General features: G+C 38.5%; 9 protein-coding genes and 2 non-coding genes across 18 annotated transcripts in view; 6 read left to right on the top strand and 5 right to left on the bottom strand.

The window, feature by feature from the left end:
- The first annotated feature begins 308 nt into the window (after nucleotides 1-308).
- per3 (period circadian clock 3) lies at nucleotides 309-19,739 on the top strand. Of its 5 annotated transcripts, none has more exons than XM_032549529.1 (22): nucleotides 309-481; nucleotides 6,671-7,094; nucleotides 7,697-7,854; nucleotides 7,944-8,062; nucleotides 9,095-9,293; nucleotides 10,485-10,536; nucleotides 11,097-11,242; nucleotides 11,410-11,488; nucleotides 11,578-11,684; nucleotides 11,982-12,138; nucleotides 12,231-12,339; nucleotides 12,460-12,588; nucleotides 12,698-12,806; nucleotides 13,459-13,570; nucleotides 13,643-13,782; nucleotides 13,858-14,022; nucleotides 14,257-14,508; nucleotides 15,177-16,009; nucleotides 16,106-16,298; nucleotides 17,053-17,239; nucleotides 18,215-18,365; nucleotides 18,451-19,739. In XM_032549529.1, the coding sequence occupies exons 2-22, from the start codon at nucleotides 6,799-6,801 to the stop codon at nucleotides 18,586-18,588; spliced, it is 3,831 nt and encodes a 1,276-aa protein (XP_032405420.1). In that variant the 5' UTR covers nucleotides 309-481; nucleotides 6,671-6,798; the 3' UTR covers nucleotides 18,589-19,739. The 5 variants fall into 5 exon arrangements, with proteins under 5 accessions (XP_032405420.1, XP_032405423.1, XP_032405419.1 ...); XM_032549528.1 differs by having other exon boundaries at nucleotides 310-481; nucleotides 7,694-7,854; XM_032549530.1 differs by having other exon boundaries at nucleotides 323-481; nucleotides 6,820-7,094; nucleotides 7,694-7,854.
- Nucleotides 19,740-21,208: 1,469 nt separating this feature from the next.
- Nucleotides 21,209-37,392, bottom strand: LOC116710491 (matrix remodeling-associated protein 8-like). Of its 2 annotated transcripts, XM_032549570.1 has the most exons (12): nucleotides 37,171-37,392; nucleotides 35,873-35,899; nucleotides 35,474-35,779; nucleotides 27,013-27,114; nucleotides 26,791-26,924; nucleotides 26,518-26,697; nucleotides 24,971-25,109; nucleotides 23,259-23,417; nucleotides 23,141-23,165; nucleotides 22,210-22,295; nucleotides 21,953-22,024; nucleotides 21,209-21,871 (listed from the first exon to the last, which is right to left on the bottom strand). In XM_032549570.1, the coding sequence occupies exons 1-12, from the start codon at nucleotides 37,217-37,219 to the stop codon at nucleotides 21,849-21,851; spliced, it is 1,302 nt and encodes a 433-aa protein (XP_032405461.1). In that variant the 5' UTR covers nucleotides 37,220-37,392; the 3' UTR covers nucleotides 21,209-21,848. The 2 variants fall into 2 exon arrangements, with proteins under 2 accessions (XP_032405461.1, XP_032405462.1); XM_032549571.1 differs by lacking the exon at nucleotides 35,873-35,899.
- A 1,018-nt stretch (nucleotides 37,393-38,410) lies between these two features.
- Nucleotides 38,411-43,592, top strand: psma5 (proteasome 20S subunit alpha 5). Its single transcript, XM_032549594.1, has 10 exons — nucleotides 38,411-38,502; nucleotides 38,800-38,850; nucleotides 39,278-39,344; nucleotides 39,460-39,586; nucleotides 40,898-40,965; nucleotides 41,051-41,158; nucleotides 41,261-41,319; nucleotides 41,432-41,534; nucleotides 43,312-43,398; nucleotides 43,484-43,592. Exons 2-10 carry the CDS (start codon nucleotides 38,822-38,824, stop codon nucleotides 43,559-43,561), a joined length of 726 nt encoding a protein of 241 aa, XP_032405485.1. The 5' UTR covers nucleotides 38,411-38,502; nucleotides 38,800-38,821; the 3' UTR covers nucleotides 43,562-43,592.
- Nucleotides 43,593-45,191: 1,599 nt separating this feature from the next.
- LOC116710478 (sortilin-like) lies at nucleotides 45,192-72,865 on the top strand. The gene is made up of 20 exons (XM_032549550.1): nucleotides 45,192-45,520; nucleotides 54,227-54,289; nucleotides 54,896-54,969; nucleotides 55,067-55,169; nucleotides 55,338-55,499; nucleotides 55,648-55,721; nucleotides 57,196-57,245; nucleotides 57,325-57,452; nucleotides 57,643-57,787; nucleotides 58,002-58,157; nucleotides 58,398-58,510; nucleotides 58,591-58,693; nucleotides 58,785-58,953; nucleotides 59,795-59,979; nucleotides 60,072-60,261; nucleotides 61,397-61,513; nucleotides 61,820-61,928; nucleotides 69,700-69,812; nucleotides 69,914-70,040; nucleotides 70,250-72,865. Exons 1-20 carry the CDS (start codon nucleotides 45,290-45,292, stop codon nucleotides 70,262-70,264), a joined length of 2,427 nt encoding a protein of 808 aa, XP_032405441.1. The 5' UTR covers nucleotides 45,192-45,289; the 3' UTR covers nucleotides 70,265-72,865.
- Nucleotides 72,866-79,207: 6,342 nt separating this feature from the next.
- nek4 (NIMA-related kinase 4) lies at nucleotides 79,208-86,953 on the top strand. 2 transcript variants are annotated; one of them, XM_032549542.1, is made up of 16 exons: nucleotides 79,208-79,479; nucleotides 80,171-80,437; nucleotides 80,520-80,717; nucleotides 81,041-81,148; nucleotides 81,398-81,552; nucleotides 81,892-82,036; nucleotides 82,608-83,195; nucleotides 83,282-83,326; nucleotides 83,454-83,600; nucleotides 83,855-84,013; nucleotides 84,613-84,679; nucleotides 84,893-85,005; nucleotides 85,124-85,212; nucleotides 85,328-85,539; nucleotides 85,625-85,761; nucleotides 86,339-86,953. In XM_032549542.1, exons 1-16 carry the CDS (start codon nucleotides 79,393-79,395, stop codon nucleotides 86,435-86,437), a joined length of 2,616 nt encoding a protein of 871 aa, XP_032405433.1. In that variant the 5' UTR covers nucleotides 79,208-79,392; the 3' UTR covers nucleotides 86,438-86,953. The 2 variants fall into 2 exon arrangements, with proteins under 2 accessions (XP_032405433.1, XP_032405434.1); XM_032549543.1 differs by having other exon boundaries at nucleotides 85,628-85,761.
- A 146-nt stretch (nucleotides 86,954-87,099) lies between these two features.
- On the bottom strand, nucleotides 87,100-89,130 carry spcs1 (signal peptidase complex subunit 1). The gene is made up of 4 exons (XM_032549604.1): nucleotides 88,994-89,130; nucleotides 88,549-88,608; nucleotides 87,440-87,526; nucleotides 87,100-87,342 (listed from the first exon to the last, which is right to left on the bottom strand). Exons 1-4 carry the CDS (start codon nucleotides 89,027-89,029, stop codon nucleotides 87,217-87,219), a joined length of 309 nt encoding a protein of 102 aa, XP_032405495.1. The 5' UTR covers nucleotides 89,030-89,130; the 3' UTR covers nucleotides 87,100-87,216.
- A 322-nt stretch (nucleotides 89,131-89,452) lies between these two features.
- On the top strand, nucleotides 89,453-94,691 carry glt8d1 (glycosyltransferase 8 domain containing 1). The gene is made up of 9 exons (XM_032549578.1): nucleotides 89,453-89,778; nucleotides 91,086-91,184; nucleotides 91,302-91,512; nucleotides 91,621-91,738; nucleotides 91,830-91,914; nucleotides 92,017-92,129; nucleotides 92,232-92,398; nucleotides 92,502-92,614; nucleotides 93,335-94,691. Exons 1-9 carry the CDS (start codon nucleotides 89,763-89,765, stop codon nucleotides 93,511-93,513), a joined length of 1,101 nt encoding a protein of 366 aa, XP_032405469.1. The 5' UTR covers nucleotides 89,453-89,762; the 3' UTR covers nucleotides 93,514-94,691.
- Nucleotides 94,692-94,760: 69 nt separating this feature from the next.
- Nucleotides 94,761-100,114, bottom strand: gnl3 (G protein nucleolar 3). Its single transcript, XM_032549565.1, has 15 exons — nucleotides 99,984-100,114; nucleotides 99,767-99,825; nucleotides 99,428-99,568; nucleotides 99,179-99,298; nucleotides 98,832-98,912; nucleotides 98,626-98,758; nucleotides 98,403-98,506; nucleotides 97,362-97,512; nucleotides 97,181-97,268; nucleotides 96,917-97,094; nucleotides 96,679-96,821; nucleotides 96,341-96,477; nucleotides 96,030-96,169; nucleotides 95,776-95,839; nucleotides 94,761-95,687 (listed from the first exon to the last, which is right to left on the bottom strand). The coding sequence occupies exons 1-15, from the start codon at nucleotides 99,994-99,996 to the stop codon at nucleotides 95,587-95,589; spliced, it is 1,653 nt and encodes a 550-aa protein (XP_032405456.1). The 5' UTR covers nucleotides 99,997-100,114; the 3' UTR covers nucleotides 94,761-95,586.
- LOC116711266 (small nucleolar RNA SNORD19) lies at nucleotides 96,555-96,628 on the bottom strand. The gene has a single exon (XR_004337199.1). It is a non-coding gene; the product is annotated as a small nucleolar RNA SNORD19 (small nucleolar RNA).
- On the bottom strand, nucleotides 97,610-97,741 carry LOC116711268 (small nucleolar RNA SNORA47). Its single transcript, XR_004337201.1, has one exon. It is a non-coding gene; the product is annotated as a small nucleolar RNA SNORA47 (small nucleolar RNA).
- A 3,509-nt stretch (nucleotides 100,115-103,623) lies between the features above and the next one.
- Nucleotides 103,624-141,383, top strand: part of camk1b (calcium/calmodulin-dependent protein kinase Ib) — a 42,676-nt gene continuing 4,916 nt past the window's right edge. The window contains exons 1-8 of one of the 2 annotated variants that reach the window (XM_032549576.1): nucleotides 103,624-103,809; nucleotides 108,639-108,651; nucleotides 113,523-113,636; nucleotides 134,241-134,372; nucleotides 138,638-138,712; nucleotides 139,642-139,780; nucleotides 140,278-140,404; nucleotides 140,583-140,658. In XM_032549576.1, coding sequence (XP_032405467.1) covers nucleotides 108,641-108,651; nucleotides 113,523-113,636; nucleotides 134,241-134,372; nucleotides 138,638-138,712; nucleotides 139,642-139,780; nucleotides 140,278-140,404; nucleotides 140,583-140,658 — 674 coding nt within the window. In that variant the 5' untranslated portion in view covers nucleotides 103,624-103,809; nucleotides 108,639-108,640. The remainder of the gene's footprint in view (nucleotides 103,810-108,638; nucleotides 108,652-113,522; nucleotides 113,637-134,240; nucleotides 134,373-138,637; nucleotides 138,713-139,641; nucleotides 139,781-140,277; nucleotides 140,405-140,582; nucleotides 140,659-141,383) is intronic. The other variant, XM_032549577.1, reaches the window with a different exon arrangement.

Here is a 141,383-nt window from a genome sequence, read left to right on the forward strand (position 1 = left end):
ATTTAAAATGTGGAGATTCAGCGTTTCATAGAATAATATACACAAAACGACACTCCTTCGAGAAAGTACTGAGATGTGCACAGACTGTTCATTCAGTGGCAGAGGCGTGAGTGTGGCAGTTCGGGGTGAATCAAAAATGCTTGCGCAGTCTGCTCTGGCTTGTTGTTTCCCTGTTGCATAACATGGGGATACACGTGCACCGGCCGCGGGTTTCTGGCAAGCCTAGGTGTGGGGCACGCCCACACGTCCAATCAAACAACAACTTCAAATTCTGCCTGTCCAATCACCACCGACAGGGCGGGGCTACTCTATGCCGGGCTCACGTTGCACATTTGTGTCAAACGGTTTGGGCTGGATGACGCTCTAAGACGCGTAACATGGAAACAACGAAAAAATATTCACTTTATACTGGATGGACCATCAATTTTGTGGACGCCTAGGTTTTGGATATTAAACCTAAGATCCAAGTGGACCTCAAAAGGTAAATGTTTCTCAAAATAAATGTAATTTGAGATGGAGTTCTAGAGTTAGCTAGAACTAGAAAGGCTAGCTATGCACTTCACCCCAAGAGCAGCAAGTGAATGTAAACAAAAGTAATGTAATCGTTGTCTTTTATTAGAGGATGCTAAGATAGTATTATAATAATGTGACATACAAGTTTAAGTGTAAAAGCAATCGTTACTAGGTTGTATTGCTAATATTGTAGCCGTGTAATATGCTGCTAGCCAGTCGCGCTGGGTTTGCCAGCAGTCAAAAATCAGCCGATATAGTAAAATTGTATTTCAACAACGACATGCAAATCCTAAGCAATACTAGTTGGGTGTGAGGCTATATGTGCAGCATTTGCTTATAAAACTACATATTAAGTTACAATTACGTTACTGAAATTTTCTGGAAACATTTTAATTCTAGTTTATTGTATGTCTTATAAGATAGACACAGGAAAGATTATGCACGTTACTTTAGACAAGTTAAAACGACATTAAATTACGGATTGGTGGTTTATGTTTGGTTTTCTTTCTGCACGTATCAAGAAGTGACGTGTGGTGATTATGGACGCTATTGGGGTCAGTGGGTTCTACTTGGGAGGGGCGAGGGAAACTTTAAACCTGTGTTGTGGTCGTTTGTAGGTTGTGGTTTATTATCTATTATTTGGTACAAATCAGATGTGTGATTGGGTTAGAGATTTGCTCAATTTCTCTAATAACTTTATGTGAAGTTTTAAAATTGTTGTTTGCAGTTAGAGTATAAATTAAGAACATTTTATTTGAAACTTATTTTGTAAATTAAATCATTAGAATATTTTATAATATTTTCAAAAACCTGGAGTAAATTGTACTAACTCGGGATCATAAATGTGATCCTTCATCTGATTTAGCTTTTTTCCTCTTGATTGTTTTTTTTTTTTTTAAAAAGGATGCATTTTTTTACAGTAATCAACCTCTAACTTGATTTTCTCCAGGTTTCATCAGACTTTCCCCTAAAAATAAAAATAATTTCATTAATTTTGCCTTTTCACTGTTTCAAACTATATTTCCCACTCTCACCCCCAACTGTTTAAGCTTCCTTATTGCCATTATAAGTTAGGTTTTATTTTTATTTTTTTGTTGTAAACTCTTGGTTTATTCATATGTTTTATATTTATTTACATTTAGTTATTTTTCATTTATCTCCTTTAACTGAAGAAATGCTCAGTTTTCATAATTAATGACGGACACATTCATTCTGACTGGACCTGAATAAAATTTGTTTTACGGTAGAGGTTTATGGACCCTTTATGTAATTACAACAAATATGTGCTCACAGGTCGCACAAAGTTTGTCACCACATAGGTCCATTTGGTATTTTTCTTTTTTTTAAAATTGTATTTGATTAATTTGACTAAATTATCACTAACGCCAAACACTATAAATTGACAACCAACATGTACCTAACTGTTGGTACTGTGACTCCATCACCAAATGTAGGTATTTACCCTGTCAGAGTTGCTTTGTTATAGGAAGTTGTCTTTTATTGCAAGAGAACATTTATTCATCATGGTTCATTTTTTTTGAATAAAGAGTACATCAAGTCATGTTTCTCACATATCTATATAAAATATAGTGTAAGATAAACATTTTTGCTTCTAGAAATTAAAGGCTAAAGTTTTCAGCTTACGTAATAGTCAATGTGGCCAACTCAAATACATTAACATGCATGTTTGTGTCACGTAGCTGCAGATTCCTGTTTGACCTGTCATACCATGCTTTTCCCAAAAGCTATTTAGCGCAATCTTAGATTTTGTGTTGTGATGCATAATTTCTAATATTATTTGAACATTTCTTACTGTAGAATTTCTATTTATTTATTTCTCATGTTCCTCTAAAATGTTTTTTTTTGTCTCTGATGCTATTAGTCTTAGCTTTTGGAGGTAAGCTTTAAATTAGAGCTGTTTTAGGAGAATCAGACTTTTGTCAGGTTCTGCATCTGCCCAACTACCATTGCTGAAACTTTTTGTTTAATTTTAATGTACTAAGTTATTTTTTTTTAGTATGAGATTTTTCTACTCAAAGTACAATTTATTAATCACCCCCCAACGTAAGCACACACTACACACTTGCTCACATGGAGAATGAGATTCATTTACACCTAATAAACAGGGAGAAAACTGACCCCAGAAAACCTGGTTTCTGAAAAAATGTCTGCAGAATAAACACACTTATTAGTTTATGCTTTATATTTTGCAATCAAATCAGTCCGTACAGCATCTGTTTGACAATGTAAACAGTTCTGTTGTAATCTGTTGCAGGAATTTGAATGGACAGACCTACAAAGTAGGAATGCACTAATATTTACCAATATTATATATATAATTTTTTCTACTGTTTTGACACCTTTGGAAAGAAAACGATTGAAACAAATGGCAACAAGATGAAAACAAATATTGGTTATTAACATCAGCCTGGTTTTATTTACCAGACCGACACCAATATGTAAAAAAATGACTAATATCGGCCGATACCGACATTGGTTCCGATATGTCATGCATTACTAAACAAAGCACTGTTGTGTCTATAATCTGTTTGGAAGAATAGAATAAAAACTGCTGACCAGTTATGCTACATAAAGTCATCATTCTAAAATTACCTTAACATAATAACAGGTAGCATTTTAGCTGTGTCTCATTTGCTCTCTAATAGAACATTTTTTGATATTTTTATTTCATTCTGTTTGCTACCATTTTATTAGCATAACAGGTTTTTGCAGGCTTTTGGTTAAAATATAATTTTAGGTCAGAAAAGTGTATTATAAATGTAATTTTTAAGCAGTGTACATGGAGACAGTAACCTGAGCTAAAGTGAAAAGAAAGACCGTAGAGTTTTTTTTAACATGTAGACATGAGATTTTCACCTACTTTCATCTTCCACCTCTATATTTTATGTAACTGCTGTTATACTTGTCTTAGCAAGCTAAATGTGCAGAGTGTTAAGCTTTAGTGACATCATTCTTTGGAAAATCTTTGACTATTGGGAAACTGTATTATAAGCTAAATCATTTAATCCACCATCTAATCTTCCACAAACAGCAAAAGTCTTGCAGCTCAACCTACCTGTTTTCACAGGCAGCGCTAAGTTAATCATGCATAACATTAACAAAAAAAGTCACCTTAGCACATTCATTAACTACAGTCCTATTAGAAGGTGTTCCGTTCATTGCAGATATCTGAGTATTTATACCTGTGACTAAATGTGTTAAAACAGTTTTGGAAGTATCTCTACAAGCTTGTTACACTCATGTTTGGATGCTTTCTCCTATTCTCTGCACATCCTCTCAAGCCCTGTCAGGTTGGGTAGGCAGCATCAGCAGACAACCATTGTTAGGTTTTTCCAGAAATGTTAAGTCTCGGCTCCATCAATGCTACCCAAGGGCATTTACAAACTGCTAATGAAGTCACTCCCTTGTTACATTGGCTATTTGTCGTACTTACTGCAAAATAAATCTAACATCTATGAATCTTTTAGTGGGTTACAGCTGCCGTCTGGCAATACTAAAATAAAGACCTGATTGGTAAAGTGCTTCAACATGGTCAATAGTTGAGTAGTATTTCCTAACTCTGCATTAGAACTTTGACGCTCTGCCTCAGTGACCACAGGCTTCTTGGTTTCCTCTCTTAACCAGAAAGCCTTAATTTCTAAAGAACAATTACCATACACTGGTATTCAGGACATTCATTGCCACCATATTTCTTCTTGTGTTCTGCTCCGATATCTGTATTTTTGTCATGAGAGGTCTACCGCTCTTTCCTGTGTGTTCATTGCTTGTTTTCTTCTCTGATGCACTGTGTGCAGATTGTAACTCAAATCACTTTTAGAAAAAGTTTTCACCCTAGAAAAAAGTGAGAGGTGTGAATGTTCTAGGTGAAACTGTATGTGAGAGTACCTAACACCTTATCGAAGCTACCTAAAAATAGAATCAACCTTGTTTTTGTGCTGCAGGATTAAGGCCAAGTCAGATGATCATATGTTTACAGTGATATGTGTCTGTTGCTTTAAGTAATGTGTGAGTAAAGACTTTTATCTGATGTTTTATTTGTATATAACAAGGTCTACATCTCTGCAACTGAACTGCTGGGTTTGACTTGATGTAATAATTTAATACTAAAAGTCATTTGTAATTGTTGTAGTTACACAACCGAGTATCACAGTATTGCTGTAGTGATGACTGACAATGTTCAAGTGTAAATGGACGCTTATGTGAGTGAGTCAGACGCCAGGAAGTTGGTGTGATAATCAGACATAGAAGTAGTATTGGATAAGGAGGCAGACTATATTTGTCCTTGCTTGCAAAATAGAAACATTATTCTGAACATAATACAAAACATACAGAAAAATTGTGTTTTGTATTTTTGTAAAGGCTGTGTAAGCTGAATTTGTTTTTTTCTTGTTTTGATTTGAGTATTTAAAACATTAAATGGGAAAAAAAACTTAATTGTAGGTAAATTCAAGTTTTCTGTTCATGGCTGAAACTGTTGATGATGTTTCAACACCAGGTATTTATTAAGTGTGAATGTCTGCTCTCCAGACTTCTCGTGGCTCTTGTTTTTGGAACTCACTTAATGGACAACAACTTTACTCCAAAGAGCTGCACATCCACATACAGAATAATGTTGACCTTATAATATTATTTACAGGAAAGCAGTTAAGTCAAGATGACGCTAGACTGTCACAATAGACCCCGTTAGTTTCATGAAATGAATAACTTAACCTCATCCAATTAAAGTAAAGGAAGATAGAGTGGAGCTTCTGTGCCATTGTATATCAAAAAAGCTGTTACCATAGGGACACCAAGGCCATTTTTGCCCAGTGTCTTTGTTATTGTTGAATCATTAATGCTGACTGTAGCTGAGGCAATATCAGTGATTTAGCTGTTGCTCTGGATTTTTGGTGACCTTCTGGCCACTCTGAGAAGGTTCTCCACTGCTACCTTTCTCCATATAATTGTTCTCACTGTGCTTCATTGTAGTACCAATGTCCCAAAACTGCCTTGGTAACCCTTTTCAGACTCATAGATGTAATAAATTACACTCGATGTATTGCTGTTGTGGTCTGTTAGCATACGTCATAATGTCAGACAGATGCACCTATGTATTCACAAAGGACTGAGTTGGTTATACAGTTGTTTTTTTTTTTGCTATAGTGAAGGAAATTCTCAATAAAAACGAGTTATTGTATGCATGTTTATCCTAGTCTGGTATTTAAAAAATAGGTTGTTCTGAATGTGGAAACAATATCAAACCTGAAGTGATTTTTTTTTTTTAAATGGACAAATAGTTTTTCCACAATATTGTATGCAGGACAGGTCTAGTGCAAGAGAATTCCCTCGAAACAAACTCTAATCACCTGTATTTAAATTGAAAAACATTATTTTAAAATAAGTTGGAAAGTTCAAACTTAACAAAGCCATAAATCTTTAAAAAAGGGATATTCCCCAAATTTCACTTTGTAAGTTACCTATTTTCTAAACTACAGATTAATTTTCTAAACGACAAACACACATGCCGTACCGATATATGGACTTGATCTGTTCTTAAACAGCTGTATGGATAAATTTATCAGTTTTTTAAAGCCGACAGCTGTCCTATCAATCCAGCATAAGTTAGTTTTTTTTCTTTGCTATCTTTGAGCCAGGACTCACACACGGTAGTAGTCTTCACTAGAATAGAAAGTACATCTGTTTCGTTATAGTCAACTTTGATTGATTTTTTCCCCCCCTTATCAATCACATTCTTAGTGCTGGATGAAGGCTGTTAAAATGTGTAAATCTTAATCATTGTTACTCTTTTAGGGTTTATTGCAACTCTTGTGTAATAGACCCAAGAAAAGCTTTCACTTGATGACACAGTCTTCATACCAGCACCACTGTCCTATTCACTTCAGGAAATATTTTCAGTCTTTTGACGTTCAAAGCAGGTAGAGATAGATGCACTACAAAAGAGTTGCTGCTAAAAGTAGTTCAACAAAGTTCTGACCACTGTAAATAATTATTTCTTTTAGTACACTTGTGCACAGTCCATAAATATTAAAATAAGTAAATGGTTTTGTGCAGGTTCTTGTTTTTCCAGGAAGTAAATCTAGACCTTTCTTCTGATTATGGATCTTACAGTCGACCTTTATGTTCTGTTATCTTACAGTGCTTGATACACAGCGTCATATCCTTGACTCGGCATTCACCTGAGCTATTGTCAATTTATTGTCACCACATGGAACCTCTTCCCCCTAAACATATGAAGACACTTCGTTGCAACTTTAACCGGACAATATGCTGTTGATGTATGACCAGAGTGCGGTGATGTCAGGAGGGGATGGGGGTCAAGGCGGGGAGGAGCCAGCATTGCCATTGGGCCCAGCAGAGGGTGAAGGAGCACACGGGGGCACATCTGGGTGTCAGGATGGGGAACTGCAGCTGCAGCACCTCACGGCAGAGGGACAAGGAGCTTTAACAGGAGAAGTGGGGCAGGAAGATGAGGAGATGACCAGCACCTCCAATGACCTTTCTTCCTCAACCAATGAAAGCCCAGGGAGCGCCGGAGGATGTCCCTCACCGTCGACCAAGAGGTAATTACTTACTTTTCTTCTGTACTGAACTTTTGGCTTCAAATTGAAGAACACCTTGGTGTCAGGAGAATACTGTATCTAACCATTTAAAATGAGGGCTGAATTTTTATTAGTTTTATTTTGAGGTCAAAGAAAACAAAAAGAACGTTGTTTAATGGAAATATAAATGTTTGCTTATTTTTGTAGCTCAAGCCTCAGAAACACTAAATAACTCAGTACTGTAGAGGAATACTAGAGTTTTACCAACATAGCTACTTTTCTGCAATTAAACCCAACAAAGCAAAAAGCATGAATAACATTGAGCAACAAACAATTTTTGTTTAGATGTCATCATTGAAAGAGGGCATTCATTCATTAAACTCATCTGATACTTTCAGAGAAATCAGGCCCTGTCTTTGAGTTTGATAACATATACGCTCCTTCCTAATGTCTATTTTGTTGTTGCCCTTTTACTGAAGTAAAAGGGCAACAACCCTTTTACTTGGGTTGTTGTAAAAGTAGCCCTTTTACTACTTTACAGAAGTAAAAGGGCAAGTACAGAAGTAATCTGACGTGTTACTTCTGTTTAGTTGCTTTCTGTTCTTTTAATTTTTTTAAAGCAGCGAGTCAGCTGTCAGGGGACGAGGCCACGCCCACAGAGATGTGGTGAGCACAGTGGCTGAGATGAAAAAGAGGCTTCCATCTGACAAACGGAGCCACAGCAAACCCAGCACTGTGGAGGCCTTAAACTACGCTCTCAACTGTGTCAAGCAAGTACAAGGTAAACCCCGCTAATCAGGCAGATATTCCTGGAGAGTCACGACAAACTGTAAGACGTTTCTATTTTAAACTGTGCGTTATCATCTATAGCCAACAGTGAATACTATAAACTGCTGATGCAGAATGGACAAGACCAGAGAAAAGATGCCACTGTTTGCACCTTGGAAGAGCTGGAGAGGGTCACCTCTGAGCACAACCTGAAAAACACGGTATGTGCGCACATTTGCATGTAGATCCAAAACATGTGGAAGATGTCACTCCTTGTGTTTTTCTCTGTAAAGATGTTCAAAGCCATTTTAACTACCAATCATTTGTATTGTTTTATATTGATTGTGTGCTCTGGTGTTCTGGACAACATCACTCTTAAACTAACATGCCTGTATTAATGTACCTATGTTCCACAGCTGAGTGATTGTTCTGCAATGACTTGGGAAAGTGTTCATATTGTTGAAGGTTTTCTGAATGTATTTTTCAAGGATTTCAGGTGATAAACCAACACAAAGTCGTGCATAAGAGGGTGGTAAAGTCACGCGGGTGGGATGCTAGAGTTGATAGGAAAATAAATGGAACTAAATGCAGGGTCAACTTAAAGAAACTGTTATGAGTTGTAAAGGACTCAGGACTGGGTCAAAGGTTTACCTACCAACAAGTGTAAACACACAGTCAGTACTACAGTAGAATGATTTAGAGCAAAACATGTTGGATAATCCAACGTCTAGAAGCAAATCTAATAGAGAATCAGTGGCACAGCTGGAAAATTGATGTTCAGTCGACTTCTATCCAGTCTGGGCGTGTACCTAAAGCAGGATGAAAACTGTGATGTACAAATGTTCAAAACTGAGACTTAAACCAAAAGTATAAAATGAGCAAAAGGTGGTTTCACAACTACTGACTCAAGGGGTCTGACTACAAATGCATTTTGTAGTTACTTATTCATAAAAATACACTATTTTCTTTCCCCTTCACAACTATTTGTTTAGCTTTATTCATCTTCCCATCAGCCCCCCACAGAATGATGCTGCCATCACCACCATGCTGTGCACTACTTTATGGCGGTCTGTCTGGGATTTTGTCTGTCTTACAGAATCTCAATAAAACAGACCAAAGTTTCTGGTTGTGATGAGATGATGAAATTAAGATTAGTCCAAGGACTTTCTATACTTTTAGGAGGAATTGTACATCTGCTTGGTTTAGGTGTGTTTGTTTGATTCATGTCGTTGCCCATCTCTGTGTTGGTACAGGATTCCTTCGTGATGGTGTTCTCTCTCTCGAGCGGCTGCCTGTTGTACACGTCGGAGCAGGCTCCCAGCTTACTGTGCTGCAAGAGGAAGTACCTGGAGTCTGCAAAGTTTGTCGAGCTGCTCTTCCACCAAGACGTCAACGTCTTCTACTCGCACACGGCACAGCCTCACCTGCCACCGTGGAGCAACTCACACTCTGGTAGGTTTTTGAAACATTTTCATCTTGCAGTCTTACCCTACTCTGTATAAAGTTTTAACTTATATTAACTATTACAGTACTAGATGTGGGAATAGAGTTCAAAGTTATTTGATTACTGACTGTTCTGGCTACTCTGTGGTTGATTTGATCATTTTTAAGTGACACTGCAGTTTTTTGTCTAAAGAAAGATTTGTATGCCGTTTATGAATATGCGATATGAAATAATGTATGTTTGATGATGACACATTTTTCCTTTTCTTTTCTTAACAGACAGCATCCTAGAGCAAAAATGATTAAAAAATGCCTTCTTGGATTTAATTATCTATCAGCATTTTCAACAAGGATGTTGGCACTTGGTGGCACGAGAAACATTAATAAATCTGGAACTCAGTGACTGCTAAACAGAGCTGAGCTTTAATGCACAAAATGGCAGCTTTTTCTAAAGATTTATGGACAGATTAAATTAGTGTTCTTAATAGAGAAGACAGATGGATATCCTCTGGGATAGGTAATGGAGAGAAGCCCCAGGTTAAAGGGTTTACGTATGTGTTAGCAGTTTCTAGTGCACAGGAAGCCAGCAAAGCCCTCAACCATTACTGAGTAATGACCTCGACCCCTTACTCACATGACTTAAATCCTATTAGGAACTCACAGGCACTACTTAAATGTTGCTTTTAGAGGGAAAAAGCACGAGATGCACCTTCCAGTATATCATGGGACGATGTTCTTGTTGATTTAGGTACTGTGAAGACATTTGGAAATGGAGAGATAGAGTTAGATATTAGGTATTTAGGTAAATGAACAAGATGGAAAAATGTCATCCCAATTTTTTCTTTCTGTTTTTTTATTATTAAATCACAAACATGATTTTACACAGCTCTTAGAGTAATGTACATATCAGAGCAAATTAATTTTCTGCCATTTTCAACACCATTAACATTTAATACATGTCCATATTTATAACCATCTTGGACAGTTTTGTTGAATCCAATAAACTGAAGGAAAGAAGAAAAAAACAATTGCATTGTCTGCAAAACAGAATAAAGCGGCAATAGACAAAGTGTGCAATGTTAACAGCATCACAATCTCTCTGCTTTAGCAAATTATATTTAATATAAAATTTATATTATGTTTTCTTTAGCACACAACAAACAAGAACAAAAACTTAAGCTTTCCTCTCTGTTTCTACAGCTGGAGTTTTGTTTGACAGTGCGCAGGTCAAGTCCTTCTTCTGCAGGATAAGGTGAGTTTTTCCTTTTGCGCTTATAGAAACATTCAGAATTTGCCTCATACTTTATATCAGCAGGGCCTGCTTAACTATGAAAAAGTCATAATCATGTTTATAACCACTGTGCTCTTCAAGAACATATTGTGTACTTTCAAACTCTGATGTGGTTAAATAATACTTGTTTTATGTTGATCACACCGTTTTTAAATGAAACACAAAGTTGATGTTTCCACAGCCTTCGTTTTTCCAGTGGATGTTATTCAAAAACAGCTGAGAGCCTTGTTAAATGTGTCTTGTTGGGTCATTATATTTCATAAGACTTTGAGAAGGAGTGAATGTACACCAACTATAAGGATCGGATTAGTTTTAGGGTCCCATCTTGGAGTTTGGAAGGTGTCACAACGGTAAAGGCGGTCAGTTTATTTGGATGTATATAAGAGGATGATGACGCAAGCGTAATAACTTTTTAACTGTAGCAATATGTGAAAAATACACTGATGAGACAGCGACAATATTTGTAGTTTTAACATATTTTTGTGTTTAAAATTAAAAAACGAAATTGCATATTGTTTCAGAGGAAGCAAGGATCGCGAAGGTGAGATGCGTTACAATCCTTTCAGGATCACACCATACCTGCTGAAGGTGCAGGGCACAAGGAGCAGGGAGGAGGAGGAGCCATGCTGCCTGGCATTAGCCGAACGAATCATCTCTGGTTACGAAGGTGCAGTAAATTATCATAACACCAAATTAAACAGATCTTATCTATTTAATAATAGCATTCACTTGTTTGAATTATTCATGGAACTGTTCTATTTACAATACCAAGGTTCTGTCCAGATCAAAGTTTTTGTCATTGTTATTTAGCTTAAATGTTATTCGTTTATGCAGCACCTCGTATTCCTATGGACAAACGTATCTTCACTACAACACACTCTCCTGGCTGTGTTTTCTTGGAGGTTGATGACAGGTGAGCAGGCATACAGCGATGTGCACCGCCATCATTTTAGGATGTGATAAAAAATGGCAGTGAGCTAATCTTTTTCTAAATATCCTCAGGGCTGTGCCGTTGCTGGGATACATGCCTCAGGACCTGATTGGCACATCGTTGCTCACTTGTATTCACCCAGAGGACCGTCCCCTCATGCTGTCCATGCACAGGCAAAGTGAGTGCTTAAAGCAGCAGAGCAAACTTTCTAGCATTCTTTGCATAAAATCAATGTAAAAGCAGTGTGAATGTGCAAATTTTCCAAGTGTTTTTGAGGAAAAGCACAGAATTATCTAGAATTTAAATTGAACACTAAGGAAAAATCACTGCATTATGTTTACATTGCCATATAGCACAGTCCCATCTTTGGAAATGATGTGAGTTGAAATTTGACAGACGGTTTTCTCACCTGTTTACTGTGTGAAAACCATGTTTTTGATTTTTTGTGTGTGTATGTTTTCATGCATTATTGTAGTATTAAAGTATGCAGGCCAGCCTCCTTTTGAGCACTCTCCAGTGCGTCTGCGCTGTCAGAATGGAGACTACATCACCTTGGACACCAGCTGGTCCAGTTTTATCAATCCTTGGAGCCGCAAGGTGGCCTTCATCATTGGACGGCACAAAGTCAGAACGTAAGCGGTGGCAATAGTTTGTCAGATTTCTCTTTCATCTCATTTAATGTTTCGATAATGAAGATAATGCGGCTGTGCTGATATCATCGTAGGAGTCCTCTGAACGAGGATGTGTTTGCGGCTCGTACAAAGGATTATGTTCCAGTCACTTATGAGGAAATAAAAGACCTTCAAGCCAAGATCTATAAGCTTTTCCTTCAGGTGAATTTATTATTCCATTTATTAAAAATAATCTACTAAACACATTTTTACCTGTTAGTTATACTGAAAGCTAAATCTCTGTACCAAAGCTCGTTTGTTTTAATTCTATCTTGTCCACAGCCGGTGCACAACAATGGCTCCAGCGGTTATGGCAGTTTGGGAAGTAACGGCTCCCATGAGCATTACGTCAGTTTCGCTTCTTCAAGCGAGAGCAACGGCAACCTGTGGGAGGACTCAAACCGGGAACCGGTGAGTCGTCACAGACAGTCAACGCACCTGTCGAGTGTGCATCCTCAAAATTAGCTGCAAAGGTTACTCATGCTGATATAATCTCTGTGTTCTTGCGTACATTCCCCAGATGACCTTGCAGCAGATCTGTGCTGATGTGAACAGATCGAAAAGTTGGGGCCAACACGCGCAGCTCGATTCCGGCCAAAGAAATGCTCCTCCTTGCAGACCGAACATAGGTGAAGTGGCCTTAGAAATACTCAATTCAGTGTTGCATAGTGTTAAATGTCATGGTTTTGACATAAATGTAAGGTTTTTGATTATGCATTTTGAATTTTATTTTGTTTTTAGGGTGAAATTATAATGTGAAGCACAACTTGAATGAATTTACAAACCAGAAACGGATGGAAATGTGTACTTTTTTTATTAGGAAGTTTCTCTAATCGGCAGAAAGTCAACACTATACCAGCTAAAACATAATATGTACATCCTGGCGATAATATTTACTTGATTGTCACTTGGTAATTGGTGTTTCAATAACAATTTTTTGTAGCCATCAAAGCTGATTTTGTGCTTCTTATGGTCAGTAGATGTTCAGTATAGTTAGAACCATGGCTTTCTGGAAGCGTGACATTTGCCTGTTTTATTTTTTGTGGATTAAAAGAATCCACTGTGACTTATTTTCCAGGAAATTATTTGCTTTACAAATTTATTCAAGTAGTTTGTTGTGTTTTACACTTTTAATTCAATTAATACTTAAGACATTCATGGTCACGAACATCATATGCAAACCTTCCGCCTGATATTTTATTCAGCATACAGCCATGAAACCCATTTTCAGTGGGCAGATTATTATTAAAAGCTAAGCCTGTGAACCTTTTGCTTCTGCAGCGGCTCACCTCCACTCAGCCGCCAAGCCTGAAGTCAGAGGAAATGAAGAGAGCGGGAAGCAAACGCACATTCCCTCCTATCAGCAGATCAACTGTGTGGACAATATCATCAGGTGTGTTTGCAGCACCCAGTTTAGCATTGTGTGTTTGGTGTTTTTTGTCACTAAGACAATTTTGTTCTGCAGATACTTGGAGGGCTGTGTGGGTCAAGCCTTGAAGCGAAAGAACGAGTCTCCTTCCTTGGACACGACCTCTTCCTCGTCCTCTACCTCAGAAGAAGAGAAGCCCAAAGGCGCCCCGGGTGTGGCTCCAAACGCTCCAGAAGGTAAAAGCAATTATCATTCAAGTCTTTGCATTTGACTGTAACCTTCTGTTAACATATTTTCACCTCACTTTCCAGTGGTTGTGTTGGACAGTGAGGTGTCAGTGGGCCCTGCAGCTGCAGCAGTTGTCGGGGCACCTCTGACAGACATCACCATGTCCTCTAAGGCCATGAGTGTTGTCTCGGTCACTAGCCAGTGTTCGTACAGCAGCACCATCGTCCATGTGCCACAGCCTGAGTCAGGTATACAGACCCTACTTGCTTCAGTGAGTCGGTTCATGGAAGCTGCTGAGATTTGCTTTTGGAACTTCTTTGTTGATCTGGTACTTTATTAAATTGATTAAAAAAACTGAATTGTGTCAAGAGGTAAGTTCAGTATGGTACATATTTTTGTGCATTTCATAAAGGTTTAACTAGTCTTGGATGTTTCTACAGAAGAGAAAGGTTAACTCGCCTTTTCCCATTTTTTTCTTGCAGAGGCCACTGCGCTGGAGGATGCCCCAATGGGCAGCGAGCCTGCTGACCCTGCGGCGACCCCCGTCCGCCCAACCCTGAGTCCCGCTGCAGAGGAAAGAAGGTTGATTGGGCTCACCAAGGAGGTGCTGTCAGCTCACACGCAGAAGGAGGAGCAGGAATATGTTGATCGTTTCCGCCATCGCATCCTTCAGAGTCCCTACAGCTCCTATTTGCAGGAGGAAAACGGCTCGATGGCTCACTCTCATCAACCAGGTATGTGCATGTTGTTGCTTAAAGACTGAGCTCGGTCTGGGCTCCTGCTGGAATCCTTTCTGCGCCATAGAAATCTAGAAAAATGTGTGTTTTCAGACATCAACTACATTTTTTGTTTATCCTTCTATTCATATGTTTATCCATCTCTTTGTCACTTAAAGTCTCTCCATCCATCATTTTCTTTTGTCCATGTGTCCTCTTGTTTGTTTATCCACTATCTGTCTGTCCATTCATCTTTTGTTTTTCTATCCACCCATTTCTCCCTAACCCTGTCCATCTGCAATTTGCCCAATTATCCATCCTCTATCAGTATGGCTGTCCATCAGTCAATTTGTCACTTTTAACCATCTATTTGTCCATTGTCTATTTGTCCATCTGTCCCACAATTTGCCCATCCAGCCATCTATCCATATTTACAGACTGATCACTATAGAAGTATTTGCATTGAATTCCTGACCAACTTTTCTATGTATTCTTCAAAATATGTAGAAAATACAAAAAAGTGTTATTTTTTTCCCTGAACTTGTCTGGGAATATTTGAAATTCTTGACTCTTGATATAAAACTAGGAGCAACCTGTAAATATTTCATGTGTAAAGTTAATTCGTTAAAAGACACAATTATATAATTGTAATGAGGTTTTTATTTTGGATTCCTCTTTCATCACAGGGGACTATATGCGTCCAATAAGTGCTGGAGGCTGGAATCGCTCTCGAAGAGCCAGACACAAGCGGCCCAAACCTCAGGGCTCCTCAGACAGTTATGCCTCCCCGACCGGCCCTACCGGCCCCGTCCCCTACTCATCGTGGCCCTCCTCTGAGTCGTCACAGCCCCAGATGGTAGAGACTTACAGCCAAACGTCCCCCGTCCCTGTGCCGTTCTTTCCCGTCCTGGGGAATCCAGCCGCGGAGCAGCCCCGACCACAACAGCCACTCGCAGCACCTCCTGGCATGTTGCAGCCTCCCGAGCAGCTCGGCTACAACTTCAACGTCATGCCGTCCGGTCAGGGCCAGCCAGCCCTGCAGCCGCTTCAGATGGAGCCCCTGCAGAACGTCCAGAACTTTTACAGCCCACTGCCGCTGGTTTCAGCCCAGAGCTTTAACCCGTACATGCCTCCCGTCATGGCCGTCATCCTGCCTAACTATCCCAACTTAACTCCAGGCTTTCCCTCCGTTCCCTCAGCTGTACCTCAAGGACCCAGCATGATAACAGGCTACGCTCCTGGCAGCGTGTCCTTCCCTCAGCTTCAGCCTCAGTTCCAGGTCCAGACCGGCCCACACACTCAGACGTCACCGGGCCTTCTTCTTTCCTCGCAGAAGGCCGCGTCCTCCATCGGGGAGGAAGAGGAGGCAGCCGGGCCTCAGGCCTTGTTTTCCAGCTCTCGCTCCAGCTCACCTTTACAGCTCAACCTCCTGCAGGAGGAGCTTCCCAGACAGAGCGAGGGGCAGAGCAGCACTGGACTCAACCACCCTGAGAGTCTCCACGAGCAACACGCCATCGAGGTCAGCTTGAACTTATGACTCGTATCATCAGCGTTAAAAATACTCACTGTATCGTGATTGAAGTGGCATTGATATGAAAATTGTTTCTTTGTTAAGGGGGACGCACCAAGTGAGTCTGGCAACCAGGACGCCCAGTCGACGTCTAGTGAGCTGCTGGACCTGCTCCTGCAGGAGGACGCCAGGTCAGGAACTGGATCCAATGCTTCAGGATCTGGATCAGGGGAATCTGGAGGTTCGCTGGGATCTGGATCCGGCTCCGGCTCCAATGAAACATCCACCTCACACACTGGTACAAATGGCAGCACACTCAATCATCTTTTTAAAGTTTATTTATCAGCATTTTTCTACTTTTAGCTTTAAATTGTATGCTTGTTTCTAAAATGGATAAATATGTGTGTGTGTGGGGGTGTAACAGAGACTAGGCACAAGGCAGCAAAGAAAGCAGCCAAAAGTTGCAGAAGAGTGATTAGATATGAAACTAAACTTTGACATCAATGCATGACACAGTTACCCCCATCAAAGAAGAAAGCATAATCTACTGTTTAATGTCTTTCATAAAGCCAGTTTTTATTCAATAAGGAGGATAAAGTGAGGAGATTGGTTGTTTGGGAGACGTTGGCTTACCAAATCCAGTTCTGCCTGCAATTCATCACAGTGGTGAAAGAGCACTTGTGCTTGTAGAATAGTAAATAAAGTAAACTTAAATAGACTCAACATTTCAGATAAATTAATTTCTGCTCCAACTCAGATCAAATGTTGTTTACAAGTCTCCCTTGAGTGCCATTTTTGCTCAGTCTTGTTCTTTTCTTTTGTCCTATGTTGTCTCCATTTGTAAATAAAGACCAATCTGGTTTGCTGTAGTCACAGAGTCTCACGAAATAGCTTTGTGACCCTTTCCAGACTGCAGGATGTCTAATACTAAACTCATCTTTCCTTGAATGTCTTTATATCATCCTTCTTAGTGTCACTAAGCAGGCGAAGGATGTTAATACCTGTAAGTGAGGTCTTGAGCCTAGAGTGATGCAAAATATTCTGGCATACAGGCAGCAGCCACAGCAGCAAGTATTTTGCCAGTAATGACTCGTCAGACACGTCCCGCAAAGCCCGCAAAAGCCAGGAGGCATCGGTGGAGCGGCCACACAGCTTTGAAACTCAGGTGGAGAGCTCCTTGTGGAGCATGATCCAACACACGCCTGAGCAGGTCATGATGACCTACCAGATACACACAAGGTAAACATCAGCTATAAACTATAGACTTTTACATAGTTTGTATGTAATATGTAGTTTAAAGATGCACTGCTGAGCTTTTGACCTGACTTTAGTCCATTTTAGTTTAAAGAGCTATAATTTTCAGCATTCATAATATTTTTCTACGCTTGAGCTCATAATATCTGTTTTATTTGGAGTAAATTTGGCATAACGTCATGTATTAGAGAGAGAGAGTAAATGCTGTAAAACAGGGTTTAGAAATAGCCAAGACAGATTGATAACAGAGTTTACATTTAAGCTGATTTTAGCTTCTGATACTGTCCAGTGATGTGGTTAATGTTACTATGTGGAAAACAAAAGTCTGTTTGTATACAGGAGCATCTACAATAGAGCAAGAGGAGCAACAGATCCACAGTTTTGAAAAGTTGGGGAGGAACTTGCATTTTTTTTTCTTTTTAAATTAAACCTAGAAGTAAACTTTGTAATAGGCTCATGAACTTCTATTGTCATTAAATGCCTCACAAAGTCAGGGTTACATTAAGTCTCACTTGCTTTATACTTAGCCAAAAGCTCAGTAGGATTTTTTTTTTTACTTCATGATGACTAGAGATACACCAACCAGTCAGCTCTCCGTTTCCTGATTGACTGATGCAAATACAGAAAAATCTGGGGGTGGGGGATTTCCCTATTTTTTTAAAGGCATCAAAGACTTCCCACCATTTTTGAGACTATAAAAGAGTTAATCCGCATAATTTACTTTTATGTGCTTTTTTGATTTAAAATAAAATCCTAGCTAAAGGTTTGAGACATATACATTGAGGCATAAATGGGACGAATGTAATAGATTTTATGAGAGAAGTACATTTCTTCTCTTATATTTATCATTATCCTTAAAGTCAAAAACTCTTTAGTCAGCAGTTCAAAGAAAAAACTGGTATTGGCCAGGAAAAGCCGGATCAGTGCATCCTTAACGTAGTATAATCTTTGTCCTGACAGGGATCAGAATGAAGTGCTGGCAGAAGACAGAGAAAAACTGCGAGTGCTTCAGCCGCTCCAGCCGTGGTTCAGCCAGGACCAGAAAGAAGAGCTGGCCAAGGTCCATCCTTGGATCAAGCAGCACACCATCCCACAGGAATTAGACACACAGGTAGCGCAGAGCTACTAAATTACTGCCATTCCCCTCTGTCTTCACATTGATTCCATGTGAAACACATCCTTCTGTCTCCTCTCAGGGCTGTGTGAGCTGCAACTCGGGGGCCGGCCTGGCCCGCTCCCCTCAGCCATCGGTCTCAGAGAGTTTATTACCTGTGGAGAGCCTTCAGCAGGACTCTGTCGAACCTGTGGCTGACACCTTAAACGGCTCACAGTGAACCAGGCCGGTTAGAAACTTCAGAAATACTCTCGGTGCATCTCTTCTAAACACTCCACGGTAACGGATCCTATGGCTTTAATATATTGCTAACACATTTTGTGCAGACGAGGCGAGGCTCAAAAACAGTGGAGGAGAGCAAAGAGAGACATGTTACTGGCCTCTTGATGGACTCTACGTCTCTTCTTTTTCTGTTAATCAAGCCCCTGGAGGGATTTGTGTGATAGTAATGACTCTATAGACCTTTTCTCAGTAAGCCACCTGGTGCTCAGTGTATTAAAAAAAAAAAGGTTTGAGCACTGTGTGAAGATCTGCACTACCGTTGTCACACAAACATGACTGTCTGAGAAGACTGAAACGACTTGGATCAAGAACATGCAGCAAACTTTTCTCCAGTGATGCCCAGTCCAGGTTGTGCAGATTTCTGAACCTCATCAACACAGCAGCGGCCGACCATGATCGGCATACGACAAACTTCTTTTTACCCGATGGACACAAAGACATGTTTGCTGCTCTTGGTTGTTTATAATGTTCAAGTAAAAAAAAAAAAAATCCTACATGTTGTTATTGTAGTGTTATAATCTCATATCCCGTAGCCTGATTTCCCAATGTCCAGATCATCTTTTTGTTGTGTTGTGTAATGTAATGTTGACTCAAAAAAACAGCAGCCAAACAGTTGAGAATTTCAGATTAACATTACCCCCCGAACGGATCCTCCTTCTGCTCAGTCATCACCCTGTTTGTACCTGTAGTCTAGTTGTGTTGCTGGGAAGAGGCTCCACGCAGCACCAGATTTTCCACTCGTCTCACTTTTACCGACTGAAGAAGTTTTGCGGTCAGACCGTGTTTCTGTATTTTGAACCGTGTGTGTGGTAGAAACGGAGAGGAAACTGACCAATTCTGAGAGTGTTCCTTTATTGAAATGAGGTTAGCGGGTGCGAATGGATGTCTGCTTCCTTTGAGACACTTGTCCTACAGTACAAGACTGAGCAGGGTCTGTTTCATTTTTTAATCAAAAGTACATGCCAGTACTGTGTATTTTATAGAAAATGTACACAAATACATAATACAAAGTGTATAAAAAGCCATTTGTCTTGAATTCAGGGATTGTTTGTGACACAAAAGAATGAATAAATGATCTATGAACTAAGATTCATCTGGGTGTGGCTTCTTTTAATGCTCAGCATGTAGTACAGATTTTATATTTTCTTTTTCTCTGTGTGTGTCCTGTCTTGGTATCTCAGATCTATAATATGGAGAAGCTGGTTGCCTACATGTGGCATGGCAGTTTTGCTTTTCAAAAAGAATATATCAAGATGGTGTCATAACTGTGATTGATCAGTAAAGCTGCTGTGGGTAACTTAAATTATTTTTTTTTTACATATTTCTTAAAACTACCAGTGGACTCTGTCATGACAGCATAATATGAGACTGAAAATTTGTGAAAAATCTAAGTTTCCCTGCTTCCTCCCGATTGATTTTACAGCCATACAAAGAAATGCACAGCTCTATCACGAATGACAAATCTTCGCTGTTCGTGATCCTCGTGTTCGTCTCCTCCTATTTGCAAGGAGAGTCTTACCGCTGTCAATCATCCTCGTGAATACATTTTTTCAGTACTGCATTGTATTTTATAGGTAATGTCGACACAAAGCTTATTTGTGCTTTAACAAATAAAAATCTCAAAAGTTTGGCATGCCCTTGTATTCCGTTGTATTTGAAACATGACTTAAGCGTTACTTTGACTGGACCATTCTGTCACAAGCAGCAGCAGCTTAAAGGTGACCCGTCAACGCAGTTTGAAGACTTTTGAGACCGCTTACAGGGTTCCTCCAGGATTTCCCTCTATTTCGCTACGTCCTCCCATTAATTCTGAGCAGCCATGCCCCTGCTGAAAAGAAGAACCTCCCCAGCATGATGCTACCACCACCATGTTTCATGCTTGCATTTGGGCCAAAAGTTTGGATTCGCTGTGAACTGCAAATGAGACTTTGTATGGTTTACTTTAAACACCAGCTTTTGTTCTTGCCTATTTTCTGTTGATGCCAGAAATGTGGACTGCATAACTAATAATTATGTTGTTGAGTTGCTTTGTACGGTAATCTGATTTAAACATCACTTAATTTTTCCCTGTCCTGTCTGCTATATTCCTCAGTCTTCATGATGCTGTTTATTCACTAATATTCTCAACAACAACAAAAAAAATCTGAGGAACTCAAAAGACCCTCAAAGGGCCTCAAAACAGATTTATACTGATATTAAATTGCGCTTTCACTCAGGTGATTTCTGAAGGCAGTCTTCATTTAGTGTAATTGGAGTAAAAGTCACACAAAAACAAACACAACTTTTTTCAGATTTTTCTTTTTTCAATTGGAAAAAAAAATTGACAACCACTCAAGCATTCATTTTGCTTCCACAACCCACTGATGCTCTATTTTGTGTTACAACACACAAATCCGACTTGTATCTTTTCAACGCTATATGAAATATACACTTCGTCGAGAAATTTTATATGTGTAACCGTTGAATTGTAGAGAGAGACCAATCCACACAATGAGTTTTAAAGTATTACGTTGTGTATAGACATTACCTTTAAAGAAAAAGAAATAAAGTACTGAATGTAAAATTCCTCACATTTTTATTCCTTGAATATATGAGCATTAAAGTGCAGCAGCACAAATGGCATTCATTACAGACAGCACTAAACCAAACAAAGAAAAAGCTGAATTACATACTTTTAGCAAAAAGGGAAAAAAAAATAGTATCTGTTGCCCCACTGGATGGATGTTAGTACTCTTGCTACCCCACTAGGGGGAGTTCATGACCAGAGAAAGCTGTGAACTAAAACTGTACAAAGCAAAATTTAAGTGTGCCTTTATGACATCTAAAATGATTAATTAACATAGAATGCTTAAGGCACAGCACTGAAATACTATCCTACAACCAAAATAGATGCCATCATACAAGACAAGAATAAACATTCAACAATCAGACAAAATGAAGAGTCTGCTTTTAGAAGAAGAAGCCTCTGTTCATTATTTTCTCTTGTCCACTTTCAGTTCATAGCTGTGGATAAATGGAGTCATTTATGTTTGATATTTAAAGAGTTAGTGACATTTTTCTAATAATGGCAAAACCCGATCCAAAAAATCCACGTAGCTGGTTTCCTCTGGCTACGACAGAAGGTAATGTGGATGTGTCTGGAGAAAATGTAGCCTCTGGACCCGCCAGTGACTCAGATTTCGCTTCTGTCTCACTTTCTCACTTGGAAAACTTCTGGATCTCTGCAGGAAGCAAAACAAAACCAGGGTTAGGGATAAAAAGGGGGGATTCAAGATGATTCACTTGGGAGAGTGTTGGCATACCTTTGTCAAGATCAATGACCTTTGGCTGCGCCTTCATCAGGGTGTTTTCTTTTAGCAGGTTGTTCTTGTATTCTAAACAAAGGAAATTATTAGGTTTATGCCCTGTGAGAGGACTGTTTCTAATACACTCCATAGTTCCACCTTCACAGTTGTAGTTTCTAACGACAAACTATGAAGGTTGTGCATAAAAAATAAGTCCCCCACTTCTCCACTCAATGCTCCGAAAGATGCCAAAGAACAAGACGCAATAAGCTTACCAAATCCTTTCTCCTCTTGAGTACACTTGTTCACCTCACCAATGTCTATCTCATACTCATCTGAGCTGCTGGGACTTCTGCTGGACCTGTCACCGTGAAGAAACATCAGACTGAGTCAAAGACAGAGATAGCAAATGTAACATTTTATTCCTGGGATTTTACTTTAACACAGTCATCCATAATTGCAAAATGGAAAGAAGCATGCCTTGTTTTTTTTCTTTTTTACAAATACAAATCTGAAAAGTGTAGGCATTTATATTTACACCACTTAACTCTGAAACTTGTAAATACAATGTAGTGAAACGAGAGCAGAGGCCACCTGTGTATGCTTTACACAAACTGAGTGAGTTTATACACTCAGTATAAACAGCTGTTTTGGGGAAGCCTCAGACATTCCACTGTAAACCATCGAACCTGAGAGATATGGTGGTGGTCTCAGCAGGGACAGCAGACAGGAGCTGGTCAGATTTGATGAAAACATGGATGAAGCCTGAGCTCACAATGGAGAATAGATATCCCAAAATACTAACTAGTTCAAACATATTTAAATCTTGACCTCAGATCATGGCTGTCCTCAAAACACAAGAAGTTATTTTTAAATCTACCATTAACAAATGGTTAAAATAGTACAGTTTTCTCTGTGTTCGATGAGTACTTCTTAAAATGAAATAATTCTTTTCACACTGATTCAATGTATGATACAAAAAAAACCTGATCTGACATATAATACTTAAGCAAACAATTTTTATCTTGAAGTTCTATTTATGTGGCCCTCCAGAGTCTTGAAGACCATATTAATGGTTATGGTAGGCTGGATTAGACACAGGACGGAGTTTGATGCAGGTGTCTTAGGGGTCTGAATACAAATGCATGCCACACTTTTCAGATTTTTCTTCTCCCATTTCACAGTAATGTCTTATTAAGCACTTACCTAACAGATACTTTAGGAGAAAAATCTAAAATAATAGTAATAAAGAAAAAACATTTTATAAGAACATGAAGTTTTAAGTAAATGAAAAAGAATCAATTTGACAGACGTTAGGTCAGACCTTTGGCTTTGCGTCGTTTTGTGACGAGGACGACAATGAGCGTAATGAATGCCAGAAGCAGGAATGAGGTGAGGACGTAGCTGAGCGGCAGGAGAAAATGGTGTTTTTGGTCGGGCACGATGACATTGATGACTCGCGGTGCGTCAACTTTACTGGTGTCTGAGTGTTACACGGAGTGAAAATGTCAGCTGGTTTTACTTACATTTAACAAGCTAGCAACAATCTTTGCAGATGAATCTCGTATAAAGACTCAGATTTTTTCTCCAATCTAAGACTGAACACAAAAAGGGTGTGAAGAGTGTTTATTCAGCCAACACAACGTCAGGTTCTGCTGGGTGTTGGGAAGCAGAAGCTAAAGAAAGGGCCTGGTTTCACTTAGCTTTTCAAAAAAAAAAAAAGTGCAAATCAAAAAGCAGCTGTGGACCTCAGACTCAACATACTTGAGTCAAAATCATATCCAGACTGGTGTAATTCTGTGATTTACTTTTCCTGGCAGTAAAACCTAAAAGAAGCAAAGAAAAAAAAGACAAGAGGGGTGAATAAACGAGAGAGGAGGGGTGAAACGAGTGGGAGGAGAGGGTGAGAAACTTCTTCAGAGAGACGACCTCGCCCCAACATCCCCAAACCCAGATTGTCTGTACTGTACTGTCCTTAAAACTAATACAAGTCGTCTGACCTTTCTATTGAGTTTCACAATGTTTTTACAAACACAAGGACACGAGCAGGGTAGTCGTCTCTTAAACGTACAAGGAGGAAGTGCAGATGGGAGGATCAGACGGATAACCTGATCTGATCTTCCAAGTTTAAACTGTAAAACTCAGCACATTGGCTCATCAAAGGAATGGAAAGATAAAAGTGGGAAAAAAAGACGAGGAAAACTTTTTGCAGAATGCAAAGGGTGAGCCAAAGTATACACGGCAGCAGAGAAACTACAGCAAAGCAGATTAAATCCCATAACTTTGTGACAGACCGTTGAAGAAGACAAACTCACTACTGGAGATAAATCATTGGGATAATATATGATTAATTCCCGAGAAGCAATCCTGATGTTTAATCACAGCTCGGAAAGAGAGGTGGATTATTTTTGCGGATGTAGCTGGACATCAGTCAGAAGATTCCATTGAAATGAGATCAGCCATCTTGGCATGCTCTTATAAACACACAGGAGCTGGCTTATACACGCACACGTAGGCAGCTGCGAGCAAAATGTCCCTCGGTAAGATTTTTTTCCTCTTTGATACGTCTGCCACTGGAAGCTTTGACCTCCTGGAAAAATAGTCAGTTCTTTGACACCGAAACATTCTCGTTGTCAAAGTATTGCAATGAAGGAAGCTGTTGAGATAAAAGTCCGTGCAGAAAGTTGTGAAGACAAGTGTGTGAAGCATCCACTGTGAAAAAGAAGCATTGTGAGTTATGAGGCAATGTTAGGATGTGGAAAAACACGAGTGAATATAGCTTCAGGAGTTTAATGTTAGGCCAAAAAAAGAGAAAGAAATATTTCTCTCTAGAAACACAAAACCGCAGAAAAAAAGCTGAGTTCTTCCTCTGCTGCTTTGTTGTTTGGAAAGTCCGAGAGGAGATAGAGAATCGAGAGTGAAGAAAAGAGCAGATGTATGCACACATAATGCTTCCGTTGGGTTAAATACTAAAACATCTGCTCTGTTCGGGGGGCTGACCTATAAAAATCTAGAGACAGAAGATAGATTTGTTACCTTTGTCTCGGGGAAGTGTTATGACCGGTTGTGTGCTCCGAAACAGAGGGGCCTCGACCGTGACTCGAAACTGTCTCCGTTCGTGTAGGCCACAGTAATGATGGTGAAGGTGACAGGAATATGTCCCCTGGTCTGTAAACTGTCACAACACACACGGGGTAAAATAAACTGCAAACAACGACGGCACAGAGATCAACTGAGCTCAGATATCTGAGGTAGACACCGTGTCTAGTTGGAGGGATAAGCTGAAAACTTTTCATTTTGATAAAACTCAAAGCTGAAGTTGCTGAGGCTTCTCTAGGTCTTGTCCTATAGCATGATGCTATGGGTTAGGCCAATTATCATCACCTCCATTACCATTTTCTTCCACTGATCTTCATCTATGAAATTTTGCAGTAACTCCTGCCATTACCTTTGGCTTCCCCTTGAGTTGTTTTTTTGTACATGTATGGCCCAGTGCTTATGTATCTGACTGTCTTTTCCTGAGGCGACTACCTACTTTTGCTATCATTACAGTTGAGTTCCCCACACCTGACCCAGTGACTTTGTTTAGCACAAAGTGTTTCAAGTGTCCTTTTCCCAGAGAGAGCCATTGAACGACCTGTTGTTACCATTAACTATGTGTATTGTTGACTTATGCTCAGTGATCCTGTGTTTAGCTGTGTGATTGCCTTGGACAAAGGCATTAATGAAGCTATTTCTCCCATTAACTATGTATTATCTTTGTTTTTCCATTTATAGAAAGTATCCCTTGCTCAACACCTTTATTTTTTAACTTTGTCTCTTTTCAGGACAGTCATTGATGGAGCTATTGTTGCTACTAACTATATTTATACAATTTTCAATATTTACATTATTAAAAATTGGCATTAAATGATCATCTGAATTGAAGTGGAGTTTATATAATTGGATGTGAATCTGACAAAATGATCACATTATGCTGAAATGACTTTTGGTATGATTTGGACAAATCTGAATTTCATTTGGGGTGAACTGATTGTAATTTAATACGAATTGAGCAGGTTCGTCTTCTAAGGTTCGCTGAGATGACATTTGTCGCAAATCGCTTAGATTTTAATGAATTGAACAGAACTAAATTATGTTACCACATTACTTACACTTTGTTTATTCTTGATGGAGAGGTGCAAATTAACCAGTTAAAGTTGATTCTATGATTCATCACTTTACTTCATCACCAGGAGATCTTAAGATTTCCTAGATTGCAACCAGGTACCTTACTCTACTTGCTGTTGTAGCAACTCCTGATCCATGACTTTATTCACCTGAGAGCTCAACATGTTGTGGTTGCAAGCTCCCAGCTTCTCTATAAATTTTGACTCAACAAGAGCTACATTGCTGATGAGATTTCCACATGTTTCGAAACCAGACTCATGTATGCTCACTTTTGCAAAACGCTTCCAACCAAACGCATGGCTGCACACAGGCTCAATATTTTAGCTTGTGATTGTTCTAATCGGGTGTGTACGCCCACCCAAAGCAAGAACATACATACGATTTGTTTCTCACCTTGACACATGCATGCTTACCTGCAGGTCTGTTATTGTTAGAGAGAAGTCACCCTCTGAGAAGGCCTTATTGCTGATGTTCATCTTCCTCTGCAGGAACAGAGGCCCGTAGCTGCGCTGCTCTCCAGAGGCGTACAGGTCCACCAGCCGATCGGCACTGTCATGCTGGACTCCCGGGGCCTGACGGTCCCAGTGGACAACCTGGACACATTACACAATCTGCTGTCAATGGAATGCAGTAGCACAACAACAACAACAAAAGCAGATCTATGTGAGCCTTATTTATCCACTCGCCTGCTGGTCCTCCTCCTCGTCGCTCCAGTCCGTCCAGACGCTGCGCCTGTTCATGCAGGGCAACACGGCGGTGCTCCCCTGCAGCACCACGTACACCGCTTTCTGTCCGTCCCAGAAGCGCTGCTGCTTGCGTTCTTCGGGGTGAAAAGACAAGACATCAAAGAGGACTCTTGCGCCGTAGCACTGCTGTGAACCGTGAGTCAGTCTGACAGAGATCCATACTTGATTTGGTCACATTGAGCTGAACTCTGACTGTTTCATGCAGGTGGCAGTAGATATGGTGGAGGTTGCAGGAGTACAGGCCTCTGTCGTTCATCTTCACATCTGCTAACAAGGTTACTGTGAGTTACTGTGAGATGACCATCACACCGAGAAGCAGGAAATGATTTGCTGCCTTTTAAAATCATTTTTAAATGTTTGAGAACATCAGACAAATTTTATTACAACAATAAACATAACACTAGAAAATTCCTGAAGAAATTTAACCGTGGCCTGCCAAAGTGTGCCCGTCGGTTTGGACCCAGTGTTCGGATGGTAAAAATTAGCATCAATGCTAAGATTAGCTACTGCGCAAGACAGTGACCTGACCTGAGAGAAAAAGATGATACAGGCTAAAATTATTGCACCGCCTATGGCGGTGCACTAACCAGAGGGAAGTATTAAGGCTTTTATTTTGAAATTTTAAGTAAGCTTCATTTTAAATGTCCAAACTAATCCCATGAGTAACAGTGATTGGGTTAAATCGTTTCTATAATGCCCAAAAGAGCAATTACCTGATGTAAAAATTGTCAATGCTTTTATTTTGAATTTTTTAGTAAGCTTCATTTTAAATGGCCACACTAATCCCATGTGTACCAATGGTTGGGTAAAATCAGCTATAAAATGCCCAAAACACAAGTAGTTCTAAAGGCAGACTCAGTCCTCCTCTGTAGTAACTGACAGTTCTGCCATGTTGTAGTTCTAACCTGTATGTTCTGCCATAGTTAGAACTACAGTGATGCGTTTTTGTAGTCCTAATCAGCTGCTCTGCCCTGTCCTGTTCTTTGTTCTGTTGCTATGGTAATGAAGCTTGTCTGTCAGACACTCAGGGCTGACAGAATTCCATTTCTTTGAGTCAGCCAGTTTGACTGAAAAAAGCAGTCCTAACAACTCCTTCCCGTTCGCGAACCGTGATACGTACTTGAAAACCGTTTGAAGCATCTGAGAGGGCTATTTGTCGTCTCCGATAGTACCACGATTCATATTCTCTACCTCACTCACAGTAATAACAGCGATGAGAGAAAGATGGTGTGCGCTGAGCTCAGAAATTGGAAGTCAATCTGTGACTATCCTCAGAGGGATATTGAGGCTTTTATCTTGAAATTTTCAGTAAGCTTCATATAGAATTGTTGTTTGGGTTAAATGAGTTATTTACTGGCAAAACAGCCAGTAGTTCTAAATGGCAGCTCTTAATTGCTTTTAATTGAGTGTTAGAACTAGAGATATGGCGTTTTTGTAGTCCTATCTATTAGCATTAGGTTAAAGGCTAATGCTAATAGATAGGCACTATCTGCGCAAGCCAGTGCCTTAACCTGAAATAACAAGATAATGCAGGCAAATATTAGGCCCCAATAAAGAGACGTTCTATTGGGTGTGGAACAATAGGTGCCTGCCATGCAATGCATGGAGGCAGTGACTGACTTGCTTTGCAAGTCAGTGTTTTCAAGAAGGTTAGGGATGCAAATTTTCTAACCTTGAAAAGTTGAAGATTTTAGAAATTTGGAATGAAGATGATGTCATGGAAAAGAGAACTTCCAACTACAAACACTTGTTTGGATTCTTGTTGGAAAGAAAGAAAATGGTTAAAATACCAGTGGAAACCATTTTTAAAAAAAATAGTACTTAACAGTTGATTTCTTTTTACATAAAATCATGGTAAGTCTGGCTATTTTTAGACCAGGGGTCACCAACCTTATTGAGACCGGGAGCTACTTCACAGGTTCAGAGCAACACGAAGGGCTACTTGTTTGATACAGACATAAATTTTCTTTACAACAAAAATTCATTTAAGTAAATATGATTACATGCTGCCTGATCATATTAATGTTAGGGACTATGCACAATAGTTATCAGTAAGGACAGCTATGGTTAATTGCTATATTGTGGTCAGACGTTCTTAGTTCAGAGTTTTAAGTTGGTGAGGTGGGGAACGCCGAAGCCTAAATCTTATAAGTCAGTTTTCTTTTTCTGTGAGCTAAAAATGATGACTGGAGTTTCAAATGATGAACCTGAGGTTCATCATTTGAACCTCAGGTTCTGCTTGAGCTTTTTACAGTGCACGGTTCTGGCGGGTTGTCGGTTTATTAGCTTTTTTGTGATTTTGCGAACTGAACAGCTGACGGGTCACCTGCGGGCTGACACAAGCAGATGTCGAAAAAAAATGTCTGACAGATTGGAAGGTACAAAACTATCACTGCACCTGACCTGCAGGAGCACAACCACCTCTCCAACGCGCAAAAATCGGCACAAAACTAAACCACTAAAGCAGCGCACCCTTTTTTTTTTGTTTTTTACACAAACGATGCTAAATAATAAAGACATTGAAGCGAAGCAGTGAGATCCACGGAAAGAGGAGGATTGGCGGGATCTTAGAACTACGGGAGGTTCAAACTCCACTCATCATTTTTAGCTCACAGAAAAAGCAAACTGACCAATAAGATTTAGGCTTTGGGTGCCATTTGACCCCCACAGACTCACACTGATGTGCGCTACATACACTGCTCAAAAAAATAAAGGGAACACTTAAACAACACAATATAACTCCAAGTAAATCAAACTTCTGTGAAATCAAACTGTCCACTTAGGAAGCAACACTGATTGACAATCAATTTCACCTGCTGTTGTGCAAATGGAATAGACAACAGGTGGAAATTATTGGCAATTAGCAAGACACACTCAATAAAGGAGTGGTTCTGCAGTTGGGACCACAGACCACTTCTCAGTACCTATGCTGTCTGGCTGATGTTTTGGTCAGTTTTGAATGTTGGTGGTGCTTTCACACTCGTGGTAGCATGAGACGGACTCCACAACCCACACAAGTGGCTCAGGTAGTGCAGCTCATCCAGGATGGCACATCAATGCGAGCTGTGGCAAGAAGGTTTGCTGTGTCTGTCAGGTAGTGTCCAGAGGCTGGAGGCGCTACCAGGAGACAGGCCAGTACACCAGGAGACGTGGAGGAGGCCGTAGGAGGGCAACAACCCAGCAGCAGGACCGCTACCTCCGCCTTTGTGCAAGAAGGAATAGGAGGAGCACTGCCAGAGCCCTGCAAAATGACCTCCAGCAGGCCACAAATGTGCATGTGTCTGCACAAACGGTTAGAAACCGACTCCATGAGGATGGTATGAGGGCCCGACGTCCACAGATGGGGGTTGTGCTCACAGCCCAACACCGTGCAGGACACTTGGCATTTGCCAGAGAACACCAGGATTGGCAAATTCGCCACTGGCGCCTTGTGCTCTTCACAGATGAAAGCAGGTTCACACTGTGCACATGTGACAGACGTGACAGAGTCTGGAGACGCCGTGGAGAGCGGTCTGCTGCCTGCAACATCCTTCAGCATGACCAGTTTGGCAGTGGGTCAGTAATGGTGTGGGGTGGCATTTCTTTGGAGGGCCGCACAGCCCTCCATGTGCTCGCCAGAGGTAGCCTGACTGCCATTAGGTACCGAGATGAGATCCTCAGACCCCTTGTGAGACCATATGCTGGTGCGGTTGGCCCTGGGTTCCTCCTAATGCAGGACAATGCTAGACCTCATGTGGCTGGAGTGTGTCAGCAGTTCCTGCAAGATGAAGGCATTGAAGCTATGGACTGGCCAGCCCGTTCCCCAGACCTGAATCCGATTGAGCACATCTGGGACATCATGTCTCGCTCCATCCACCAACGTCACGTTGCACCACAGACTGTCCAAGAGTTGGTGGATGCTTTAGTCCAGGTCTGGGAGGAGATCCCTCAGGAGACCATCCGCCACCTCATCAGGAGCATGCCCAGGCGTTGTAGGGAGGTCATACAGGCACGTGGAGGCCACACACAATACTGAGCCTCATTTTGACTTGTTTTAAGGACATTACATTAAAGTTGGATCAGCGTGTAGTGTTATTTCACTTTAATTTTGTGTGTGGCTCCAAATCCAGGCCTCCATTGGTTAATAAATTTGATTTCCATTGATGATTTTTGTGTGATTTTGTTGTCAGCACATTCAACTTTGTACAGAACAAAGTATTCAATGAGAATATTTCTTTCATTCAGATCTAAGATGTGTTATTTGAGTGTTCCCTTTATTTTTTTGAGCAGTGTACAAGATGTTTTGGCACAAAAGAACTTTTTCTTCTCCATAATTTTGTTAATAGTAAACAGGGTTGGATAATAGAAATACAATAACTTTTCTTTTTTTAATTTAAAGGAAAATCTCTCAGTGCGTCCAGCTGTACAGCTGCTGCTGCAACAATCCAAACTCTCAGTCACTTGTGGGCAATTTAGAATCACACAGAAAAGCTCCAAAAGGGAATCAAACTCAAAACTCTGAACTAAGAACTTCTGATCACATAATAGCAATTAACCATAGCTGCCATGGTAAATTATTACTGATAACTACTGTCAGTAGTCCCTAACATTAACATGATCAGGCAGCATGTAATCATATATATATATATATATATATATATGATTACAACACAATGTTTATAGTTTTCAAATGTTTTATGATTACCAGTCTCTAAAAGGTTGGTGACCCCTGATCCCCTGATCTAAGGAATCTGGGTGAATGGGAAAGACAACGATATGCTTTAAACTTCTACTTTAATAATTCTGTCTTTTCCACTTTTCCTTCTCTAATGTCTCCTCCCACTTAGTTAATTAAGAAAACAGAGAAATAAATATATGGTAAACTGCTCTAATATTCCCTAAGTAAACATGCTCTGATCTGCATCCAGAAGAGCTTAGAAAGTTCTCAATTAACTATTGTTCTATTGTCTTTTCTGCAAAGAAAATATCATAAAGCATAACTTATTTTAAATACTTCATGTGAATAGCTGCACATTTAATATGCATGTCTTAAAAGTCTTAACTGTGACATTTGTAAAGCATTTCTTGAGGAAGCAATGATAGTTCCCCTCTCTGCTGTCGCCATCCCCAAACATCCTGGTACCAGCAACCCCCCAAGCTCCCCTCTCTGCTGTCGCCATCCCCAAACATCCTGGTACCAGCAACCCCCCAAGCTCCCCTCTCTGCTGTCGCTAACCCCAAACATCCTGGTACCAGCAACCCCCCAAGCTCCCCTCTCTGCTGTCGCTAACCCCAAACATCCTGGTACCAGCAACCCCCCAAGCTCCCCTCTCTGCTGTCGCTAACCCCAAACATCCTGGTACCAGCAACCCCCCAAGCTCCCCTCTCTGCTGTCGCTAACCCCAAACATCCTGGTACCAGCAACCCCCCAAGCTCCCCTCTCTGCTGTCGCTAACCCCAAACATCCTGGTACCAGCAACCCCCCAAGCTCCCCTCTCTGCTGTCGCTAACCCCAAACATCCTGGTACCAGCTACCCCCCAAGCTCCCCTCTCTGCTGTCGCTAACCCCAAACATCCTGGTACCAGCAACCCCCCAAGCTCCCCTCTCTGCTGGCGCTATCCCCAAACATCCTGGTACCAGCAACCCCCCAAGCTCCCCTCTCTGCTGGCGCTATCCCCAAACATCCTGATACCAGCAACCCCCCAAGCTCCCCTCTCTGCTGGCGCTATCCCCAAACATCCTGGTACCAGCAACCCCCCAAGCTCCCCTCTCTGCTGTCGCTATCCCCAAACATCCTGGTACCAGCAACCCCCCAAGCTCCCCTCTCTGCTGGCGCTATCCCCAAACATCCTGGTACCAGCAACCCCCCAAGCTCCCCTCTCTGCTGGCGCTATCCCCAAACATCCTGATACCAGCTACCCCCCAAGTTCTCCTCTCTGCTGTTGCTAACCCCATACTTACTTCCAGTGACCTGAAATTTTTGTCAGTAATTAAAAAATCCAGGGTGGCACCCAGTACCTCAGCGTTCCTGAATTATACATGTCAACAAAAACACGCCCAACTCTCTGGAATATATTTGGTTTTGGTGTTTCTTCCTCCTGGGGTTGATCAATTTGTGGCTCAATCTTGTTTTTTTCCACCCTGGATTTCATTCTGTCCATCTTGATTTTACAAGACACGATCTCCATATTCAATTCCTCGTTCTCCCTAGTAAGCCACAGCAGTTTTTCAGACTTTTCTTTTAAAGACTTTTCCGCATCAATTTTTGCCGCGGCCCGCTTCCGTTCTAGTTTTGATTTCAATTGTTGCATGTTGCAGTAATCATTTTGCATTCTTTCAATTGTTTTCCTCGCTTCCTCCAATTCCAAATTAATTTTAACAATTTGTTTTTTATAATACTGATTCGAATTTATGAGTTTGCTATTCTCTACATGCCAATTTGTTGGGTCATCAGTCCTGTTCAGTCTCTCCAGTTTCCTCTTCAGAAGCTGTTCTGTTTTCTGAAGCTGTTCTTTCTCCCTGTTCAGCTTCACCTGGTTCTTCTGGAGACTCTCTAATTTTCGTAATATGAAATCTTTCTCCGCCATTGTTTCTCTCTCGTTCGAACCTTAAACTGCAAATGAATTTCTCTGTGGAATCTGGGAATACAAAGACAGTCACCAGTGATGTCACAAACAGGATGTGTGACATCACAGTTCGACATCATAGCCACAAGAAGTCTGTTGGGTGTGGGGGGGGAAGGGAGGATGTTTTTTAAAAAAAAAACTTTATTAACACTGTATGACGACAGAGAGAAACATTTGTTCTGCCTCAAGAAAAAACAAATACAGACGTCGTCGCTACAAATCGGCATCGACGCTAAAGAACGCCGCGACGTAATCAGTGGCACGCGGAGAACCGCAAGAACGTTAAGCGAGGTGGACGTGCACCATTCGGTACGATTTAAAATGTTGTCAAGGCTTTTATTTTGGAAGTTTTGTTAAACTTCATTTCAAAGGGACAAACTAATCCCATGCGTAATAGTCCTTGGGTTAAAATAGTTATATAATGCTCAAAACACAAGTAGCTGATGTAAAAATATTCAAGGCTTTTATTTTGAAATTTTCAGTATGCTTCATTTTAAAGTTCCGAACTAATACCACGTGTAAGAGTGCTTTGGATGAAAAAGTCATATGCGGCCAAAAAGAGCAATTACGTCATGTAAAATATTCAAGGCTTTTATTTTGAAATTTTCAGCATGCTTAATTTTAAAGTTCCAAACTAATCCCATGTGTAACAGTGCTTTGGATGGAAAAGTAAAATAATGTGTTTGAGCCTACACGTTTTACTGAAAAAAAGCATTGGAAACAAATCCTTCGTGTTCGGGAACCGTAATACATATTCGAAAAGCGTTTCGAGCGTATAAGAGGGCAATGTGTCTTCTGCTATAGTCCCGAGATTCATATCTGTACCTCAGTCAGAGCATTTACAGCGATGAGAGAAAGAAATGTTGTGCCCAGATCTGAAATTCTATTCAAATACATGGGAGAGAGCCTCAGACAGCCTCAGAAAATCCTGTCGCATGACTTTGCTCTGAAGCACCGTGACAGAAAACCGTACGGTCTAGATAAATTTCGAAAACATTTTACCGGAGCAGACAGGCGTATCAATGTCAGGACCGATTTTGATACTAATCGTGCGATATTTGTGGGCGTGATGGCGATTTCAAAAATGATTTGGGCTGAAAAAGTTGTCTTCATCTCTCACTCTAAGCAGCCAGAGACGCACTCTAACTTTAGGAAAAATGAGAAACTTTGGGTCGCTTAGAGGCAAATTGTGGACAAACCGTAACTGGTATCGACGAGCCGTCTTCACTTTCGAAGAGATCACAGACGTATCTACAAAATGAAATTTGAATGGCATTTCTAGGTGAAATTGTGACGACACAGAAAATCCTCAAAAATAGGGTATTTCTAGGATTTTTCCCATTGACTTATAATGGGGTTTTTTTCGTAGTTTTTTGCGAATTATGTCGCCACGTTAAGCCCAAATCCCACCAAAAGTAATAGCTGGAATGGCGTGAATTTTCTGCACGTTTTGATACCTCATTTGTAGGTGTGCACCCAGCGGTACGAGCCGCATTAACGGTTACGGAAGAAAAATAAAGAAGAAGAAAGAAACACTTTCTCCGACAATAGTAATAGGTTCCTGCCATTGCTTTGCATGGCAGGCCCCAATGAGTTAATGACCTACTTAGGCATGTAAGGGTTCCTAAACTCAATGGAGTAACAGAGTTGTGTCGGCACATAACAGACAACAGCTCAAAGAAGCAATTTAAACTGGTTTATTTTAAAAACTTTTTTTGGTGACCTATCATAAGCACAGTTTTGTTCCCATTTGTTGAGTTTAACCTCAGAAATAGGACCGAATGTAGAACAGTTTGACAGACATAAAATGCAATTTTAGGAGTAATATGACTTCCAGATTTAGCTGATAACTTGTCAAACAATATATGAGGAGCTGAAGAACAATGATGAGGTCCTCTCTTCAGTTTTTTTGATTTTCATCCTGATTCTAAAAAAACTGACTTTGAACATTACTGCATGTAAGAAAAAAAACAGTAAAGGAGTAGGAAAAAATGGAACGTAGAGTCAAACCATTGACCTTTGATGACCAGTGAGAAGTTCCCATCCTTGAAGGCTGTTGGGTTGAGGCTGACCCTTCCCAGATTGTGGGTGTGGTAGAGCCTCTGGTCTCCAGCCGAGAACATGTCCACCACTCTCTCCATGGCGTAGTCTGGGGCGTCCCGATACATATCCCAGTGGACCACCCTCTGTCTGTCCCTCACCCTGTCCCTGGTCCACACCATGCGACCGCTCATGCACTGCAGTACCAGGTTGGACCCGGCGGGGCCGCTGACATTGTAGCCGGCCACCACCACACTTCTGCTGCTATCAGACTGACAGGACACTGGAAGAGAGAGCAGAATGTCTTCAGCGCTTCCCCAGAGGAGGAAATGCAGAGATGTAAATCACGGCTGCACACACATAAAAAGCTGCATACCTGCTGTGAAGAAGCACGCCACAGAGACTGAAACAAAAAAAACAAAAAAACCCGGAGAGAAATAAAAGTGTTAATCTCTTAAGCAGACATGAGCAAACAGAAATAGGATGTTTTGTTAGTTTCAGAATACAAACTAAAGTCAAAGTGGACGTTTGAATGAGCTTTACTGAACGTCTGTCATCCTAACATGTTTTTACATGTGTGTCAGCAACTGCTTGAATTGACAAACCAAATTTATGTCATTATTGAATTGTGATCAATGGCCACACAAAATTGTTCTGAGGACCAAAAATAGCCCTCGGGCTACACTTTTGACGCCCCTGTTTTTATTACCTAACAGAGAACTGTTTGATCCAGATGATGACGGCATGACTGCAAAGCTATCAAGACATGACCTTTAACCTACGTTGACAGGCTGAGCAAAGAGATCTTTAGTAGAAGAAGCAGCCAAAAGCTCCATGGTAACACTGGAGATGAATCAAAGATTGACAGCTCAGGTGGGAAAATCTGATGATAGGACAATTACTAGCTATGTATTTCACAAATCTATGTATTATGGAGAGGTGGAGGGGGCTGGCTACAAGCAAATATGTCCTAGTGAATATGTCGACCAAAGTACTTGCTGAGGTAAGAGCTTGAATGTTTGGAATACAAGTAAAACTGCAAATCAAACACCCGCCAAACTTAAAAGGTGGTGATGGCAGTAACATGCTTTAGGGATTCTTTTCTTCAGCTGGAATGGGGAACTTGCTTTTTGTTGATGGGAAGATGGATGGAACTAAAATATAGGTAAGACTGTCCTGGAGATAATCCAGAACAATGAATATTCGTCTGTTAGAATGGTTCAGTCAAAGTACAGACCAAGATTCAGCTGAGAATCTGTGGCAATACTTTAAGATTGAGTTTGAGCTGTCTTGTAAAGACAAAAGAGCTGCTGAAAACAACTACAGTAGCTGCAAAACAAACTGCCACATGTTACGTATTTTGATTTAAATGCAGATCCATTCATGAATATTTGTACTTTCTATTAAAACTGAGCATCAGAGTAAATTATTAACGTATTTTTTTCATGATGTACTTATGAGTTTTAAGGCACTTTTTTGACATGTGAAACAAATTTATGACATATGTTTCAGATGTCATAAAGATAATTACATGTCTCAACAACAGCTAGACCGTGGAGACAAGTTTCCTGGATAAATCCTGCAAGGGATTTCGTTTATTAATCGAGCAAAAGATGGCTGCTTCTGCATAAGCTCTCGCAACACAAGTACAATGCCGAACTTCAGCCTACTTACTGTGGATGAAAAGAAGAGCCTGAAGAATAACAGCATCCCTCATGATCATGCTCCTCCTCAGCACAAAATTTAAGCCAGTGAATTACCCGTTTGATGATAGTTTGGGAAATAGGTCCTGTTTTGGTTTGGTCAGCAACAGCATTTGTCTGAGTTACATTACAGAGTGATGAGGAGCAGCGAAACAGAACCAAAGCAGGACAGAACGGAACTGCTCTCAGTCGGTAAATGTAACCTGACACTGTCTCGAAATCCCTCCTTCAATCACTTTATTAAAGTGCAACATCTCGACAGATTCACCCAACCGCAACCTATTATTTACCTTGCTTACATAATGTCTTGTTGCTCTTGAAAGAAATATTGATTCTTTAATGATGCCAAAAATATGCAATGGATGAAAAGTTAGATGGCTAAATAAGAAGAATAGTAAAAAAAAAAAAAAAAAAAAAAGTAAAAATTATTGAAAAAAATACTTTGTATTGTTTTATGGATGCAGCGTTTATTAAAATAACTTCATTTGACCTTTTTGTATATGCACTAAAACACATAGGACCAATAGTAAACTACATTTATATAACCATGTTCGCCACAAAACACGCTATAATTAAAACCGCGATTAAACCATAATTTAGCTCAATAGAGACCCCTGGTGCCTGAGCTTTGCAACGACACTGAGCAGACTGTGACTAATTTGACCTTTGATTCAGCTCCTCATGTTTTTGATGAATTTAAGTGGTGTTGGTGCCGTATCACTATGTGACAGTTTACCCTATTTTTCCATATAAAAATAAAAACATAATTTGCACAGATGCATTTTATTCTGACAAATGTACATGTTCTGAAGTAATTTTTTTTCAAGCTGTACACTTTTCCCTGTTGATATACTTATAGACTATCTTTTTCTTTTTGTTGTTTTTAATCAGTGAGCTTCTAATCGTCTATCCCCTTTTCTGCAGAACACAATCTCTACCATGAGTGGCAAATAATTCTATTCTATTCTATTCTATTCTATTTATTGTCTATTTTTCTGGGATTCTATTCTTCTGGGATTATATTGTGTACAATGCTTTGCGTAACAAATTTCAAATGATTAATTTCTAATTCACCGTTTCAAAATTAGCACCGATACGTGTCAGACTACAGCCGACGCTAAATTTTACATAACCTGAAGACTGACTCAATGTGGAAGCAGTTAAGTCCCTTTTAAATCAGTAAAATGTATAAGTGAGCACCCGGAACTTTAGTTTGTACTTGCTGACGTCCGGTACAGAATTAACGTTGCACCTCGGAGCTTCCACTGAAACAAGCGAACTCATTCAGGCTTTCTGTTTGAAGGTAAACGGGCCTCACAAGTTTAGTTATTGTAATGTGATTCATCGGTTGCCGCAGAAGTACTTATGTGAACACAATTAAACTGAGTTGTTTTTTAATGTTTGGCATATTTGATGAATTATAGGCACTAGTTCCCTTTGGTGCCTGCTCTCGGTAGCTAGCACGCTTGCTCACTGCTAACTTATCAGCCGCTTTCTCGAGCGAATTCAAGCCCAGAAGCTTAACGATGTCGTTTTCACGGATCTCTACTTGCCTTTATGGGTCAAGTGTGCTTAATAAATGCCTAATATGTGTTCGCAGGCTGATCGTTTAAAGATAAAAGATGTTTTTGACCAGATCGGAATATGACAGGTAAGTGCTGCACAAACTGCTTTGTCATTTATTGAGAGCGTCTCAATTGTAAAGTAAAAACAAATAAAATGTTGTGGTGCTAAGTTTTGCTGTTTTATATACACATATGGGTAGGCAGCATGATGAAACAAAAACATCTAAAAGGGATTTATTTTTTTGTTTCATGTTGAGCTTTGCTATTTTGCTAGTTAGCTAACAGCTAACTATCCTGTTATAAGGAGAAAAAAAAGTTACTTTCACTTTCGTTATTGAATTTTTGATTTTCCTTTTAAATTTGATCGTGGATATATAATAATAATAATAATAATTATTATGTTATGGGTTTAGAATTGTTTCGACGAAACACCATTATTAAACACATGGTTTATGAAAACTACTAATTAAGCTTAAATTGTTAACAATTATTAAATGAATCTTTTTTTTCCAGAGGTGTAAACACATTCTCACCAGAAGGAAGATTGTTTCAGGTTGAATATGCCATAGAGGCAATAAAAGTGAGTACATGATGCCTAGTTTTTGACTTGATCAGAATGACTTCATTCTGATCCAGTCCTTAGACTGGACATTAGTTACTTAAAGTCAAGCTCATTGCCGATTTTGTTCTCTCAGCTTGGCTCCACCGCCATCGGTATTCAGACATCAGAGGGAGTGTGTCTGGCTGTGGAGAAGAGGATCACCTCTCCACTCATGGAGCCCAACAGCATTGAGAAGATCGTGGAGATTGACAGTCACATTGGTATAAATACAAATATATAATTTAGTCATTTAACTGCTTGGTTATGTTTGCTTGGATTATGTTGATGTTAAGTTTTAAATCATTTAAAAAAATACATTCAACTTTTCAAGATCCCTGAGAATATTCTACAACAAAATATCAAACTACAGTATGCAGAGGGTGTCTATTTGAAGAGTAGTTAGGCAAGCCGATTGTACAATAACACAAGTGGAGGAGAAGGATATGAAGGTTTTGTTGCTGTGCAGAAAATTATAAAGATGTAGAGGTGTGTAAAAAAATTTAGACTAAAATAGAACATTGAAGTCAATGTCGTGTATTAAAGGAAACTAAAGAAGTCAGAGGATGAGAGTAAATGCTCGGGCAGCTGCCTTTTGTTTCAGTTGAAGTTTGTGTTTGTTGTAAGCCGGAGCAGATAAAAGAGTTAGCAGATAAGCATGTTGACATGACCGCCTAATGGGCATCCGATAATGTGATTGACACACTTTTTCTAAAATTTAAGATGCCATCAAAAATTAGGCCTTGAGCTCCTAGCTTGGGAAGAAGGAGAGACTAGATCATTACTGAACCAAAACAGAACCATGGGGAGAGAGGGATAGAGTGGAAATGGTTTTGTAGAAGATGTGACGAGCCAATGATGTCAACCGATTCTGAAAAGTTTCATGAGAAGTTGTAACCTGGCTTGTAATTCACAAGTTTTTGAACACAGACTCTAAAATAATGATTAATTTGATTTACACACTTGTTTAACCATGTTGATCTTTATTCAGTGGACCTCAAAGTAATTTTTGTCATCTGTTTATTACCCACCTAACTTCTTCTTGTGTTACATGAAGAGTTAATATTGCTGCTTTAAAAAAAACGGCATTCTGCTGGCAAAATAATTTATTTTTTAACTGAAGTTTTAAAATTATATTAATCTGTATCGAGAGGTTATAAACAGATCCTTAGTTGGTGCTGTAAGGATCCAGATGTGATTTATTTATTTTTTGTCTTTTCATTCAACTTAAAGGTGAAGAGATTATGACGTTGTGATTTGTCTTTAAAATGTGTGTGTGGTTAAAATAAGAGAATTTGGTATAAAGCGAATTATTTTTTAAGCCAAAGTAAATTTTTATTGATAACAATAAGTTTTAATGTCTTTACATTGAATTAGAGTGCCATTTTAATTCAGTATCTTATAACTATTATAACTCTTGCTTTTTAATATTCCACCAAGTAATACTGTATAAGTTTGATAAGGTTTTCTGTTGCAATGGTGAAAGCAAGCAAAAATATTCATCCTCCAGTTTCCCTTGTTTCTCTGCTCTCCAGGTTGTGCCATGAGTGGTCTAATAGCTGATGCTAAGACTCTGATTGACAAAGCAAGAGTGGAAACACAGGTATGCGTTTTGAGCTTCGGTGTAAGTTCAGCAGGTGTCTCAGTGTGGGGTTTAGATGCTGTTAGCTTGTTTATGTCAATTGCAGAACCACTGGTTCACCTACAATGAGACGATGACGGTGGAAAGCGTGACTCAGGCTGTGTCCAACCTGGCGCTGCAGTTCGGAGAGGAGGACGCCGACCCTGGGGCCATGGTCAGTCACCTTAACCATCTCCAGATCTTCTTTATCAGGTGCAGATGAGTAAAGCAGTAGAAGTTGTGTTTAACTTGTGTTTTTCCTTTGTGTTTTGTTCAGAGCCGACCCTTTGGTGTTGCATTATTGTTCGGGGGAGTGGATGAAAAAGGACCCCAGCTGTAAGTGCTGATGATTTTACAGCCTTTGATCATTTTAACATGAGACTCTTTATATAACTTTGTTTGCACTACATTGCTCTCTCTCTCGCTCTCTCTCTCTCTTGAAATGCAGGTACCACATGGACCCTTCAGGAACCTTTGTGCAGTGTGACGCCCGGGCTATCGGTTCTGCATCAGAGGGAGCACAAAGCTCTCTGCAAGAGGTTTACCACAAGGTACTGGGAATGTTTTCCTTCCTGCTCTTTAAGTTCTCTTGCATCCTCATATGAGCGTGTTCATCCATCGAAACGCTAAAAATTCCAGTATGTTTTATTAATGCATGTGGTGGTAATGAAACATTTCCATTGAACTTTTCTACATTTTGTCCAGTCTCAACCACAAACTTTCACGGTTTTATTGTGATTTTATGTGACAGGCCAACACAAAGTAGCACATAACTTTGTGGCAGAAATAACATCACAGGTGGCCTTCAAAATGCTTCAAACATCTAAAAACTATGGGTTGCATTTGCTTAAAGGGCTCTTTATTACCCGGTTGCCCCTAAATAAAATCTTGTTTGAGTCCCTGCCATCCGTGGTCATCTAACAAAGTACTGTCCATCTTTGTATAAATGTAAATTAGGGCTGTACAAAGCCAGGAAAATATCTAACATCTAGTACTGGTTAAAAAATTGTGATAATTGTATAAATTATTAATCTTCATTTTGCAGACATTTTGCTCTTAGGCTTCTTCCCACAGACCTGATATGATAACAATATGCAGAGCATGAATACCTACTTGAAACATAGTATCCTATCAAATGTTGTGTTAAAGCAGTCCTTTGCTATAACAGTAACGCCCACACTAATATGGTGGCGACAACTGTGATTTGATATCTTGTCTCAAAGAGCTTCATTTCAGAACCACGGTATCCAGAGGACAGCATACCAACACGTCCTATCAAAACGAGGTCATCCATTTAAACAGATGAAATGTCTAGGATCATATTAATCAAAAGAAGCAGAGAAACGGCCTAAGATAATTATGGAAGAGCGGTAGAAATCCATAATTCAGCTGGTTAAATCTTTAGCCTTTATGGAAGAGCGGCTGGAAGAAAGACATTGTTGACTGAAAGCCAAGAAAGAAAAAAAAAAGTCTCGTTTACAATTTGCTACAAGCCGTGTCCAACACAGCAAAGTTGTGAAAGAAGTTACTCTGGTCAGATGAGATGAAAATCAATCTTTTTGGGCTACACTGTAAAGCAGGGGTCTCAAACTCCAGTCCTCGAGGGCCGCAGACCTACACTTTTGAGATGTGCCACAGGTACAAAACACTGGAATGAAATGGCTTAATTACCTCCTCCTTGTGTAGATCAGTTCTCCTAGCCTTGCTAATGACCTAATTATTCTATTCAGGTGTGGTGCAGTAGAGGCACATCTAAAAGTTGCAGGACTGCGGCCCTCGAGGACTGGAGTTTGAGACCCCTGCTGTAAAGACTGCAGAAAGATTAAGACTACATGTCATCCTGATACACCAGGCCCACTGTGAAGTTTGGTGATGGCAACATCATCTAAAGATGCTCTTGTTTAGCTGATCTGGTCAGTTGATTTTAAGATAGATGGAGCTAATTACAGGACAGTTTGACTACAGAAGACTTCAGAGAGTGATGAACCTTCAGAGAGGGCAGCAGGCCTAATACTTTTTAGAATCTTATTTATAGACAAAAGAAAATGTGGATAATTTTCCATCCACTTCACATTATTCACTACTTTTATCTGTCACACAAAGTTCCAGTAAAATACTTTTTGTGGTTCTGACATGACACACCAGGAACACGTTTAGTAAGCGAATACTCTTTGTTTGTTGTTTGGATACTTAGTCCAGGAGAGGGGTTGATTTTTGTCTCATGATGATTAAATCTTCTGTATTTTGACACAAAATATTTAAATCTTCATTGTTCAGCTGTATGCAAGCTTTAGTTGCTGACCAGTGAAACTTTTTCTTCTTCTGCAGTCCATGACATTAAAAGACGCCATCAAGTCCTCTCTGACCATCCTGAAGCAGGTGATGGAGGAGAAGCTCAACGCCACCAATATTGAGGTTTGTTCCTGAATCAGAGCTCAGTTACATGTTGCTGTGATGTTGGCCTGTGTGAGCCTGCATTTTTTTTCTCTCTTTCTTCCAGCTGGCGACAGTAGAGCCCGGTAAGACCTTCCACATGTACACCAAAGAGGAGCTGGAGGAAGTAATCAAGGACATCTAGAGTAGAGAACTCTTGGTGGGAGTTCTGGGCTGAAAAGAAGGGGACACATTGGTGTCACTACGTATCCACAACTTTCCAACCATCTGCAGCTTTCAGAGTTTCTTTTAGGAGGTTTCTATTTGTAATGTGCTAAATTGCCTCTTGTGTAAACAGTGTGTGATCACCTCTTTCCAGGAGAGTGACCAGCACTTACAGCTGAATGAGGGGAGGGATAAACATGGGGTCGGGAGGGATATCTTTTGTTACGGATCAATACTATAATTAAAAACTGTTGTATTCAGAAAGTGACTTGACTTTTTTTGTTGTTGTTTCAAGCAGCAGGGATTAGATTAACACATTTAATTTGATTAAATAGGAAGCAGTGGTTAATGGGTGACACACTGTTGTAATAAAGTCAGTGCTCAGACATACAATATTTATTATTATCCCCATTAGCAATTGCTGTGACAAAGGCTACTCTTCCTAAGGTCCAAATCATTGATCTATTGCCAAAATTGTTACAGTTCTGTTTGTGCCCAAACTTCATACTAATTCTGCAAGTTGGTAGCTTCAAACTGATCTGTCCAGATAACATTAAAATTAGACATGGGTTTGTTTAGGATCCCCATCAAATGATATTTCCAATGGCTACTTTATCTCTATGTCATGTTTAAGAGTGACAATGTTCACCATGGGGCTGGGGAAAGTCAAATGAAACGTCACAGAGATGCATTCTTCCCCCAGGCTGACCGATTAACAGACCCAAGTGTCCACATCAATACCAACTAATTATTTGACCACGTGTGGTGGAACATTTGATTTATTTCAGACTAGTATCCCATGACTGTGTTTATAAACTTTCTTAAACTTGTCTTTCTCTTTAAAAAAAAACACAACAAACTTATTTCTCAACAAATGTCATATTTAAAATATATTTGGGTGTGTGTATTCAAGTTAGTTATGGTAACCAATGTTGAAACAAAAAGTAGTGCTTTTTAATAGACATAGAAAATTATCATTTTATCCCTGTTAGATTGGTTTGATCTCATATTTGTGGATATTAATTGACAACAAATGTCATCTCTACACTCTAAGACGTCTTGGTGCTTAGAGATGGTATTTGTTGTGGATTGCTGCCAGATGAGTAAAGTCAGCTTCATTCAAATTGGAACATAAACAAATGAAAGTATCGAAATATCCCTTATTATTTTGCAGAGAACAATTCTCTTATTTGCTTCAGATTCAAACATCAAATTATATTATGATAAAATGTGCTGAAATTGTCTGCTTGTTTTTTAAATATAGTCGACCTAAAAAAAAAAAGCAAGATTGTTGTTTTCATTTCCATGAGAGCATGTTCCAAGGATTCATAAACTTATTTTCCACTCGCCAGTTTGATAGTAAAAATATTCATGTTGTGTAATCCCATTTCTGCTGGCCCTTTATAGTTTCCTGGAACGCCAATAGATTCACAGAATAAATCCTTTAATGAAGGTTATTTGCGGGCTTTCCACCAGGGGGCAGTGTAACGCTAAAAACAAATTTTCCCTCAGTCGAGCTCTCGTCCAATTAGATTGCAGGTTTTTCTGGGCCTAACCAATCCCGTGCGGCGGTGAATGGGCTGTTGTTAAGAATGCTTTCGGAGGTGAGGGGCGGGGGGAACATGTGAAGAAGCCAAGTGGTGGGACAGCGGAGTTTGCTCTCAGTGTCCCAAGCTGTGCGGTGCCAGGTTTTTGTTTTGCAACCGTCATGATCGTCTGCATTTTGGCGCTCGGGTTGTTTTCGTCTGCGCTGGGCAGACATCTGCAGGATGGAAGCGACTTGCCCCGGGTCAGGAGGCTGCGTGGAGAGCCCGGGGATGCTGAGGAGCGACGTAGCGTGGAGAGGAGGGAGCTGTCGAGGCGCAGCGCTGGACTGAATGAGCAGACATGCACGGCTTTGCGTGGAGTGGAATCCGCGCTGCAAAACAGCACCAGCACTGTAAGTGACTGTAAACCAGCGAGGATCGGGTTATTATCGCCGAATAAGTAAAAAGAATCGGATTAAAGAGTTGGTGAAGTCACCCAGATACACCGTGCTTTTCCTAAATCACTCCTAACAAGCTTGTAAACTCTGGTTAGACAGCCTGTTGCTACTTTAGGAGACTAGTGAATCGGTACAACGTGAATTCATCAGTTTCTTCTGGGATTATGTACCAAAAATATGATGGAAAGGAAATATTTTGAACAAAATCCTGTTTCTAGTCAGTTTATTTAAAGTTGTGTGATATGAAGTAACAATCTCAGCTGCACCTGCCAGATATAAAATGTTTAATACCGTCATGTCCACTCTCTTTAACCATTTTATTTACCACAACTACAACACCATTGTCTTGCAAAAGTAGTCACACTTCTTGAATTTTTCCACATTCTCTCGTGCTGTACCCACAGACGTAATGGTGTTTTATTGGCACCTTATGTGATGGCTCAACAAAAGGTAACACGCAATTGTGAAGTGGAAGGAAAATGTATAAATAGTACCCATATGTGTGTAATTTAATTGCAGTATAAATGCTGTGGTTTTGTGAAGACCTCAGAGGTTTGTCAGTGACTAATAAAGAACATAACGACCAAGGATCACAGTTTACAGGATAAGCTGGCGAGATATTTGAAGCACCGTTTAATCAATCATATAAAGAATGAACCACAGGAGAATTTGTTAATAGGGCAATTGTTAATTGCTCGTTTTGCAAATGTGGAGAGAAGAAAAACATTGTTTAAAGAAAGTCGTGAAAAAGGATTGTTCGTTCCACAAGTCGTTCAGGTCACAGGAAACATTTGGCCAGATGAGACCAAAGCAGAAGATTTTGGCCAAATTATGTTTGCAGAAAAACATCCAAAATGCTGCGTGGACATTTCTCTGAACACACCATCCCTGCAGTGAAACACGGAGGCATCACAGGACGTTTGTCGTTTGCACTGACAATCCTGGGTAAGCAGGGTAGGATAGTGTTGCTGGGAAGGTAGGTGGAGCAAGAACATATAGTGAACACTAGTCTCTATGGGCATTGGTGGTAGAAACAGCGTGAGGAAGAGTTGGAGGTGTAATAGCAACAAAGTGTGGTTACACAAAAGGAGGCTCAATACAAATGAACACCACACTTTTCAGTTATTAGTAAAACATTTTCAATTTTCTAGGCCTGTCACACAAAATCATTGAAGTTGGTGGGTGTAACTTGAGGAAATGAAAGAAGAAAAAAATCAACAGGTTTGCATACTTTGGCAAAATGCTTATTTTTTCCTGACTGATCCCAATAATGGTCAGTGCAGGTTTTAGAGGAAGAAGAGTCGTTTCCAAGTGGAAATTTTTTTATCAAGCACAATCAAATCTGAATTGGCCACACGTGGAGACGCAGAGCCTGCTTGGACAGAGAAACTGTAATTTGAAAAGTAATTTTTACCCAGAGCTGTCATACAAATGTAGTGGAGAAAAATAGCTGAATAATTCCCATTTAGACAGGGAGATAAATGAAGCAGAAAACCCATAAAACAAAAAGCGAGAACATGGATTTGTCAAACCAACTCGACTTAGAATTCGGAATACTTCTTATTTAGAAATACTTCTCTTAGGTTTCTTGAAGTCTTAAAGAAAATAAAAATCAGGAAGAGACATCAAGGCACTTTGCAGTACAAATGATTCCAGTTTATATACAGAAATATGTTCAAATCTGTTAAAACACATCGGGCTGATTTTTAATTACATATATTCCAATTTGATCAAAGCTATGAAACAGGGGAGTCAAGTTCAGTTTATTATGGCATTAATTTTGCTTCATAATCACCAGGCATGTGGAAACAGTAGAAAGGAAAACATCCCTTTAACAGGCGAGTTAAAGGGGAGATGGATGCTCACCACTCGGCATATAAACTATACCTTAAATGCTTCCTTTCAAAATAGTTACTGAATAACTCAACTAATAATTTGGCCGGTGCACAAAGTGCTGGATGTGGTTTTTAGCCTGTGTGCACAAAGCTGATAGGAAACCAGAAAAAAATGGTACTAGAAGGCAAGAGAAGTTGGTGTTCAATGCAGGAAACATGAATATTCGTTGGACAGAATTGATGTTGATAAATTTTCTATCTGTCATAGTCTTTGTCTAATTGATTTAGACAAATGTAGGTCATCAGTTCGGGTCACTTTCACTAACTCCGCTGACGCAGGTTGGAGCGAGATCCTAATCTGTCGGTTTTTGCAAACTGTCAATTTTTAGGATATTAAATCTTAGGGCATCAGTGAAGTTTTTTTTTTTTTGATTTCACATGTATCAAAGATGTACATGTAACCGTAGTCTTGTTTGGAGTAATATTTTTTAAATTTATCTCCTATTGGCCAATTTTCTCGTATTCTTTTATCCTTAAGCAGACAACAGAATCTGTATTCGCTGCGTGACTGCCGTAATCGAGGGCACGATAAGGGGAATGTGCAGCAATAATAGCTTTATCCAAAGCTGTTTGAGGTCCCACAGCTCAGTCTCCGTCCTGTTGTGTGTGAAATGGCAGATGTTACATCATTCCTGCGGTTCAAACACCTGGGTTAACTTCTGAGCATGAAACCGATTCAGCGTGCTCACAGAGATCAGACTCTCGACTCCTCAGGGCCTCTGAAACCCTCCCAGACATTCCCCTTCTTTTATTTATTTTTTATTTTTTTGCTGTTTGCTGAGCTTGATCCAATCTCTGCCGACCGACGTCTGGTCTGTGGTTATCGGATCTGCCATATAGATTACTGTTTGCATCAGCAGGTACCCTCACCTGGTTCTGCCTCTTGTTCATTTTCCGCAGCTTACACCCTGATAAACTGCTCTGTGTTTTGACAGCCCGCCCAAGCTCTGGAGTGTTTATTTGAGATTTATTTTGCTGACTCTGACAGGTTTCAAGCTAGCCGGTTGTGTTTTTATTCCGTCTTCTTGTTTTGGGCTCCATCCTGTTCTCTGGTTCTTTGGCAAAAGAAAAAAAAAAACAGAAAAAGAAAATACAAGCTGTATTTACTGAGCGAAGGGTAGCTGGGTCACAGCAGAAAAGGAGCAGATGATGTTCCACATGGGGTTTAAAAGGGAAGTAGAGGGAGAAAGACCTGGACAGGCAGGGGTTTGTTTGCACACAGGAAGTGACTTGTAATTGTTTATTTTTATTCCAACAAAGGATGATTAATATTCCAAGAATGATTTTAATTTGTAAAAACATGATTTGTTATTAAGGAATGTGAACCTTTTTAATGGAAGACAATACTCTCTCGTGGAGCTCAAAAACCATTTTTTTCAGTAGATCAATTATTCTTCATTACAACGGGTCTCAAGTTTACTCAATGCTCATAGGTGCCAGATTTTTATGTCTTAAGAAGAATACAACTGTGCTTAGTCATTTTATTTTCCACCTTCAATTTGGCAAATGCAATTTTTTCCACAAGTATTTGCCGATGTGTCTGAGCATCCCAGTCTTAATCCATAGTGTTCAATGGCATGACTTTTGCTGCCTGCTCTAGCGGTTCAATCCTTAGGAAGACTTTCCAGAAAGCGTAGCAGTGCTTTTATAGGAATTTACCATTTTTCTAGAAGTACATTTGTGAGGTCAGACTCTAATGTTGCACAGGAAGACCTGACTAACAGCCCCTGCTCTAATCGGGACTTGATTTGTGTTTTGGTGCACAGTCATGTTGGAAAGAACCCCACGCCTTCCAGCTTGGGGAAGGGGCCAGGTAGTATATTATTATTTTATTAGCTCTTAACGCCTGCCACCTGGAGTGTATTTTAATTAATTTCAGTTCAAATTAATTACAGTTGTATTCATTTTACTTCACTTGGGCTTATCTCAATTTAGTTTTAATCAGTTCTGTTTCATTTAACTTTATTCAGTTCGAATCTGTCCAGTTAAAAATATTTTATTAATTCTGAAAGTGAAATAGATGTTGTAGGAGCTGCCATTTTCTAAGTTTCTATATGTTTAAGACTCATTATATATATTATATGTTTCTGACTGGGAAGGGAGGATCTCCTTTACGGGTTTGTTACAACAGCAGATCTGAGGAACTCTGACTGAAGACTGTTGTTGGAGGACTTTGTTGTGCAGAAGATGTTCAGGGTTGCCTGTCAAACTTTTCCCTCTAATGAACCATTTTTATCCAACACAGAGTGAGTTCTAGCTTTAAGTCTCTGGCCCTGACGTTGACCCCAATAGATGACTGTTGATGACTTTGCACTTTTCTCATCAGACCAAAATAAGATAATGAGCATCTTGCTTCAAAAGCTTCCTTGAGAAATACTCTCTTATACGTCCTTTCATGTAAACAGACTTTTATGAAGTGTGACAAAAATTATCTCAGATTTTTTTTCTGTCTTGACATATAGAGGGATTTAGTGAATTTCGATTGTTTGCATTACATCGGGATTGGTTGGGTGCAATGAAGCACTGGACTCCCCCATGTGGTGTTGTGTTGCATGTACAGTCTCTGGTTGTAGAGAGGTTTTTGTCTGGTATTCAGTCTGAGGGTTTGAAGCAGTGACAGTGTGGCAGCATGGCTGGTGTTGCCTCTGTACCAACCAGGGGGGGACAGGATATTTTGACCCTCTCCTTTGATGGGATGGCTACCCTGTGTCCCCAGTTCCTCCCCAGTTGCTTTGGGTTGTTTTCAGGTGACACTCGCCATTAAGGTGAGTGTCGCCTTAATGGCACCATTGGTGTTGTTTCTTAGGCCAGATGTGGCGCCCTAGATTACAGTTGCTACTTGCTAGTTGCAATAGACACCTTCAGTTCTTTGAGTCTTGTTTTATTTCCATTTTTTATTTATCCTCTTTTCTTCCTGTCTTTGGTGCTGTTGAATGTGTTTTTCGTATCTGCCAAGTTTATCTCTGTTGTGGCCTGTCCACTTTGTTGCTTGAATCGGATTTGTTGTGCCATTAAGTCAGTAAAGCCAATCGTGCAATGAAAGGGATATCTTACACTCCTGCAGCAGAGCAGTTCTGATCTGACACGGCCATGTAATCAGATCCACCATATTCTTTTCGTGAGCTAGCTGAAAGGACACACACAAGAAATTATTACATAAACGAATAAAAAAAATCCAACACACATACAAGATATTCAGAGATATAAAAGCAGCGCAATATTCTAGATAATATAACTCTGACATTTTTGGCTCCAGATCAAGATATTTTGTTCATGGACATCAGATATCGAATCTTTTATGTCAGCGTGACTTTATTTCTGATAAGCCGACTGCATTAAGCTTTGTGCCACATCAGTGACCTACATACTGTTATTCTAACCATTAATCACATTTCTAAGTTTCATCATTACCCCTTATGTCATACTTCACCATTATAAGTGCAAACAAGAAAAGCTACAGTAGGTTAGCTGTGGCTAATTTGTTTACAATCCAACCATCAAATTGGATTCCTGAAAGTTGACTCCTGGGGTATAAAAAAAAAGTTGCCAACTTTAGCAGCAGAATTACTAACACCTGTGGTATTTCTCAGCTAAACACAATGAGTCATGATGTAATTCTTACACGCTATCGACTAAAGCCAGTGCTGCCATCCTTCTGTCCTCATTTCAAAACATGGCCTGTTGTTGTGATGAGCTTCTCTTCTTTTACGGTTTTTCTGAGTAATAACTTAGGTAGCTCTAGCCAGCGTGTCATTATGTCCAGTAACATAGGCCTGGTGTACACAACTTTGAGTGTTAGATCAGAGATCTAAAGCTTGACCTCTTCTTCTGAAGCTTTGTGTGTAAACAGGGCTCAAGTCGAACGCTAGCGCAGAGGGAATAAGGACTTCATTGTATTGGCATCCCGACCTCTGTGAGAGGACGTCACCCACACTCGGGGCCATTCGCCTTCATGCCGGCTGTGGAAGTCTGAGAAGGCATATGTGCATGTTTTTTTCTAGTGCAGCTGCAAGATGGTCACTGACCAAACACTGCTTTCCATATCAGAAAGCTCAAAGTTGACCGCCAGTGTCAAGAGTGAAGCTGCAGATAAAGGGCTGGAGAGGCTTTTCAGGAGCAGATCTAGACATTCATCAGGTGGTGCAGCAGCATGAGGTCATGTCTGTACTGAGACCTCATGTAGGGACATCTCCTGATTTTAGCTTCTTGCTAAGACAATGGCTTGTTAGTTCTCAATAAATCTACTTTATCTACTACGTTATATGCTCATCATCATTTACTAAAAGCAGACTGCTCAGTTGGCAAGTTGTTCAATGACTGTTTCACCTATGATCATTTAATCTGATTTGGTCCAGCTGGATTTTCAGGGGGTCAGATATAGATGCAGTGTCTTTCACATTTGTCACATTGCAAAATATAAAAGTCATTATATTTTTGGGGCATTTTATGCAACTAAAGAAAATAGTGAATAATTGTAAAGTGGAGGAGGAATGATATGTACAATTTTTTTACAGTAGAAAGCCTGAAACGTGTGAATTATGTACTTGCATTCATTCCTCTTCATACCCCAAAATCCAGTGGGACCAAAACTGACTAAGAGTTTCAGATTTTACCCAATCTGACCTTGTGTTTATAAGGATCTCCAAAATTTGATGGAAAATTGCATAAAATTTTAGAAGAGCTATGGATTCAACACGTTCGAATGACACACAACTTTTTATGAACTGTGTGATGAAAAGCACAGTTCATGAGCCAGCTGCAACTTGTCTGAATAAAACCCCCCAAAAACAAACCACCATCCTCCTACTATTTTTCATTGTCTTCTTCGTCATTTTTGCAAGTGGCAACATCTGTTGATCATGTGACTCATGTGATGCACAATAAGTGTTTCCATTGCGGCTTTGCAAAATATGTCCACTTAAATACGGCTGAAAACCATCACATCCTAGTTCTCAAACACATTATCGACAAACTTGAGTTTTTTTCAAAATTACCATGTTTCCTTTAAGCAGATTTATTTTTGTCAATTCAATTTGCTCAATTTTATGGTTAATGGAAATGCATCTACATCAGGTAAATTCAGTAGATGGGTGCATGGGACCTCCCTGCCAATTGCCCCAGAAAGAAAATCAAACAAGTGACACCAAACAGGCAGTCTCTTTGGACATTGAAAACAAAAGGCGATTCAAAGTCCCTCGGTCCTTAGAGCACTTAACACAGAAGCATCCTTATATATTTCTTTTAGTTTAGACTATAAACTATACACCACCTTAAATTGGATTGAATTAATAGAACTATGTTACTTAATGTATTTTTGCATTAAGAACTACGTATGTTACTTAATGTATTTTTGCCAAACAGTACCAGAAATTCCCACCCCTAATTCCAATGAATTACAGTCCTTCATTTGTAACTATCAGATGAAGAACTACCAGCATTGCGCCAGGACCTGGTTGGTTGTTAGAAAAGTGTGTGGTTTCTCTGGAACTTGTTAAGGGACATAAGAGGGGGTTGTACGCATGATATTGACCTTGCAATTAAAAAAAAAAAAAAAAAAATCCACTAAATTTAAACTTGTGAACCAAAATCTTGTGTTCCTTAAACTTTCCACTATGGAAAAAGCTCAGTTCAATAAAATCTTTAAAAGCCCTGAACTGATCAACTTAATGCTTGTATGTACACTTCCAGTTAACACTTTAGCTTTACTTCAAACTCCAGGTTCAACTAGGCCTCGGAGATGTGTGAATGTCACTGACTAAATTTCATTTCATGTAGGAGTTTCAAGAACTGCCTAGCAGTATCACTGAACTGTTAAAAACTAGCACCACTTCTATTGCCAGGTCTTTAGCTGATCAAAAATAGAGAAAACAGAACAGATGGATGATGGGAGAGTGTTATGGGGTGATTTATGCAGAGGAGACTCAAATTTGTGTTTGCAGAGTTGGACAGAAGAGAGCAGGCCTGTTTCCTTTGGGCCTGTTTACAAGGAATTTTCAACTCACAGACAACAGACCATGCAATCTTCTGCAGATTTACAGAGCTTTGCAGACTCCCCCTGAGCCTGCACGTACCTTGTAAACATGCCCGCCTCATCAGCTGATGAGCGAAGGGAGGGAAAAATAACAAAAACAAAATAAACCTTGCTGCATTCCAAACAGTGTGAGACGAGGCCTTAAAACCCACATGTTAAGAGTCACAGCGGACGAATGGATGGGAATGTCGTTTCCAGTCACAGCATTTGCTTTGAAATCTAAACTCTCTCTCCGCTGCTTCTAGTATTATGCCACAACTGTTTTTTTCCATGTTTTTTTAAAAAATATATTTTTACCTTAAATCCTCAGTTGGTTGAGAAATGCATTTAAAAGTATGCTAACGCTAACAGTTAATTTTTTTTTTTTTGAATGAATCTGAGTGGAGTCTGTTCAGCTCTAATGTATGTTAGGTGTCCTCGGCGGTTGTTTTGTTGTCTGACCTAATCTTTGTGATTTACACAAGAATGTAGGTCACACATGCAGAGTGCATCCAAATGACGGAGTTACTTTGGACAGTATGGACATTCTGTCCTCTCAGCTGGTGTGTCCGCTGCACAAAGAAACAACAGGAACACTCTCAAACTATGTCTACATTTACCTTTGGGGGATTCATGTTTTAAAGCCAAAATAGTGTTAAGCAAATTCCATCAGCGTATTCTAACTTTCTCTGTCAGCTTCTGCTTGTTCTGCATGAAGTTTGTTTCACCTTCTCAGTCTTGTCTGTTCTGTTTCAGTATACGTTCAAAGTGCGCTCAATGGGCTCACTCTCGCTTGCCTGGGTGGGAGACGGATCAGGGGTGAGTTTGTTCACATATCTATGCACTGGTTTGCAATGTATTCAGGTGCATTTAACTTTCCAACCAAATGTGACGTGCATTTCTTGTTTAGCTCTCTTTGTTTCTAAATAAAATCCAGTGCAACCAGAAGTCCCATAATTAGAAAATGTACAGTATGTGTTTGTGTTTGAATTTAATCTCAGCATAATTGCTGAATTTAAAAGCTGCTCTGTGGTATAGTGGTATCTGTGGTATAGTAAAGTGGTATAAATAAAAGCCATTTTATGTGTTAGAAAGGTCTAGTCAAATTTGAGACATAAATCCAATTAAGGATTTATAAAAAGATATGAAGATTATTATTTTCCATCCAGTCTGTTTGAACTTGAACTATATTGCAAAGATAGAAAATTAATTTTAACACAAATGCATTCCACACTTTTCAAATTTTTATTAGAAGCAAATGTTCAGACCATGCATTATTTTAATTCTTCTCGATTCTCTCCTACTTCGGGTCTGTCTCTTGAATTCCTAATAAAATATTTTGAGATTTACACACTATATTTAGGTGTATCTATTTATATAAAGTGTACGTATATGAGAGCTGTTGTGCAACACTTTTCTTCACAGGTGCTCTTGGTCCTGACGACGTTTCAGGTGCCGTTGTTCTTAATGCGATTTGGCCAGTCTAATCTCTACAGGAGGTGAGGAATGGCTCCTTTAACAAAGACGGATTAGTTGGTGTTTTAAGGTTGCTATGTTCTGTGCGACTAAACCAGGGCTTCTCTGTGTGCGTGTCAGTGAAGACTACGGGAAGACGTTCAAAGACGTGACTAATGTGATCAACCACACTTTCATCCAGACAGAGTTTGGCATCGCCGTCAGTCCGGATCATTCAGGAAAGGTGAGCCCTTCGTTAAGAGCCAAGCTAATAGATGTTGCATCTTGTATTTGTGTCGTTTTTATGATATACAGTACAGACCAAAAGTTTGGACACACAGTTGTGTCCAAACCTTTGGTCTGTACTGTATATATATTTTAAAATAATTAAATCATTTTTGTTTGGATTCAGGTGATCCTCACTGGCGATGTGTCTGAGTTCGGTGGATTTCGACTTTTTTGCTCGCGGGACTTTGGTCTGACCTTTGAACCGACGGACCTGCCGTTTGTGCCCCTCATTCAGATGCTGTACAACCCCGGGGACAGCAACACACTTCTGACACTCAGTATCACGGTAGCAGCGCTCTGTTCGCCAAGAATGTTGAGTTTTAGTGGAGCTAAACTGGACCTCCCCGACTCTGTCGCTTATTCTTTCTTCAGGAGCCTGTCATTTTACTCCTGATCAACATTATTTATGACTCAAATTTTTACTTCCTTTCCAGCTGGATCTGTGGCTGTCTGATAACTTTGGCTCCACCTGGAGGAAAATACACAACAGTGTGTGTTTGGTCAGATGGTGAGAGTTTCTCAGAATATTTACTAGTATCAGCTGCTTAAGTTTCACTTACATTAAGAACATTTTAAATTGTAAATGACATAAAACATGTTACTGAAATAAGCCTAACAGATGAAAGGGAAAGAAAAGATAGCTAGCTTCCTGACAGACATAGCTATAGCTGAACAGTGGTGTTTTGATGTGGACCATATGGGCAGTTGCCCAGGGTGACATTAGAAAGGGAGACAGATGAGTAACAGATAAAAAAAAAAAAAACTTATCTGTCATCATGTTGTCTTGTCTTGTTCAACAGAAGGCCTGCTGTTTTAACAGCTCTAATCTTATCTAAATGACTAAACCATGACATAAGAAGTGTTTTGGAAACTACTAAAAGTGTTACAAAGTTGGACTAGTAAAGGAGCAGGCAATTTTCTGAGCCTTTTTTTTTGACTCAATCAGTTTCAGACAGATAAAAATATAACATCTGATATTCAGATTTATTCTTTCTAACAAAAAGCAAAACAATCAAATGCAATAGTAAACAATAAATGATTACAAAATTTCATTTGATATTATAGGAAAAAGTCCAACCAAGTGTAAAAATCTGAATTACGAGCAAAAAATAAAAAGTAATTTAGGGAGGGAAAAAAGTTTTCCAAATACTGATGTTAAACACTTTTACATATATAACTGAAGTATATTAAAATGTAACTTAATTTAATATCCAGAAAAATAAAAGACATTGTTTTATGACACCATTTGATCTTGCAAATATTTATTGTATGTTTAATTCTCAGAAATGTAGAGAGTAAAAAAAAAAAAATCACAAAATTTACTGCTCTGTTGAGGAAAACAAGGTATGGCGTTTTACTGCTTCAAAAAAAATACACATTTAAATCATCTTTTGGCTCTTGAGTTTATTGCTAAGTACTGGTGAAGCAATACATTTCGAGTATCACCACAGTTGCTGAACGAAAGAAAGTGATGACCAAGATATTTTTGTCATGTTTGCGCACTGTAGACTGCTTGTTTGTGCCCATGCAGTCTGCATGCCCGTCGTTGCTTTTTCTACAGGATGAATGAGCGTCATTTTTTATTCATTGTTTTTCCAGCTGTTCTCTTCTGCCTCACTGTTCAGATGGCTTTCCTGACTCTGCTTTTCTCTGATTAGCCGGCCCACGGTTGCTTATCTGCACAGCCACCACAGTCATTTTGGGCCCGAGCCTTACACTGACCACAAAGAGCAGAAGCTGATGTGGTTCTCAGGCTGAATCACGACTCAGGAATGTGTCTCCTATTCAGCCTGCTATCCTTGATCCAGCTGCAGTGTAAAAACTGTCATCTTTGTCTGGCAGCACAGCTTGGACTGCTGCCTGGGAGGATGAAACGAGTGCATTAATTAAACCGTCACATTTTTTTTTACCTTTATACTAGGAAAGTAAATTTTTTTTAATTATATTTAGGCTTTCTTCTGTTTCCCCTTTTCTTGTTTCAGGGGTCCAAGAAACAGCATCTACATAACAACCAACACCAATGGATCATGCAGTAAGACAGGATGATACAGTGTTGTACATTAACATGTAATTCAGTCCAAATTTTTTTAAATAATTCATTTTCCTTTTAGATGACAAAGGGATGCTAGATTTAAAGAAAACAATGGACTACGGCAAAACGTTTCACACAATTGCATCCAGAGTTTACTCCTTTGTCCTTGGAGGAAAATTTGTCTTTTCGTCCATCATGACCGGGATGGTATGTGTGTCTTTTATTTTTCTTTTTGGCTCATCATTGTTTTTCTTCATGAAAACTAAGCAAAGGTTTGTAAAGTATCCAGTCAATTGAGAACTTTCCAAGCTGCTTTGCTCCTTCTTAGACATTGCATTGGATAAAATTTACTAGTACTCCTTAAATCAGGCATGTCACATGTGTTTTTGTGCGTTAGGGTACAGAGCGTGTGATCCATGTCTCTGTAGACGGCGGGGATCACTGGAACATTGCTCAGCTTCCTGCTGTTGACCATCAGCAGTTTTACTCCATCCTCGCAGCCAATCAGGACATGATCTTCATGCACGTGGATGACCCCGGAGGTCAGTGGTAGTGAGCCATCTTTAGTGCTGATTGCATCTAAAGATGTTGACCGTGTCTCTGATTTTTGATCATTCAGATAGCGCATAAGCCTCACCCACAGGCAAAGAAAGATTCCTGAAAATCAGAACAGCTTTCTGTAAGGATCCACTAGTGGGTCACAGTTTAGAGCACAGACTTTAATACTGAGTGTGTTTTATGTCCTGTCTGGGGCAGACTCAGGTGTTGGAACCATCTACGTGTCGGATGACAGAGGAGCTGTCTTCTCCAAGTCACTGGAGCGCCATCTCTACACAACCACAGGAAGCGACACAGACTTCACCGCCATTTCTTCCCTGCGGGGCGTCTACATGACCAGCATACTCACAGAGGGTGGGTCAACATGGACCTAATGTTATTGTCACTCAGGAAAAAGGACAAACTCATCTTAAACTATGGCTGTGTTCACACAGCAGGCAAATGCAACCCACATCCGACTTTATCACAGAAATGTAATTTCTAGGCCACATTATATTTAAAACGATTTAATGGGATATATCATATTTTTTTTATTTTCTCGGCTGAGTATCTGCTGTCTGATATAGCTGATCTGGCACTTTTGTGTTCTGGCAGACGGTAACATAGAGACAGTGATCACGTATGACCAAGGAGCCAAGTGGCAGCCACTGCGCAGACCCCAGAACACCGACTGCGATGCTGAGACCTCCACCAACAGACCAAGCAGAGTGAGACGAGCTCCTATTGCTTTGTGGATGAAGTGTTGCAAAGTTCCATGTTTTCAGTGCTGCTCGTCTTGATGTTACAGTGCAAGCTTCACATATATGCCTCGTACAGCACAGCCATGAAGATGAACGTTCCCGTGCTGCCGCTCTCGCAGTCCAACGCGGTGGGTCTCATCCTGGCTCACGGTAGGACAGGGAAACACACAAAGATCCTTCTATCTGCTCTGTACAGTCTGCTGAATTATTCTTCACGTCGCTTCCTGTTCCCTCTCTTCAGGCAATGTTGGAGACTCGGAGTCTGTTCTTGCTCCTGACGTGTACGTGTCTGATGATGGGGGCTACTCATGGCTGCAGGCTCTGAAGGGTCCCCATCATTATGCGATCCTGGACTCTGGAGGACTGCTGGTTGCTGTGGAGCACACCAACTCACCTATCAACCAGATAAAGTGAGATTATATCTCTAGGTTTAGCATATTTTATTTTATTTAGGTTTGGGGTTTTCATAGCCCAGGTGTTATGAACAAGCTTTACTCTGATACCCTCAAGTAATTAGGACTTGGTTGGTTTGTAATTTTAAAGCAACTTTTAAAGGCAGGTTTAGCAGAAGAGTGTCACTGTTTTGATTAAGTATTTAACACTTCTCTCTTGAGTATTAATTTTTTTTATTGATTTAAGTATTTGATTGATATATAAAACTTTCTATTTCCTTTTAGAACATGTATTGTATCTCAAAAGGACATCCATGGTTAGTAAAATGAGGAAAAATCCAGTTGGTTTGACCAACAATTTTTAACTTTTGCCACATAGATTCTCAATTGCTTTTACATCTGGACAGTGACTGGACCATTCCAAGTCATGCATATGCTTAAACCTGAACTATTCTGCAGCTCTGAGTGTTTATTTAGGGTCATTGTCCAGCTGGGAGTTGAACTGCCACCCTAGTCTCACATCTTTTGCAGGAATGCTGTATCCCCCCCTATCATCAATTACTGAGCTGAAAAAAAGCAGCCTCAAAGCATGACACTGCTGTTATGCTACCATTTGTTGCACTGAACTTTATTTTCGACCTTTCGAGTAAAGAGGGCTGAATATAAATGAAGGCCACACTTTTCGGAATTACATTTGCAAGGAAATTTGACAAATTGCCTTTGTCTTCCTCTCTCATATAAAATTTTAATAAAAAACACAGGGACGTTTTTGGTTGTAATTAAAAAAAATGTAAAATTCAGAGAAAATAAAGTATGGATGCCTTACCAGGTGCCATCACTTCTCCCTGCTCCCCTTCAGGTTCTCCACAGATGAAGGCCAATGCTGGCATACGTATAACTTCACCAGCGACCCGCTGCACTTCAGCGGCATGGACAGCGAGCCTGGCTCTCGCTCCATGAATGTAAGCCTGTGGGGCTACAGGAACGACTACACCAAATGGGTGGCGATCACCATAGACTTTAGGAAGCTCCTCTCCAGGGACTGTGAGTACAGTTGAAGGAACACACCTGTGATGTTGGATTATAATGCATGAGGGCAAGTGTGCTTCAGCTCAGAGGCGTCTGTCGCCGTGCAGGCAATGAAGGGGACTATGAAGAGTGGCTGGCTCACTCTGCAGACCCCAGTGGCTCGAATGACGGCTGCGTGATGGGCTTCAGAGAGACCTTCCTACGCCTGAGGAAAGATTCAGTGTGCTGGAATGGAAGAGACTTCGCCATTACCAAGAAGCACTTGCCTTGTCCGTGCTCAGCGGCAGATTACCATTGGTTTGTCCTTCTCTCCTGTTACCTCTTCAGTAAAATTGAAATGTACAAAACTAATTTTAAGTTTCGATATAGAATATTCCTGTAAAAAATAAAATAAAATACAAAAATGTGTTTGCTTATTTTAGGAAAATTGTATCACGTGACAGATTTTATCAATACAATAAGAATGACAATGATTATATGTTGCACTTTTTAAAGTCCTGAGCTAAAGAAGTACAGGACCGTACAGTACATAATTGAAATCCTTGGTAAAAAGTGTAAAGATCTGTTTAAATATATTGATCTATCTATCACAGTGGGTTTTTTTTATCCAACTTTTAATTTACGTAGATTTTATCAAAGGGAGAGAAAACAATTTTTATGATCAAACTATGCCTCCGATACTGGTACTCCTAAAACAAATGAAGCTTTTCGTTTATTTCTATGTAACTTATATCAAAGGCCATCAGAGAGTCTTTTAATCAGAGAGGCATTTGAGTAACAATTCATGGCTTCCTGTTTCTTGGAGTGTAAATAAAATGTGGCACTTTACAAAATGAGGAAAACCACATGTACTGTCACAAACAACGATGTACAAAATAAACATGTTTTACAGTAGCAGCAAAATGTCCAGATGAAAATAGAATAACAATAATCCAAACCATTTCTCATGTTAATTTCAGTAGCATAAAAGTTCAGCATTGCAAAAATAATTAACAAATTTGTCTGTGCCAAAATGACCCCTCTATAAAAATATTTATAGATTATTCTTTACTTTTTTAAAGTTGATCAGAGTTGCTTTGCAACTTTCAGATAAACTTGCTGTTTCTGTGGTTTGTGAATATGAAGTGACACAGAGTCCTATTTCTCATAGATAATATGTAGAATACAAACTCAGGAGAACATGTTGGTCTATAAAAATGTAAAATAAATGTACCTGAAGTAATTTTCATGTATACCTCGGTTTTCTAAGTCAAATAATGCCTCTAGAAAATCTTAATCAGTAATCTGTCACTTTGCTTTGCCATGGTTTAAATATTTTGATTTTCATAAGTGAGTGAAGGTTTTAGATTTCAACTTCTGCAGAATACCGTGTATATTCACTGTTTTATTTGTAACTTATTAAATATGGGGCACAAAAACCTTTCACCCGCAGTGACTTCGGTTACTACCGGCCGGAGAACAAGTCGGAGTGTGTGGAGCAGAAGGAGCTGGTGGGCCACGCTCTGGAGTTCTGTTTGAATGGGACGACTGAGCAGCTGCAGACCAGTGGGTGAGTAGGCTGGTCACACTTTCAAATTCATTCAAATCCTGATGTTTCACCTCGGGCATTGTTGCATTATCGAATTATATTTCTTCTCTGAGCCTGTACTCTGCTTGCATTTTAGATGTCACTTTATTCAGCTATTCAACAGCTTGTTAATTTTCACATATATTTTCTAAGCAGACTGGATACAAAAAAAAAAAAAAGTTAAAATGTCTTTACTGGTGACATGATCACGACCGGAAGCTTAGAAAACGTTCTGTTTTGTTTTTAATCACCTAATCCATGCATGTGACGTTTATCTCCAAATTTAAGATACCGGAAGATTCCTGGGAACCAGTGTGAAGGAGGTTTTCAGCCGGAGAGAAAGGAGACCGACTTAAGGAGGTTGTGCATCAGTGACGCCCTTCATTCCAAATCTCTGGTCAGTTTATCTCAGTCTTAGAAAGCAAGCTGACTGCATTGGTTAGATGGACATGCAGCTTCTCTTTTGACTTCCCCCTTAAAAAACAAAAAGGTTTTAAACAGCTTGAACTGTGACAAACAAGGTTAGATGAGGACCCAAGTTTACTTTACAGAGCGAGGAGGGTCAGGGATGTAAAAAAAAAAAAGCCCGCTGTTTGAGAGCTGCAGAAAAGAGTGGCATCTTGTGGTCACACAGTTTCCATAACAACAATTTATTTTAGGATTTATCTTTATTCGAACTAGAACATGGCTGGACAGGGATCCAAGTTTACTTTGCCACCATGCAAAGTTAGGAGGATGGTAAAGAATGTAAAAAAACAAAATTCTGAAAGATCAAGTGTTAGAGGAAAAGTGACATGGTGGAATCACCATATCTCCATAACAACCATTAACTAGAAAATTTCGGAAGAAATTTAGCCGGGGCCTGCCAAGGCGCGCCCGTCGGGCATGGGCCCGGCGTCGTCAAGCCACAAATCGGCATCGACGCTAAAGAACGCCGCGACGTAATCAGTGGCACGCGGAGAACCGCAAGAACGTTAAGCGAGGCGGACGTGCACCGTTCGGTACGATTTAAAATGTTGTCAAGGCTTTTATTTTGGAAGTTTTGTTAAACTTCATTTCAAAGGGCCAAACTAATCCCAAGCGTAATAGTCCTTGGGTTAAAATAGTTATATAATGCTCAAAACACAAGTAGCTGATGTAAAAATATTCAAGGCTTTTATTTTGAAATTTTCAGTATGCTTCATTTTAAAGTTCTGAACTAATACCACGTGTAAGAGTGCTTTGGATGAAAAAGTCAAATAAAGCGAAAAAGAGCAATTACGTCATGTAAAAATATTCAAGGCTTTTATTTTGAAACTTTTGTTAAGCTTCATTTCAAAGGGCCAAACTAATACCATGTGTAACAGTGCTTTGGATGAAAAAGTCAAATAAAGCCAAAAAGAGCAATTACATGATGTAAAAATATTCAAGGCTTTTATTTTGAAATTTTTGTTAATCTTCATTTCAAAGGGCCAAACTAATACCATGTGTAACAGTGCTTTGGATGAAAAAGTCAAATAAAGCCAAAAAGAGCAATTACGTCATGTAAAAATATTCAAGGCTTTTATTTTGAAATTTGCAGGATGCTTCATTTCAAAGGGCCAAACTAATCCCATGCGTAATAGTCCTTAGGTTAAAATAGTTATATAATGCTCAAAACACAAGTAGCTGATGTAAAAATATTCAAGGCTTTTATTTTGAAATTTTCAGTATGCTTCATTTTAAAGTTCTGAACTAATACCACGTGTAAGAGTGCTTTGGATGAAAAAGTCAAATAAAGCCAAAAAGAGCAATTACGTCATGTAAAAATATTCAAGGCTTTTATTTTGAAATTTTCAGTATGCATCATTTCAAAGGGCCAAACTAATACCATGTGTAACAGTGCTTTGGATGAAAAAGTCAAATAAAGCCAAAAAGAGCAATTACATGATGTAGAAATATTCAAGGCTTTTATTTTGAAATTTTCAGTATGCTTCATTTTAAAGTTCTGAACTAATACCACGTGTAAGAGTGCTTTGGATGAAAAAGTCAAATAAAGCCAAAAAGAGCAATTACATGATGTAAAAATATTCAAGGCTTTTATTTTGAAATTTTCAGTATGCTTCATTTTAAAGTTCTGAACTAATACCATGTGTAACAGTGCTTTGGATGAAAAAGTCAAATAAAGCCAAAAAGAGCAATTACGTCATGTAAAAATATTCAAGGCTTTTATTTTGAAATTTTTGTTAAGCTTCATTTTAAAGGGCCAAACTAATACCATGTGTAACAGTGCTTTGGATGAAAAAGTCAAATAAAGCCAAAAAGAGCAATTACATGATGTAAAAATATTCAAGGCTATTATTTTGAAATTTTTGTTAAGCTTCATTTCAACGGGCCAAACTAATACCATGTGTAACAGTGCTTTGGATGAAAAAGTGAAATAAAGCCAAAAACAGCAATTACCTGATGTAAAAATATTCAAGGCTTTTATTTTGAAATTTTCATCAAGCTTAATTTTAAATTGCCACACTAATCCCATGTGTAACAATTGCTGGGTTAAATCAGTTATATAAAGCTCAAAAGAGCAATTTTCTGATGTAAAAATATTCAAGGCTTTTATTTTGAAATTTTTGTTAAGCTTCATTTCAAAGGGCCAAACTAATACCATGTGTAATAGTCCTTGGGTTAAAATAGTTATATAATGCTCAAAACACAAGTAGCTGATGTAAAAAAATGCAAGGCTTTTATTTTGAAATTTTCAGTATGCTTCATTTTTAAGTTCCGAACTAATACCACGTGTAAGAGTGCTTTGGATGAAAAAGTCAAAAAAAGCCAAAAAGAGCTATTACCTCATGTAAAAATATTCAAGGCTTTTATTTTGAAATTATTATTATGCTCCATTTTAAAGTTCCAAACTAATCCCATGTGTAACAGTGCTTTGGATGAAAAAGTCATATACGGCCAAAAAAAGCAATTACATGATGTAAAAATATTCAAGGCTTTTATTTTGAAATTTTCAGTATGCTTAATTTTAAAGTTCCAAACTAATCCCATGTGTAACAGTGCTTTGGATGGAAAAGTCAGATAAAGCCAAAAAGAGCAATTACATGATGTAAAAATATTCAGGGCTTTTATTTTGAAATTATTATTATGCTCCATTTTAAAGTTCCAAACTAATCCCATGTGTAACAGTGCTTTGGATGAAAAAGTCATATACGGCCAAAAACAGCAATTACCTGATGTAAAAATATTCAAGGCTTTTATTTTGAAATTATTATTATGCTCCATTTTAAAGTTCCGAACTAATCCCATGTGTAACATTGCTTTGGATGAAAAAGTCATATACGGCCAAAAAGAGCAATTACGTCATGTAAAATATTCAAGGCTTTTATTTTGAAATTTTCAGTATGCTTCATTTTAAAGTTTAAAACTAATCCCATGTGTAACAGTTACTGAGTTAAATCAGTTATATACAGCCGATAGCAGCAGGTAGTTCTAAAGGCCAGTTCTCAGTCCTGATCTGTTTCAACTGAGGGTAGATAGAACTACAGTGATGCGTATTCGTAGTCCTAACCAGCAGCCAATAGCCTCTTGAGTTCCGTTGCTATGGTAAATAATGGTCTCAGCAGGTGTGAGCTGTGAGCTCTGAGCTCTCAAACACACAAGTGTGTTTGAGCAAACACACTTTACTGAAAAAAAGCATTGGAAACAAATCCTTCTTGTTCGGGAACCGTAATACATATTGGAAAAGCGTTTTAAGCGTATGAGAGTTCAATATGTCTTCTGCGATAGTCCCGAGATTCATATCTGTACCTCACTCAGAGCATTTACAGCGATGAGAGAAAGAAATGTTGTGCCCAGATATGAACCGAGATGGGCTGTCACTCTAATTTGAAGAAAAATGAGAAACTTTGGGTCGCTTAGAGGCAAATTGTGGACAAACCGTAACTGGTATCGACGAGCCGTCTTCACTTTCGAAGAGATCACAGACGTATCTACAAAATGAAATTTGAATGGCATTTCTAGGTGAATTTGTGACGACACAGCAAATCCTCAAAAATAGGGTATTTCTAGGATTTTTCCCATTGAGTTATAATGGGGTTTTTTTCGTAGTTTTTTGCGAATTATGTCGCCACGTTAAGCCCAAATCCCACCAGAAGTAATAGCTCCAATGGCGTGAATTTTCTGCACGTTTTGATACCTCATTTGTAGGTGTGCACCCAGCGGTACGAGCCGCATTAACGGTGACGGAAGAAAAATAAAGAAGACTAGAAAATTTCGGAAGAAATTTAGCCGGGGCCTGCCAAGGCGCGCCCGTCGGGCATGGGCCCGGCGTCGTCACGCTACAAATCGGCGTCGACGCTAAAGAACGCCGCGACGTAATCAGTGGCACGCGGAGAATCGCAAGAACGTTAAGCGAGGTGGACGTGCACCATTCAGTATTATAAAGTAAGTATATCAGCTAAAATCAGCAGAAACGCTAATGTTAGCGTCATTGCTTTCATCAGTATGTGGGAAATCACTAGGATATTTTCTGTAATTGATTTACTCCATTCAGTATACTAAACATTGCTAAAAAGTAAAATAAATAGCTAATAGCTTATTGAAGCTAAAATGCTAACGCTAATGAACCTTGCATTTAACTGTTCACTAACAGTTCAATGCTCATAAACTCCAGGAAGGCAGTTCATTAGCATTTACCTAATGATTGTCACAAATATAAATTTTCAATAACGCACACACACAACATATCACAGTTTAAAAATATATATTGACCTTATGTTAAAGATTTCTACAAACTTTTTACAGGTAAAGTTTACAATGAACCAAAATTACAACATTTAAAGAATACCATAAATTTAAGAATCTAATGTCTCTGCAATAAAAAGAAATTGCTATCTTTTTTATTTTTAAACAACACCTCATATTGTTAAATAACTGATTTTATGTATTCAAGTTTTAAATATTACATTTGAGTTTGCATGGATGTAAAATTACTGCTCAGTTTAAAAATTACAGTATTTTTAAACTGAGCAGTTTAAAAATATGCTCAGTATTTTTAAACTGCTCAGCTAAACTACGCTCTTTAGCTCGTTAGCTTGTCGATGTTTCAGTTTTATTCGCTGGGAAAATTATTCTTTGTCTGCTTTGAAGATAAGCAGACAAATAATAAAAAACAAGTTTTGATATTAACTCTCAACTTCATTCACAAAACTTTTTCGTTATTTATTACACAACGAACATGCATTTCACATAAGAACAAAACAATGAGGTGACGTTGCCTGTCCTTGAACACAACGCTGATCCCTCTTCACCCTGTCACCAACTCAAACACATCCTCATTGTGTTGTGTTCTGTAAATAAACACAAAACACAAGCAAAATCAATAAACTATATGCATATTCCAGTATACTGAGTTTTGGTTTTACATTCATTCTATTTAAATGTAGTTTGTTTGTGCTTACCAATGTTTTCTGGCCGGATGTCAGGCACCGTTTCCCCCTGGTCAGTTCGTCGATGTCTGGTTTTAGTTCTATTCTGTGGCAATCCGCAAAACGGCGTGTAGGTTTTCGTCAGTAATGCGCGATCTGTGCTTGGTCTTGTTTAAAGTCATTATTGAAAACATCTGTTCGCACAGATAGGCGCTTCCAAACGTGAACAAAACACGAGCTGCGTGGAGTCGAAGCTGTGGCATCAAATCAGAGGCAGTAGACGGTAAAAGTAAAAGTCCTCGATTGAAACATCACGGAACTTCGCTCTTTAACTTCTTAGCTTGTCGATGTTTCAGTTTTATTCGCTGGGAAAATTAATAATCAGCTTGAGGTGACTCTGCTGCACTCTAGTGGCGAGAAGCCGTAATGTTGGTTGGTAAGAATCGGAAGGCATTATGGGATATGTAGTTTGTAGTCAATTCGTGCTCAAAACCTATTTTAAGTCAATCAATGGGGCTGTAAAACGGTGGTAGGGGGGAGAGGGCCACATAAAATGACGTAGCGGGCCACATGTGGCCCGCGGGCCTTGAGTTTGACACATGTGCAATAGAGGATCTATCTGCTGCTCATGCAAAACAGTCTATTTTAATCCCATGTGTAATAGTCATTGGGTTAAATCAGTTATATAATGCTGAAAACGCAAGTAGTTGATGTAAAAATATTCAAGGCTTTTATTTTGAAATTTTCAGTATGCTTCATTTCAAAGGGCCAAACTAATCCCATGTGTAACAGTGCTTTGGATGAAAAAGTCAAATAAAGCCAAAAAGAGCAATTACCTGATGTAAAAATATTCAAGGCTATTATTTTGAAATTTTTGTTAAGCTTCATTTCAAAGGGCCAAACTAATACCATGTGTAACAGTGCTTTGGATGAAAAAGTGAAATAAAGCCAAAAACAGCAATTACCTGATGTAAAAATATTCAAGGCTTTTATTTTGAAATTTTCATCAAGCTTAATTTTAAATTGCCACACTAATCCCATGTGTAACAATTGCTGGGTTAAATCAGTTATATAAAGCTCAAAAGAGCAATTTTCTGATGTAAAAATATTCAAGGCTTTTATTTTGAAATTTTTGTTAAGCTTCATTTCAAAGGGCCAAACTAATACCATGTGTAACAGTGCTTTGGATGAAAAAGTCAAATAAAGCCAAAAAGAGCAATTACATGATGTAAAAATATTCAAGGCTTTTATTGTGAAATTTTTGTTAAGCTTCATTTTAAAGTTCAAAACTAATCCCATGTGTAACAGTGCTTTGGATGAAAAAGTCATACAAAGCCAAAAACAGCAATTACATGATGTAAAAATATTCAAGGCTTTTATTGTGAAATTTTCAGTATGCTTCATTTCGGCTTTTATTTTGAAATTTTCAATATGCTTAATTTTAAAGTTCCAAACTAATCCCATGTGTAACAGTTACTGAGTTAAATCAGTTATATACAGCCCATAGCAGCACGTAGTTCTAAAGGCCAGTTCAGTCCTGATCTGTTTCAACTGAGGATAGATAGAACTACAATGATGCGTATTTGTAGTCCAAATCAGCAGCCAATAGCCTCTTGAGATCCGTTGCTATGTTAAATAAGTTTCACACCAAGGTGTGAAGTGTTAGTGAAACAGCCTGAGAGCCTCAGAAAATCCTGTCGCATGACTTTGCTCTGAAGCACCGTGACAGAAAACCGTACGGTCTAGATAAATTTCGAAAACATTTTACCGGAGCAGACAGGCGTATCAATGTGAGGACCGATTTTGATACTAATCGTGCGATATTTGTGGGCGTGATGGCGATTTCAAAAATGATTTGGGCTGAAAAAGTTGTCTTCATCTCTCACTCTAAGCAGCCAGAGACGCACTCTAACTTTAGGAAAAATGAGAAACTTTGGGTCGCTTAGAGGCAAATTGTGGACAAACCGTAACTGGTATCGACGAGCCGTCTTCACTTTCGAAGAGATCACAGACGTATCTACAAAAGGAAATTTGAATGGCATTTCTAGGTGAATTTGTGACGACACAGAAAATCCTCAAAAATAGGGTATTTCTAGGATTTTTCCCATTGAGTTATAATGGGGTTTTTTTCGCAGTTTTTTGCGAATTATGTCGCCACGTTAAGCCCAAATCCCACCAAAAATAATAGCTCCAATGGCGTGAATTTTCTGCACGTTTTGATACCTCATTTGTAGGTGTGCACCCAGCGGTATGAGCCGCATTAACGGTTATAAAGAATTATAATAATAATACTTAAAGAGACGCTTCTCTCCGACAATAGTAATAGGTTCCTGCCATTGCTTTGCATGGCAGGCCCCAATTAAAGAGACGCTTCTCTCCGACAATAGTAATAGGTTCCTGCCATTGCTTTGCATGGCAGGCCCCAATTTTAAGGTACTTGTACCGCGCTTTATCAATACTTTATCCATTCAACCATCCATTATCCAACATGCTTATCCTTGCAGGGTTGCGAGGGGGGCTGGTGCCTATCTCCAGCGGACAACGAGTCGCCAATTCATCACAGGGCTACAAATCTAAAAAAAAACAACAACCTGAAATGAATGTATTAAACTCAAAAACCCTGAGCTGTAGGATAGATACAGTGCCCTTGATGTTTTGCAGAATGTTTTATGTTTACTGTGCGGGTGATTATTGTTACAGCTGAGGAGAAAAAAAAAAAGCTACATCAGATTTTGTTGCTTCTTCTCATCTGTTTGTCTCTATCGCTGAACACAACAGACTGACAGCAGTTCACCTAGCGCTGCTGTCATAGTGATGGTTGTCATGGCGATACTCCTGGTGAGTGTTCTCACAGGTGCCTGGCTAGTGAAGAAGTACGTCTGTGGTGGACGGTGAGTTGCCGTTTTTTCTGATCTCACCACTCACACCCCCAAACACTGCTCACATTCCTGCTCCTTTCTCCCCCCTCAAACTAATGTTCTGTTTTCTCCAGGTTCCTCGTTCACCGATACTCTGTGATGAGGGAACACGTGGAAGCAAACAAAATCGAGGGAGTAGATGATGTCGACACCAACTACATGGAGACAGAAAAAACACAGTTCAACGATGATTCAGATCAAGTGTGTAATACTTACATATAAACTCATTAGCATGGTTGTATACGACAGCAAAAATCTGAGTTCTTAATTTGTGCTGGAGAATCAGATTAAATGGAGCTGAGTACAAATGCACACCATATTTTATAGACTATATTTTAAAATAAAAATTGAAACCCTTTGTAAATTCCAAAACTAAAGTCTTGGTTTTTTTTGCTTGTGTCTTTTGATAGGATCTCTTGGAATAAAATTTGTCCACAGTTAAGGCTTTCAAGATGGCTGAGGATCCCTGTTGCTCCAACATTCTCATTTTAACATGTGCTTCTCACTTCTCGCTGCCCCTGGTGGATGGATGACCCTGCAGCAACTTGCGCTGATATGTTGCATGATTGCGTCAGATTTGGCTTCTTAAAAAAAGGGGGTAAATAGTCTGGGACAGAGAAAAGCCTTCTGAACAAATGGGCCTGCTAGGATGTTTAAGGGAGCAACCAAGCAACAGAAAACATAATAGAATCAGCCTTTTTATGTCCAGAGATGTTGCCTGCTGTCATTTTAGTACTTTGTAAATGTAAAACCTGCCAGATACATTTCTGTGGCATATGGAGTATGTCATCACCAAATTTTTAGAAGGCTACTCACTTTTCTGGAGTTTCTTAATAGTTAGATGTATTTTTTTAAATAAGCTATTTCTATTTTATCAGAAGCAACTGTGAGCAGTATTTTGTCATCTTATCCTGACTTTTAGCAATGTGTGGCTTGTTATTTTTACTATCTCTGCTAAGAGTAAAAGTCTTTGATTCTTAATTGATAAAAACTGAACAGATTTTGTTGGTCTTCTCGCAGTAAGTGACACTGTTAACATACAAACTCTTCAAGTTGCTCCTGTGACATCTAGGTTCAAAACGGTAAGAATATTCTATAAGTACGGTTTGATTTTGTTTCCATCGACTAAAGAAATTATGTTTAAATTGAAAAAAGTATTTTAATTCAAGTTTGGGAAATGTTTATCAAATTTTTATAAATATGTACTTATCAATAAATTTCTAATAATGACCACTTTTGGAAAAATAGCTGTAGCAGATCAGTTTCTAAAGTAGAATAAACACAGATTTGGCCCGTTAAGTGAAATGTGGGTCCTGTAAAAGTCATGTTATTAACCTGCTGGGACTATGTCTGCAGTATTTGTCATTGTTAAATACATTCAAGGTAAAGGATTGGGAATATATTATTTGTAAATAACGAGCTAGATGCTAACATTCTCCTTCATCCAACTGTTTTTAAATACCACGCGCTGGCATATTGGCTGAAAAATATGTGAAAAGTTTCAAAATAAATGTGTTTTGTTGCAATAGAAAAATGTTTATACAGAAAATGAGTCAAAATCTAACCTGTTTCATGTATTTTTATTCAATTTGGGAAAAATAATTCAGTGTTAAGAAACTTTTTTTTAGATAAGTCACTTAAAAAAAATCTGTTTCACAGGAATCTTTCTGACTCCAAAAAAATTTCTTTCTTTTCCTTAGGGTATAGAAGTGACATGATAAAGAGCATAATTTTTCTTGGTTACTCTTCAAAATATGAAACATGTTAGTGCAGTAAGGCAGTCATTTGTTGATTTTATTTAGTGGTTAAAAATAGCCCCTGTAGAAAATCACCGGAGTTATTGGCTGCTGTGACATCTTCTATGAATAACCGGAGAATTTTGTAAAATACATTTGTAATGTAATTACTGCTACTGTCCCTTCCAAATAGTTTTCATACATGAACAGCTATCGCCTTACGTGACCGAACAAAACTGCTGAGCTCGAAACAATTGAGGTAATTTGTGTGAAGTGACACTCTGAACTTAAACATTACCATTTCTTCCATGATATTAAATGCGCTAGCCTTTTTCTTCTTCTGTCCTGTTCGCATGGTGAAAAATGAAAGACTTGAATTGTTGCCAAAGCACTTTGATTGTAAGTTTCTCTGATGTTTCAGGTGAAATTGTAAAGAGTAAACCCAACATTAGACTATAAAGCATTTCCTGGATATAAAGTTGAAGCTAACACAAACTTGAACTCATGTTTTTCCTAGTGGCGTCAATGCAGGTACTAAAATTATCAGCATATTTCTGTGGACACTTTAGAATGATAATCATGGTGGAATCCAAATATGTAATATCACTAAGGTTGTACTTTTGCAGTAATAACAGCTCAGTTGTATTAATTTTTCTACTGGCTTATTACATAAGCTTTGTCAGTGTTTGATTTGATTAACTGAATTTTATACATTTTTTTTACCTTGACTTGTCACATTTCTGTTGTCTGCTTTGTAAGACCTGGAACATTTGTCAAACACAGGGTTTTATAGTCAATGCTTGTTTTCTATAGCAGAGGCAATAACAACCCAGTAAATAAGCTATATGGTACTAAGCAGGCATAATAGTGAGGGATTTCTCAAAAACTGTTGGATTTGTGCAAGCAAGTTGAAACGCCTGATTTGTCCCAATTTACTCAAGTGTCTGAGAGTTGAGTAGCTATTTACTGGATTGAATTACTTTTTTGCACTCTCTTCAGATCTGTGAAAGTTTTGAAATGATTGTACAGCTACAGTACATAATGTCCATTTTTCAGACCGAGAGTGTGACCTGTTTCCCTTCTTGATTTATTTACTGCTGGGATGCAGGTTGAACTGGTCAGTGGTACAGATGTTTGGTAACAATTGTTTGCATCTATGGATTAAAAGTAAAACACAATATTTCTCATATGTGTTCTTGTGTGTTTAATTATGCTTTGTGCAGCTTTTTTTTCAAACAGAGGCCCAGGTGTTTGAAGATAATAAATACACTCCACAGGTGTTTGCTTCTACAATTGAGTGTTTATTTTTTTAAAGTTCTCTACAAGCCTTATAAAGAAAACTTCAAACATGTGAATGAATGTCCGCTGGTCATATGAGACCATAATTTAGCTGTTTGACACATGTGGAATGCAACATGAAAAACTTAACATTGTAAATCACCCAGTGGCGCAAAAGGTGGCTATGCAGTGTATGCAACGCATAGGGGCGCTGCACTAGAGGGGGCGCAAAAACGATGTGGGGAATTTTTTTTATATAGTCAGCATTTTATGTACTTAACAGCTGTTTGTGTATGAAATGATCAATAACAGAGGAACAGCACTGATTAGGCGCCCCCCTCCCATACAGGCAGCTTGGGCAGCGGCTGAGGCGCGTTTTGTTTTCTTTTAAATTTGTAGTAATGCCTCGACAACAGGGAGCTAAAGATGGGGCGCAGAAAAAACTCCGGGGCCCAAAACAGAAAACGGAAGAGGGGGAAGGATAAAGATGTTGGAGAGACGAAGAAAAGCTTTTCAAAGTGGTTGAAAGACAGAAGGTAAGAAATGTCAATGTATCAACAAGAGAGTTGTAAATATTCAGGTTAGCTTAAGCTAGCCTACAATGATGATGTTCGCATCCACCTCAAAAATATGTAGTTGCGGCCCTGGCTGCAGCAAACACAGTTTGACTCTGATAATGTGTCGGATGAATGAACACGTGACGTCAGCGCAGCAGGTGCAAAGAGCCCATTGGTACATTGATCTTGTAGCCAGAGAAACTGTAATCTGTTTTGGATTCTTTAAAGTGGACTGCAAACATTTGTTTTTGTTTTATATTGGCAATAAAAATAAAGGTTTTAGGAGCAGAGCTAATGGTGCATTTGAAATCCATGAAGGCTATGTGTTCCTCTGTTTGATCAATGACTATTTACCAAGAGAATTAGTTTTAGTTTCACTGAATCAATTAAAAGTAAGTCCTGTAGATTTAATATTTCTCTATATTAATAAAGTTTTGTTCATTATTAAACGAATGTTAAGATGTCCAGAATCAGCTGCATCTTGTTTTTTTTTTAATCTGCGCAAAGAATAATTAACATTCTTATCTAATATTTTAATTCTTATAATTCTACATAATTATTACTCAGATTTTTATAAACATCCTTTGGACCATGCAAAGCATTTTAGCTGTTTCTCTATAAGATCTATTTTCTATTTCCAGTTATTAAGTTCTTCCAAACTGCTATGAGAGCAACCTTGAACACAACAATCATTTTAATTTGATATTTGTTCAAATCATCTTTCCATTCTCTTACTTTGACTCACTTGCTCCTTGCCTTTCTCCTTATTTCTAAATCACCACATATGCCTACTTACCAAACCTACTACTCAGTTTATTAATTCCTGCAAACCATGAGCTAGTAGTTTTCATCATTATTTTTCTTTCTATGAAACTTTAACTGTTTAAAGTTTCCTCATCCTTTTCCTTCTTAAAAGGAAAAGGACAGTTCCTCTGTTTCTGGTCCATAAACTTCGACCCTTAATCATCCGTCAGTCATCAGTCTTGCTGCAGACCATCTGGTGTCAGCTTCCAATTTGACCCGTTTAGATGTCTTCCTGCAAGCATCTCTCACTAGGCACAAATTCCAAAAGCAAACAAGAGTATTTATATTTGTAATTAATTTAAATGCATCACTATCCCACAAACATCCTGTTTCCAGCAACCCAAAATATCCTTTACTGTTAAAAAAAAACCCAGGGTGGCACCCAATACGCCAACGTACTTGAATCGTACAAATGCATACAAATTCTCCCTACTTTCTGACATACTGAAAGTTCCTCTTCCTGGATATGTACCCTGACTGTTTCTTCCCTTTGCTGGACATCTTTGCTTTTTTCCGCCAGCCTGGATTCGATCCTGTCATTTTTAATCTTTAGAGATACAATCTCTTTATTTAACTCCTCATTTTCTCTCTCTAGCCACTCGAGTTTTTCTGTTTTTGCTCTTAATTTGTCCGCTGCCGTGTTTCTCTGTTTTTTCCGGTCCTCTTCCAGTTGATGTTTTATTCTTAATTTGGCTTCATTATCACATCTTAGCTGGTGTATACTTGCATTTTCTTCCTCCAGGTCCAGATTAATTTTTCTGATTTGTTTTTTGTAAAATGCATTTGATTTTAAAAGTAAGCTATTTTCCTCATGCCAGTTGTGTGTCTTGTCCGTTCTGTTTAGTCGCTCTAATTTAGTCTTCAGACTTTCTATGGTTTTCTGAAGCTCTTTGTTCTCCTCCTGCAGCTTGCTGCGGTTCTTCTGTAAATTGTTTATTTTTGTCAACAAAAAATTATCCTCTTCCATCTTTGCTCTCTGGTTCAGACTGCAAATGAATTTCTCTGTGGAATCTGGCAATACAAAGGCAGCCGCCAGTGATGTCATAGACAGGATGAGTGACATCACTGTGACATCAAAGCCACAAGAAGTCTGTTGGGTGTGGGGGAGGGGGGGATGTTTTTTTTTAAAACTTTATTCACAGACACACTGTACAACGACAGAGTGAAACATTTGTTCTGCCTCCAGAACAAAAACAAATACAGATAAATATATTCAAGATGAAGAAAAAGCTACGGGGCTTCGGTTCCCAACTGTTCATTCAAAGCAGTACAGAGTTCAATTGTTTTAATAGCTATTTTCTGTCTTTGATAGTCTGGATATAAAACTTAAGTTCATTGTAAAATGCAGCAAAGCATGGCTTCCCCTACCTGGAACAATGAATATGATATTTAAATAGTGACAATAAAGGATTTATGAGAAACTCTGAACTGTTGGGCTCTTTGCACCTCAGCTTCCGCGTTCGGGGCAAAGCGGCTCAATCTTTTCCAATCTATTGAAAAAGGCTCTTTACACTGGGCGTCTGCAGGGCTTGTCCAAGGTAACAATTAATGATGAACATCGATCCGAAGCCCCGACAATAAGCTGGAGAAAGGTTTTAACATGTTTGCCTCGTTATACACAGATACGAAGGTGAGTTTTACTTTCTTTAGACTTTGTGGCTAACATTAGCTTTAGCTTATGCTAGACATTTTTCTTGTAAAAATGTGCTATTTAAGTATCTAAACATTTTTCATCCATTCTAACGGACAATGTTTTTACCTTGTTTTCAAGTATATTACCTGCGTTTATTGTCGTTAGTGTCAGAGACCAAGTAACGGTCTAGGGTACTATAATGTCCCCTCCAGTTCTCCCCGGTTCCTACGCCTACGGCTCTGACTGTAATCCTGGACCTGTGCTTCTGTCTGCTCTGTCCTCTCAACCCTCAGCCGATCACAGTACAGTCACAACGCTCATACTGCTGTTCCTTCCTGTTGAAAGGGAGTTGTTCTCCACCACAGTCGCCCCGTGCTTTAGATGTAGAAATTGTTGGTAAATCAACAATCAGATGGGCTTAATTTATATCCACTAATCAGTTTGTAACAGTGATGAACTAAAATTGTGACTGGATCTGAATCTAAGTATTTTTTGTTCAAATGAATTGAATTGATTTAAACTGAATTTAGGCCAAACCAGACAAAAACTGGTTTGGATGAATTTGACCTGGTTGAATTATAAAGTGGACTAAGCTGACAGCAGTGCAGTAAATTCCCTGGTAGATGGCTTTGCTGACTTTATATTTGATAAAAACAAAGTGGACATGAACAGCAGATGGCGTTGCTGTCCAAATCCTCTCTGACTGTGGAATAAACTTCACACTGGACTTCAAGCACGGTCGATTCTGTGCCTCCACAATTTTCCTTTAGGTTCTGGGACCTTAATTCCCAAATTAAAGTCAAAATGTATTTTCATCTATAAAGGCAACTGGGCAACTTTATATCCCAAGTATGACGCTCATGATGTTGTCAGATTACTTTACGACTAAGAGTCTTCAGTCAGAGGCTTCATCAAGTTTGCTGTAATTGTTACTGGCACCAGACCTAGGGGAATCTGAGCCAGTATCAAGCGGTGCAAAGGCACAGGAATCCTTTGCAACCAATTTCTGTGGATCACAGAGGAAGCGAGTTGAAACAATGTTACTCTGGCAGAGCTCGTTTATTCTGAGCCGCGCATTTTCAATTAAACAAACACAACCACAATACAATTCAAATGCAGTCAACAACATCCGGAGTTTCCACAAAGAAATAAAATAAAATCCTCAAATAAAATAACATAATAGCAAAAGAAATTAAGAAAATCTAATCCTAAATTAACATAACCCACCTGAACAAAACATTCCATCTACAACACACAGTAAACACCAACGTTTGTCAGTTACAACTGTTTTTTTAACGTTTGTCAGTTACAACTGTTTTTTTAACGTTTGTCAGTTGTAACTGTTACAGCGGCCACAAAAGAGATCAAGCCCACCACAAATAAATACACTGTTATAAGAAACAAAAATATTATAATGCTACCCAAACAATACTGACCGATCAAGTGATATAAATAAATTTAAAAATCCCCAAGGCTCCAACAACAAAAAGCAAGCTACACCCCGACACAGATCAACGGCAATACAAAACTTTGCAAATTATACATGTAAGTTATACAATAGACTCCGAAATTAATCTTTATATATGTACAGATCATTTTACATGGCTTATGAGAGTGGCCTTCTGTCTTACCTGTGGATCACAGAGGAAGCGAGTTGAAACAATGTTACTCTGGCAGAGCTCGTTTATTCTGAGCCGCGCATGCCCAGAGCCAGGAAACTCGTTCTCCTCGCTAGACCCACGGCGGCGCGAGAGCGCCCCCACTGGCAAGAAGACACACGCACACAACAAACACGTCTACACACACAGGAAAAAAACAAAGGCAAAAGACAAGACCAACTCCGATAGAAAAATAGGGGGTGTATTTTCTATTTACTTATTGATTTTTTTTTAACCTTTTTTCCTCAACCCACTACATAATGCAGACTGCTACAAGAAATTCTTCCTAACAACCATTTGAAGAACCTTGAATAACATGATATTTAACCATATTTTACTTAATTTTAGGATCAATAATGTATTCTTGAATTCAAATTGAATTTAACTTTGTATGTCTCTTGAGACTCCAGTGGTTGTCTACACCTTCTGAATCTCTCCCAAATTCTTTACTGGGCTTCGTTTCACAATCCTGACAAAACTGTGATTGTCCTAGACAGTTGTGCACATTGTCCTACCACACTTTTTTTCTTCCACTCAACTTCCCATTAACACGCTTGCATATAGAGCTTTGTGGCGTACCCTTCAACATTTTGTCAAGATAATAAAAATAACGTATTACATAAATCAAATACATAAATGAGTTTACTTTTTCTAACTCAAGTATTCAAATAAAACTTTTAGACAATCTTCTAATTTATTTAAACCCCTCCACATGCTGGCTTGCACGCCGAACCTCCCGACAACTTGCAGGTGTTGTAGCCAGTGGCGCAAAAGGTGGCGCATAGGGGCGCAAAAACGATGTGGGGAATTTTTTTTTATATATAGTCAGCATTTTATGTGCTTAACAGCTGTTTGTGTATGAAATGATCAATAACAGAGGAACAGCACTGATTAGGCGCCCCCCTCCCTGCCAGCCGCTCTCCTGTCCCATACAGGCAGCTTGGGCAGCGGCTGAGGCGCGTTTTCTTTCTTTTAAATTTGTAGTAATGCCTCAACAACAGGGAGCTAAAGATGGGGCGCAGAAAAAACTCCGGGGCACAAAACAGAAAACGGAAGAGGGGGAAGGATAAAGATGTTGGAGAGACGAAGAAAAGCTTTTCAAAGTGGTTGAAAGACAGAAGGTAAGAAATGTCAGTGTATCAACAAGAGAGTTGTAAATATTCAGGTTAGCTTAAGCTAGCCTACAATGATGATGTTCGCATCCACCTCAAAAATATGTAGTTGCGCCCCTGAAATCACCCCGAAGAAGCTGGCCAGTTTAGGGGGTTTCAATACACTCAATGTCATCTTTTCTCTCATTGTAACTTCATTTTGAATGTCAATACATATATTCATATGTAAATATATGTTAAAATATAGATTTTCAAAAGATGTATAACAATCACAAAAGGACATATCTGCATGACAATGCCTGAGCATTATTTCTTTGAAGGAATCTGTTTTTGTTTATTCTGTGCAGTTAACAAAGATTTCTCCTCACATATGATCTTAACGGTGAAGGCGCAGCTTATATACTTGACTAATAAAAATGTCAGTCTGATTATCAGACATATTCTGCATGTAAATATTAAATGAAGACAAGAAGTTGCTCTTTGATCAACCTCTTACGGTAAAATGTTGCACTCCGGCCTCTAGGTGGCGCTGCAGGTAAACATTGGATTTGACCCCCACTCTCAGTCTCAGTTGCCTAGTGATGACAAACTATCCACAGCTTCTGATTTCCTGTGTTCAAAAAAAATCTCATCGCTGCCTAAGAAGCTAACTCGAAGTTTTCCGAACAGATTTTTCTGTTGTTTATGTGGAGATTTCTGTCTAACTATGGGACGAAGTAGCAGCTGTGCTCTCTCTGGGAGCGTCGTCTAGCGCTGGCGGGGCTTTTGACCGACGATGAATAACTATAATTTCATCAGGGTCGTTGGGAAAGGAAGCTACGGAGAGGTGAACTTGGTGAAGCACAAGACGGACCGAAAACAGGTGAGAAACGAATCTAAAAAACGGTTAATGCTAAAATATGTATTTAAAAATGCCATGCTTTTGTAGTGAGTACGCCAAAACATTGTAAAGTTACCTGAAAGTCGGTTTAAACATAAAGGATTTGCTGAGATTTTTTTTTTTTCGTATAGCAAAAGATATAGTTTTATAGTAGCATTTTATTTCTTCATTTTTATTTCTTTTATTTGTAACTACTGAAATATGGCACTTGATTAAATAATGCTAATGAGCTGGACATGAGAAAATATTTGTATGATGGTACACGATCTTCCTCAGATTGATTTGATAAATATTTGTCTATGCAGTGGCTTCCAAAAGAACTCATATTCTTTGAACCTTTCCATATTTTGTCACTTTACAACCACAAACTTCAGTGGATTTCGTTAGATTAGATTTTATCTGATGAATAAGTTGTGCATAATTGTGAGGTTACATAATGATACATGTACATTCTTTAAAGTGTTGCCTGCATTTGTATTCAGCCCCCTTTGCTCTAATTTTGCTTCCCATTGCACAATCATGCACTACTTTGTGTTGATCCATCATATAAAATCACCAAAAGATGCAATTGAGGTTGTGAAATATCGAAATGTAGATAAAAGTAAAGAGGTATGACTACTTTGGCAAAGAACTGTATGTTGGCACTGTGTGTTTATGCTTTGTGTTTCTTCAGTATGTGATAAAAAAGCTGAATTTAACCACAACATCCAAACGGGAACGCCGTGCCGCGGAGCAGGAGGCTCAGCTTCTGTCCCAACTGCGACATCCCAACATTGTGACTTACAGGGAGTCGTGGGAAGGAGACGACCGTCAGCTGTATATCGTGATGGGTTTCTGTGAAGGCGGGGACCTCTATCACAGACTCAAACAGCAGAAAGGGGAACTGTTGCCAGAGAGGCAGGTTGTAGAGTGGTTTGTCCAGATAGCCATGGCACTTCAGGTACAATATATTGAAAAAGTGGATCGGGCTGAATCACTTTTGGAAATCAGGAAGTCATAGTTGTGATTTATTTGCTTTCCAGTACCTCCATGAGAGGAATATTCTTCACCGGGACCTCAAAACGCAGAATATCTTCCTGACTAAAACCAACATCATCAAAGTTGGAGACCTGGGTATTGCACGTGTTTTGGAGAACCAGAATGACATGGCCAGCACTCTCATTGGGACCCCGTACTATATGAGTCCAGAGCTCTTTTCTAATAAACCCTACAACCACAAGGTATTATGGTTTCCTGCTCCCAGTAATTAAAGGAGCTTGGTTGCACTAACAATTGATTAAATAAAATTCAGTTGCTTCTTCTTCAGATTAAAATTTCATTTAGTTAATCTATAAAAGTTAAGAAACTGGAGGTCAGAATGAATGTATTGACTGCTTTTTATTTCATTGCTGAACGCAGCTTTTCTTTATTTTTCTTATTCTTTCAGTGCTTCTTTCTTATTTTCTTTCTTATTTACAACATTGTTTTCAGTCAAGCATCAAATTTATTCCTGTCTTGGCAAAATTCACAAATTCTCATGCTCTGCCTGTGATGCTGTCTCCAGTCAGATGTATGGGCCCTGGGCTGCTGTGTGTATGAGATGTCCACGTTGAAGCACGCCTTCAATGCCAAAGACATGAACTCACTGGTTTATCGCATTGTAGAGGGAAAGGTTGGTTTTATTTTTTTTATCCTTTTGATAAGTTGCAAGTTAGCAATATGTCATTTTATGATATTAATCTTAATTAGGGCAGATAGTTTTTTTATTCTTTTAGGACCTCTCTGCAGATAAATCTGCTGGATTGAGTTTTGTCATTTTAGATTTGTTGGGGGAGGTTATTTTATTGGGAAATCATTTAAACTTCATCCACAGATTATTGCTTTAAAAATTTTTTTTTTTTTTTACAATTTTGCTCTTTAGTTGCCACCAATGCCGAGCCAGTACCACCCCCATCTCGGAGAGTTGATCAAGAGCATGCTTTGTAAGAAACCCGAAGACAGACCTGATGTCAAGCATATCCTCCGGCAGCCCTACATAAAGCGTCAAATTGCCATGTTCCTTGAGGCCACCAAAGAGTAAGCGTTATTCACATCAAACATTTTTCGTGGTTGACTTTCAGGCAATATCTAAAGTATAGGAAGCTCTGGAAATGTTAACATTTTCTTTGGCGCGGGAAAAATGGACAGGAATAGAGATGAGCATGAGTGGAGCAGTCTGGAGAAATAGAGGGGCAAGCCTGAGATGTTGTGCACAGAGAAGAATAGGTGGATGTATTGGACACATGAGCTGCCAAGAAGGGGAAATAGAAAATGTTGATATGCGAAAAGTAATCTGTACATAAAATGTGATTGATTGATTGAGTTCGATGATTGAGTATTTTCTCTAAATGTATGTTTCGCTTTTCGTTTTTCCAGAAAAACGGCCAAGTCAAGGAAAAAAGCTGCGGTCGGACCAGGAGACTGCAGTCCCAGCGGTGGGTCATCTGGTGCATCATGTCACCCAAAACCTCAGAAGCTTCCTCCAAGTCCAAATGCCGACACTGTTGCCCAGACGAAGCAGGTTCGTTGATTGTTTACACTAAGGCTCTTCTGAGTTGTTGAAATCTCTTTGTAACATTTTGTGTTATTTAATGATTGTTTTTCTCCCATTTACACCTTTATCAATTGTGTCTTTTAAAGGTTCACTGATTTCACTGGTTAGTCCACGGTGGACCTTAATCAATCAAAATCTATTTGATTGATTAAATAAAGAAAATTATCTTTAAAATTTCACATCTCGAGTTTTTCTCAGACATACTGTATGTAGTGATTTGATTTTATGACATCATTTTTTTATTTGAAACCTTTCCATTAAATTCATTTTTGCTCTTTACAAAACTATTGGATTGTGTTGCTTTGCCAACCTTCCATCATCATTAAACCATAAGAAAGCACAACTACCTAAATTGTTTTTGTACTTGCTTGGACTATCTTTGAAAATCGAGTCTGTGGAAAAAATCTTGAAGCAAAATCTGACAAGATACCATTTGCTAACTTTGAAGCCTCTCTGTTTAAAAAGAAAATTTGAAGTGTTAAAAAAAAAGAACATGTCACCATCTTTATTTTATGTAATCTTTTCTCCTTAATCCTAGAGAGAAGACAAATCACGGGAGCATAAAATCCAGAACGGCGTTGCAGATTTCCCTCCAGCCCTTCCGTCACAAGCTATGTCCCCATTAGCTGATATTCTCAAAGCCGGTATCTCTCCCTTGGCAACCGTCAGCAGCATTAATATTGATATCCCATTGCAGCCGAGTGACGGTGTGATGAAAAACCAGGTTCAAAGGCCCCCGTCTGCTGAGTCACGGAGGGAGCCTGGGACTTGCATCGTATGCAAAGACAAAAAAGCGAGGCGGAAACCAGATCCCTCACCTCCTCCTTCTCCTGTGAATCCCGCTCTCAGAGCTGAGTCAGGTGTTTGTGCCAGGGGAGGAGACGAGAGGACGGCTTCCAATGGGCTGTTAGATATCCAGCCGAACCCAGGTCGTACACGTCCCGTCTCTGTGGAGAAACAGGACTCACATGTGGACATCAAGGATGACACCAGCGAGTTACTTCGAGAGGCTGAACTGAACTCAAATGCAGAAAACGTGAAAGTGGACGTACGTCCAGACAGCAACAATGACACTGTGACTTTGATCAAGGGGACTCCAATGCATCCTCACATGCCAAATGTTGATGTAAGTTTTTAAAGAAGGTAGAATCAATGTTTTTTTTTGTTTTTTTTAAATGTCTCCTTTTCATAGGACTCCTTATGTCTTTTCAGGACAGCCTTGAAACGACGGAAAAGCTGTTGGAGCCTCCAGCAGTGGTAAGCGATGAACCACTGCTGAATGTTTCCCCAAAATAAATCTGGATAGGTTTTTAAAAAAAAGCTAATACCAATATTGCAAAACCTTTCTTAGTAGTATTGGAAGATTTGTGTTGTGTCTGTTTAGGAGCCTGTTGAAGAAGAATCGTCTTCTCTCTCGATTAAACAAGACCCAGCTACCGTTTGCCAAAATCCCCAGGTCCTCCCTGAGCCTTCAGGATCAGAGCAACACAGGGGGATGCTTTTTGATTCAACTAAAGGGGGCCATAAACAGGTAAACATAACTACTATTACTAACTAGTGTTTAAAATTTATATAATTTATATATAATGGAACTTTTAATATGGCATTGCAATAATATAGAAGTAATGTTCAGTTTTAATCCATTGATGGGTGATATTTTTTTCTTAACTGAATATCTGTGTTTTTTGAAAAGTGACTCTGAAACTGCAGCAAACAAACAGTAAGACCAGTATGACTATAATTAAAATTAATGTTGGATTTTCTTTTGTTTCTTGTTATTTCAAGTTGGCAGCTTCAAGACCTCTACCTCGTCCTCCCATCGAGGCAGCGGCCGTGGAGAGGAAAAGGAGGATTAAGAAGACCATGGAGAGCAAGAGAGTGGATGTGACTGCAGCCTCCACATCTGTTGGTTCATCTAAGGATGGGTTGTTGCCTTTACCACAAGTGAGAGCAACACTTTAACTCCCGACGGCTTTATTTAGAGTAAAATCTTTGCTCTTTGTTATATTCATCATCACCTTTTTAAAACAAGTTCGGGATCTATTTTCAAGCACTTTATCCAAAAGTGACTTGCTTTTGTTTTTGAAAATGTTTTTTTTATTATTATTTCATTGCTTGATGTTATGCAATCCAACAACATTTCCAGAGCATTTAGAGGGGAAATAGATCATATTATATCTCCTTGTTCATCTGCAGTTTTACGCCAAACCCACCAAAAACTGTTTAAGACTGAAAAGCTCCATCCTTCTCTCAGGGAAATGGAAAGTCATTAGAAGTTCTTAAAAAGTGGGTTTAAAATCTAAAACATAAAGTTGTAGCAATAAAAGAACTACAATAAAACATTTATCTGGTGAATAATGTATGATATATTTTTCAGTTAATTTAATCCACGTCCAACTTGGTTATACAACTTTTAATTAGATATGTGCTTTCTGACTTTGGGGTTTCTGTGTTTATTATTCAGTTTCTAATCATGCGTCATTATATATTTTAAATAAAGTCATTCATCTATCAGCCTAATTGAGAGCAATTTTATTTTTTAGGAGCGTCCTCTGACTGCCAGAGAGAGAAGACGCCTGAGGCAATCCCAAGATGGCGCAGGTCAACAAGGTAATGCCTCCAAACCCTTAATACTTGGTGTTAAAAAAAAAAAAGACAGAGAACATTCAAATAGGTCTTTGTTGTTGCTGTGAAGAGAAATAGACAAAAAATAAAAAACACATCTAAAGCTAAACTACAAATAGTTATGATCCTGAACAATTTCACCTAAATGTTAATGTATTATTGCAAGGAAAAACCTATTTGCTTTTCCCTGTTGCTTAGGTCTGAATGCTGTGCGAAGGGCGTCGTATGATGTTGCCTCCACCAAAGTTGAGCGACACAATGCCCCCGTCACTCGATCTGCTTCATACTCCATCATAGACTCCAGCATTAAGGTGCAGATATCTTTTTCTTAAACTCAATTTCAGAATTTATGAAGTTTAGAAAAAGCAACATTTAGTAACTTATCTAAATCTCTCATTCACAAGAGTTGTTTTTCTTACATCACAACAGGATAGGCTGATGGAGCAAAGGTCAGATGAAGACGAGTACAGCTCATCCACAAGTTCCACAGAGCGCTCAGAGGGAGACTGCAGGGAAAGGTGAGGACGAGTCAAGTGTCTCAGCAGTGGTCTTTGTAATTAGTAACATTTTATTCTTTGAGTTTTATACTGAAACATATTAACCTGTGTGTAAATGTACTCTGTGTATGAGCAGAAAAACAGAATCCAACGACATGCATGATTTGGTCCACATGATGACTCAGACTTTGAGGATGGATGTTGGAGACGCTGGACGTGAGTTGGGAAAAGGCCGATTGGACTCAATGCCAGAATTCAAGCTGAATTGCAGGTACAGAGACACCCTGGTGCTTCATGGGAAAGCCAGAGAAGAGGCAGGGAACCTGTCACTTGGGGAAATCCCAACAGGTGAGATACTTCGTTTTAATCCTAGCTTCATAAAGCAAGCAGCTGCTCTGCAACTGTCTTGAGTTTAACAGCTCTGTTTCTTTAGAAGGTGCCACGTCTGGTCCAGCCAAGGTCAGGAGAGCAATAGAGCGTCTGAGAACGGATGTGGTGAAAGGTCTGGGTGTTAAGCTTTTGGATAAAGTGCTTGAAATCATGGAGGAGGAAGATGAGGTCAAAAGAGAAGTGAGTAGAACAGACCCTAATGTAAAATCTCTTACATAAATGAAAAACAACATTATGTTTTCATTAGAGATATCTTAATTAATACTTTTTTTCTTCCTAATACCAGTAAGACTTGTAAAAGGAAACATTTACTTTTACAGTGTACCAATCAGACACTATTAACATGAGCATTACAGTTACTGGAATCAGTGCTGTATATGCTGTCAGCTTTCACTACATTAATAATCTGATGTTAATACTTAAGCAACCAATGATGTTCTGGACTTCGTCAGTTTTTCTGACATCACTATGTGCAACCCTACAAAATATTATTTCCTTCTTTGAATTTTAAAAATTAAACAATGTCCTGTATTTTTTTTTTCCTTTTGAATTGTGAACTAAACTTTATTGGATCAATGGGTTAGTATTTTTCATGGCAATTGCAAATCAACAAGTTTCTATTTACTGAACTAAATCTAATAAAGACTAACTTCAGTTCACATTAACTCATTTTTAAAAATTATTTCTTTAATTACCATTGCATATAAGCCTGTTCATATTTCCAGCCTAAGCTCGGCTGCCTTCATTTTGTTTGCAGCTGTGCCTTCGTGACCAGATGGGAGATGAGAAGTACCAAGCTTATGCCGTCATGGTGAGGCAGCTGAAGTTTTTCGAGGATATTGCTGTCAAGATATGAAGAGCACTGAAACAACAAGAATACATAAAATTTGGAAAAAAGTGCTTTTCCAAATTGTCACATCAGTTAGTCAAATCAAGCACTCTTCCATTTACACTACGTACCGAGGAGGTTTGGTCTGTACCGCAAACATTTTGCAAGCTGAAATTTGCTTCAAGGTAAAAATTCTGATATAAACAAGTTTTCTGTGAAAGAAGAATCGACACATATATACATGTATGGACAAAGTGGTACGAACAATTATGTAAATCACTTATTTCTGCATCTTACCACGCAACACTGGATGTGAAAATGATTCTTTAAAGTTCAGGCTATCTATGCAAACATTTCAGTCATTTTAAAGCTTCCATTTAAAGAATTTCATTTATTTATGATCCTTCAGTCTTTTTTGTGCTGTCCATAACACCTTAGATGTAACTTCTGTTGACTAATTTTCTTTTGACACAAAATAATGTAAAATAGATTTATTGTCGATATTAACATGAGTGATTTTTAATAAAACTAAAATGGAATGCCTTTTTTGCTTCTAGTTGGCTTATTAAAATTTGAGAATTACACACTTTTTATAGCAGATAAAAACCATGTTTAGGGTTTAAGAGATTTCACTGATAAGTGCAGAAAAACATTAACTGAAATTTCACATCAAATCAAACAGACGGCACTGGATTTAATTTTTTATTTTTTTTAAATGCACAGAATTGACCTACTCATACTGTTATTTGCTGCGAATGTGAATTGTAGGACAAACTTCACTTTTCTATATAAAAAATGAACAGGAGTTATTTATGCTTCTTTCTCTTGGTGTTGTCCTGGGGCTTTGGGGTGGGCTCTCCGCTGGCTTCTGGTGCCACCGGCTGCCAGGGCAGAGGATTCCGTCTGTACATCGGCCATGGAGGCAGGGTCAACTAGAGAGGACGGAAACAAAGTGACAGATGTTTACAGGGCAGGATAAAAAAGGCTTGGTGTGACGCAAGACACCAGCCGATGAATGTAAAAACTCACCAGACAAGACACAGCAAATCCAGCCAATACAATGTACACTGTCCAGCCAAACTGCTGAATAATCAGCCCATACACGAATCCAATCACCTGAGAAGAAAATCCAAACCACATCAGTACAGCAGGACTGCTGGGGAGGATGCTTAACCACTTGAACTGCCATCCATCCCAGACAATTTGTCCATTGTTGTGTTAAGTCAATCCAGTACAGGTTTTGTCAAATATTTCCCAGTTGTCTTCAAAGCAGCCTTGTCATAGCCACAATCTGTATGAAAATGCAGATTATTTTTCTGTATTAGTTTTTAAGCAAACATATTTATGATTTGAGTGAAATTATACCACCTTCAGTTGCGGACACAAGTAAACTTTCCAAACTTGTTAATTGCAAAAAGGTTGGTGACGGCCAATTTTTTTAGCAAACAACTTTAGAAAACAGATGCCCCTCAGCAAATTAGAATAAAATCCAAAATGTCTGTTCATTTCTGTAAGTCAGATCAATAAGTGAAACTCAATACATTGACTAATTACACACTACAGATAGACATTTGGAGCATTTATGTAATTATGGCTTATAGCTAATAAAGTCAGAAAGTTACAAAACTTTATGAGACCAATAAATGGATTTCTAACAGATGTGACAAACACCATCATGGCTGGTGACTTGTTGGTTGTCCAGAGATTAGAACTGTTGGAAAAAGTTAATTTTAGAGCACTTTACATTTCCCACAACTGAGGTGATGATTTCATTTTCTATCTAGTCTGCACCTCCAAAAATGAACTAATACCCAGTGAGCATGCTCACTTTACCTAAACCCCTGTGCACAGAACAGTGAGGATGAGAAGGATGATCCAACAATGAAAAACTAAAGGCCGATATTCTTTTAACACCTCGGCAGAGCCACAGGCTGATATCTCCATTGCATACAGCATTGATGGGGTAATTCATGCAAAAGGAGCCCTGACCGAGAAGACTGTGCACAACAAACAAAAACAAGACTTTGAGATATATCATTTTGTGTGTATCGAATATTTATAAACGTTTCAAGTTATATAACTGAAATACTTTAACATCTGTCATTTTAATTCTGGTTTAAATTAATTTAAATATTTACCGCAGAGATTAGAATTATTCCTTGGAAAATCTGCTCAGCCAGCTTCTGGCCCTTGTAGTCCTGCAAAACAAGAGGGAGACAAAAATAAATTAAGTCATTAATGATTCTTATAATAAAGTCCGTTAGCAAAAGATGTCTGCAGCGGTTCTTCAACTGGTTATGCTACATCTGCAAACTGAGGGATAACTTTGAACTACTTTTTAAAATCGTTGTTCGACAGAGAGAATTATTTAGTTAATGCTAAGCTTTTATCAACTTGGAATGTTGAATCCAAGTCAGAAATGTTATTTTATTTCCTGTGTAGAATAAAACATGGCTTTGGTTAGCATCCGTTACCAAAGTAATCAAAACGACAGAAAGCTAACGTTTCGTGAATAAAATCATCTGCATTATTTAAGGTAACTTAATTTACAGTTTCTCAACAAATTAGGTAATTACTTCTCACCATGTGCGTAGGAATGTTCTTAAATACAGACAGCATTTTTACACTTGAAATGAGCTGTCTGCACGGAAATATGTTTGGTTCTGTTTAGAGTCAAGCAAGCTTACTTCCGCTTTTAAAAGCTACGTTGTATTGTGAGGAAGGACCTGCCGACGTAATACGTGTGCCGAACTGAACAGAACAGCGCAGGTCCTCAGATTCATACATTATGTGGATTCCTCAAAACGCTTCGTGTTTTGTTAACACTCGCTTCTAAGTCTGGGAAATTTGCAAGGTATCTACAAAGGTGCCTGGTGTAAATGTCAAGTTCCTTCATCACAACTATTAAACTGGCCTTGCATTTTTACAAAGTAATACTTTTAGAATATTTAAAGTTTTCTTACTAACCTTAATCAAAATCTTTTGCCTACTCGAAACTCCCAGATAATGGAGATTTTCAATCAGGCATGTCCTAAACACCTAAAGCTGCGTGCAGTCGTGATAGCGGAGGGGACAAACTTGTTGATGTTGAGTTGGCAGTTTGGCTTCAATGTGAATTCGTCACATATGAGTGTTTTTCCTAAAACCTGCACCTTGCATGTAGGCGTCTTGAATCTGAGCGCATAATTCACACCCAGCAGAACCTTTTTGTGTCTATGCCGTTATCACAGAGCGGCGTCGCGACGTTACGGTCAGGGGGGGACTCAGCCCACCGTGGGTATCACTTAAACCTATTTGTATTCTCTTGGTTTTTAATTCTTGTAGTGCTGGAAGGTCTGATGCGGCGGCTGCCATGACACTAAGAAGAGGTAAGTAAGTTGCATTAACAATTATGTCATATCTTTCCACACATTAAGATAATCAGTGAATGATTGCACCAATAACAAACGTGAAACAGACAGTAATTCACATGGATGTTGTGGAGAAAATGTACTCCTCCCACCAAGTGAAGTGTCCAAGTGAGTGCCTCGGAAAAGTAATTTTCCATACGTCGAGGCAACTACAAGCATTAGTGTATTTTAATGGGATTTGATTTGTTTTTGATAGAGCAGCACAAAATAGTATAGATTTGTGAAATTAAAGGAAAAATAATACGCATTTTTATTTAGCTCTATAATTTTGTTACCCTATAACCTGATGCCTAATAATTCACCTGTGCTCTTCTGTGAAAGCTTCAGAGATCATTGGTTTAAAAACAGCATCGTAAATGTAAGACTCGTGGGTGTCCAGATACTGTGATTCTCCTTTGTAGAATAATCCACAGAAGCAATTGAGCTCTTTCTCAGTGTCGAGTCTTTAATTTCTTTTCCGCTACTCCGTCAGCTGTCCCGCGCTCAGCTGTTGCAGAACGTTCGCTCCACTCCCCCATCCGGGGAGCCTTTCAAAATAAAACATTTCCAAAACATGTTACATTTTCTTAACTCCAGTTTTCACTCTTACATAAAGACAAGACAGATCAGTGATAATGCAAAATGCTGTGCCCTAGCTGGAAACTAACACTACATTGAAACAGGGTGGTGGCTGTGTAATGCTGTGGAGATGCTTTTCTTAAATTAATGGGATGGAACTCAGCCAAAGCACAGACATCAGGCTAGACATCAACTGATCCGACTGGACTAAATAGGCAACTTTACACATCTGTAGACGTGTAAAGTTGGTGGAGTCATACCCCAACAGACTTGTTGCTGTAATTTTGGTGAAAGGTGGTTCTGCAAAGTACTGTTTTGGGTTTGGTGTGGAGAGATTAGGTAAATCAGTGATTCCCAACCCTGGTCCTCAAGGCACACTGTCCTACATGTTTTAGAGGTTTCCCTGCTTTAATGTGCCTGATTCAACTGATTGCAGTTCAACAAACGCCTGTTAATAAGTCATCAACTGAAATCAGCTGGACTGAAGCAAGGAAATACCTAAAACATGCAGGGCAGTGCGCCTTGAGGACCAGGGTTGTGAAACACTGAGGTAAATAATAAAATCACATAATTTATTCATGGAAAAAAATGTTGGTAAAGTCCCACACATTGAAGTTTGTGGTTGCAACATGACAAAATAAGGGAAAGTTCTGTATGTTAAACTTCAGCCTCTTGCATCTAACAGCTCCATCTAATGTGCTCCACAGTAAATGGAGTCCTGCTCATTCTACTGGCTGTAGCCATACTGATCATAGTTCATCGAAACCTCCTGAACCTCAGTGACTTCTTAGACAGAGAAAACCCAGGTACGTTTCTGAGCCGAAGTTTACATGCACTGATGTAGTCTTGTATATGTCACATCAGAGTATTTTGGTGCAACAAAACGACTGTAAATGCTGTGCGGTTAACGTGCCCCAATCCAGATGCTGGGCAGATTCTTCCTTTCGAGGCGGAGTTGTCTCCTGGTGTCGGGCAAAAGACGGAAAGGAAAAGAGACGGGATTCCTGTCCTCATCACTGCCACAGAGGACAGGCTTGGGGCTGTGATAGTTGCAATGAACAGCGTCTCCCAGAACAGCAAAGCCAACGTGGTCTTCACTATTGTGACCCTGAATGATACAGTTGATCACCTAAAGTAAATTTGTTATTCTATTTGTTATTCTTGTGTGAATAATTCAGCCAGCACAGGAATTCTCTGTCATCTTAAGTGAATTAAAAACGATCTTTTCTGTTTTACCAACAGGGCGTGGATAAGCAAGACGACGTTAAAAAATGTCAAATATAAAATAGTTATTTTCCAACCAGAGCTTCTGAATGGGAAGATATCAAAAGATCCTAAAATGCTGGAAGCTGCAAAACCAGTAAGACGACTGATAATACTCATATATTCTGACTCAGAATATATGTCACAGCTGCTGTTTATGTATTAAACCTTTTATATGTGTGTGTTAGTTGACTTTTGCCAGGTTTTATCTGCCTATGTACATGCCTGAGGTAGAGAAGGCGATCTATCTCGATGATGACGTTGTTGTACAAGGTAAGAACGAGCCCATAATAAATCAAATCAGGTCTGTTTGACATCATGCAGCGAGTAAAGTCGAAAAAGGAGGTTTATTTATTCGTCGTTTTTGGCTATCAGGAGACATTCAAGAGCTTTATGACATGAACCTGAAACCAGGACATGCAGCTGCCTTCTCTGATGATTGTGACTCAGCGTCTGCTAAGGGCATCGTACGAGGAGCTGGAAATCAGGTGGCCTTTCCTTCTAAGAGTTACTTGTCATTTATGCTGCTCAATATAAGGCACTGAAATATACAGATGCAGTATTAAATAGCTAATTCTTTTTTTTTACAGAACAACTACATGGGTTTCCTGGACTTTAAAAAGGAGGCTATTAAAAAACTGGGGATGAAGGCCAACACATGCTCCTTTAATCCAGGAGTCATTGTTGCAAACCTGACCGAGTGGAAGAACCAAAACATCACCCAGCAGCTGGAGAAGTGGATGGAGCTCAACTCTCAGTGAGTGCACACACAATCTGAACAATGGATCTAAAAGAAAACGCTTCCGTAGAAATAAAAATAGTTGTAGCAAATGCATTTAATATTTTTTTTTTCATAACAGGGAGGATCTGTACAGTAACACACTTGCAGAAAGCATTACAACCCCTCCACTTCTCATCGTCTTTTATAAACGTCACTCCTCCATCAACCCGATGTGGCATGTGAGACACCTGGGTGAGTTACAAGTTAATTTCTGAATGTTGTTTCTAACATTTTGTTAATCGGTGAAAAAGAAATCTTTATTGGTGTTGTAGCAATCAAACCGTTATGATTGCTGATCAGCTTATGCATGTTTCTACTAGTATTTCGATGATTTATAGTCGGAAGGCCTCCGTTTTCATTGCCCTAATCTTTAGGGCCCTGCGTCAGATTAGAGTCGTGTCTCTGATCCGACAGAGACACGACTGATTGGGCCACTCCAAAAAGATAGTATATAACTTCCAGTTATAACAGACATGCTGGTAAAATTAATATATTGCTGTAAACCTAAATCTGGCATCTGTAATGGTTATGCATAACTCTGGCCTTAAGAAGACAGACAAACTAAAGAAAAACTGGTTTGATGGCCCAGAGAACATATCAGTCAGTATTCGTACCATACTTTCCTCACATACGTTAAATTGGCAGTATCAATTGCTTTCATTTATAACTCTAATGCATTTTTGAAGAGGAGCCTCTAAAAAGGGAGATAACTGCACTTGAAATTTTCAGTAAGACACCTTTATATTGTTCAGTTGTGATATTTTTTTCCACTCGTAGTCAACTACAAACTCTACAGCTGCTCTCATGTGGATGGGTTAACACTGAAATAATCAACATTGTAACTTTCCAGTAATTCTAAAGGTTAACTGTAATAAGCTGGGTACAATAAATGTAAAAATCCCAACTTTTCAGGTATCACAGGTGCTGGAAATCGCTACTCTCCCCAGTATGTGAGCACTGCTAAACTGCTGCACTGGAATGGACATTATAAGCCCTGGGGGAGGACATCGTCCTTCTCTGGCGTGTGGGACCAGTGGTTCATTCCTGATCCCACAGGGAAGTTTCATCCCGTGCGAAGACACGCAGACTGAAAAATTACTCTTCGGAGACCTTTGGACCAACGCAGTCCCTGGCAGAACACAGTGTGGCTCCTTTCACCTCAGGAACTAAGCAGCCAGCAGTCTTATTCGTCATTTTGTGGGCCTCTTCACTCTGACATTATCTTGAACACAGATGCCTGTTTTTACAAAATGTTTTCCTTGCAATGACTCCAACTTGTCTGATAAAACCTGAGAGTTTATTTTACCACATATAATACATCATCAATCATATGATACAGCATTACATAATGTTTTAGAGTTTCTCAGGCCTTTGAGACCATATTTGACCACAGATTTATTCTTTTTGTTTAGGAATCCCATGGCCACATGACCTTTAGAGTGGTGTTTTAGGTGCTGTGACTCACAGAGATCAGTTACTGCCTCACAAGTGCACTAAAATGAAGCTGTTACCATTTTCACAACTTTATAGTCTTTAATATTTTGCATACCTAATTAGTGGGGACCCTATTCTACCAGATAACCACATACAGCTTAAAGCTTGTCATATTTGTTGGTCCTCAGATTAGCTTTGACACAGAAGTTAAACTCCAAGCTAAAAATGTACTAAACAAAAACAGTGCCGTCTAAATTTAAGATTAAATTTTTTTATGCTTGTTAAACTGCAGGAAGGCTGCCAAGAGAAATGGTCATCACTGTGCAAAGATTTTATGCCCATTTATTGTCATTGCTTAATTATAGCCTTAATAGAACCATAACTGTTGCTAAATGACAGCTTAGTGCAAGATAAAGGGTTTTTCTGTTTACAGAGCAGTAATGATCTAGTTGGCAGTGTGTATATATGTGTGCTTACCTCCTCCCTGGTAACTCTCCCAAAGGCTAATGTCAGTGCTTAAAATACTTTAGGATTTTTTATTTTTTTTTTGCACAAGATTTATCCAACCTCTACTTTTTTTTTTTTTTAACCAGTATTTAAAAACCTCAAGTTGACCACTTTAAATACAACCTCAAACTTTTTCCCCAACTATGCTGGTGTAAAAATGAACACTAACATTCCTTGTTACACTGTGGATTTTTAATGATAATCAGACCACTAACCTCTGCGTTGCCTCGGCATTTGCACAAATACTGCATGCCTTGTTTGCTTTTTAAGTAGTTTGCTGTTCTGTGTTTTGTACAATACCAATAAAATATATTTGCTGTTTCCTAAACTGTGAAATTGCTCCTTTTATAGGGAAAAAAATATAAACATTGTTTTAGAAAACAAGAAAACATTCTACTTTTGATTTAATAGGTTTATAGGTGCACATCTATATACATGGTTATAGATTAAGATCCTACAAATGACCTCCAGTCACAACAGCATAATCAAGTATACACAACTGCTTAATAATAAAGTCAGTCACATAAGCGTCAAATTATCTTGATGGGTAAGGCTGGATAGGTAAATTTAAGGGGAAAAAACATCTAGCTGAGGGTAAAGTTTCGTCCATGAGTCGAGGTATGTTTCACCGTTTTTTAGGTTTAAGTACAAGCAGGAGTTTCGCAGCACCTGGCCTAATAATAGTGACGTCAAACAGCAGGATAAGCAAATGAAACCACAATCCTGGAAGTGACTCAGCCTTTTTAAAGACCATATTTCCATAACACGATACAGTTCTCATCACTGTAACTCCCTGTCTTGCTTTCTACAGCTCAATGCAAGTCCTGATGGGATCAGCTGGCAAACAATGCAGCAAAGTTTAAAGCAGTAATCACTGAAAACCATTCTCTGGGTTTTTGTTCAGCCAACACTTCAATGTAGAATCAGGTGGACAATTTCTGGAAGTTAAGACAGCTCTGGTCTGATGAAAAGATAAAATTGGAGTAAACATGCAGGTAATCATTTCTGTGCACACAACTTGTTTCCATACATGTGTGGTATAATCTGACCAATCAGCAATTTGTGTTTCCACACTACTTTATGGCAGTGGCCTTGCTCGTTTATGGGTATCATGGTTTAGTTAACAATGGGGTGGAGGGGGAAACGAAAACACAAAGCTGTTCTCCGTCATGAGTAGTTCCAGCTCTGGATGGTGAAAAGAGTCCACGAGTTATGGGGGGAGTTCATTTAAAATCAGTGTTGAAGTCATAAGCATCATCTGTATAAACAGTAGAGAGGCTGATGTCAACAGGGACAGGCTGGAAATGAACCTTACTGGGTTTATCTGCAATGAAAAAGCAAAACATAACCTTACATATTCATTAGCACATATTTAAACTGATAAAAATCTATGCAAAAAAAATAAAAAATACCTTTGACTGTTTTCTGCAGTTTCTCAAGTTCCTCTGTTTCATGCAACTCCTCTGTTTCTCCAGGCTGCAAGAAAAGCAAAAGTTTTATTTATTTGTTTGTATCCAGGTGCTCTAAGACACACAGTGATTAAAATCAGTCATCAGGATCAGAGTTGGATTAGAAGTCTTCATAAAGAAATCGAGACTTGCATTTTTGTCCTCATTTCCAGGAGCTAAAACAAATGAAACGCAAGTACATTTCTCTGCATCATTACCTCATCATTCTCACTGTTGTGCTGCGCCTCCCTCTCTGCAGGTGGTTGCTCTTCAGGGATGGCGGCCACGGTCAGCAGACCTGCAGTCGGCCCTCTGGAGACGAAGCCAATGCTGCTAGCCAGGTTTGTACATTTAAAACCTGTGGAAGATATTTTTTAGGGATAAAGATATAAAATTGGATGAAAACTACAAAACGTACAGCACCTTGCAGAAGTAATTGCACCACTTAAACCGTTTCACATTTTTTTTCATGTTACAATAAACTGCTCACAAGCTTCTAAATTTGTAAACTCAGCTGTAACATTTATACCTTTCAGAGTTTCCATGTTGCCTGCCTTCACTTTGTCTAGATCCCAGCCGTTCTGCATCTCAGTGATCACTTCCTCAGTCACGTAGTTTGGGAGGCTGTAGTTCCCTGGCACTTTACAGTGGTAGCGTAATTTGGCTCTAGGCGAACACCAAAAAAAAAAAGAAGAGATTTTTGTGTAATTTAAATAACACAAAAGTCAAACACTTGCTCCAGCTAAAGGGTTTGGATCAGAGTTGGATTAGAAGTCTTCATAAAGAACTCAAGAATTGCACTTTTTCCTCATTTCCAAAACAACGCAGCTACCCGCTTTTATGAAACGCAAACAAAAAGATGCTCACCCTGTCCAATCAGTAAGGAAAGTATTTGCTGCTTGCACTGTGTTTGGAACGCCGCCTTTCTGCAGGAAGCCTCGCTTTTTGGCCAACAAGGTCAAGAACTCCAGGGAATTCCTGAAGTCTGGGACAGTATACTGAAGCATGACCTAAGACAAGAAGATGAAGTTACTTATCTTCTTGTCTTGGGTCATGAAGATAATTTAGCAGTTCTCACTTTCTCTGTGACTGCAACAGCCATTACCTGGGACTTATCACACTGCTTGAGCAATGTATTTACGGCATCCAGCACCGTCTCCTGACCCTCCTCCACCTGCAGGCTCCTCAGGGCCATGGAGGCTGCTGGGTTGGACGGCGAAGCGACGATGCCCGGGCTGTCCATTAGGTTCACAGTCTTCGACATGTGTACCTCCTGCACAGTTCTGATGTGCAGGAAAGAAGACATTTAATTATGAACAACATTTTGGAGGCAAGATGTTTTAGCCACAAACATTTTTTCTGCACTTACTTTGTGGTGCCTTTTGCAATACCAACATGGCATGCCATCATTCCTTTCAAGTTGTTGATCAGGCTGCTCTTCCCTACATTAGGAAAGCCTGGGAGAAAGAATAAGATATTCATAAAAAGGATAGAAATTGATACATTTCACAATATTGAGGAAGCAAAATTACTGATTCAAATAAACTTACCAACTACGCCCACTTTGAGTGAGGCTTCGCTTTGAGTCTTAGCGGCGTAAGCCGTCAGTAGCTCGGTGAGACACTCGCTACCAAAACACGCTGCTCCTTTGGACCTGTTCAGGACTTCATTGGAGGGCACAACTCTTTTCCTTTTGGTTTTCTGATGAACAAAGAGCACAACGCGATTGACTCAGTTGACCTCGACACATTGAAAGGTCATAGAGCTCGCACCCACCACAACAGATTTTTTTTTTATGCAAATGTTCCACAAACGCACACATGGTCCCTTCTGACACAGGGACTAAACTGTGCCGTTTGTTGGTTATTCTCGGAGGCTATAACCAGTTATAACAGCACTGAGCAAGCTGTTCAACCTTCTCAGTCCTCCACATAAAGACAAGAGGTTTTTAGCCATTTAAAAAGGAAACTATTTTCTACACAGGGATCAGCTGTTCATTCTGCCGCCAGGAATGAATAGGAGTTGTCTTCCACAGGAAACTAATTGGTACCAATCTTAGATATTTTTACATGAATTAAAAGGCGAAATGACACAGTAGCTGCCAGGAAGGCTGAATGTATTGCAATAAAGTTGCTCCATTTTAACCTTTTTTTAGCCTTTAACTTCCGTTTCAGAACACTGGCGATGTTGGCAGGTTTTGGAAACTTTATAACAAAAGTAAGAATCTGCAGATTACAGTTGGGCAAATACATCTAATGTCTGTTTTTTAGATAACTAAAGCCTAAATGTGGGATCACAGTTTGTGATCTTTAATCATTTCTGTTCCTACAAGTGATAAAAATAGCCGCTACAATGCAGACGTCTAAACTACAACATAGATTAAAAACCCAAGATCCAATTGCTCCACTAAAGCAGTGAAATGGCTCCTTTTTGATTCTTGACTTTGTAGTTCATTTTGGACTTTGTCATTAACTCAAAAATCACATTTTTGATTGTAAAATATTACATTCAACTTGTGAGGTAGCAAATCTAAGACAAATGTTACTGAAAAGGATAAAATGTTTTTTTAAATATTGAAAATCACGTCTTACCACAGTTTTGTCACGCATTTGTGTTGAAGCTTTGAATGCCACAACTGGAAACTCTCTTTGTAAACACTCGATCCACTTCTCTGCATTTTCCTTTGGTACAAGATCTACAGCAGAAAAAAACACAAGTAAAAAAAAAACAAAACAAAACATGAAAATCAAATCATGTTAAGAGCAAATAATTTTTTATTTTCAGTTTAGCTGAGAGCTTCTCATGTCCATTTACCTATTTTGGTCAACACAAAAAGTAATTTCCTTTTGCCCCCCAGTAGCACAGCCTCCTCCAATTGTGGGCACCTGCATCCCAGGGGATCCCGAGCATCAAGGACTTCTATTACAACGTCAGACGCATCTATTACCTGCAAGAGGTGACTTTGTGAGTAAAGCTGACGGTGTACTGTACTGGATCTCACTGTAAGGGTGTAGGTATACCTTGTTTAGTTCACTGCAGAGGTGCTGCTTTGAATTCTTGTTTGGAGCTGAACGTTTCACTGTATTATGTTCTGTGGTATCCTATGCAAACAGATAGAGACAGACACCTTAATCATTTATCCTGCCGTAAAAAAATTTTTTTTTTACCTACAAACAAATTTCTTTTGTTATTGCTTATTTCAACAACAATTTAAAAAGATAAAAAATTGGAGTGGAGTCTTAGTACTGGCTACTGATGAGTAGCCAGCTACTCTTCAGTACTGGAGGAGGTAACCCAGTTACTAAAACATAAATGATCCCCATCAGAATAAATTATCTCAGAAATGCCCACTGAGGTGGACTTTTACCTTTCGGGCCTTCTTGGCACTTGGTTCTGCTTCTTTAACAGCGGCTTCCTTCTCGTTTTTCCTTTTCAGGGCTCGCTCTTCCTTTTTGGCTTGTCGTTTTCTTTCTTTCTCTTCTTCAATCTAAAACAAAGAAGCAAGCTTTTCAAAATACATATGTATACGGAAACTACCAACAACCATTAAAAAAAAAATCATTGCTAAATACTTTTTTACACCCATCTAAACTAAGCTATTCGGATGCCAGCCCACCTGCAGCCTCCTTTGCTCTGCCTCTCTGAGGACCTCCTCCTTGAAGGGGGCGCTGTTGGGCACTCCGGGATCCTTCTTTACACGCTTCTTCAATCCTTTCTTTTTAGCCTCTTTTCTTAACTTTTTGTTATGCTCCCGAACCTAAGATCACAGCATAATATTACTAAGGTTACTGTAGAAGAAGCAGCCATGTAATTTGTGTACATAAACATGCAAAAAAAAAAAAAAAAGTATCGTAATGATGTACTATAACAAACTTACAAGAAATGTAGTTCAAAGATATTTTATCTACAACATTAGTAAGGTAAGAACATTGATATATGCCAAAAAGCCACTTACCTTCTTCTGTATTTTATAACGTTTGGAGCAGGATACCCTTTTACTTGCTTTCCTTAACTCTAAAGAGAATGAAAGCTTCGTTAGCTCGGTTAAACCTCGGTTAGCCTTAGGACAAGCTAATGTAACCGGACCCCAATAAATAAAATGGAGAACCCGGCCATTAAAGTATTAAAAAGCTGCTCTTCGTGGACCATTAACTGTATGTAAATACACTTACTTGGTCTTTTCATTGTGTCGCTGTTGATCTGCCAATGTGACTGAACGGCTCACACGTGGAAACAGCACAAGTGAAGTTAGATGTTGCGTCTCTTCGGTTTCACGCAGTCAGTAAATGTACTTCTGCCACCTGCTGACCTGGAGGTTTATAACACCTTATTTTCTCAAAGGTTCATTCTGACATTTTCCACATTTTCTCATATAACTAACCTAAACCTAACCCTAATATCACAACCACAACCCTTAATGAATGTTGTAACGAATGTTAAGTGATGTCTTACAACAAAAGTGAAGAAGCATTGCAATACATCCAGGTTCAAACAGTGAGGATGGATAGTGTTTTAAATCTGGACTTTGGGCCATTCTAACACATAAACAGACATAGATAAACCATTCTATAGTAGCTCTGGCTGCTTGTTGAGTGTTGTCTGACTGAAAGATGAGCCTCCACCCCAATAGCATTTCTTTTGCAGCTTCCAAGAGGTTTCAGTCCAGAATTACCTTGTGTTTAATGTAAGAATACTTGACTATGAGGTGCTGTCATTTATCTGATCGTTATTTAGAACTTAAACACAATAGCCTGCTTGAATTTGGCAACAAATACATCCACCAATATTGAAGATATTTCAAGTCTGATGAGACTCAATCTGGAAAAAAGGGACAGCAGAAGTTGGACACCATGTCTACGTAGCAGCCTGGAGGTGGCAGCAGCAAGCTTCGCTCAAGTTTGTCTGAGGCTGAAACCAAAACTAAGCTACAAGTAAAAAGGAGTTTCTAGGTTAATTGTTTTCTCCAGCAGACTAAAGCACATTGCAGCAACTTATCACAACTGTTGGCAAAATTTAATCAAGTTAAACCAGTAGCTATGAATTTGTAATCATTTTTAAATGATGCAAAATATTAAAGTGGAGACATTTTAATAAATTACATTGCATGTCTTTTTTTCATATTTATTGAACCTTGTGGACTTTGCATGCAATAAATGTTTCAACACTGAGGTCTACATCTGTAAAAATGTTTCCTACCCTCTGTGCTCACCTGCAATGCATGCTCATCTGCTATGATTCTTCCCTACAACTAACCAAACTGCTATCTCCCGATCTCCTTGCAGTCCCTGAAAGATCTGCACTCTTAGCATATCCTGTATTACTTGCTTGAGAGCTTCATTGACAGAAGCTTTCAAATGCTAATGCCACACTTGAAACCAACTCCACCGTTTTTAAAGGCTTAATTATTGAATACATGTTAGAGAAAGAGCACACACCTGTTCGTGAACCAGTTTTGGAGATGTCAGCTCTCCGACCGACGTTTGGCCAATAATGAATAAGGTTCCACACATGAAGGAGATGCAATTATTTGGCTTGCTGCTGTGTTGGTTCTTAAGCCCCTCTCTCAAGCTCAAACACAACTGGTTACTGGATATCATTAGCATGTGGATACTTGACCCTTTTCTTTTAAGTTATACCTACATTAGGTATGATGAAGCTGCTGTTATTGGTTAATATTTTAATTTCTAAATCTCGAGATTTATTTTCTTGGCATGCTCATCAGTACATGCATGATAGCTGAAAAAAAGAAATAAATTAAATGTGATAAGCATGCACTTTGCACTGAACTGACTTGACATGCCCAAGCACACTCTCAAAAACCACAAACCAAACCAAATCAATCACAAACTGACTAATGTACAGTCAGTTTAGCCTGGCCTCATAATGTGCTTCTTGCATGGAATTAATTTATGTTGACTAAACAGAATCCATATTGGCAAAACAAGTTGGGCACCCTATGCAGTTCTTAGCTAGATCTGAAACACTTCAAATGCACCAACTCTTATAGGACCCATTTGTAACCCAGAGGTGTCTTTCATAAAATATAGGGGTCATTACATTGTGGACAACCCCATCTGACGTTTCCACTTTAAACATTTTGAATTCATGTGGCCCCATACAGATCCTTATACATAAATTGCAATATCTTGAAAGGCCATTGTATTTCAGTAATTTGATTTAAAAATGGAAACTCCCAATTTGCATATTAGTGACACCCACAGTGATATATTTATTTAGGTCAATTGTAACGATTACACCTCACAGCGAAGGAAAACTACATAGTTGACTTCTGAGAAAGTCTTCATATTCATTAGACTATAAAGGACTTTTAAAACAAAACTATAGTGTTGTGGCCATACCCAACCACAGAGTAGACTGCTGATTTGAATTGTTTCCACTGTGGTCTTGTACAGCACGAGTCAAACTCAAGGTTTGCAGGCCAAATATGGTAAACCATAGCTTGATGATAACATTTGTGTGCAGAAATAGATTTTTTTTTTTATCAATCAAAGCAGTTTTGCCAGTGACCTAGCAAATTATATGAATGTGAAAAGATGTTTAATAATGTTTAGCTTGAAGAAATGCAAAGACAAATATTTATTAATATTTAAACAGTTTGTTAATGGTTAGTTTTATCAGTATTGTCTGCCACAAGTGACCCATCAAGGAGAATCATGAGAATCAATCTTGATATAGCTCAAAATGAAAATGAGTTTGACACCACTGTCCTATAGGGTACACCACAAAAAGGTAAATGCAAAAGACGGCTGTTCACAAAGCACTGTATGCATGCTATGAAAAAAGTTGAGCTGAGAAAAAATAGAGCTGGAAAAAGTTGACCAAACAGCAGGGATTAGCACAGGCTTGGGAGGATGGTGAAGCAAAAGCCACACAAGAGCTTGGGGAGATCAACAAGGTTTGGGCCTCAGTTGGACTCGGTGCTTTATGATCCTCCACACACAGACATATCCAGGATATGGCCTACAATCATCATACTCCTTGTGTTAAGTATCTCCTGAACTCTAGACGATATCAGAACTATCTGACTCAGGGAAATGACTAGACTTAGTTTGGTGATCCAAAGTCCTATTTTCAGATTTTCATTAGTTCTTCATTTAATTTAGAAACCAAGGTTCCAGAGTATGGAAACAGAGGATAGAGACAGATAATTGAGATGGCGTGAAGTCCAGTGTGAAGTTTCCACATTCTTTGAGGAGCTCTGCTAGTGTTGCCCAATGTGTTTTATTAAGTCCAAAGAACAGCCATCTTCGAGATAAGTTTAGATTATGTTCTTCTTCCCTCTCCTGACAAGCTTTTATGGAAATGCTGATTTCATTTTCCAGGTGGACTAATTACCTGCCCACACTACATGTGGAATACCTGGATTAATGACCATTGTATCACTGTACAATTAATGGCCAGCAACACTAAGCATCATAGAGAATCTGTGGGATGCTGTCAAGAGGAAGATTAGAGAAACCTCACCCAACGGTATAATAAATATTATTTTTCACTGGACAAATATTTCTGTGTTAAACTTATGTGATGTTTGAATTTTCTGTTTTTTCCCCCATTAGCATTATATTTAATGTATCATTTGAGAAGAGGCTGTGTGTTTAGTTGTGTGTGGTGGAGCAGATGAAGGGTCTGCCCTTGGGCGCTATGCGAAACCGCGTCTCCTAGTATCATTTAGTTGTATCAGCAGTGTCATGCTCATCTATACAGACTATTTAGCAGCAGGTGTCCCTTGTTACAGTCCCTGCCAAACCTCCACGCCTATGAGAGCAAGTACAGTGAACCGTTTTACCTGAGCGACGCATCTCGGGTGCTGATTGGTTCGCTGGGTGTCCGACCCTTAGGTGACGTCAGGAGCACTGCTGCGGGTGAGGCGGGTGAGGCTGCCTCTCAGTCCAGTCTCAGTGAGACCTAGAGAAGCTCTGAGCTGCAGCAGCAGAGACAGACGCGGTGACTGGACCTCACTGACCCGCACATTCACAGGTAAGGAGGACTCACGTTGAACCGTCGGCTCAGTAACTTTATCTGTGACTCTCCGAGAGACCCAGCGAGGCGTGGCTTGTCGTGTTTGTTCTGACACCTTTCTTTTTTTTTTTAACCTCACGCAAAATTTATCAGCCTGTCTGTTTTTATTATCCGGCTCCCTTACGTACATATGCATACTTCATTAATAAAAGTCTGTTAATAAGCGCTTAACAATTAACTCGTTTTATAAGAACCTGCAGTGAAGTCATTCTGTTTTGCGCTCTCATTCACATTATAAAAGAGAACCTCTATGTTACGAGCAAATACTGACGTGAAATTCGGCCAGCATTGAGGTGAGAGCTTTCTTCTCCCCCTTCACACGAGTCACTACTACAAAAGTGAGTACTACCGGAATTAATGTGGCTTAAGATGGATTTAAACTCTTTGGTGTGACTAACAAATACTTCAAGGTCTTGAGGACCCCCTGGTGGTGAAATGAATCCACAAAATACACAATCAGAGCTGCATTTAAGTTGTCATGATGTGAAATTCTCCTCTTATTTAGCTTCAGTTCTTTCCCCCGTCTGTTTGATGTCTTCCTCTCACATGTGAAGCGTGCTGATCAATTAATAGGCCCACATTAAGAGATTTGTTGTGCGTCATTAACACAGGCTGACCAATCGACCCCCATCATCAGCCAGTGGGTGCACAGGGCTGATTGATATGCAGCCCTGCTGAGGCACTGTGCCAAGCCCTTGAAATCTGTTTTGTGAATCAAACAACAAGTGATGATGGCAGAGACTTGAGTTAATGAACTGTGAATCACACAGACCGCTTTTTCTGTGTTTGTGCTAAAACATGTTGCACTTGGCACATCGGGGAAAGCGCTCGCCCACTACTGTAGAGGCCTTGAGGTTCTGACTTCAGCAGTTTGACCTGATGAATCATTTTTAGTGTTATTGTTGTGTGAAATATGTGAATGGAGCTCCCTGTCTTGTTGACTCCGTCTGTGTCAGGCTTTTTGCGTGTTTTGTCCTGCTCATATCTGTGCTTGTCTACCATTTCCTCAGAAATATGAGATATTCGTGGTGATACGAAGTGAAATCTGATGCAGAAATCAAGGCGCTGATGCAGGAAAGGTATACCTTTTGGTTGTCAGACTGATCATATCGGTCAAGCTGAATTCTGCTAGTAAAATAATTCTCTTTGTGCCTTATTCACTCTATTTATATAAACAATGCTGTGAAAAGCACCCCCTCACTCACAAATATCTTATGTTTTTGCTTTTTTCAAACTTCACACTAATTTTATGTCAGATAAAGATAACCTGAGTAAATCCAAAAGTAGTATTTGATAATATTTTATTTAGCAAGAGAATAATGCTACCTGAGTCAACCTGACTATGCAATTATAATTGACCTATAAACCAATAATTCTTGGGTATGTATCCGTTGGACTGAAGTCCAGACTTTGACTAAGCCACACAAACCCCCCTCTATTTTTTGCTTTGTTTGGAACTATTGAGAGGTGCAATTGCTGTTTCGCATTATTGTCCTGCTTCATAACCCCAGTGAGCTTGAGCTTAAGGTCACAAACTGATGGCTGGACATTTTCTATAAGTATTTTCTGTTAGGGAGCGTGTGGTTGATGCATGACTCCGTCAACCACAGTGATTCATCCAGGGCCTGAAGCAACAAAGCAGTCCAGAACACCACAGTACTAGAGAGTTACAACAATGTTCAGGTGCCAGTATAGTGCATTTTGTGAAATGTTGTTTTAGGTTTTCACCAGATATAATGAAATGCACACCTTCTACAAACTTCCACCCTTGTCTCATCAGTTCACTAAATATTTTACCAAAAGTTTTGAATAATTATAAGGCAAATGAGAAACAAGCCTTTGTGCTCTTTTTGGTCAGTGCTTCCTTGGAGCTCTCCCCTCCTGCCCCCCAAGTCTCTTTCTGATTATTCAATCACAAACATCAACCTCAGCTGAAGAATGTCAGGCCTGGGATGCTTTAGATGTCTTTCTTAGTCACTCTCCTACATTGTGGATGTGTCGCAGATGTGCACCTGGGGTAATTTTCATAAACCAGCCATTGTTGGGAAGGTTCACTATTATTCCACTGTCCCAAAACCTTAACGAGAGTTTTGTAACCCTTTACAGAGCTATTGACCAACAAATTTGTTTTTCAATTTCTTTAGAATTCCCTTTGGCCTACTTTATGTTGTCAAATACTTTCTATGGTCTGCCAAAATTAAGTCAGGATGTTTCTTGTGTAACTAAACACAGAATTCAAAAGATGTGTACACTCAATTCATAATTGAACAGGGGGTGCGATTAATTTTTCCACATAAGATAGATTTGGATAGACATTTCCCTTTAATAAATGAGTCATTATTTATATTTTAAAGTAATTCAGGTTTATTTCTGTCTGATAATAAAATTTGTTTGATAATCTAAAACATTTAAGTGTCATGGAAAGGCAAAAACCATTAGAAATCTGTCAAATGGCAAAAATCTTCCACTGCAATGTATGTAAAAAAAGTATTGACAAACTAATTAAAGTAATAGGCCATTCATTGATCACAAAGGCTTTTAACTGTGGCCTAATTACTAGAGTTTCCTGGAAAACCCTTTACTGACTGACAGATTTTTTTTCATTTTTGCAGAGTTTTTTCTAATGCAACAAATTAAAGTAACAAGCTTTGATACTAAAAAGTGGTGGATAGTGGTGGTAGTAGTTCAACATAAAAGTGTATATGTACGAATATTCTTGATCTATCAAGGCATACATTGCTGACCATCATCTGATTTCTGAATAAACAAAGTACAGCAAAGGGAATGCGATTTTTTTTAATGCATTTAAAGGCTGGAAGAATCGATGTTTTCAGATTATGAAGAGGAAAAGAAAAATTCTGAATTAAAAAATTTGACTTTTTCATTATCAGTCAGAATCAGTCTGTAAAATATGGCAATTTACATCACTGGCAAACTTACTGGTGTGTCACTATTCAAAAGAACACCACATTAATGTTGGCTTATTACAAATCAACAGACAAGCATAGCACACCTCAATCTACAAATAAAATCAATATTTATTTTAAACAATGTCATAGAAGACAAGCTTTTTTCTGGTTTAATGGTGGATTGCAAAGCAGCGTTTTTGTTCAATTACCACCACCAACTGGAATAAGGTGCTAATTAGGATTCCAACTACAACTTCTCACAGGTTCTTTATGCCACTGAAAGCACCATCACCCTGTGGTCCTCTCCTGATTGATGCATACGCAAAGGATGCATCTCCTGTGATGCATCCATATTTAACAGAGCAACTGATAAATGTTACCTGTGTTTAAATGACGAATTATAGAAAGTAATCAATGTCATGGACCTAAAAATAATCATAACTTTAACACTACCATGAGGCATGGTAGTGTTAAAGTTATGATTATTTTTAGGATTAGGCCATAGTTCAACAAATGCAATCAGAAAAGTGCTGTGAACAACTGTTGGTTTCCTATTTGGGGGGAATCCTTAGCCCAGCACGGCTTTAGCCATGTGCAGGATATCTTTAATTTTACGTTTGCCATTATCACCACCTGATGGCATATTATAGATGCTGCAGAAAATTTGGGTGAAATTTGTTTTGTTTTGCATAAGTATTAATTTAAGAAAATATCTTCAGTCATTAGGCTGTGACTTCAAATTTCTTTTGTTCCTCTTCTTGCTGTGAAAGATTTATTTGGGAAGGATTTTAAAATGGAAACTGCAGGCACTGATAAGAGGAGCCTTTATTGCCTGAAGAGATTTTCTTCCCTTAAACATGTGGGAACTGAATGTGATTCCTTTATGCATTTCTTCAGAATTATCTGCAGACTTTGCAAGTTTTCATCCAACCATAGACCTGCTAATTTCTTTTTTTTTAAAAACAAAAATATGAAATTAATTGGCTATCGGCTGCCTTGTTTTCATTCTCAGGTACTTTCAGGATAAATGTCCACAATTGCGTCATAATAGCTAAGAAAAAAACAATTGTTTACTCACCCCTCTTATATTCAGCACTTAATTATCATGTAAGTGCTGATTTCCAGTCAGGTACTTACTCAGAACAGATATGGTCATTTGGGAGGGCTCATCTAAATGTTTGACAGGTGCCAAATAAAAAGTACTCAGAGTGAGAAAACATTTGTTCCACACATTTAAACATGTAGAAGATCACTCCATGTAAATGAGTGAACTCTTAAATTAAATACTGTTTGTTTAAATGGTTGGGGATGAAACACTTTAGTGTGGAGCCCTGGCAAAACAAAGAGTGAAATCTAACCATTTTTAAAAAGTATTTTCCTGCTATAGTCTATTTGACTCTGCAGGAATCTTGTCCCTTGACATGTGTTTTTGACATGCAAAGTTTGGCAGCAGAACTCCCTACGGTTTGGACCCTGCCAGAGATGATCTTTGCAGATATGACATAATAAAACTGCAGTTGAGTCAAAAGAGAAATGCTTTTTTAAAAACGTGATTATTATTACTGCATCTGAACTCTAGAGAGAAGTAAAGCAGTTTTGGGGAAATGAGTGGATTTGTCCAGACATGTGCAGAAATGCAAATTTTAAATATGTGTCTTTATTGGTTGTGTTAGACTGTTTTTATGTTTGATTCTTGTGTGTGTGTACGTACGTGTGTGTGTGTGTGGGGGGGGGGGGTGCACTTGCTTAAAAGGTTTGTTGTGTATCTAAAAGAATTGCAGTAACCTTTACACTAATAAATGTTACTCCATGTCAGTTTGTCAAAATCAATCGTCACGTGTACATGTGTGTGTTTCTTCTGTCCACTGCATATCACAGGAATGGGAAACCAGTGAGTACAGTGACTCTCTCTGTGGGGAAAAAAAGGATGAATGCTGCATGTGACTTTCTGCTCAAGGAATGTGGTTATGATGTTGTGCATCTCCTAGCATCAGGCTTCTTCAGTCCTTTTGCTCCCTGGGGTTTGAACACCCTGTTTTCACCCACTGGTCCAAAACACATCATCAGTGGAACCCGAGGAGCCTCTTTTGGTCCTCCTACATGCTCATACAATACCTGCATGTGTTTTTCCGCCACTATCCCCCAATATTTAAGCTTTGCCCCTTTTTTTGCTCCTATCAATGTGAAACTTCAACTTTATTCTGCCGTTTATAGCATTTGTCTGTTTGACAAACAGACCCACTTGCTCATCTCTGACTATGTCCTGAAAACTCCAGTGGCTTGAAACCGTTTAGAGTGCCTTGCAAAAGTATTCATACCTCTTGAACCGTTTCATAAGTCACACTTAAAACACACCAAAAAATCCAACAAAACGTGATAAATGTGGCATTTGTATTCAGACCCTCTTGGTTGCAATGGATTTCAGTACAAAGTTGCCTCATTAGTAACTTAAGTTCACCTTTTTGCCGCTTCATTTCAGTGATTGTGCCCAATGTTTTTCATAGAAAATCTACCTATGAAGAGATTTTTTTGCCAACCTTTATTAAAGAGCTTAAACCATTTTTAAGCTTTTTAAACCAGCTTAAGCCATTTTTTTGAACCTACCAACACACCACAGAGGTCAGGGAGTAACGAGTGGAAAGGTTTAAAACAGGATTAGTTTGTTAAATATATCTTAGTCTTGGCATGTCTCAGAGAACAACTCAGCCTGTCCTCTGAACATGGAAGGAGCATAGCATGATGAGAAACTTGCCAGGATTTAGTTGTTCAATGACATTGACATGCTTGGGCAGGAACTGCATTAAACAAAGTAGTTTCCTAGAAACTCAACTCTGGAAGAGCTGCAGAGACCTCAGGCTTTCTTGAGGGGACAGCCATGACTTGTGCTCTCTGAAAAATCTGGCTTTTTTGGAACAGTGGCAAGAAGAAAGGGAACTATTACATTTAAGTGCACTAACGGTATGCCACTAGCCACATAGGCTACATAGCAAATATGTTGAAAAAGTTGATTTGGCCAGATGAGACCACATGCATGCCACACTTTAAATAAAAATACAAAATAAAACAAAATGTAAAAATTAAGTATCTACATTTCTTGTGCTACAGAATTATACACTACTTTGTGCTTGTCTGTCACATAAAAATCTGGCTAAGTACACTGACATTTATTTGTTGTAACATACCAAATGGGCAGAAGTTCAAGAGAAGTGAATACTTTTAGATTGCACTGAATGTTGTCTTGTGGGGACAATAACCTGCAGCCGCTTAAGCCAAAAGAATGAATGGAGTTGTAGATGCATACTGGCATTCGCTGGGCATAGCGACCTGCAGAACCTGAATGCAGATCAAAACCTAAAACGTTGATGCATTCAGATTTTAAAGTAACTTTCAGTATCACGTTTTCTCAGTGCATGAATTATCATCAATATCTTCACATGAGCAAGGTGAGATGCTACAAACAAGGTGGATGTAAGAGATGCTTTCATTGTTTCTCTGGCTTCAGTTTGTGCAGTTCTTTCTTTATTTTATTGACTTCTTCCTTGCTAGAATGGGTTGGATGTTTTTCTGAAATGTTGCTGATCAGATGGAGAAGATAAAGTGAGAAATGTGAAATGATTATTTTTTTAAATCGATACGCATTCTTTCCATTGGTTAATACAAGTGTCTTCCCTGCAGTGCATCAAAGTGATGTCTCAGATTTAGATTTGATCAAATCTGTAAAAACATCTGGGTTTCTTGACAATGGCATGAAAATCCAAGCACATTCCTCCCGGTAGTTTTAGAAATCAATTAATATTGTTATCCCGTAATAATTGTGTTCATAAGGGCAATTATAGGACCTTGCTTAGTTTTTTTTATGTAACGGAGCTGGAAAGAATTTTCTAAGGAATTCCAAATGATGTTATCCTCATTCCATACTGCATTCCAAGCATCTCTTTCTCATTCACCCAAAGCTCCAACAGCAGGCAACTCTAGATAATGGTTTCTTAGAAATGGAGTAAACTCAATAACAAAAGGTTATTCTTACACATTTGCCATTCTCATTCTGGATTAGGATAAACCATACATTATTATTCACGTCTTAGAACTTTCTTATCATTTTGTTCCTCCTCCACAAAGTTATATTCTTGGTTCTTTCTTGACAATACTCAGATATTTCTAAATAAAGAAATAAAATGCGTGTTAGACTTTCCCCAGATCAGTCTTCAGAGAAAACACGTACATAAAAATCATGCACTGTAATGGATCTTCATCCCACAACAACCAACTGGTGTCAAGTTGAATGTGCACTCAGGCATAGAATTACACCCCACTCTTTATTTTTTGTTAACTGTAGAGCTGGTGTTAAATGCAGGAAACAGATGTTGCAAAAGAAAATTTACTAGCAAAGCTTTTACAGACATTTAACTAGACTTCCTCTTTGTTGCTTCCCTCAAGTTCATCACTTTTCATGCCAATTTGTCAAGTCTAACTCGGTGACATTTCCCTTTTGTCCTGCCTTTGTAAATAGATTGCAGATTAATGTGAAATGACTAAGGTGTACAGCTTAAACCAGACCTCTGTCCCCAACACTAATGTGTCAAAGCAATAGTAATTTTCAGTACCCCATCAGATTGTTTTTGAAGCATATAAATTTATAAATGCTGCACTACTTGCACTTTAAAAAGTATTAAGCTAAACTGCCTTCATACGGTTTCAAACAATGCATTACATCATCTCATATACACAGAGTGTGAAGTTGCCAGGCAGGCAGCAGGAACAGAGGAGGAGTGAGGCGTGCTGAGATGCGCGGGGGCTATTTTAGTAACTCGAGGTCTTTCGTTATAGACACTTTCCGGGCTTGTATGACGAAAACTGTGACAGCAAGTTCCCTTGCAGCACCCTGAAAGACTGGCAAGGACATCAGATTGTGAATTTCTTTGGAAGGAGGAACTGATAAGAGACTGTGACATTGACGGGGTGTTGGTCATTGGCCCACTATCTGAGTATTATACACACGATGTATAGCTTAGCAGATATTACGTTATGGGTCTAGCAAAACCAGTGATACCATAGAGCATTTTTTCACTTTTGTTTTGTATATTTACAGTCACAATCTTTAATACATTTAATTGGCATTTATGTAATAGACCAAGAAAAAGTTGTGAATACTGGTACAAGTAATTTACAAACTTTGCAAGTCAGCAATTTTCAAAATAAAATATTAATAGTGTATTGAGCTGTATTGGTGTATTCTTTGATACACCAAAATGAAATCTAGCTAACTGCCTTCATAAGACTTTTAATTTGTAAACAGAATTAATTGCCTGTGTTTTATTTAACCTTAGTATAAGCATAGATGTTCTGTTAATGCCACAGAGGTTATAAAACAATAACCTAATCTTTGAGCAATTCACATCACACTCTTTAGGCTGTCAATACAAAATGGAAAGAGTATGACACAACTGGTAACCTGTAGGCCATCCACTTAAATTGCAAGGCCAGCTGAAAATGTAGCAAATGTTGGAATTTTGGTCACCAATCATACTGAGTCTATCAGACTATGAGGTATGAAAACACGCTAAAAGTGGCAGGGTCTCTCTTCAGTCTGTCTGAGTTTGAGCTGTTTAGCAAAGAGGAATCCTGCCTCCAAATGTACAAAGCTGGTAAGACTTGCAGCTGTAATTGTAACCAAAGGTGGTTGTATAAAGTATAGAGCAGGGATAAACACGAATGTGTGCCACAGTTACAAAATATTTCTTTCTGGTAAAGAAAATTTTTTATCATGTTTAATTTTTCTTCCACATTACAGTCATGAGCTACTTTGTGTTGAACTGTGACATAAAATCTTACAAAATGTGAAAAAGTGGTGTGAATACTTTTGCAAGGACACTGTTTATGATCGTGGTTTAAATCCTGAGATTTAAATATATAAGAGGACCTCATTCTCTTGTTAGTGTTTTTACAGTACAAGCTCTAGAACTGCTTAACCACAATGCAACACTTCAATTTGCACAGTGAAACTTAAGCACCAATAATGAAGTCAAACAACTATTAAACTTTAAAGTAGGAGACAATGTGTGTGGCTGTCTATCTCTACAATAAATTACTGTACTGTTTATCATAAAGTTTGGCTACAATTGTACATTCTACAGTCATAATTTTTTCCTCAAATGCTTAAAAGGCAGAATAAATATTTAGATTTCTGCCAGACTCTTTCCTATCCTTTACAACATAACTTAATAATACTGGAACACAACCACTATGAATAGTTTCTCCAGTTTGTCAATTTAAGTTTCGATTAGGCAAAAATAATCCCTTTACTTTGTTTTGTAGACTTAATAAGCAAGAAAGAAGCAATGTTTACAGTATATTTCATTCACTTAAAACTTTGTTAGTTTGTGACAGATCTGTTTTTTTTAATTTATCTTCTTTCAGGCATAACTAGTTATATTTGTCTTTTTGTGAAACACTCAGTGGGATTTCCATAACAGCATAATAATCCTATTAAAAGTTGTCCCTCAAACATCATTCACTCTAAAGGATATGTCAGTTTTAGTCAGCATTTTTTGATTAATACCACCTTTAGAGTTTGCATATGTGTAGAAAAATAACATTATGTGAGAGAATCATTTAAAAAAAATTTTTCAATCATAAATGAAGCAACCAAAGCAAACAGGTAACATATTTTGCTTCCACTGACATCCTATGACTTTTCAAACAGAATCACTGTATTTTATATGTGATGAGGATTTTATTTTATCCTATTTTCTTCCTTACTAGTATTGTTTCTGACTGCCACCACAAGAAGATGCCGCTGGGTGAGGACGGACACGCCTGGAAAAAGAAGACCTCTGATGTCAAGGAGAAGTATGATTTCAAAGACATTCTGGGAACGTAAGTGTTTTTGCCATCAGCAAATAAACTTTTTTTTTTTTTTTGCATATTCAACATGTTTAAAATGTATTTTACCTTCAGTAAAATAGTGTTTAAATTCTTCAAGGCAAATATGCAGCTTCCTGACCATTTTATGTTTATGCAATGCAGGCTACTGTTGTCTTTAATATCTCAATGCTGCTTGTGTGAATGTCAGCTCATAAACTGTTTGGTGTTTATTTGGGTTTAAGAACCTGTAACCCTCTCAACCTGAGGTGGAACATAAACATACTAGTCATCGCTGAATCTGTAGTTCCAGATCAATGCCAACTCCAGTTTCACAAACAATGCAAATAATAAAAAAAGATTTTAAAAATTATTTTACCTTACTTTGTTTGGCAAGTAAACTATTATTACTTCCTTTGAATGCAGCGTTTTCAGTAATTATGACTTCAACATTGACTTCAGTATGCACTGGCTGGGTTGTAATATTAAGGTTCACCACATTTTGAAAAGGTATGACTTCAACACTGTTAACATTTTGTCATAATGTTTGTATGTTTTACTGGTTGTGTCCAGTATTGCGTTATGCCGTGTTTTACTTCCCACACTTGTCGCTTCACACTGCTGGTCAGCTGGCTGAAAGAGGGCTACTGCGTGTTTGGTTCACTTACAAGAAAGACAAATTCAGTTTTTCACTTTCAGCTGGTGGACAATTTCCACCTTCCTTCTGAATTGTTTTGTGCGGTTCAAGAATGTCAGCAAATGTTTTTAGGGCTAAAGTTAGATGTCATCCATAGTATTTGCCTTTTGTAATCCACGTTTCTTTTTAAAATTCATTTCATATTAATTATAAAAAGAACCACAAAGATCCATCTACTTTTACTTGAAAGTAGACTTAGTATTTTCACAGGTGTTTATTCTATTTGTAGGTACTTAGTGTTATTGTTAGGGATGACAGTGGCTCAGAATGTAGGAGTTCATCCTGTAAACGATATATTGCTGTTTCAATCCTCCTCCTGCTGGTGGTCAGGTGGTGCTGATTGTATGGCAGCCTCAGTCTACCTCAGGGCAACTATGGCTACAATGTAGCTCACCACCGTCAGTGTGTGGATGTGTGCTTGAATGACTGAATGTCCTTTGGACTAGATAAGGTGCTATACAAGTACAGCCCCCCCCCCCTAAAATAACAATAAAGACATGTTCTAGACAACATTATAACTGTAATTATAAAGAAATTGCATGAATTTAGCAGAAGTATGAATCAGTGTTGATTCCTCTGTTAACAAATAAATAATCTGCTTTACCAAGTTTTTGTAAAAAGTTATTTTTGTAAATAGCATGAAACCAGGAAACTTTGCCATTTTTAGTCATGGTTTTCGTACTGAGAAACTCATACAGGCGGATACTTTGTTGAACAACTCTAAACTGAGCGGTGCCGAGTTATTTTTACATCTGTGTCTGTTGGTTATTTCACCAACAGACACACAATTGCTCGAAAATGGCCGGAGACTGTGTTTCTGCAGATCATGTGTTATTAGTCAAGTTTTGGTCCTTCTTTTTTGTAAACATTTCTGCCCAGTTTTAAGCAGCATTTAATGAACAGAAGTCATCATAAGAATACAAAGTCTCTCAAATTGTTTTGTTTTACACACATGAACTCATTTAAAATCAAATTTTTCAATGCATTCATTCCAACTTGATAAAATCATAGATTGCACATTCATCAAATTACATTAAATTTTAGGATATCTCTAGATTGTGTCACTTTGCACTTTTACAGACAGAGTGACCTTTTTGGAGCACAAAGTTTTTCTGGGTAATTTAGAAGAATTACCCAGAAATTCTGTTAGTAGTCAGTAAATATCTTATGTAATACCGTAATGAAATGTTTGTAATTAAATAGCCTTCTAACTCTGTGTACCTTGGTGGGGCTTCAGATGTTGAATTTTGTTGACAATGTGTCATGTGAAACCTTTTACTCATTCCTGCAGTCTCCTTGAAGCGACCACAAAACATTATAACACAGCAAACAGAACTCTGAAAGCAAACTTTTGACATTAATGTTATATATTTAGAGGTTTTGTCATAAATACATTTCATTTATACATTGTTGTTGGGTTTATTTAAATCTACACCTTAAAATAAAGCAGTTGAATATGTACAAATTTTATTTTTGTCAACCTACAGTAAAATATCAAGCAATCTTTTAAGGAATTTACATTTGTTTAAGTCTTGCCCCTTTGCTTCTTAGATTCTAGCTTCAGTGTTTGTCACGAAGGCTCTGGACACTTTGTAGCTCTTGAATTAAACACTAAAGAAAAAAACCTTTCTGCCATGTTGCACATTGTCATATTAGACCAAAAAGGCCACACTGCACAGAACATCCTTGGCTAAGTAGGATGTACTATCAATTAGGGCTGTTTTAAAGGAATATTCAAGTAATCGAGTACTCTTATATTATTGTTATGATTATTCTAGTAATCGGAAAGCTCTCTTTCTCTCTCTGGAGGCTGTCATACTCCAAGCATCGCAGCAGGCAATTTAGGAATGGTTATTGGTTCTCCAAAAATTTATACAAACCTGGAAAATTGGACGTTATGCTGCTAGCACTTAGTAACAACTCATAGGTGGAAGTCAGAGCTCTGCCCAACACAAATAATGACCAGCTGAAACATAGTGAGCTAAATAATAAAACATAATTTAACAAAGCTTCGAGGCAGATAAACTTTCCTCGAGGACTTTTAATAATAGAGGTACTCAAATCATTCGAGGAATCGTTACAGCCCTACTATCAATACATAGGTTCATGACTTTTACCATGAAAGGTAAAAGTAATTTGTTCAAATTATGTTCAAAAACATTTTCCTTTAGAACATTTAACTCTGTATCATAATTATAAATAGTAAAGTAAAACGTTTCATAGATTTAAGTTCAAATTAAGCAATTGCTTGAAGATGTTGTAGCTTTAAAGTCTGTATCTAAGAATGTTTTGCTCATTTAGCCATGTGTTGAGGTTGAATGCTTTGTGAGAATGCAGTGTTCTTAATTTCAGCTAACACACATCATCTAATGATTAGGAATGTATCAACCATATGCCATATATTGAATTGGTTTTGTTATTTATTAGGTCAACGTGGCAAGTCTTCATACTTGCCTTCTGATGCTAGTTTAAGAGGATTCTCTATTTACAAAAGCTTGCAGCCTAACCAGACTGTGGCTACATACAGTAGAGCTCTGTTCATATCAATGCAGCATATTCCAATGTCCACTGAACAGACTGATGTAATTCTGATCGCATTTTAGTTTTCAAGGCACAGTAAGCCCAAAAACTTGAGGTTAAAAGGAACTGCTAATTCTGTTTGCTCTGTTAACCTCTGTTTATATTGTAATATTAACAGTAGATGTTTCCCTAAGGTGTCACACATTTTCAACACACCCACATCCCTGTTTGTCCAGGATTAAGTCATGTGAGAAGCAGGTTCCTCCAAGTTAAAACAGAAGCATGTTTAGTGTTATGAAATTTTTCTGACCTACATTAATCTGGTTGTACATGTGAAGAGGAAGGGAAATTGTGGCAAATTGTGTAATAAGCTTCTTAAGTTGTTTGCTACACGGCCACTGTGGTTTGCCTTTACCTTTAAGTCTGCTTAATGTTGTCAGGTTTTATTGAGGTGATTACTTGATTCTTGAAGTCTGACACTTATCAGGTGTGGGTGTAAAATTAAACTCAGTTGTTCTAATTCATGATTTAGAAAAGTGAAAATTATTTTTTTTAACTTTGGTCAGGTTGCTTTTACTGTAGGAGTGAAATCTTAATTTTAAAATATTTTTTTTGTTCTTATTAGATTTTCTCTGTCTGATATTGAAACTTGTTGGTTCATCTTGTTAGTGTGACAAAACTGAAGAAATTTGTAAAAAGAGAATTGCTTTTTCCTAGCACTGTACTTATCATTTCCCAAAATTTTACTCAACTATAAATTAAAATCTCAAGCCCAAGAAGAGTGTTTATTTCGCTGACCACATCTAAGATTTATTTTAAAGATGTTAGGATGAAAAACTTCATTTGAGACATGTGGCCTGTTGCAAAACTCAAATGAAATATCTTTTTTTTCCCCCACTTTTTGTAAATGGATTTAAGTGCTACAAGGTAACAGTCTTTCATGTGGAAGTCACTCTTGCAGAGAAAAAACTCCATGTTATCTATTTTCAGTATCAGTAAGTCTGAGGAAGCTCAAACGGCATAAGAAGCTCTTTAAAAGGGGACTGTATTTTCTAAAGACCTGGATCAGCTTTTTAGTCAGGCTGTTAGCTAGACTTTGGTGTGTGGTGATCATTTAGCTCCTTCTGCATTTTTGTACTTTTACTGTCTTGGTTGTTTTTTTCCCCCCACCTCTTTAAGTATTAAAAATGGGTGTCTGTCACAGGATCTTGGAGACATTTCAGGGATTTGGCGAAGGGGCGAATTGACATTGAGTCGACCTTATCAGATACCACGACTCCTGAAAGCAGTATTGTAAAATTGTTCGGTTTCTGAGCTTTCATTCTCTGGCAAGCATGTGACATGCTGGATTTGGAAATGTCAGGAGCTTTCTGCTCTACAAAAAATACAGATCAAAAATGGACCATAAATATCAGATCTTTGCATTTCTGCTCATGATGATTTATAAATAGGAATACACAACACCATAATAGCAGTAGCTAAAATTTAGATTGTTGAAGAAAAAATGAATGCAACCTGGCTGCTGTTGTTTATACCTGTATGATTAGGTCTCTTCCATCTGTGTCCCATAAACCCATTCTTGCAACAACTCTACAACTAAATGAACAATCCTATCTGAGCCCAGCTAGTGTGCTCATACATGAAAAGCCTTCCCATCCTTTCAACACTGTCGCTGTCATTGTTCCAGTTCCCCACCTGCCCCTGGATCGGGGCTGAGCCTTCTGTGGAGAAATCACCCGCTTGCTGCCATCGCTCAGCTGTGTGCACCACATTCATTTGCCATTGCTGGATTGTTGTCTTGGTAACAACGGGAGATACTTTCCATAATGGACTCAAACAGTCTCTATGGAAACAAAGTTTTTGATTTGCTATTAATAATCCAACACCGGGTACATATGTGTGCATTGTGCATGAGATCAACCCGCTTACATGAGAGAGCAACTAACAAGCGTTCAAACATTTGTTTAATTTGATGAAGCATCTCTCACATTTCGACCATAAAGGGGTCGTTAGTGATGACTCAAAATCGTTACACTTTTAGGATAAAAGTCCATTATTTTACCTGCCATGTTTGAATAAAATTTAATTAAATGCAGAATAAAGTGCTGTGTTCCTAACAGCACATTATGTATGCTTTGTGGATCTAATCACAAATACTCATCTGTGATTTAAAGAGGCCAAGTACAAAATAATGGCGTAAATCTCTTACAATATCAGATATCTAAAGTAAAGGCAAAAAGAAAAACACTAATTTTGTCACAACTGCTTAAAACAATCTACATGTGACATAATAAATGCAAAAAATGATATATGCTGTGTATGAATCTCTGTGGCATGTGTTTATTTGTACCGATAATCCCCAGCTAAAAAGCACGTCCTGTAATCAAAACAGATGGGGATTAGCAAAACACTGGGCAACAGCACTTTAACTGCAATCAACTCAGATCCTCATCTGCCTCCCTTCTTTATTTTAATTTCTGTTACTATTTTAATCACCCCCATCCATTATCCCTGTGTCTGTCTGTCTTTTGTTTCCTGCGCAGCATAAAGCAGCGTCCCTGCTGCCAGAAATCCAGACCTATTCTAGGTAGCCTTTGTTGTCACCTTCTCTGTGTCCCAGATTCACACGGCGTTTGCTGTAGAATAGGAATCCCGACGTATCCCGCAGCCCTTTGAGTTCTGTCTAAAATTAGGATGTTCGCTACGCAGGGATGAGGACACAGAACCGTGCCCTTGACCAAACTCATCAGAGTTGGTCAGTAAAAATTATTGTTGGTTGCAATATTGATGCTAATTGAAGAATAAGAAAAAAATTTGACTTTGCCATTGCATCTTGTGCATATGCTGAATAAACCTTTGTAATGCTTCAATGATGGGACCTTTCAAAAGTGTTCATACTCACTGAATTACACGCATTAAGTGACTTTATATGATAGATTAAGACAACGTGGTGCATAACTGAAATGGCAGATGTCATGTCTACTAGTTTTTCATCACCTTTCCACCAGTTTTTCACATCTAGAGACGGAAATGTTTACTTACTAAGATGTGTAAAATTGTTTTCACGCACACATAGAGCGTCTGTGAACATCAATCTCCAAGTCCTGAACCAAATTTTATTTAGAGCTGCATGCTGACTGGACCATTCTAATCCATAAACATGCTTTTATTTAAACCATTCTGTTGTTAGCTTCATGGTTTGATAAATAACCATAATTAACAATAATCATTGTTAAATTCCCACTCATTTTTCTCTTTAATTTATGTCTATCACATGTGGAATTATGTGTATTGCATATGATACACATGTGGAATTGTATATGTTTCTACATTGAAATATTCAGAATCCACATGTATTTATGTGCTTTTTCATGTGACTCGCATCATTCATAAATTTGTTTGCAGCACACAAATTGTGTGAACCCAAGTGAAATTCACGGTCTTTTTCTGTAAGGAAAGTCTTTTGCAGCCTCTATCCGGGTTTCTTCCTGGATTGCCTAGTTTTTCAACACTGACCCACTTCCCCGTCTCTTCCGAAGAAAAACATCCCAACAACATGATGCTGCCACTGCTATCTTTCACGGTGGGGATGATGTGTTCAAGTTGTTTTGTAGTGTCAGTTTTCCAATTCGCATAGTGCTTTGCACATGTTGGTCAAAAAGCTCAGTTTTGACCAGGTTTAGCTTAGATTTTTTAAACAAATAGCACTTCTGTCAACTCCTCCTTCATCTCAAAGCTTTGTTTATTGTTTTTTTTTTAACCTAATTCTATTTCTCCACAATTTCATTCCTGACCTGTCTGCTGTATTCACTGGTCTTCATGAAGCTGTTTTTTCCAGTAAGGTTCTCTACCAAACCTCTGAGGCCTTCACAGAGCAGCTGCATTTACTTTAACTATTTAATTACTCACAGGTGGGCTATACTGCTAAATAGGCCACTTCAAAAAGGCAATTTGCTGCATTCAATTGAGGGGCATCAGAGTAAAGGATAATCAATACAAATGTACAAGACACGTTTAAAACTTTTAGCAACAATGTTAAAAACCATGTGACCTTTTCTTTCTACTTTATTATTAACTGTTAATTTGTGTTGGTCTGGGACCTAAAATCCAAGTAAAATGAATTATTTTGCGATACAAAAATGAAAAAATGAAGGATGTCTCTACATCTGCCAGCTTAATGTGAATATCTTTGATCTGGTTTGTTTTTATTTTAAATTCTGACATCATGTAATTCTTTACACAGTTATTAATATTGCATCGTCTGCAGTAACCTTAAGCCTAATAGAAATATTCTTAGCACAAGCAGTCCTACTCTGTTACAATGTTTGACTTCCATTTATCCTGCTGCTTTGTTGCAGTTTCTTCTCATCAGATGTTGATCTCTTTATCTCAGAGCCTGGAAATAGCTTCATTTCAAAAGCGTTCCCACACTCGGCTGCAGGCTGTGAGATTTCTCTTCTGACGACAAACTGCGCTAATGAACCATGTTGACTTTTCTGACATTTAAATAGCAGCACATGTTCTCATGCTGCGACCAGGGAAGGGAAAAATCTGTGGCATTTTCTACCCAGAATATATGGCAAAACACACAGGAGATAGAGGAGCAAAGAAGGGGAAGCCATGAGAGGAAGAGGAGGGTGAAAGTAGGCGAGGAGTAATCATCTAAAATCGTTAGAGCTGATGGGAGCGGCCTGCCTGACTCTGTCAAACGGTGACCCACTGGCCCCTGCCCTTCGCTGCTTTTATTGATTTGGAACGAGGAGTGCTTGTGTTTCTGTGACTCATTACACAAAATATGCCATGGCTGAAATTGTTGTCCTGTTTCTTTTTATGCGTTTGTGTATTCTCTCTGGCTAAATGTTTGCATCAGATGTCTGTTTCTGTTCCCTCTGTGCTTTCCTGTCGTTGACCTTTGCCTCCGCTGCCCCCATCTCCTTTCCTCCCTCTATGAATGAACAAAGAGAACCCATTATTTTGCATTCTTTTCTTTTTCCATGACAAGAAGGACAGCAGATCACAAATGCTTGTTTGACAGAGTGATCTTCACTCTGCCGAGTGTATTCTTTTATCATCTTTTAAATCAGATATAGTGGCTAATGGGACAGAAATCTAAAATGTTTATAATTTATGATGAGCATAAACTGTTGTATAAGTGTAGTAAATACACTCCTAGAAAGAAGGAACCTTTGTTTTATGAGATACAACCTTTGTTGTGAGCTGGTGACAAGGCGATTGTTAAAATAGTAACAATTTAATCCAATTGTTCAATCATACTGGCACCTTTTGGCTGTATTGTATGTGCTTTAATTTGCCACCTTTTCTCAGGAGGGCAGAACTTCATTAACTTCCTGCTAAGCTTGTTTCTGTATGAAAGTGTTTGTGTGGGAAGTTACTTCAGATACATTTATGGATGTTATGGACTATTGACTCTGCAGATAACTAAGATAATAAAAATGAATTTATCTAAATCCATTTCAGAATCAGTGTTTGTGGTTCTAATATAAGAAATTCCGAGAGGTTTGAAGACGTTTGCTTTGTGCTGATCCTTTTGTTACTGTGAAATCCCTCTCATTGATTAAAAATAAATCCACAGGGTTTTAGGTTCACTTTTCATACTTTCAAGTTATGTATGTGTTAGTAACTGTGAATAGTTTTGAGTAAAGATTATCAAATAATTTAAAAATGTATTTATATTTGTGTCCAGGAACGTCCATAAAACGAAGGAATTTAATTTCCAGAAATTCTTCACTTTCTGGTGAACAGATCTTTCCTTCAGTCATTTCTTCCTTCCTTGAACATGAAGAATTGTGGGATTTTTATACAAAAACTTGGTTGTGACACTGTCTCCTATGGCACATAAATAACTTTCTTTGCAGTTCTCTGTATTTCCAGGGAGTCTGAAACCAAAACTACTTTTCATTAAATTACACTCCGTTCAGAAATTACTTGGAGTTGTTGACACTGTGAAGATACGTGTATATGCAAACAGACTTTATTTTATGAGGGTTTCTATTCTTATCACTTCTTATTTATTCAGTGTTTGTATTTTGAGTTGGCATCAAACGAATTTAAATATCTGAGAGTCGTTCAGACAAAGGAGAAACAGCCACCTCTATGGAGCAGATGAGTCTCCCAGTGTGAGAGCTGCCCTGCTTCATCTATTTTTCATCTGTCTCTCCCTCTCAGTCTCTCTGGGCTTCCTTTTTTTTTCTTTCTCCATTCTAACTCTCCCTCTTACCCCATCGTTTACTGTCATGTTCGCCCAATTATATCACAGTGATGGCTCCCCTCACGGTTTCAGTTGTTTTCCCTTTGGTTCCTCCCATTTTTCTCTGCAAGAACTGCCCCGTAGTTGCCACAATCATTTTCAGTTTGAACTAAAAAAGAAATACAGTCATTCTAGTTGTTTAAGTTTTCTTGTTTTCCAGATTTTTTTTAGACTAGATCAATGATGACAGCTAGACGTTTTTGTCAGTTGGAAGCACAGGACACTTTGTTACTGTGCCTCGCCTTGTAATTCTTTCTCGGCCTCTGATTCGAGCATAACCGTACGAATGAGGCTTATGGCACTCCATTTTTGTTCCTGTTACTGACTTATTATACTAACTTTATTCTGGCTCCCTGAATAGACACATCTATAAGCGGAGATGTGCATTTTAAAACCAAAGAAGAAGTAAATAGGGAGGAATTGCTTTAAATAAATGTGGATTAATTTATCTACTTTATCCTCTATAATGCTGATCAGCAGAGTTTCAACTTTCAAAAAATAGAAACTTATGCCATTTTGAAACTCCAGCACTGTCCATCTAGTCCTGCTTATTTCAACACCAGCTCTTCAGTCCTACCCTGACCTAATTCAAACAGAAGTCTGCATCTCAGCACAGCGCAGCTCAGCTCAGCATGGCATAGCTTGTAGATCTTAGAATACAAACATACACAGACGCACACATAAATGTGCCCACTGCATGGCCCACTTATGCACCCCCATCTGCTCATGGCAGTAGGCTGCCTCTAACAGTTTTTAGAGCACTCTTTAGTTTGTCATATATGTATCTTCCCACAGTTTTCCACAGTTGGTATAGTCCAGCATTGCCAAAATGACCCCACATTTCAAGCTGTCTAAACGTAAAGCGACAGAGCCCTAATTTCAAAGTGTTAAATTACAAAGACAAATTTCTTAAGTCATATTTGATACATATAACATTTTTATAGCTGAAGGTAACAAAGCTACCTGATTGTGCTATAAAATGATACTATATTCCTGGAAAAACATAATACTGCCCCTTTAACTCTTTAAATGCTTGGGATTTCTTGTGAGCTACCTGCTTACGTCTTGTAGATATAAATGTCAAAATTCAGTCTTCGATGCCCTTTGTCATGCGACTGTTGAAGGTATTTCCAATTTAACACACTTGTAGCAAATATGTAGGTAATTAGTAGGATCCTATTGAGCTTGATTGCATTTTGCAGAGGCAATTCATCCATTTGATTTTGGTGTGTTCGACCAGAGACACGTGTAAAAAGTTGGTGGATTGATTACTATTAGTATTTTTTAATTTATTTTGTTATTTTTGTTAGTCATTGTATTTAAAAATTTTTCTTTTGTGATTGACAATCAGTAATCAATACCGATTGACTAAATGATGACGAGGTCAATTAATGTTTGCATTGATTATAACCTTATTTTAATCCTGAGAAATATACAGAATATTCAAACTAGCTGGTTTGCTCCAGACAAAACAAGCCCATATTTTATTTTAAATTACTTCGGTTATGAAAACACCGGGAGAATTTGATGAACGAGGAATAAAGTTACTGTGAAGTTGTAGAAAACAGTGAAACTACCACCCTGTTCCTTCTTGTAACCAGAAAATTGACTAATGATTCCAACTAATACCACAAACTCAACATTTAAAAGGAAACAGTGTCCACACTCCAAAACAAACTCAAATCTATGTTCAAACAACCTTATAAAAACTTTGTTACAGAACCTGCATTTGTTGTTTTACAAGTCTTATGATGTTATCACAGTATGTAGAGCATTTAGTTTACAGTAGTTTACTTTTACTATTAATATTCAGTTTGGACATAGTCAGAAGTTTTTTCACTCTTTCAATTCTAAGGTTTTATATTTAACATGTTTTAAAAGATAATCTGGTACATATTGGTTTGTTTTATGAGGGAAATACACCTGATTTTAATTACAAAATAATGCTATGGTACACATTATTATTATTTATAAAGGCTAGGCAAAAATAAACAGTTGGCATAAAACTAAGTAGAACCTTCACTGCCTCCACAGAAAGTAAAGAGGAAGAAGCAGCATGATGCTAATCAAATGCAGTCCAGCAGCTGATCATCACCACATGGGAGTTCCTCTAGAAAAACAGAAGTTTTTAATCAGTTTGCAAGTCTGCAGCATACAGATGTGTGACATAGTGTTCTTTGTTCATACCTTACAAGAAGAAGTTCTGTATTCAGTTCAGCCAGGTTTCAGTTCACTGATAAGTTCACACCTATAAGTTCACCCCGTTTTAGCACCGTTGCTGACAGATTCATATACATTCTTTAAATACCCGAGCTACTTGTCCACAGGATGGTCGGACTGAAGACTTCAGAGCTGGAGTTTTTCCATATATTTTTGCTTCAACTTCCTTCTGAAAGCAGCAAATTGAAGCTTAAAGCAAAAATATAAACATTGGCATAAATTATCAGGGTGGGTCCACACACGCACACATTAGAAACTAAGTGGGGGCCTCTTGGGAAACTGGTGAGGTTTATTCCCATCGAAATGTCTAAAGTTTACTCTTAAGCTATCTAGTGTCAATCTTTCATTCATCCCCACACAGAGTGGCTTTAAATTACATCAAAGTGAGTTTGGTTCCTATGATGTTTCACATTTTTAAAAAACAGTAATGTTTTTTTTTTAAAGTTCTCAAAAATGTGAGCTCCGCTAATGAACACTTTTATGTTCTTGCAAAAGACCGGCAGTAACTCTACGGACCTAACTTAGCTTGTCAGACGGTGAAATTTATAAATATTGACTTTTCAATAGTATGATTTTGGGGGAAAGTAAGTAAAAGGGAGTTCATCCTCATTTTGTCAAGTTTATTTATATACAGTAGCATATAGCAACAGGAATGAGTTGATTCAAGTCTTTGACTTTGCAGCAATTCCTCATACAAAGCATGTGAAAAAAGAGCCTTAGAGAATACAAAAATAAAATGTTTTTGAATAAACTGCAAAAATTTACAGCAGTGTCCTTTAGACGGATGAGAACAGAGTGTTTCGCTATAGTACATTGTGGATAAAAATTGGCATATCAGCACAAACACTATACAACAGCTGTGAAGCAAGGTGATAAGAGGCTGATGCAATATTTGCTTTGCAAGAACACTACCTAGACTCCTTGAATTTTGTGACTCATTTGCACTAAAAAATAATTCAGACTCAAATGTATGGCCCTTTTCCCCAACAGCTTGGAGGTCATGAAGTAGAACTAAAGTAAATTTACAGTAAAATGAATGAGAAGTTGAAAAAAACAAGGAGTCTAGTAGTGTGACTTTGCTTAATTTTTCTAGTTTTTTCTGTTATGCACATTAAAATTATATTTTAAATAAATGTTTAAATGCGTATGCCGCCTCCTGCCCTTGACCATACAAGGAAAGTTAAGATAGAAGATGGATGGAGGGATAAATAAAGCACAAATTAACTTTAAAAAGACAAAAATACACTTAGGACACTGGAACATTGTGGCTGTATGAATTCTGTATTAAAAGCACTAAAAGAAGATGAGCTTTTAAAAGCAATGGCTGAGATTTACTTTTAGCTTTCTATCATCCTGATCAGCTGATCTTTGCGCACTGAAGAAACATAAGGCTGAAGGAGGTCACACAGAGAAGCTAGGACAGTCACACAAGTCGGCATAGGTATTTTGAAATCTATTGTCTGATGTAAAATAATTGTATTCCAGCTAGAGTGGCGGCATTTTGAACTAACTTTAGATGTAATTGTAAGGCAGGTATAGTTTACATTGGTAAGATAACGCACGTTCATATATTTTTGGAGTATTTGGATTGTCTGTGGTGTAACTGAGGACAACTGACAGTGTGCAGCAACAGAAAAACAGATGGCGACATTTCTCTCTTTTCATAAGCTTTATAAATTCTGCTGTTTGTAAATATTTCCTGTTGCGAAAAACACAGCAGTTAAGTAAAGAGTAAAGTAGCATCACTCTTTTCTAAGGTGAATTGAAACCAAAGTTGTCAAATTACAAGACATGTTTGTTAACTAGTGGACCAACTACAATTAGTATAAAAGTGTATATAATGTATTTTGTAACATACAATACCCCAATCTAATAATTTTTATCAGATTGGGCTATTTTACATCTTCATGTTTAGAAGGGATACAAAGCAAGATGGTCTTTTTATGTTTCAGGGCCAGTTTCACAGTTGGGTTTCTCTCAGCTCTGATTGGACCAGATGGTCCTTCCCTATGTCTCTCTGACCTTTCCACAGTTACTATTTGTCATCTGTTTACATACCTCTTTGACCAACTTCTCAGCAGGGCAGAATGCACAATTCATGCTGTCTGATAAACATGGCTTGTATAGGAAAATAAGAACACTAGGTTACAATTTTTTAAAGAGTCCTCTCAAAATACATCAAAACCAGAGGAATGCCTCCTTGTTTGTTTAGCGTTATCTCTGGAAAAGTGATGCTATTGGCACTCGCACCCGAAGCAGATGGCCACAACAGACTTCCTACTGGCTTTTGATTAAGGGAAAAGATGCAAAGAGGATGATGACAAGAACAAGTTAAATGTGAAACTCAATGGGTAGTAAAGTTCCTCAGATTTTTGTTGCTAATCTAAATTATAATAAAAGCACAGCATTTCTCGTTGAATTAATGTTTCGTATTTTTATTTATAACCCAAACTTTTATATTCATTTTGGCCTTTTGCCTTAGTTTGCATATAGTGGTATCTTCAAAAAGTGCATTACTGAAAAAAAAATACACTGAAAAGTAAAGCAGGTTGAATTACTACATTATTTTTTACATTTTAATTTAAAAAAAATAGAGCGAGCATGCTGCTTTTTGCAGTAATGGCAGAAAATTATTATTTTTTCTACATACTAAAGTTGTATAAGACTCTACACATGTGGATTTTCCCATCTTGTGAGCTTAAGCCTGTGCGTGAAGTATTTGCAGGGTGGATTTCTCAGAATACGCCCAATTGTTTGGATTGTGGCAAGTGTGTTTTTACTGAGGATTTAGTGGCTATTAGTTGTGCTGTGTGTGTATGTGTTTGGGTGACTGTGTGTGTATCCTCTTCCTGGACACACGTCCCATGGTGCTTAGAGGAATGTCCTGTTTGGAGCTGGGGTAGCTCAGTAAACACTGTTGTTTACTTTACAGTTTAGCTGCAGTCACAACTGGGATTACACTCCCAGCAAACTCACAACAATCATTTACACCGATATCCAGTTGCAACCTTAATATATACATATTACATTTAGAAAACAGAAATAATTTTTGTTATTCTAGCTGACCTCACAGGAAAGGTTTATAGTATTGCTTGAAGTCAGAGAAAGATAAAATATATTTTTGTACTTTGCATTTAAATATCCAGTTTCATTGGTGCTACAGATTTTACAAGACTTTATTTTATTTTTTTCTCAGAATATGTTTGTCCCATCTCTCTATTCTTGCTGTGCAGACTCATTGTAATCTTTCTGGACATCAGTTTTGTTGACAACTAAGTCTGTGCAACATCTGCTACACTCCCTTTCTGAAGATTATCCGCTTCTTTCCCTTTTTGTTGCTCTGAGCTAAAGTATTCAGCAGTGTAGTTTCATAATGTAGTTTCTAGCAATGTTTCCTAAACCTGGTCCCCTGAGCACATTGTTGTGCATGCTTTATATATTTCCTTGCACCTAATTGGTAGGTTTTAAACCTCGACAAAAGTGATGGGAAAAGTAGATTCATTCCCATGAAACATAGGACAGTGAGGCCTGAGGACAAGGTTTAGATGACACTGGGATGCAGGACATCCTTATAGTTTATAAGGATTTGTCATTAAAGTTTTCTCTTGTGAATAGCTGTAAATTTTATAAATCATATCAGTATTTTCATCAGACATTACTTATGATGAACACATACAGTACACCTTTTCCAAATAGCATTATGGCCACCAACTTAAGGAGAGCTGTTGTATGTGGCACCAAAATCTTACCAGTAACTCTTGTAAAACTTATAGGCTGTGAGCAAGTGCCCACATGGATCTGACTTTTTGTGCAAAATATCCCAAAGGCGCTAAATTGGTTTGAAATCTGATTTGGAGACTAAGTCAAGACCTTGGTGCTCCTGAAGTTGTTGGAAATAGATCTGGAAATAGATTTCCAGTGAAATTGTGTACATGGTCTTCAGCAATGTTTAGGTAGTAGGTGTCAAGTAATATCCACACAGATGGCAGGACCAGAGTCTCCCATCAAAATATTACCCAAACAGTCTCCTGCTTCCCATAGAGTATCTTGGTGATGTGCTCCACAACTAACCAATGCACATCCTACAGGCTATCCATGATGTAAAAAAAACACAATAAACCAGAACAGGCTACTTTTCGCCATTGGTCTCTGGCCCAATTTTGAGGCTTCCAGGCTTATTGTTGACACATTAATTAGTTGTGGACAACTGATTAGCATCCTGACTGGGCTGAGGCTATGCAACTTGCATAACAAACTGCAATGCACAGTGTATTCTGACACCTTTCTAATAGTCATTAGCTTCTTTAGCAATTTGAGCTACAGCAGCTCAGCTGTTCCATCAGACCACACGGGTCAGCGATTTCTTCCCGTATGCATTTTGAACTTTGGATGACCCTTAATAGATGCTGATCTGTGCAGACATGGAATAGTCTTTAGTAGATTCATTTCTGGAGATATTGCCTCCCTGTCAATTACCCATCACATCTTGTCAAACACACTAAAAAAAAGCTTACCAAAGCTGTGACTTACACCAACTTTGAAGAGAAAATGTTGACTTGTTGCCTCATGTATTGCACTCACAAATAGTTGCAGTAATGAAGAGGTTTCAGTACTTTTTGCTCTTTTAGTAGTCACAATGTTGTGTCTTATATTTTATTAATTTACACTGTCGTATGAGAAATATTGATGGAAAATAAAATAAATATTTTTCTGAGTAACTTATAGCACCTTGAATTTATCTGTTAATCGGTTTCTATATCAAGATAAAAAAAGACCACTTCTTGGTATTTCTTGACATAAAAATATATTAAGAAAATTCAATGTGTCCAAAGTACAAGAAGTTACACCATGTCTGTTGCCAAGGTAACATCAAAATCCAATGTCTTGATTCAGCCAAGATTGTTTTATCCAGAGAATAGAAAAATATCTGAGTTTTAAGTTTTTTAGTTTGCTATCTGTCCAGATAGCAAATTGTCCATAGTGAAAAGAGACATGGTATATGCAAAGAGGTGACAGAAATCAATATTATTTGACTTGTGTTTCAGTGGATCCCCCAGTCAACAAGAGTGTATTCATAACAAGGGACTTGTTTGCATGCCTGCAAACAAGTCTGCAGGACATGACTTGTTTTAAGTGAAGCCTCACAGCACATATGGGGTTTTATTCTGACTTTGTAACTTTCTTCATCAAGGACCAAAAATGCAACAATCATCAATAAGTTGTTAAATATTTAAGAACTTATATGTGAAAATTTATAGAAATTCAGGATGGATATATGTTAAATGTTTAAATTATTATTAAAATCAGATGTCTGACATCTGAAATGATTTCATGATGGAATAGAGGACTAGAAATATGAAACAATTAAATAAATACTAAAATAAATATGCATGCTCTTAAATTTCAGAGGAGTTCTGCATTTAATTCTGCATATATTTATCAGATTGAAACATTTAAATAAATATTTACACTTTATTTAAATGATCACACAATTTTTTTTAATTATATGAATTGTTTTTTAGATTGACACTTTTGCTGTCAATATTTCTCCAACAATACTGAGAAAGTTTCGTCTGACCTTTGCTGACATACAAACCATATTACAGTTTAATGATGTCACATTAAACATCTGGTGACATTTAATAGCTGTGGTGTTGTGTTCAAGTGCTCAATGTAAAGATCCCAGTATTCAAATGTTCTTCTACCAACTGTTTTTGTGTAAGATTATGTAAATGTACTTTGAGGATCACCCGTTCTTTGTAATTTTTAATTTGAACTTTGTCAGAAAACATCCCAGTTTCTGCTGAGTTCATTTGTGTTGAATTAGTCTGTCGTCGATGTTCCCACTCAGCCTTCTTCTTCTCTGCTGCAACTCAAATACCACAGTTAAATACAGATGGATGTGAATATGCATTGTGTGGCTTTTGTCAGTAAGTGAAAGCAGAAGTACTGCACTAAAATAAAGTGTTCAGTATAATGTTGTGACAGGAAGTCAGTATTGGAATGTTGTCCTGTTGTTGTGATCTTGATGAGATAAGTTTGTTGTCTGTTTATACAGGCCATAATGACAAGTCAACATGTTTAATTGATGTTTCTTTCTCTAATCTGTAAGGAAGACCTCAGCATCACACAAAGTTTTAAAATTACTTCAAGTTAAACAATTATAGTTTTAAAAATAACAAGAACTTAACTTGGAGAGGCTAGTAATTACTTCTCAGGTCGAAGGGTGTCTGTACCAGAGTTGGATCCTGCCTCAGCTTTTTGGTCTGACTATATAGCTGCATGGAAAATGTCAAAAAGTCATCCAGAAGCTACTGAGGAATTTGTAGCTCTGACAGCATCCTCCACCCAGCTGGATTTTTTCTAGAGCCAATGGCCTTTTTGTGGCAGTGATAGTTACTAGACGTTGTGACCAAGAAGCTTCATTCCCTGGATAATTGTCTAACAGAACATTGCATTATCTTAATTTTCAGCGTTCTGGATCTAGACTTCTGTGATAAAATTGTCTTGCAGAACTGGTTTCTAAATGTTTCTTAAGGACTGTAAGTTAAATGTAATGCTTGCTGTAAAGCTTTTTCTAAGGCTTATATATGCAGACATTTATTTTGATCGACACAAACATCTTCCAGAGTTGAGTAAGAGCTTTGTTTAGCGCTGAGGACAGGAAGAGTAGGGGAACAGAGGAAGGTGTATTTTAAATCTCTGGTAGTTTGGTTTTGACTGTATATTTTTATCTTTATTGTTTCAACATTTCTGATATATTTGGCTCAGTTTAATATTTAACTCCAGTAAATTGAAGCTAAAGTGCTCTCTCACTGAATCAGATTTATGCAAAATAGGGAAAATGTAAACAGTCTTTTTTCCTGTACAAATTTGATAAGTTTTAAAATCTTTGTCAACTTTAGAGGCAGTTTCAAGTCATCCAGAGTTTCTCAGAGTTGTGTTGTTTTTATACAGAGGAGGCTGTTATTTTTAGTACACTGTGTAGGTCAGATGGTTTCTCTTTCTGGTGACAGTTGTGTGTCGCTGTGCAGTCCTTCCTGGTCTGCAAATGATAATGTATCTGTAAACTGACTGACAGGAGGCCTGTGGTTCCCCTCGGCCCACACGTACATTTTTAGCTGTGAATGCGTCACTTTATTTTTGCGTTGTTACTGCAGTTTTAAACTTTCCCTCAAGCTAAGCAAGAAGACAGGTTTTACTGCTAAAGAAGGGCTTTAACATGGATCCCAGCTGATTTAGTTGGAGACAATGGATTAACAAAAAAAAAAGCATAATTCTACTACACATTACTATTTAAAAAAAATATATCAAAAACAGTAGTTGTCTGTAGGGAATGTTGTCTTGATAATTTCATGAACTCCTCAGTCTACCAAAGTAGTCTTGAGTCCAACATGAGATTATCTATCAGATAGCTTGAATTAATGAAAAGAGTCAAAGGTTTTAAAATTGTGCAAATATTCCTCCACATCGAGGTGAGTTATTAATAGTAATACAGAAAAACAGTTTTTGCACACTCAGCGTTACGTTTAAATAGGTTTAGGGCCTGATAAAAACCACATCATTCTTAAAATGTCCATGTGAAATTTCAGAACTGAAAAAAGTGTACCTTGTTTTTTTTATTTTATATTTATTATTATTTTTACCACCACTGTGCTCAGATTAGTGTTTTAGAATCAGAGCATTATGATGTACTTAGGTCAGATAGACCATGCTGATAATTTCAAGCAGGCTGACACCCGTTCTTATTTGTCACGTGAATTTCTTTATTTATTACAATTCACTTTCACCTATAATGTTTTTCCAAAACTGCTAAATTGAGTTGGTAAATTACACTGATAATATATTGTTGTTTTTCCATTTTTTTTGACAAAACAAATGTTTTTTTTTGTGGACATTTTTCATTATTTCATCTCTAGAAAACAATGGACGTTTACTATTATTATAATCTTCTGTCTAAACAATTATAACCTCCACAGTTATACAGCTATACACACAAACAGCTGACACTATGTGTGTCATTGTGTCTGGGAGCGTCTAATGCAGCTCAGGAGCAATTTAAGTTCTTATGTTTGCTTTATCCTAACCCCCAACATCCTTTTCATACAGCCCCTTGTTTCTGTTGTACTACTAATCCCACTAATGTGGGTGGATGCACCCAGTTGTAGGCCAGGATTTTAACCAGTTATGTCACTCCAGACATTTTTAAGTCAGAAATATCTGGGCATTAGATTTCAGAAGAATTGTTTGGCTTCAGGGTTAAAGATTCAAAGGAAAATGATAAAGATCTTAAGTGCTTTCTGTTTTATATCTGATTATTTATTTGTTTGTTAGTTGGAAGAGAGAATTACTGTGGATAAAATGCAAAGAAATGTTATTTGGGCTATTCTCAACGGCATGTAATTAAGGAGTTACAGTGTACACATTAGTGTATCACGGCCCAATGGACTGCTGGACCATAAAGTTATGACAACATGCAGCTGTATATATTTGTATTAAGGGATTATATGAGTGGAACTGAGTGAAATGAATTAACTGGAAAGATATATTGAGTGAGTCATACAATCCACACGTACGCCTTCATATTTAGATAATATACTCATCCAAGTGTTTTATTGGTTATCATGTGAGTCAGAGATAAAAACCCCAGCATTCAATACTGGTGCTTCCAAATCATCCCACTAGTTTACAGGCTCGACTGGACTTGAGTCAGCATCTTAGAGGCTTTAGGAGGAGACTGAAGTTAAAAATAAATCACAGTCTGGCACCAGTAGAGCAAGAAATTAACCAGCACTTTGTTTTTCATCAAACCTAGACTTGTCTTTTATTTATCCACTCCATACCATAAAGAACCCAATCTGAACCCTGGAGATTGATGAGAGTTGACAGACTGACCTTTGTGTTTGTGTTTCAGGGGAGCATTCTCCGAGGTGGTCTTGGCTGAGGAGAAGAAGACGCAGAGATTGGTGGCTATTAAGTGTATTCCCAAGAAAGCATTAGAAGGCAAGGAAAACAGCATTGAGAATGAAATCGCAGTTCTGCATAAGTAAGTGAAATATTATCCTTTAAAATCATCCTCTGATAAACGTCTACACCTAAAATAAAGTGGTCTAAAGGTATTCCAAGTTATGATTTTTCACTAAATGTTCTTAAAGGGGAGTATTATGCAAAATCGACTTTTCTGAGCTTTATTTCATGGGGTGATGTTATTCCTTCATCAGTTCCCAGTTGAGCTTCCACCCTACAGAGCATTCCTCCTCTCTCCCATGCAGCTCCACCAGACTAGTGGCTGCAGTAATTAGCAAACACCTGGTGGAACTGCCCGTCTGCTGCGCTTATCAAACAAACTGCAACACTCCTGGAGAATTGTAGTTTGGAGAAGCGTTGTTGTGACGACAGAGACAGAGGCCAATTTCAAGGCGTAAGATACAGCTATGATGCGGTTATGAAGTCAAATTTATTTTAAGTTGTATTTAACCGAAGGTAACATACTTACTTGATTCTGACATAAAATGACACTATGTGCTTGGAAAATACATAATGCCTCCCCTTTAAAGATTTAGACTTAAATGATGGTGCTACACAACATGCATCCACCTAAAATGTAATTAAAAATTTTTTTTTTTTCGGGGTGTGCTGTGGTGGCGCAGTGTGTTAGCACGCCCCACGTTTGGAGGCCTTAGTCCTCGGCGTGGACGTCGCGGGTTCGACTCCCGGTCCCGACGACCTTTGCCGCATGTCTTCCCCCATCTCTTCGCCCTCTTTCCTGTCTGCCTACTGTCACAAAAAATACGAGCCGCTAGCGCCGCAAAAACTCTTCGGAGAAGAAAACAAAAAAAACCCATATTTTTTCAAATTTACCTTCCTTAAATATGACAAATTATGCAACAAGAAGCCTTATGCTTTAGAGAAAACCACCTGCAAAATGTTTTTCCTCCCACATCTTTCATACCTAAAGAAGCAAGCAATTTTTTTTTTTTTACATTAAAACCAAGGAAGTGACACAAACTTCCTAATTGTGAAGGGTTTTTCTTCTGCTGTGCTCTTTTTACATATGGGGAAATACAGGTCACAGTAAAAATGGCTGATCTACACAGGTCCCTGGTTATTTTTAGAGGCCTTGTTGCCTAGGTTACAGGAGAAACACAATATACAGTTATGATTCCCTCTGAGGTGAGAACTGTGGAATGAGAGTGGTGGGGGTCAGCTAGCAGCTCACATACAACTGTGACAAATTAAATAAAACCGAGGTAAACACGGCTTGAGAGTCATGTTTGGCTCCGCGGGATGTTCATATTGACTCGTCCAAAGGCTTCATTACTCATGTTAATAGTTTATGTCCCCATATCTCACAGAGTGGGGGGTAGGGTAGGTGTATGTTTGCTGGTGTCATCACATCATAGCTGAGCATGTAGCTGCTGCTGAAAAGGAGGGAGGAGTCGCAGAAGACCAAACCAGAACTGAAACAGACTCTGCTTTGCATCATAACTCTTTTAGAGTTCAAAGACGTTGCTTCATGAATATAAATAGCCTACACATTTCAATCAATTCACTCCTCTTTTACTACATACTGTATATTTTGTGACATGGAAATATGATTTTCTGTCTAAATTATGAAATCATCAGACTGAATTATGTCCTGAAGGTTTTTCTGTCCAGGTTGGTAGGAATTGCAGCATGCATTATAAATGAGAGAATCATATGTACAGAGTCTCATCTACCGTTCTTCAAAGTGAAGTCTACCCCGCATCACAGCTTCATTATTGACCAGACAGCTTGTCTTTTTGAAAACTTCACAGTTTTAGCTGAACGTCTGAAGGCCGACAGTCAGGAAGATAAGCATTTCTGAAATTGTTCAATTTTACAGTTTTCTTCACCATTAAGAATTACGTTTGGCATTCTTTAAGAAGAAAAACATTACTTTATATATCTGCTCTTTAAAATAGATATGGATTCATTTATAATGTAAAGATGGCTTCAGAAAACCCCCAACCATCACACTACTGCTATCATGCTTGACTGTCACTTATTTAACTGGGCACAACTCTTCCAAACAGTTTCACTTTTGTCTTTTATTCTCTAAAGGTTTTTGGGATGATTAAAAAGTTTCTTTGGCAAATGTGAGACAAATCTTCATGTTCTGTTTAGTCAGCACTGGATTCTGCCTAGAAAAAGATGCTGTTTTCATTCAATCTTTCTTTTTGCTGAATTATGAACACTTAACTGAGGAAAGTGAAATTCACAGTCATTTATGTGTTCTTGGATTTTTCGTCGCATCGTGGATGAATCCTAGATGGATTATTGGAGTAATTTCGATAGGCCAGCCTCTCACCACTGTTCATTTTTCAATTAGTGGTTAATGGCTTTCACTGTGGTTCACTGGAGTCCAAAAGCCTTTAAAATGACCTGTTAACACCAGGCTGATTCATGTCAGTGACGGTTTCACATCTGTTGTTGTATTTCTTTAGATCAAAGCACGTCTTGGATAATAAGAAATCAGCTGTTGTATTAATGATCAACCCAGTACACAGACACTGATCATCCTCTTGCTTACCTCCTACTTTCCTTTCATTAGCAGTTTATAAGCTAATCTGTAAGCGCTGAATGCACACCTGTAAAATCATCACCTGAGCTGTATGGCTATATTTTCTTTGTCCGTGAGCTCGTCACTTGGACAAACACACATTTGCACAGAAATTTTGCTGAAATGCATAATGTTTACTGAACACGTAAGCTCATACAGGGCCACATGTGACTGATCTCTCTGTAGTTTTAATCTGTCACTTATCCTCCACCGAGTTCATCTCTCCCTCAACGCTGTCCTTAGATGAATGAAGGTGTCCATGCATTGTTGCAATCTGGATGAGTCACTGCTGTAATCCAATGTGAGCTTGAGCTGACCCATACAGAGTTCCCTTCGGTACATCTTGTACACATGGCTTTGTGCTTGATGAATCTAATGCTTGCAGACTGTCTCAGTTTAGCATCTTGACTTTGTACTCAAAAGTATTCAAACCCTTTAAATATTTTCGCCCGTTTTCACATTTCAACCACACATTTTAGTAACGTTCTAATGGGAACTTATCTGATAAACCAGCTCATAATTGAGAAGTGGAAGGAAAATCATATGAAATGTGCGGTAGCAGGGAAACATCTAAAACATTTAAGACCGTAGGCCCTAGGGACCAGGGTTTGGGACCACTGCCCTATATGACCTTTGGCAAACTGTATTCAGGAATTTTTAAGGCTTTCTTTGACACTGTCTTCTTGTCACTCTTTTGTGTGGAGTGGATGACTAACAATTACTTTGGCGAACACTTTAGAGGTAGATCTCTCCAGTTAACACAAGGCCATTTAACTGGTCCTCTTGTCATTGCTTTTCTTGCCCAGCCCAGACCTGTCTGCTCTGTTTCTTGGTGACGGTGTTTGCTTCACTTAAGCTCTCTAACTTAGGTGAAACCCCAGAGGCCTTCACCAAACAGCTGGATTCATATGTAGAGTGAAATAAGTACAGATGGAATGCATCGGCTAATTAGGGGATTTCTTAAAGCAAATATGGACTTTATTCAAGGATATCACAGTAAAGCTCTCTAAATATAAATGCCCATAATTTTCTGACTTGTTAAGTTTGAAAACAATGTAATTTCTTTCTGCTCCACGTTTATGCACTACTTTGCTTAGCTCTATCACGTCAAAGTTTGACAAAACACATCCGAACGTTTTTGTCGAAAGTCAAAAAAAAGTTGAGCAAGGCGCTGCACAGTAAGACCAAGTTTTGATGTAAAAACATAGTGGGATTTTGTGACAATGCAACAATAATTACTGGTGCTACTTCATCTTTTGCATGTTTTAATTTTTTGCATTCTATTTAAAATCGAATGCTGTTAAATGTGATATTCTGTTTTGATAAGATTCATCAAAAACCAAACTGAACATTTTGTAACATGCTAAGGAGAAAGACTTCCAACACTATGCAGGCTTTAGTAAATGAACACAGTGATTATAACAAAAAGGGCAATACCAGTTTGAAGCTGGTGACACATTTTCCCACCACTGTCACACCACTGACGGGTGTCAAAGGGCACCAAAGCAGAGTTCAGCCAATTAGAGAACTGCATGCATTTGCTGAGAGACACCTCCTCTTTACCCATACAGATAAACTAACCCAGCCCTGCACATTTTACACTGAGATCATATTTATAAGCTGAAAGCAGATAAGCTCAACTTTCATGTGCAAAGTTATAGGATTATTACAAGTAGGAACATAATAAACAAACAACTTCTTCCTTTTTCTCTTCTCCTTCCTGACAGGATAAAGCACCCAAACATTGTGTCTCTGGAAGAGATTTTTGAGAGTAAATCACACCTCTACCTTGTCATGCAACTGTGAGTATTCGCATATGTGTGGTGCTGTGTGAATCCTTCTTTTTTGTGCAAAGTGTGTTTCAAGCTGCCTACTCGTGTTATCTCCCACACGCTTTGTCACATGCTTCGAACTGCACTCCGCAACACAAACACACGCACTCACACGCCAACCGCGCCCACGTGCGCGCGTGTGTGTGTGTCTGTGTAGACTACCCATGAGCATCAGTGGGGAGTTTGCCTTCACACTAGCAGCTTGTCAGTGTCCCACCCTCCTTAAACTGCTGAAATGTCAGAGAGGATCCAGATCAATGACAGACCAGGATCAGGAGGGCTGTTAATTGTGACACTAATAAAAGTGTAAATCATTCATGCATTCATCAGAGTCAAAGCAGAAAATAAAAGGCCGCAGGTGGCAGAGAGTCAGGGTGTTCAGAAAGCAAAGGGATGCTTCAAAGCTCACAGTTTTTACTACAGTAATATTTATTATATTTATTTGTTGCTGGATTCAATGTTGGTCTTTCTTTCAAGTCTCCCTCAAGCCATTGATTAAGCCCTGAGATTTCTTCTTGATAAATAGAAAATTTGTAGAGACCTTCGTTAGCAGAGTGAAGTCTCCATCTGGTGGCCAAAAGCAACCACTGTTTGAGGTTTCCTTGTATTTTTCAGATTAAAGTAGTATAGTTTTTACATTTGAGTATTTGTTACTGTAAACTTCATCAAAGCTGTTGTAAGTAGCAGTTCTTAACAGCATAAAAACTGGAAGTTGTTTGTTCTTGTTACTAGCTAGTAAAGTAAGTTCCTGCTTTTTTTCATTTCCTCTTGCTGATTTCCTCATAGGTTTACTACCGTGTTTTACCACTTCTCTGGCATCTCCTTTTGTTCAAATCCATAAAATGGGTGATGTTATGTGTATTTCCAACATGCTTTGCTGAATGCATCTCTTTCTGCAGGGTGTCTGGTGGAGAACTGTTTGATCGTATCATAGAGAAGGGCTTCTACACAGAGAAAGATGCTAGTAAGCTAATTCAACAGATTCTGGATGCTGTAAAATACCTCCACGACATGGGCATTGTGCACCGTGACCTTAAGGTCAGTCAGACCATTCTTTATTTGATAGTAAAATCTTATTTTTAAGCAGTTTTCGTTTAATATAGAGTGCTATGCTTTTCTCCTGCCAAGTTGTCAACACAAATATCTTTAACATTAACAAGAAATTCAGAACAAATTGTGCATGTGGTGTCTGTGTATTAACAATAAATAAATAATTCCTTGCACGCATTTAGACCTTTTCACATTTGAACTTTTTCACATTCTGACACATTAGATCCCCAAACTTCAGTGTATTTTGTTTCAGTTTCAGGCGAAAAAGGACACAGGCTTTTGACACACTACTTTGTGTTGACCTGTCACATAAAACACTTCTATTTTTTCTGTACTGCATGTCTGATAGTAAATATCTGATAAGGCTTTACTGGGTATTTAGGGCTTTAACACATCTATTGTATCCTAGTGCATATATGGCATGCTTTATAATATGCTTTAAATTCACACTTGTATGTGGTTTTGCATTGCTCCTCACCTTGCAGCCAGAGAACCTGCTGTACTACAGCATGGACGAAGACTCAAAAATCATGATCAGTGACTTTGGTCTGTCTAAGATCGAGGGCTCGGGCAGCGTGATGTCAACAGCCTGTGGAACGCCTGGATATGTTGGTAAGATATTTAGAGACCAAGATTTACTCATTTTACATATCATGTAATTCGGCAACAGCTTCTTAAAATATTCAAATTAATATTGAACTCATGAACTTCACATCATAAGTTCATAAATTAACTTATGATATGAAGTTTTGACATTCTGTGTTAAAACCTGCATCTTCTCTTTCTTAAGCTCCTGAGGTTTTGGCACAGAAACCGTACAGCAAAGCTGTGGATTGCTGGTCTATTGGGGTCATAGCATATATTCTGTGAGTACAACTTTGGATAGTCACCATCCCTCAGATAAATACCTTTAGTAGGTCTGTATATCTAAAATAAAAGAAAATTGCGCAACAACACTTCTTTACCTTTTCAAATCTGATGCATCATGTGTTTCATACAAGTATTTTAAATTATTAAAAACAACTATTGAGAAACAAAAGGACACCTTCGATAAATTCAAAATCAAAGATATTTGTTTATTCACGAGTACATAAAACGATGAAAGTGTGTAGCTTTTGGGAATCATTTTTGTGTGGGTTAACCTTAATTCCAACAAAGCAGAACTTTAATTTAAAAAGTATGTAGGAAAATGTGAATCCTGTGTGCTTGTTGTTTGTAGATCAGGTTTGCACATGCTATCAAGTTTGTGTGTAAACAAAATTTTGGTAGAGCAGGCCCATGTTTGAAATCTTTGTTCATCTGGCACATAGACTAGCAAACAAACAGTTGTTTTTGTCTTTATATCAGATCATGAATAAGGAGGTGTGAGATGTCCTTCCATGTGTTTTCACCAGAATTGCATAATTTTGTCTTGTTGAGTGTGGAAAATCTTGAGACTATGTTTAAAAAAGACAATCCAGTTAAGTCAGTTAATACACTTAATATTCTGTTTTTGTCTTATTAAACTGAATATATTTAATAATATGTGAATGCTTTTATTTAACATTTTACTTAGTTCCACTGCTCTTTCATGCCTGTGACCATGAGATAA

The sequence above is a fragment of the Xiphophorus hellerii genome, chromosome 20, assembly GCF_003331165.1.
Source record: "Xiphophorus hellerii strain 12219 chromosome 20, Xiphophorus_hellerii-4.1, whole genome shotgun sequence".
NCBI classification, from domain to species: Eukaryota; Metazoa; Chordata; class Actinopteri; order Cyprinodontiformes; family Poeciliidae; genus Xiphophorus; species Xiphophorus hellerii.

Coding starts and splice junctions, on each gene's coding strand:
- per3 (XM_032549528.1), top strand. CDS start 6,799: ATGCTGTTGATGTATGACCAGAGTGCGGTGATGTCAGGAGGGGATGGG. Junction 9,294..10,484: donor GTGGAGCAACTCACACTCTG/GTAGGTTTTTGA, acceptor CTGTTTCTACAG/CTGGAGTTTTGTTTGACAGT. Junction 16,010..16,105: donor ACGAGCAACACGCCATCGAG/GTCAGCTTGAAC, acceptor TTCTTTGTTAAG/GGGGACGCACCAAGTGAGTC.
- LOC116710491 (XM_032549570.1), bottom strand. CDS start 37,219: ATGATCATGAGGGATGCTGTTATTCTTCAGGCTCTTCTTTTCATCCAC. Junction 25,110..26,517: donor TAACAATAACAGACCTGCAG/GTAAGCATGCAT, acceptor GTGTTGTGACAG/TTTACAGACCAGGGGACATA. Junction 22,025..22,209: donor TCAAGAGGAGAAAGGATTTG/GTAAGCTTATTG, acceptor TCCTTTGTTTAG/AATACAAGAACAACCTGCTA.
- psma5 (XM_032549594.1), top strand. CDS start 38,822: ATGTTTTTGACCAGATCGGAATATGACAG. Junction 39,587..40,897: donor GGAGATTGACAGTCACATTG/GTATAAATACAA, acceptor TCTGCTCTCCAG/GTTGTGCCATGAGTGGTCTA. Junction 40,966..41,050: donor AAGCAAGAGTGGAAACACAG/GTATGCGTTTTG, acceptor TGTCAATTGCAG/AACCACTGGTTCACCTACAA.
- LOC116710478 (XM_032549550.1), top strand. CDS start 45,290: ATGATCGTCTGCATTTTGGCGCTCGGGTTGTTTTCGTCTGCGCTGGGC. Junction 57,453..57,642: donor CGTCCATCATGACCGGGATG/GTATGTGTGTCT, acceptor TTTGTGCGTTAG/GGTACAGAGCGTGTGATCCA. Junction 58,954..59,794: donor TCACCTATCAACCAGATAAA/GTGAGATTATAT, acceptor GCTCCCCTTCAG/GTTCTCCACAGATGAAGGCC.
- nek4 (XM_032549542.1), top strand. CDS start 79,393: ATGAATAACTATAATTTCATCAGGGTCGTTGGGAAAGGAAGCTACGGA. Junction 84,014..84,612: donor GGTTGTTGCCTTTACCACAA/GTGAGAGCAACA, acceptor TTTATTTTTTAG/GAGCGTCCTCTGACTGCCAG. Junction 85,540..85,624: donor ACTTGGGGAAATCCCAACAG/GTGAGATACTTC, acceptor CTGTTTCTTTAG/AAGGTGCCACGTCTGGTCCA.
- spcs1 (XM_032549604.1), bottom strand. CDS start 89,029: ATGCTGTCTGTATTTAAGAACATTCCTACGCACATG. Junction 88,609..88,993: donor AGAACATTCCTACGCACATG/GTGAGAAGTAAT, acceptor CTTGTTTTGCAG/GACTACAAGGGCCAGAAGCT. Junction 87,527..88,548: donor GAATAATTCTAATCTCTGCG/GTAAATATTTAA, acceptor TTTTCTTCTCAG/GTGATTGGATTCGTGTATGG.
- glt8d1 (XM_032549578.1), top strand. Junction 91,739..91,829: donor TGCTGGAAGCTGCAAAACCA/GTAAGACGACTG, acceptor TGTGTGTGTTAG/TTGACTTTTGCCAGGTTTTA. Junction 91,915..92,016: donor TGATGACGTTGTTGTACAAG/GTAAGAACGAGC, acceptor TTTGGCTATCAG/GAGACATTCAAGAGCTTTAT.
- gnl3 (XM_032549565.1), bottom strand. Junction 98,913..99,178: donor GTGCCAAGAAGGCCCGAAAG/GTAAAAGTCCAC, acceptor CTGTTTGCATAG/GATACCACAGAACATAATAC. Junction 97,513..98,402: donor AAATGCGTGACAAAACTGTG/GTAAGACGTGAT, acceptor TTTGTTCATCAG/AAAACCAAAAGGAAAAGAGT.